This window comes from Lytechinus pictus, chromosome 12, assembly GCF_037042905.1.
Source record: "Lytechinus pictus isolate F3 Inbred chromosome 12, Lp3.0, whole genome shotgun sequence".
Taxonomy (NCBI): domain Eukaryota; kingdom Metazoa; phylum Echinodermata; class Echinoidea; order Temnopleuroida; family Toxopneustidae; genus Lytechinus; species Lytechinus pictus.
The window spans coordinates 27,723,937-27,868,115 of NC_087256.1; the positions used below are offsets into that span (position 1 = coordinate 27,723,937).

Consider the following 144,179-nt stretch of genomic DNA (forward strand, 5'->3'; position numbering starts at 1 on the left):
CACATTAATTCGTTAAAAGTTCATATATCCCTTTTACATGGTATTTTATCCTTGTCTATGGGGTAACGAATAATGTGCGACTAAAAGAAAATAAAATTGTGTCTTTTGACAATATAGCTTTCAGATATTCAAGGCATATTATCACTCTTTAACGCACGAAAGGCAAACAAATGGTGTATATCACAACAGTATTCATATTCTAAACATTTCGTTGCTTGCATTGTATTTCAATTAGCACTTCATATTAGATGTACTTGAGTTTTGTATCACAAATCACAAATTTTACATTCAGAATTATTATTCTGGGTTTTGTTTCAGAAATCTTTGCCTCAGTTTGAAAAGATAGAAGCTACTGTTATAAACTACTGTAATGGTCTTTTGATTAGACTAGAGAAGTAGAATTTTTACAATTGAATTTAAGTTTTTGAAACAATACTTTGGTGGAAGATAATCTGCTCATACTGCAGGGAATGAATTGCATGGGGACTCAAGGCATTTTCTCCCCAAAATGCTTTGATCCCTGAATTTATAACAAAGAAAATGGCCTCACAAAAGCCACATTCTCTGCAATGTTAATGCTTTTTAATTGTTAGAGATTTAGGCAGTAGGTTTTTAAAAGTAGCCCTCAGAATAAAAACAGAATTATTATTTTTGCTTGCTTCATCAATATTTAAAAAGGGGTTAATTAATAGCACACATACACTACACTCTAAAGAATACAAATATATTCGAAGTGCAATTTACACCTGTTCCATGGGGTACAGTACTTGAATGGAACTTCTTATTAAAGAATAAGAAATTCTTGTCAAAATGAATTGATTCTATTTGCTTGAAGAACAAGATACATGAACAAGATATGTGAACTTATTTTTTTTTCTTTCTCCCCCTTTTTTTTTACAACAAACTGTTCATTTTTAATTGACATTCTATAAAGAAGTCATCTGGCAAGGTATTGTTTTTAGAATACACGATTTGTGTTAAATTCAAGTACCAGCACTAAAAATCATAAATTACTTTTACTTTTGAATTACTATTATTGATACAAGGAAACTAAAATTTGGGGGTGAAAGGGGAAGTCCAGTTAAACCACCTTGATACTTATTTGGTTTTCATAGTAAACTGAAGGAAGAACAAAAGGTCAGGCTAGTGAGAATTTGCACAAATTTTGATTAATACAGAAGTTAAGAATACTGAAACTACAGGTCAATCGAATACAAACATTTATCTCTCTGTAGTGTTAACTATTTAAGCACCTTCTATTTAATGGTTGTATTTTCATAAAAATCAGAAATTCATAGGTTTTTTTTTAATTGCAGTGAATTTGATACATGTATCTGTGGAAAGTGATCTTTTTATTCATCAATTTTTAATGAAATCTTTTTGATGATCACATTGGTAAAAGAGTAAAAAGTCCTGTTAGTTACTGACTGTATGTTAACAGCAAAAGATAGAATGAGAAATTCAAAATCATGTCAATAATCATCAAGTTTATATCATCTTATTTCGATCTGCTCATTCTTTTTGTCACACTGATAGAAAAGAATAAAAGCATGGCGGAACTAAGATTATGAAGTTACACATTTAGCTCATTGATTTATCAATCTATAGGATTAAACTGTCCCCAATTTTATCTATAACCAAAAACTTCAATTTAAATCTCTCTGTAACAATTAAATAACTTTATATAATTCCCACCCCCCCCTTCACAGCTGCACAAGATGGCATCCACGGTCACGAGCCATGTGATTGGCAGGGAGAGAAGGAGAACTGTGAAATGTGTGCGGCAAGGCAGGAAATTGTACAGGTAAATCACCAACATTGAACATTATATGAATGATGGTTATAGGCTTGTAATGATTGGGTTTTAATCCCACCGCTGCCACCAAATGTAGGGCTCAATATGGTGAGAGTGCCTGCGTAAGTCTTTCCATACAGCAAATTCTGTGGTGATGACCGGTATGCATGTAGAGGATAACACCAGACTAATCTGATGTTAGATTTCTGGTGTTAGTTCATCACCCATGGGTATTACATGTACATGTATTTCAACACCTTTGGTTGTAACTTTTCAACTCTTTGGTGTTATATTCAGTCTTTAGGGTGTAATTCTTTATGTCTAAGGGTGTGGATCTATAGGGACACAAACTGGTATCAGATTCAACTACATGTACATGTAACACCCCAGTTTCTGCAGTGCATACAGAGTCAAGGAGAAGAGAAGGTTAATGAGAATTGTACTTGTGGAGGGGTAATTTTCATTTATTTCACAATTTATCAGGATCATATTACCATATTTTGCAAAGTGAACCTTTGTGTTTGGCATTTCACTTGAGCATGGTTTCAATTTCTCAACTACTGCTTTATAACACCAGGTTGGACTGTACTGTCAAGAGATACATTTCCTCGCAGTTGCAGAGATGACTGGGAGAATTCTTTGAAATCTTCGGAAAATGTGTTGTAAAGCAAAGAAATGAAGAATGCCACAAATAAAGTTGTTAAGCTTTGATTCTTGTCTGTTGGGAAGTGCTCTTAAAGGTTTCTAATTCTGCATCAGTGCATGATGGGCGCTGCATACAAATCACAGGAGATAAACCACAAAAGGGATGAAACGAGAGAACGGCATCCTGCTCGTCGGGTTGCTGAACGCTCATCAATTGTACTTGTGGGTTTTGTGTTCGAAAGTACCTCTACCCTCTGTGCCCATCTTAGTTTCCCTTTCGGTTCTTTCCATCCTCCCATCTTCCATTTTCTCTCGCCCTTCCCCTATCTTGCTTTCTCTCATTATCTTGTGCTCTCTCTCCTCAACTTTCTCTTCTCACTTTCCCCCTCCTAATTTTTGGTTCCCCTCACTCATTTTTCCTCCCACCCTCCCTCTGTCTCTGTCTTGGTCTGTCACCCTCTTTGTCTTTTATCTGTCCCCCCCCCCTCTTCCTCACTCTCTCTCCCCCTTTCTCTTTCTCTCTCTTTCTTTCTCTCTTGAAGGTCTTTATACAACCATATTTTTTCATTCTATTCGCATTTGTAATGAAAGAAAGAAGAATAAAAAAAATGTCAGAGAAATCAAAGAAAAACTAAAGGACAAGAATAAGAATTAAATAGGCATGTGTATGTACTTTATGGATGAGTTAATTTGTATTTTGTTCAAAAGAGCATCAATCATGAATACTGTATAATTTCCACTTTCTTTCCTCATTTCATATCGAAATGGTTTTCGTTCATTCTTATGATTTTCCCTCTTTTATTCTTTATAGAAATGCTTCTTGTGATTTTCATTTGCCTTTTCAATTTTTCTTCCTCTCGCTTTGACAAAAAATATGTCATTTTTGCATATATTGTCAGTTTTAATTTGAATGTTTTTTTTTTCTTTCTCAGGAATTGTGGTTTTTGAGGATTTTCTTTCATTTTAGAATTTGTCATTTTATAGATGATTAGAGACTTGAAAGCTTCAAACATATTTCCTTTGATGATATGATATTCTATGATCCAATGATGTGATTACATGTACTATCTTCCAGTTTTTAATTTTCAAGTATTATTTCAAAATACAGATCTTGGAACCTGTAAAGCTCAGAATATCTAATTTGAGTATTACCGGAAGGATGTTCATTATTTTCAAAGTTTCGTATTCCCTGTAAAGAGCAAAATATTTTCACTAAAACTGTAATGCGGTGTGTGAAAAATGGGAGCCAAAAAAAGCCTGATACAAATAAAGTTTTGAAGAAAAAAAATACACGGGTCTGAAAATTGCCCCTGTCATGCTCAAAAGAGAACTGGAAATATCAAATACATGCAACATGTTTTACTTTATAGTTCATGATCAAATACAAAGAAAATATACAAAACAGATATAGAATAGAAATAATCATACTATTACCAGAATAATTGCTAACGTGAGATAACTAGCATACATTGTATATAGAGAAAGACTACACATCTCATAATAATAATCATCAGAAACATCACAGAAAGTCAGATGTAAAATATACCCAAATTGTTTTCTGGCTTTGATTTAAAGGGATGGTCCGGGCTGAAAATATTTTGATACATAGAGTAGAATTCACTGAGCAAAATGCCGAAAATTTCATCAAAATCGGATAACAAATAATAAAGTTATTGAAGTTTAAAATTAAGTATTATTTTGTGAAAACAGTGGTCATGAATATTCATTAGGTGGGCTGATGATGTCACATCCCCACTTTCCGTTTTCTTATGTTATTACATAAAATCATATTTTTTTCATTATTTCATACTTGTGTGAATAATATGTCTCCCTTATAATGAAATAAGTTGCAGCAATAAATATCTAATGCACTAAATCAGTTGTCAATCCAATTTTTCTAGTTCTTGGAGGAAAAAATTTGAATAAACCTAATTTCATATGACAAAATACAAAAGAACAGGTGGGGATGTGACATCACCAGCCCACCTAATGAATATTCATGACGACTGTTGTTACAAAATATTACTAAACTTTAAAATTTAATAACTTTGTTATTTCTTATCCGATTTTGATGAAATTTTCGGCATTTTGCTCAGTGAATTCTACTCTATTTATTTAACTATAAATACTTTCGCCCCGGACCATCCCTTTAAAGATATTGTAGGTAACTACACTTTTGATATTATTATGACTCAATATCATGTCCATGTAGATACATGAGGCTGATATAACTAGTTTCTTGTTGTTACTTGAGTTTATGTAAAAAATAGTGATACACACCCATGCACAGTGAAGGCATAAAATTACATTGTACTGTATAAGCTGTTGTTTTCGCGGGGGTTTAATTTTCATGGATTTCGCAAATTGCCGATCGGCCGCGAATTTAACAACACGCAAAAATATTGACACATTTATTAGTTAGTGCCAATATCCCCAACAACAAAGCTTTGCTATTGAAAACAACCTGTGTAGTGAAAAAATTGATATATGCACCTCTATATGTACAAAAAATCAGGTTTAGAAAGTACTTGTGATTTAAACAGTTAGCTAGAATTTCACTTTTTTTTTTCTCAAACAAAATCAGAGCCTTAACTATTTTCTCACATAATTCTATCGATATTTATTCACTCACTGTAATATTAAAATGTTTTTTACATGAAATAATTTGATTTTATTGTCATCTTATTCACTATGTACATGTACACACGTATTGGCAGCTATTTGCATACTCATTAATATTCATAAGTCACATGACCAGAGCTTTTAGAGGTGTACATGTAAGATTCCGTTCACAAAATTCAAAATTTTTGCACTGAAACCAAATTTTTTTAAAGTGAATCTAACAAAACACAACTTCAAAAGATTACTCTTGCAGATCAAACTGTGACATGATGAATTTTCAGATCTAAAGGTACAAAAAAGTGAAATTTAAGCCACTTTTTTCCACATTTTGTTACTGTTTTTACAGGGACATATTTATGTACAAAACACACATGGGGACTTGAGGGGCATAGTCTTGCACATGATTTGCACTAGTTTTGCTTCTTTGAAATGCTGTGGAAGTGTTTTGTACCTCTTCCGATCGCGAATTTAACAACCCGCGAAAATGTCGGGACCCCGGCGATTCGCGAAAAATTATGTACGCGAAAATAACAGCTTTTACAATGTACAGTACATGTACCCCGCCAAACAAAGTTTGAAGGGGTTGGTTGCAAATCTTGCACATCGTATTTCTTTCTCAGTTGTTAACCAATTCTCATGAAACTTGGCACACATATTTGTGTTGGGGTAAAGATGTGTAAAACACTTTTTGCTCATGTGTCAGAATTTGTGTTGCCAAACTTGCCATGGTAATTGTATATTATGGCAAAACTAAGGTAAATATCTTGCACTTCAAACTACTTCCTTGGTTTTTAACCAATGCTCTTGAAATTTTGCACACACATTGGTATTGATGTAAAGATGTGCAAGACATATTTTGTGTGTGTGTCAAAAATCATTTTGCCAAAATGATGGTAACATTACATGTATTTGCCAAAAATTGGGGAAAAAATTGCGGTTTGAAATACTTCATCAGCTTTCAACCAATGCTCATGAAATTTGGCTCACACATTGATCTCGAAGTAAAGATGTGCAGGACATATTTTTGCATACATGTGTCAGGATTATGTCAAAAATAAGGCAAAAATCTTATGGTTCGAACTGCAGTGTATTTCATCAGATTTTAATCAATTCTCATGATATTTTGCTCAGATTAGCAAGACATATTTTTTTCATGCTTTGGAAACTGTTGCCATGGTAACGGTGTAGGGCAGGGGTATAAATCACCTTCAGTGATAGTTCTAGTTTGGTTGATGGACACCGTACAACACAAATTAATTAATTACATGTATAAAGTACTGATACACACTCATGCACAGTGATTGAAGAAATCAAAGCTACAATCTCCCCTACAGTTTGTATTAGTGGTTCTCTAAAAAGTGATATGAATACAGTAGTTGGACATTAGTATCTAGTTTTGTGTGGTCACATTTTCAACATTTTTTCATTTTAAATTGAATATGGATTGTTGACAAATTAAGGCAATTATTTTACTAAGTATACATGAAGGCCTATATTTGATACGGAGGTGGTTATGACAGTTGCTTTTAGTTGAAAACAATGTAAGTTTTTGACTCGCCTGCATACACTTGTGGTAGTAAGCAAGACATGTACCTGAAGATCAGACCGTCCAGCTGCGACATCAATATCAAATCTTTAATCATATTAAGGTTTTGAAATGTCATTTATAACTTTGAAAGTACAAGGGTTTATCAAACTTGGACCCGAGGGTAATCAAGTATCACCGATCACTTGGCTTAAGTTTTTAGTCACCTAATCAAGGTCATTTTATGTAATGTACTTGTATTGTCAAATTATTTTTTATTCATTTTTTTTGTCATTTGGAAAAGTCATTAATTAGGTGGTCTGTCTATGACAGATCACCTCTTATGTTTGTCCGAATTTTCTTTCTTTATTTATTTATTTTTATTTATTATTTTTATTTCCTCCATTTCTTGTGGACAGCAAATCTCAGAAAGTTCATATTCAATAATCATCAAAATATCACCACATATCAACATCAATAAGACCTCAATTCTGCAAGAATCTTAATGTCATGACGTCATCATGACGTCATCTAGACGCCATTTTGTAAAATCACATTATCAATCATATCTCCATTATCAATTATCAAAAATCAATCAAATTCACATGACATAAACTTCAGATTAAGGGTCATCAGGTCATGTCATCAAAGGTCACCTGTAGGTCACGACGCGCGCGTACGCGCGCGTAAAAAAATTAAAATGCTCAAAATCATTTTTTGACCAAAACAGAGTACGTTTTAGGTCATTTTAAGCATTTCAAAAAATTGCGCGCGCAAACATATGCGCGCGCGTTTCCGCGCGTAACGCCTTGAATGCAACTCAGAAACACCGTTTTTTTTATTTCATTGCATTGATCATATAATTTTGAGCAATTTGATACCTTGATCAACCTTCTACGACCATTAATAAGGAAATTAACACCCGTTAAAGTTTGCAGCACGTGTGCGCGCGAGCTCTCACTATAGGCCATATATGGGCAAAAACATGCCTATAGAAAATCCGCTGTAGCTCTTCAGAACGCATGGGGACCCCCATTTTTTTTTTCATATTTTGATAGAGTATGAACTAGAGATATAATTTCATGTCTCATTTGACCCTCAAGTATATTATGACGTCATCAAAATGGCGTCGGAATTCAAAAAATCCATTTTGCCTATTATGACGTCATTATAATTATGCAAATCTTGCTCTAACTCCGTGAATATTGGTCAATTTTCACCCAATTTTTGATATGTTGTAGCTTAGTTCTTACTCTTTCTGAGTTATTGCCTTTATTTTTCATTTTGATAGACAAATCATCCTCAAAAATTGCAAATAATAATGGCATGTCATTTTTACTCATTTTGCGTGTAATCTCTATGGGACATGACTTTTTCTCAAAACTAGATTCTACATTCTTCTATTTCGTAAGCCATATCTCCAATTTTTGTTGCTAGTTATCCCTGAGCTTTTAGTATGTTGTAGCTGAGATTCTAAGCTTTCGGTTGCGTTTCCTTCATTTTCCGATCAGATGTCGGGATCATGCCCGTAATTCACTTGCAAGATTGGATTTGAGATTCTGGTGTTTTGCTTACGTGTTAAGTCTATGGGAAATATTCTAGCTCAATCGGTTAGGCGTCAGACTTACTTCTCATTCCATCATGCAGGCAGGGGTTCGAGTCCGCGGGTGAACATGATTTTTTTTTTTTTTTTTTTTTTTTTAGCTATCTTGCCCACGATCAATTATAAGAATTCTAACAAATAATAGCTAAAATATTGCAAAATAAAACAGATTATAATTACTTTTTTATATCATATCTCTTTATCTGTCTGTCTATCTACCTACATGACATATCTATCTCTCTGTCTAATATATATCTTTCTGTTTGAATACGTCCCTCTCTCTCTATCTATCCATATGTCTGTCTGTCTATCTACCTACATTGTATATCTATCTGTCTGTTTATCTCTCTCTCTCTCTCTCTGTCTAATATATATGTATCTATCTGTTTAGATATGTCTATCTATCTATCCATCCATCTGCCTGTCTCTATCTATCTATCTATCTATATATCTATCTATCTATCTATCTGTCTGTCTGTCTCTCTATCTATCTATCTATCTGTCTATCTATCTATCTATCTATATGTCTGTCTCTCTATTCATCTATATGTCTGTCTCTCTATCTATCTCTGTCTCGATCTCTATCAATCTATATGTCTGTCTCTGTATCTATCTATATGTCTATCTATCTATCTATCTATCTATCTATCTATCTATATATCTATCTATATGTCTGTCTCTCTATCTATCTATATTTCTGTCTCTCTGTCTATCTATATGTTTGTCTATCTATATGTCTGTCTATCTATCCATGAAGCTATCACGAGAAGGAGAACCATCTTCCAATTTCTCTCTTAATCCTTTGTTATCGCTTCCTTCGGGCGAAGGAACGATATCTAACATCAATTGGCGAGCCGCCAGGCGAAAGTTAGAGCCCGCTTACATAACGCGATAGGACCACGCAGCATGAAGCTATTACGAGATAGCTCGTAATAGCTTCATGATATGTCTGTCTCTCTATCTATATATATGTCTGTCTATCTATCTGTCTATCTATCTATCTGTCTGTCTCTCTTTCTATCTATATGTTTATATATGTTTTATTAATATAACCACCAATCATCTCTCTATCTATCTATATATCTATATATCTATCAATCTATCTCTCTATCTATAAGTCTGTCTCTCTATCTATCTATATGTCTGTCTCTCTATCTATATGTCTGTCTCTCTATATCTATCTATATATGTCTATGTTTTATTAATATAACCACCTATAATTTATCTCTCCATCCATCTAATATAATTATCTTTCTTGTATGTATCTGTTTGATTATGTAAATCTGTTTGTCTATCTATTTTTCAATCTAATATCTGTTTAAATATTTTTTTCCTGTTTATCTATCTATACGACAGACCACCTAATTCGTCCGCATGACGAATTAAAATCTAGTCTTATAATTAATTTCAAAGTCAGCTTTTCTGCTATTGAATCGCAGAATGCAGGCGAAACTGCCAGAGGCATTCCAGGTGTTGATATGAAATTATTTGCATAACTGCATGGACAGTATGTAAACTCTGAATGGCTAAAAAAAAGGCTTCCCTTTAAATCACAAATTGGAACCTGGCAAATGCAGCAAGTGCCTCTCGAAAATGAGCCCCTTGAAAAGACCCCCAAATTACCCCAACCTCAAACCCCAAATTAAAGAGGTCCTTCATGAATTCTCTCTCATACACACATAACAGCCCTGCATCCAAGCTAACGCTACCTGTGATTACGTGTACTTATGTACAGGACACTTTTGCTTGTACTTCAAGAAATTTGTGTGTCTTAAAAACTTACAACCACTTTCATTCCCCACAGAACAATTAGAGCCCCCCCCCCACCATTCCCCTCAATGTGATCATAAAAAAAAGCTTCCCTCAGAATTGTTCAGTTAATATCAGGAATGGACTCTTACATGTATTTCTCTTTTTTTTCAATTTCCAGTAGGCTTCTTCATAATCAGACACCCTTTCTAATTATCTCTATTTCAGAGGTTGATTATGTCCCACCCTTGTGTACAGTTGAATGACACCCCCCCCCCCCTCCCCTTCGATCCTCTCCTCTAATTTCCACAATCATTCTAATACATGTAGCATCCATCAATTTTCAATCATTGAATATAACCCGTCTTCAAAGATAAGAACACATCTTGAAATTCTTATAATGCATACATGTATAACACTAATATATGGCAATGTCTTTTTGGCACAGATATGATTTTGACCGTGCTCTTTATTTGAGATTCATTAATTTTCAGTTCAAACTTCAAAGGCAACTGTTGCTCAATCAATTCTCATAAACTTTGAGCTAAAAATACATGGAATTCTATTATCCTAATTTACAACTTTTTTATACTAATTACAGTACATGTAGATGAAAATTGCAACAAGAGTTGAAAAGGGTGAATTCAGAGTTGCAAAGTTCAGACCGTTGTCGTGAATTTTTATGCAATACAAAGTCATGTAACCGCAATTTTCTAGAGGCTTGTCAATTGCCACTAATCACCATTCTGATGGATAACATTGTCTTTATACAGTCGGTGAACTAAAGTACTTGTACAAGTAGGTAATTCCATGAAACTGGTTATACGTACACAGTTTATAATGCCAAGCCACAAAATGAATAGATATTCATTTCCTCAATTATGACCTACAGGTACACACAAGACATATGTAGTTTTTATGCTGCAGAAATGTGAAACAAAGTGAAAATAAAATGTAAAAAATATACCTGTACATGTAATGTACATGTATTACTGGAATAAGGCCTCTTTGTGTTCACATGAGATTTGAGATTCTAAAAATAGAAGTTTGGTGTGCCACTTTCAGATAGTTTGCTGTGAAAATCCTAATACTCAAAAGTGGTCTCTGCTCAACCTAAAGTCCCTGCTGGCAGTGACCTGTGTTTGAAGAGGGGGTAAATCATGAATATGTGGTAACAACGAGACCATATGATTGGTAGATAAATAACAGTTATCCTACTAAATGGTTATAACACTTTGACGGTGACCAAGTGATGATTTGACTAAACGGTGCTTAGTTAGACCAATTTAATATAGTAGTAGACCAGGGGAGACATGAGACAGTTTCAGAAAGAATTGCAATCAAATAAAACCACCAAATATTTGATTCCACAGATCCACTTCAGCTAAGGTACGCAAGAACATTTATTTATTTTATAATGTCTGGGCTTGAATTAATACAAGACTATCAAATGCCATGACTGTGGATACCCCCTTTTGATTGGCCTTTATGTAAATCTAATTCTGTACTTTTAACTGGTCTTACATACTGTATGCTCATGTTAAGATGTAATTTTGTGGTGTTTTTTTTTATATATATATATCAATATATATCATAATTGATGTCGTAACCAATTTTTATTGCAATACCCGATCCGATCTGATCTGATTTCCCTTTTTCCACATTTTTCAGAAATCCGATTTGTTTTGATCTCGGACAAAAGCAGTGGAAGGAAAAGAAGATTAAGGAGAAGAAAATTATGATTTGTTTTGCTCTCCGATATTAGCGGAAAAGGAGGAGGAGATGTTGATAATTTGTTTTCATCTCCGATGTAAGCGGAGGAAGAAGATGATGATGATCTGTTTTGATCTCCGACAAAAACGGAGGAGGAAGAAAAACAAACGAAGGTGATGATATGTTTTGATCTTAAGCGGAGGCAAATAAAATTTAGTTGAACATGCTGAATGTTTAAGACGTGTTTTGAGGAATCATTATTAGCAATGATCTCTTGCTCTCCTAAAAATAGAAGAAATGTAAAAGGCGCATCTTCCTGACTCTGTCGCAAATGCAAATAGAATTGAACAGAAGTGTCCAACAGAATAATGACCGATCGCTGGAACATGTTTTGAAAACATTTTGAATTTAGGTCCTAGCGATTCAAAATAGATATTAATATATATATTCTTTGGGAATGATCTCTAGCTGCGACATCTGGAGTTAGAGTTTACGACTGCCTCCGCAATCACCACGATAGAGAAGGTGAATATCATCGTAAGCAACTTGGGATAGTAGTGCGTTTTTTCGGTAACTCATGCGATCTCTATGCGTTTACGATTTTCTCCGCCATCACCATGATGTAGAGAAGAGGACTGTCGTTGATCAGCGGTAGCGCCGCGTGCTGCATCATCATTATCTTCTTCTCCTTCCTCCGATTATGTCGGAGATGGAAACAAATCATCATCTTCTTCCTCCGCTTTTGTCGGAGATCAAAACAAATTCTGTCATCAGTGTAGCTTGCATCGTTTGTCAATGTGCCGGCCACCCACAAATTTTAATGTATTTTTGTGTTTTTGAATATCTGCCGATCCGTTTTTAGGAGCAAAAATTCAGAACTGAACTCCGATCCCGTTATTGCACTAACTTACAACATTAATTATAATACCATGTTTACACACCTCGAGTGTGGAATCCTCAAGCAGGGTCAAACGCTGCAAACTGTGATTGCGTTTATACTAGACGAGTTCGACAGGGCCCATGGATCACGAACAGAAGTAGAATAGACGTACTGTATATGGTTATGCCGTGTTTGACCTAGGTCATGCGGGTTTGACACGGCTTTCTGTTTACACATGAAAAAAATAAGCGAGTCTGACTCGGCTCGCAGGTGGAAACCTATGATTTTGGCAGATCAAAAAGCCGTGTTCAACACGGCTCGCGGATCACACTGATCGCGTTTACACAGCATAAAATTGCCGTGTTGAACATGGCTCGCATGTCAAACCCCTGAGCTGAGTCACTGTGTAAACACGGTGAAAGAGAGGCTGTGCACACCCTATAAGTTCTACTTGTTATAATCTTGACTACATTTTGCAAAGGTATGAAGAAATTTGCTATATATGTTTTTTTTTTTTTATCTGTATATATCAAGATATATTGAAAATTAATACTTAATAACAAATCCATCCAAAATAATTTTATGCTGGGGTAATGATAAAACTCCTAAAGAAGATTGAAGAAATTGAAGATTACTACCTTAACAAGTTCCTACATGTACATGTATTCATGGTATATTTAAAAAAAATAAAGAGTGAAAAGTTTCATAAATTTTTTTTACTCTATAAGTTTTTTCCCAGCTGAACAGGATCTGGTAGTAATAAATCAACTATTAATGCCTTGAACACAGACAGAATTAATTATGTATAGCACCCAAGTAGCCAATAATGTAATAATATTCCTCCTCTGAACAAAAGATATGTTCGTTATCTCAGAATATGATTTCTGTAAAGTACCCTTTTACTGAACTATTTTTAAATATTCTCTCCTTTCCTTTCAATGTAAATCAAAGTTTGACCTTGATTCAATAGCCCTAAAGATCGGAAATTCGCGCAGTTTCATTATAAATTTCATCTTCAGAGTTTGAAGATATGAGGTAATTATTTTTGCAAGGTGACTCTGATTAGTATTCAGAGCAAAAACGGGAATGCTGAATTTGAGTAATGTTATCTCTACGTGCAATCTCTATGAAGATAATTAGTATTCAGGTCCATCTGCACATAAGATAATTACTCTGACATCACGACTCATCAACAACCATAAAGTGGGTAGAAATTGGGGGATATCCCTTAATTTTAACAATTCATGAATATTTGATGGAGTTTATTTAATGGAATTCTCTTTTCATATAAAATATATGCACTAGCACTCAGTCAATAGGCGCCAACTATAAACTTCACAGTATATTTCATGTGAAGAGCCTCAAAGGTTTATTGCAACATATATATATCTAAAGTAGATATAAATGTATTCTTGACAAGTATTAATTCTATGAATTTAGAAAAGAAATTTCAGTATCATCATTTGTTGTATGCATTATATTTCATACTACATGTACATGTAGGGCTGAGTCAAAACATTTCACTGTTCAATTACCGTCAAATCATATTAAATGTTATACGCCTAAATCTAGGTTCTAGGGGGAAAACTTTCATATTTTACATCATTATTTTTATGAAAAAGCCAACTATTTCCCTTATTTTTTAACTGTTTCGATTTAATTGGAAGCTATCAAAAATGAATATGATTCCACATCTTTCTTGACACTGAAAGATTGTTTTATGATAATATTATTAATAATAATAATAGTGATGTCTTATTGGGTGCACACACCGTCCAGAGACGCTCATGGCCCTAGCGCAGCAACAGATCCTTTGGATATGAATATTTTATACATTTTATACATAATTTTATAAACAACTACAAAATATAGATGTACATGAAGTCGACAAAGATATCTTTAATAAATCACTGCAAGTACAGTCTTCCGCCATCGCCCACTGGAATTCCTAGCTACATGTACATCCATTTTACCTGTAGTAAATATTTTAGTCCCACATATATACTTTCATGGTGTTGACAGAGTAAAGAGGATCAGAAACAAAATGGTAATTGTTTTCAGTTTTTGTTCCAAGAAAATATGGAAAATAGGTGGCCATTTCATGGATTTAAATAGGCAAAATGTGAAATTTTAGCAACTATTGGTGAAGGTTTTTTTTTTTCAATTTAAACTATCATCATAAAACGATCTTTCAGAGTCAAGAAATAGGTGAATATTTTTCTTGTTAGTTTCTAACTAAATCAAAACAATTTTTAGGAAATCTGGAACAAAGATGGCTATTTCATTGATTTAAAGAACAAAATATGAGATTTGAGCAAATTTTGGTGATGGTTTTTATTTTCTTTTCACCCCTGCCAGTTGACCATAAATGTATGTTTGTTAATATCGTTGAAATGTTTTTCAAAATAAACGTAATGACTCGGGCCTATTGCATACCATGCCATGCTCATATCGTGTCTAAAGCCCGGCTCACACTATTTGATTCGTTGCGACCCGGATTTCAAAGATATTGTGATAACATTTGATATGGACATTCCAACTAATAAAATCTTACTGATCAGAATTCAGAATAGAGGTATGACTACTGAAATCAAAATTCAGTCCAGTTAGAGCCTCCCTGAATGAATAAAAACAAATTCAATTCCAAATCGTAATGATGTCATCGGCTGCGACTTAAAGCCGATTTGGACCTTACTCCGACCACAGGGCTTGCCTCAAAATAAAAATAGGATTTCAGTATTCCTAGCATCAAGCCAAACTTTATATATAATATTTTTACTTCTTGGAACTTTTATATTTAATGCAAAATGCGATTTCTTGAAAAATTGCGTCATATCCGATCGCATAGTGTGAGCCGGGCTTAAAACACTTCTTTTTTTTTTGTTCTTCTGGTTGCATGTTTAATGCCTCCTACCCCCATCCCCAGGAAATGCAACTCTTCCAGTCTACATGTATGGTACCATTGTAAACCAATGTAAAAAATGAAAGAAACATTCCCTTCAAAATATTATGCCCTCATACCCTCCCTTCCGCGAAAAAGAGAAATTTGGGGGTTTCATCGATGACAGATTCATAATATACATTGCAGAGCTGCGACTGCTGATTGAATTACAACCAATTAGTTTGGAGAAATATGTCACTTTGGGTTTGTCTGTGTATCTGTATCCATTAGCCTTCGGGGAAGCAAATTTCTCATTAGAATTAGGGATCATGCACCAACATTTCTTGTAGCACGCGCCAGGCTCTGGGGCAAGATCGTCTACGTTGCGTTGCAGAGCTGTGTTTTGTTTTGTTTCGTGCCCAAGACTGTGGTGGTCTTCTGATGCGCACTTGCGTATTGTTGATCTCTGTGTAGGATATAACTCATGGATTGAAGAGTATGAATTATTAATTATCCCCTGAATACGGGTTGCAGTATGTATGTATTGTTGTAGGGAAGAAAAACATCTCCCTTTTTTGGGGGGTGTGATTATCTGAATCTGACATACTTAACCCTACAAGAAAAAATGTGATAAAAATATAATAATCTGGTTGCACATCATACATGTTTAAAAGCAACACCCACCCTTAATAAATACCTGCATGTATACAGAAAACAACAAATGAGCAACACAAAATGAATGAAAGTATTATGAAGAGCAAATGCTGCCCTTCTCCTCCCCCACCCCCTAAAAAAAAAAAGGTTTCATCTCATTGGTAGGATCATGTACATGTATGTATGCTTCCAATGGGCAGTCATTTCTAGTCAAACTTGCTCCATATTCTATTTTACAGATATGAAAAAAATTCGAAAACTTTTATGTCACCTCACCCGGAATGATGTTTCATCAAGATATTTTATGCATGACTTTACGCGCGACTGGGACACATTCTCAGGTGCTAAGCAAACCATAATATTCATAGGGGTATATTTTTGTCACTAACTCGGTTACATGAAATGTTGTGCATTATGTTTGGCGTAACTTTCAAACAGCCCTCGGCATCGAGCCGCTGTCTGTTCGTTTCATGAAGCGTCGTGGTCTAGTGGTTATGACTCTCGCCTTTCAGTCAGAGGGACTTGGGTTTGAATCCAAGCCATGGCGTGTTTTCCTCCAGCAAGAAATTTACCCACATGGTGCTGCACTCAACCCAGGTGAGGTGGATGGGTACCCGGTAGGAAGAAATCTTGAATGCTCGAGTGCCTGATCAAGGTAGCCTTGCTAAAGCTGGGGTAATAATAATAACATCATGTTTTGCAGGGTCCGCTAGGAGGACAGTTTTCAGAACTTAATTGGCTATCCTGGGTAAAATATGACATTATTATTATCATATTATCATATTAAGACCTCTTTACTAGTGCTTCTTTAATTGTATTTCTGACCTTTCTTGTCTTCCAGGAATCAATAGCACGCCATGAGGCCTACATAGACACTCTTGAAGACACCAAAGACAGTTCAACGTCAAGACATGTCACATCTAAAGAAAGAGTTCTTAGAGCGCAGCAATGGCTAGCAGACTCAGGTAATTATGGACCACCTTAACATTGACCCCTACCAATGTTGTCAAATTCGTTGTTCAAATTTTGCTCTCATTTTCTGTTTTGATACAAATGTTAAAACCAAATCATTAATATTCATCATCAAGGGATTTCCATTCTGTTTGAATTTGACCCTCAGAGTCATGTAGAAATTGCATTAGGATGACAAGAATGAAATCATATCGCAGACCACATGACTGAAAAGTGCTGCATGACCTTTCACTTAAACTGTCATGGGGCATTTTATTACTTCCTGTTTTTACCTCTATAGTTAGGGAGATTCTGGGAAATGTTGCGAATGATTCATGGAGTTAATTTAGTCTTTCACAAGCTCCCTGTATCCCCCTCTTCTGTATAACCCCTCCCCTTACCTGTTCCTTCCCCCTCTTCCCCTCTCCTTACCCCCATCCCTTTCTCCCTCTCCTCTCTATCTTTAATACTCTTTTCTTTTTTTATTTGAAAAGGCAGCTTTCAATCTTATGTCTTCCTTCAAATTTTCATTTTATTCAATGAAATAAAATGAGACATTCAGATATTTTGCAAGGATGATACATATATATACAGGCTTCTCAGTAATTATAAATATTGGATATGAACAGAAGTTCATTTGTACTTTCCATTCATTGTTTCAATATTTTGCCAGTATTACTTTGAATTTGCAGAACTGACATTGGAACGATGCGTGATACCAATGTCACATGCCAAATCACTAAACATTAATAACAATAGTGGCCAAGTCAAGAGTATGCAAACTTTGAGTTTATATGATTACATGTGCCAATTGTTACAAGTGGAAGTAGTAAATGGATTAACAGAATGTTCACACCTCTTTAACTTTGCTGAGAGCTGAAGCAGATTTAATCCGACTACTCTGATCATATTTTTGGAAAGCTAGTCAATAAATATGCAAAATAATGAACTGCATTTAAGCTGTATACATGTAGTGAGGTCCTGGGACATTAGATTTACCTTGCGAAGGATGTGTTTGTTTACACCACCCCTGTGAGAAATAACACCTGGGATTTGCCAATAGCTGTCTTCACACCTGTTGATCAGGAAAATTAACATTAAAAAATACCCTGATACGAAAATGCCAGGTTTTTTTTCTGCCAGTGTTTATAGAGCAAAGTACCTACATAAAAGTCCTGGGGGTGTTTCAAAAGATTTAGGAGTGACTAATGGGGTGTTACAAGAAACTTGCGATCAATTGCAAGTCTAATTTCAGTCCCTGAATCAATCATATGTCTTACAATTAATTGCAAAATTGCGGATGGGAGCAGATCTGCTACTTAAAACAAGGAGAGTAATCTAACTACAGTTCTAAAATTGCAACAGAATATTTGCAATTGTTTTCTTGAGTTATTCAAATTCCTTGTTGCATGTGGTATAAAACGAATTGACTGCATTGGTCAAATCATGTTGTTTAGTTTAGTATACTCCAACGATGTTGCAGGACTAAGCCTGTTCATCGATCAAAGTAGAATGTCTATTGCTGCTCTCCTTCAGACAAAATTAGGTGTGCTACTTATGTTGGCAGGGGTATCGTAGACAGCAAAAAAATTCCATGAGAACACATGAGAATCGAAAATCACTCAAAATCATAGGCAATCTTCTCCCAATGCTTATCCAGTCTACAATGCCTTCAACGCCTACTTAGCCTGTTGTACACGAGCAAATGGGAGACTGAATGTCAAACATCCGTACCGTTGCACACATGAGGTACCATCCAAAATGTACCGTTGCACGGCTTTAGGAGGTGACATCACAATACGATTAAATTCTTTGGCTTAGTAAAAAATGAAGGTGAAATACGCGCATAGCTTGCTGGCTACATGCGCAATGCTGCCCGAGGTCATGTGCGCTTGTGGGATTTGCTTTTTGCTTTCAATATTTTTGCTCCCTCTTCATAGATTACTGCTGGGAAAAACTTCTTTTTCATATATTATTTTTCATATTTTCGCTAAATTCTGAAGCGTTGTACAACACAAATAGCGAATATTCTTATTCGTGCAATGGTGCGAGATTTCGCATTCGGTGTGAAATATTGTACCATCGCACTCATGCCTATTCGCTATTTGTATACTGCTGCCTATGAATCATTAAGATTGTGTGTTGAATATCATGTGCCTGTCAGCATTTAAGCATGACTTAGAGATGCACTTAAATCACACTTAAATTAAATTTTACCACACATTGATTTTTGTGAGCCTCCCCCCAACTGAATGTTAAAGGAGAATGGAACTCTTGGAGCAAGTTAGCTTTTGTGAAAGCAGAAAAATCAAAGAATAAGATCAACAAAAGTTTGAGTAAAATAGGACTAGCAATAGAAGAGTTATGAGCATTTGAATGTCGAGATCACTAATGCTATGGAGATCCTCCCATTGGCAATGCGACCAAGATCTATGATGTCACAGATGAACAACTCTCCCCTTTTGGACACTGAAAATATACCCCAAAACACCCCTTTTTGCTCATTCTAATCATATGACAAACGAATCATCAATGATATAATGTTGTGAATCCTCTGTACTTGTCCTCTCATAAAGAGAACACCTCACCTTGTGCTATACTCTATAAAAGTGAGAATATAAGTGAAATAAGTACTAAAGTAATGAGGGAGTTGTACGTGTGTGACATCACAGATCTTGGTCGCATTGCCAATGGGAGGATCTACATGGCATTAGTGATCTCAATATTCAAATGCTCATAACTTTCGTATTATTCATTCAATCTTCCTCAAACTTTCAACAATATGTTTCTTTGATTTTTCTCTTTGATATGGATTCAGCTGGTTTCAAGGGTTTCATTCTCCTTTAATGTCCACAAATTACTAGATTTATTCTCTCAAAGTTTGTCTGTGCTATGAGAGATACCTGCAGTTCCAGTTTGAAAGCAAAAATTCATTAATCTTCTCCATAGAAATGTGAGAAAATAGTTGCACTTTCATAAACTACATGTAGGCCTACAGTGTGGGAAGTTGTCCGGTTCAGGTATTGTGAATGTGTGAAATAATAGGTCAACTCGGCACTTGAGACAACTTGGCAAAAAATTAAGGTGCTGAGTTGTCCATCGTAAGACCCCAACCCTTACCATCAGAACCTTAACGGTAATAACCCTATGGTAGTAAGATTAAATCAATTGCCTAGCAGAAAACATTGCAACTAATGTACATGTTCAATACAAACATTTCGGCACCTAATTTTTCGATGGGGTCAAGTTGTCACGAGTGCCGAGTTATCTGGAACCTCATAATTTTGAGAACTTTCTCTAATGAACTGGTAGTTACCAACTCCAAAGATTTGGCAGGTTTGCAGGTTGAGGTTGTACGACAAGTGATGTGGATTGCAGAAGTATCATGAAGTGAAAAAGGGTGAATTGTGTATGTATTAGTGCAATGATGACAGTAGTCATGCTTACACATATCATGGCTATTTATTTAATTACTGTGGCTTTTCCAAGAATTTCTTCTTTTTATGCCGTGGCGTCCATCGTCTGTCGTCCGTCCACAATTTCAAAATGCTTCTTCTTCGCCATTTCAAGTCCGATTTCAATTCTGTTTGCTTTGTATGATAGCACTAGGTGGGGGATTCAAAACTTCTACACAGAATTTTGAAACTCATTAAATATCCTAATTTATGCGCATTTTTCAAAATTAAAAAAAAATGCTTTTGTCTTCTTTATTTGTTGACCGATTTTGAATTTTTTGCTCCCATCTGGTAGAGCTTCATGAGGTTAAACCAAACTTCTACACAGAATTTTGACTAGAACAATTTTTATGCTAATTCATGCGGAATTAATTTATGCATGTTTTTAAAAATTCACATGAAATGCTTCTACTTCTTTATTTGTTGACCGATTTTGATTTTTTTTCTTCCATCTGGTAGAGCTTCATGAGGTTTACCAAACTACTACACAGAATTTTAAAATTTGGAGTAGAAAATTATTTATGCTAATTTATGCGAAATTCATAAATCACAGAAAATGCCTCTTCTTTATTTGTTGACTGAATTTCAAAAGGCTTCTTCTTCGTCATATTAAGTCTGATTCCATTTCTGTTTGCTTTATATGATAGCATTAGGTGGGGGATTCAAAACTTCTACACAGAATTTTGAAACTCATTAAATATGCTAATTCATGCGTATTTTAAAAAAATCACATAAAATGCTTCTTTAATTGTTTACCGATTTTGATTTTTTTTTCTTCCATCTGGTAGAACTTCAAAAAGTTCACCAAACTTCTACACAGAATTTTGAAATTTTCAGTAGAAAATTATTTATGCCAATTTATGCAAAATTTATTCATAAATCACAAAAATGCCTCTTCTTTATTTGTTGACCGATTTTGATTTTTTTTTCTTCCATCTGGTAGAGGTGCATGAGGTTCACCAAACTTGTACACAAAATTTTGAAATTTTGTTTAGAAAATTATTTATGCTAATTTATGCAAAATTTATTGACAAATTACAAAAAATGTTTTTTCTTTTTCATTTGTTGATCAATTTCAATTTTGTTTGCTTTATATGAAAGCTCGAGGTGGTGATACAAAATTTCAACACTGAATTTTCAAACTCATGAAATATGCTAATTATATATTTTCAAAACTCACAAAAAATACTTATTTATTTGTTGATTGATTTTGATTATTTTTGTTCCATCTGAGAGCTACATGAGGTTCACCAAGGTTCTACACAGAGTTTAGAAATTTTGACTAGAAAATTATTTATGCTTAATTTATGAAATTTATTTATAGATCACAAAAAATGCTTCTATGTCATTTCTTCATCGATTTCAATTCTATATCCTCAATTTATGTCACCAATATAATTCACTACAGTGTCAACTGGGCTGAAATTAAAATTGTGTTAAATTTCGTTGCGAGATGCCGGATGAGCTCCACATCATTGATGTGCTAGTTAAGTGAAAAAAGGTGAATTGTGTATGTATTAGTGCAACGATGACAGTAGTCATGCTTACACATATCATGGCTATTTATTTAATTACTGTGGCTTTTCCAAGAATTTTTCTTTTTTTTTATTCATCCCTGGGACCTAAACTGAAGATGACATAAACCTTGTAACTTTGATCCATTTCACTGTTTTTAAAAGTCTCATTTCTCTCCCTTAATACTTCCTTTCTCATGTTTTCTTTTTTTTCTCTCCTTTTTAAAGAATTATTTTAATCCCTTTTTAGAGGTTGTGTTACCCCGTCTCCACATGTTACCAAGTAGTAAAAGTGCAAGCACAATTTTTTTGTTCATTGCAATACTGTAATTGGTTATTAATAAGGCCTGCATGTTATTGAAAGAAATAAAAGACATACGAGTAGGTCCATATTCTGAAATCCGGTTTGGCATGATAAACTTTAATATGTGGTGTTGCAAGAAACCTTGCAATTGATCGCAAGATAATTTGGGGACCACAAATCAATTGAAAGTCACCCATTGCATATCAACTTTGCAATTGATTGATGGTCTGCTTATTGCATAAACAGGTATGATTTGCTTTAGTTAAAATTGATATATCACTTGTTAATTGGCATCTGAAATTTGCAATTGATTACAAGTATTTTCTTGCAACACCCCTTCAACTTTTATCTGTGATTGAGGGGCCAAATGTAAAAAAAAAAAAGAACACGTTTAAAAATTAGAGTTCAGTTTATCAGAACATTTGAATTACAAAAACAGTACCCCCTGACTGAGTCCCCCTCCCCCTTTGTGTGTTTTTTTTCTAGGGGAGGGGTGTGACCGTGTGAGGTTATTAGTTGTTCACTTACACCCGGGGAGCATTTCATGAAATGATCCATCCAAGATTTCTTTGTCATTGTTAGAAGCTACTGAAATTCTTGCATCTGATTGGTTGAGCAGTGTGAAATTTTAGGTTTAGCTCAAGTATTTTATGGTTCAGAATGGACAAAGAATAGGGTAGGGAAGACATTGGGTGTTTCAAAACTGATAGTCTAAATTATGATGGTGTTTTTTTTTCCTTTTACCTTTTTGCTATAAGGAAGCTTGAATGCCTGAAATTGATTTGCTTTTTGAAGCTATTGCGGTATTCTCATCGCATTAAGAATTTCTTCTAATTTCAGAGAATATGATGCAATTAAGCATTTCAAACAGGAAAATCTACAACAAAATAAATTAAATATGTTCCACTTAGCAATGCCACTTTCCAGGGCTGTTATTGCAAGCGATTTACTGGTCAAAGAAAAGTGCATAGTTGTATTCAGATAACTTTATCAAGCCAAATTTAAGCAAAATACTTTTCAATAGGTGGTTTCAGACCGCCTCGAAGTTCGTCAGTTCCAGGTATTCTCTGATCGGGAAATTTACCCCGATCAGAAAATACCAGGTATTTTGGTAATGTGAAAGCAAACTACGCGTAATTTCCCCGAAAGAAAATACCCGCTAAATAGTAGGTACTTGGCGAAATTACGAGAACTTTCGCGGGGATTATTCCAAGGTCGCAGGTATTTTGGCAATGTGAAAGCAATTTAGGGGAACTTTTAGCCCAGCGTGTTGTTGGGCGCGGGGGCCGTGGGTGGCTCCTGGGCTAGTGGTTTTGAATCTCGCGCCTTGCCTGCTTATTAGACCATACTGCGCATGCTCCTAACTTCAGGAATTTATCCCGAAGGGTATGTTTCGGGGCGGTGTGAATGCAGGAATAATTAATGGGTATTTTTTAGCCTAAAAATGTTCTCGTAATTTAACGGGGATTCTTGTGATCGAGGCGGTCAAACCGCCTAACGTGTCGTCAAAATAGGTATTCCAATTGGTGCACAATGTAGTATGTATGTATCCACCTGTGCCCAGGATGAACGACTGAGCATATTGTACATGTACGTTCGTAAGCTGCACACATGCCAGACTTTGCCAGCGAGGGGCTGATTTTAATTAATAGATTTTTAAAACGAAATACTGAGCCAAAAATGACAATTGAATAGCAGAGATGGTTTAAGTATTATACTTAAAGGTATTGTTTAACTTTGTGAGCAGCCGATTTAAAAAATTCTCAAACCAAGACGAAACATGTGTACAAGTGCATGTATTAGAACTAATAAACCCTGAAAACAACCATTATTGAGAATGAAAAGCTAAAACTACAAGGCAAACCCCGATTTTGTAAATAGGCGTCTTATAGACGCCTAAATAGTACACATAAGTGTATGGGATGAAATTAAGATGGTGTTTTTGGTCACTTTATATTTCAATTTTTGAAGCACTAAATAAGTATTTTCAAACGCAATTTTTTCTGGGCTTCATTTTTGTAACATATCACAGACACAGGTGACAAGTGTGACCTTCTAGCTCAGATTTTTTTAAAGTCAAACCAATGTTAACCAATCACTTTAAGCAGGAAATGCTTAAAATTCTGACTTGTATGTAAGTATTGAATTGAATACCGGCCCAGTAATACAATGATTTGTAGTTTTATACAAGCTTCTTTTTTTATATAAAAGAATTGTCTATGGAAAAACTTTCTGTATGATTCTTTATTCTCACAGTGAATGCTTAAACAGGGAATAAGGTTTTAAACGATATGTGTTCTGAATCTGGATACTGGGTTTTTCAAGCAAAAAGCATTTGCAATCCATAACTTGAAGCAAGGCTGGTGTATGTTTATAAAATGAGAGAAATTGAGATAACTGTACTACCTTTACATGTATGTCAGAGCAGTCGGGGTTGGATGCAAATTTATTCTGATGCCGACTTTATGCCCGTATTTAAGCCTAAATTCTGAGAAAAAAAATCTTGCTCTTTTGATACACATCTACACAATACATGATACAAAAAAAGAAGTATTGTTAAAGTCGAATCCTAGGTGAGATTTTTCACTTAGGCTTTCATCCTTATTTCACCTCTCCATCTTTCTTTCTCCCTCTCTCCCTCAGACTATAGCGCCACTCTCTCTCTCCCTACCCAAAAGAGTGACTCTTTGGCCCTGTCACCATAGCAACCATAATGCAGACAATATCCACTTGCTTGGAAGACCCTCTTGATGCGATCCTTTTTTCCTCCCTCTCTTTCTCTGTCCTTTCCTCTCATTTTCAAAATTTATTTTCTTTTCTCATGTACAATGTCCCATGGTGCTATTGTGCGGGCTGACAGCTGGTAACGATGCATTTTAATAGCTCGGAGGCGAGCCCGGCGAGGAGTGTGTGCTTGCCTCCGTCGCCGCCGTGCTCAGCCAAAACCAGTGAAAGCCTCACAATGAACCCCACTGACTTTGACGGTCAAAATTTTACAGTTTCAGCAGTCGTAGTGTATCAGGATAATTATATGTGTGTACTCAATTTTTTTGCCACTAGTCAAGTGAAGTGTGTGTAATGTTGAGCAAATTGCAATATGGCAATATATATATCTACGTGTCATATGAATACGGCGGTGCAAAAAATACATTGTGTACATGGGCAATCGTTGCTTGCACATGCGGCGACATGCATAATTTAACAGGCCGATTGAGTCTGACTTGAGACATTTTGCATGCATTGATAGATTTGTCAATGTTTGGTGGTGATAGAAGATCAATGGACATTCTATGGCTTCTTGAAATTATGAATCGGAAAACGATATTTCCCCAAATCACATTACATGTATGAGTCCCTTTTATGGCGGTATTGGTATATTGGTATATGGGGAAGAAGGAGGGAAAGGGAAGGGGGATGCTTGGCTACCCCATCTTTAAACATTCAGCATCTTCAAAGGATTTAACCTCCCTTTTTCCACAAATCTTGGTTCTACCCCTGTTGGAAATAAAAAGACAGGTAGTATAGAAAGAAAGATCAGGTGTTAAGTTGGTAATGGAGATAAGACCTACATGTACATGTAGATAAGAAAAGAAAGATCTATAGACGTAAGAAATGTTAAAAAAATTCATACTAGAAACAAAAATAGATTCTGTAAATTATAAGGGTAAGTTCATCCTGATGTCAAGTGGGTTTTAAAAATAAAAGAAGAAAAAAAAATGAGAGCAACAAACACAAAGGTAGATAGTTTGGCAAAAATTCATCTACGAATAACAGAATTATTATTTATTTCCTTTGCACACCAATGTTGCAAATTACATGTTAAACAATCAAATTCAACCATTGTAATAATTATTTTGTCCCTTGAACATCTTTTACTGAAACATCATGATAGCTATATTATAATTTTGCAGTAACTAGTGTATTGGTGTAATGAGTAAAGCAAATGTTAGAATATTAATTTTAAAGAACAAAAGTCATATCCCTCCAGAATAAAGCCCAACTATTTTCTGATTTCCCATCACCCTCCCCCCCCCCCCCCCAATATGTCATTTTACTTAACCTGATGCTTTGAGATTAGTGTCATTTTTCTTGTCATGTGACTGAGATTTAAGTCATGTGACTGACATTGTTTTAGTCAGTCCATGAACTTGAATAGTTCATGATTTTAACAGTACATGTACTTTTAATAAAAAAAAAAGTTTTAATACTTGAGTTTTTATTATGTACCTGCTTTAATAGATGCAGAATGGTTGAATTTGATAATTTGATACTTCCTTATTGGTCTTATGTTTGTCTAATAGCCAAGAAATCTAGTCAAAACTGGAGTGTGAAAAGGGTGGGTGATGCTTATCAAGAAATGATGAAGATAAAAACACAATTTTGGTCTAGTTTGGATGAGAATTGGGAGGAGGAAGAGAGTGAATTTGATGTTTGTCTTGTTATTCTATATCCCATATTTCCTTGTTTGCTACTAGCCCGACCACAACACACATGTAATTGAAAGTTGATATGTTTTGAGAAAATGAGAAATTCAACTCTAGTTTTTCCAGGATGTTTAGCATTTATGTAACATTATGGGGGGGGGGGATTTTTAACTGCAATAAATGGGATATGAAATTACATATTCAATTACTAAGAATTAAAATTTTGTGGATGTAAACGCCGTAAACGGGTAACCTTTTCATGAAAGTAAATTTGGACCATATCAGAAAAGTTCAAGAACTATATATTCACATACAGAGAACTGTGCATTTCATATTGTTTTGTTGATCGTCTGGCCATAAGTTGGGAAATGAATTCCATTTCTATCTGAATTGCATAGTATCATTCTTTAAATTTGCTTTTGATATAAAGCTAGCCCTTTCCATTGCACCCTCCACTTTTTATTGTAAATAACCTCCAACGTCACTGTCGGCCATTGACTGCACATGCACCCATCCCGGTTTAGCTTCCAGTATGAGCTGCAAAAGGGATTATTTCTTCAAGGTTCAAGTTTCAAGGGTCCAAGTGTTTCATTAATGATTTTCATTGTCTTATTTGCTTTGAGCCAATCAGATGCAAGGGTTTTGGTAGCTCACAAAACTAGTCGGTGAAACTGAAAACATGTTCGCTTCATGAATTGCTCCCTATGTTCAGCTTCCCTTGGACACCGTTCTCACTACCTTCCTAAAACTAGTTTACTGGAAACTAGTTTAACGTGTAATGAGGATGGTCAAATCGATCTTGGAAGCAATCTTCCAAACCGGTTCATAAAACCACCTCTCGAAGTAGTTTCCAAGATCGCTTCGCCTCGTTAAACTGGCTTTCGCGTAAGTGAGGACACAAGCGTTCTTCGGGAAGCGATCTTCGCACATTTTGAGCACGTTACTCCACACACTGTGTGTGTCGCCCCACTGAGAGCGTTCCCGTAGCAACAAGATCGCTTTACATGAAGTGATTTTGAAAACCACTTTCGGGTGATCAAATGGGAATGCTAGCAAAGCGATCTTCCAAACTGGTTTCTTGAACCAATTTCCAGTAAATTACATAGTTTTAGAAAGTGTAATGAGAACGGGGTCTTAGATGGGACGTTTCTGGTCCAATCTTTTCCACAAGCAGTATTACGAGACTAAAATATGGAAAAATATAGTGATTTTCACTGCCATATTTTGCTTTGAGCCAATCATATGCAATTGAATTGAATTGAAAAGGTTTTATTATTATTGCACTTTGCAGCCAAAAGGCTGAATTGGTTACAATTTACAGGTGTACATTCATAGCAGTACAAGTGATTGAAAACCATCAAACATGAAATAATAACAGTAATATATTGCAACTCAATATAATGAGTGAAAGTGCATACTAAAAGGAAAAGGTAAAGTAAAAACTGAAAAGTGGTGGTGGTAGGAAGCATTTTCTAAGCATCCTGATTTCAAAAGAAAGAGTACGGTAACAAGATCAAAGTAGGTGACAAAATCAGGAGGGAGTCTGGGGGATGAGCAAGCAGTCAAATTCAATGCACAGTTCCAATCAAGAATCATTATAGGGATGCTCAGGGCTGAAGATATTCTTTATCCCAATAAATAGAGTAAAATTCACAGAGCAAAATTTCATCAAAATCGGATAACAAATATCGAAGTTATTGAATTTTAAAGTTTAGCAATATTTTGTGAAAACATGCAGTTATATGCACGTTGCCATGAATGTTCATTAGGCAAGCTGATGATGTCACATCCCCACTTTCCTTTTTCTTATGTTATTACATGAAATCATAATTGTTTCATTTTTTCATAAATGTGTAAATGATGTGTCTCTATTATGATGAAATAAGTTGCAGCAATAATAAACCCATTGGTTTAGTTCTTGGTAGAAAAATTTGAATAAACCTAAGTTCATAAATACATAAGAACAAGTGGGGATATGACATCATCAGCCCACCTAATGAATATTCATGACGACATGCCTAGAAGAACTGTTTCACCGGAATAATGCAAATCTGTAATATTCAATAACTTTGATTTTGATCAAATTTTCCTCATTTTTGTTCGGTTTATATACACTGTAAAAACTGTGTTGTTAAAACTGACACCAGTTGGTTTTAATAGAGGACCACACCCTGAGGTGTTGAAATTACACCCTAGAGATTGAACATAACACCAGAGAGTGTAAATGTTACAACCAAAGGTGTTGTAATAACACCTATAGGTGTTAAACTAACTGGTGTGGTCATCTATGTACACTGGTTAACACCACAGTTTTTGCTGTGTAAACCCACCTGCCGACCGTTTGATAGTCTATAAAAATCACTCACTAATCGCTTCATGAAATGCCCCGTCACAGGTTTCTTCAGAAGTGACAGTTTTAATAGTCCAATCTTTTCCGCCAGCAGAATATTGGACTAAATATTAATTTCAAAATATCTATAAGTGCAGATCTCTGCATTGATTTTGCATGTAATTTTGAAAATGATTTTCTCCCAGGTAGCTATGATAAAGTTCAGTCAGCTAAGGAGAAATACTTGTACATGTATATTAAAGGTCAAGTCCATCCCAGAAAAATGAAGATTTGAATGAATAGAGAAAAATCAAATTAGCATAACGCTGAAAATTTCATCAAAATCGGATGTAAAATAAGAAAGTTATGACATTTTAAAGTTTCATTTATTTTTCACAAAACAGTGATATGCACAACTCAGTGACATGCAAATGAGACAGTCGATGATGTCCCTCACTCACTATTTCTGTTGTTTTTTATTGTTTGAATTATACAATATTTCATTTTTTACAGATTTAAAAATAAGGACCAACTTGACTAAACCATATAATATTAAACAATGCTAATTCCACATGTTCAGGGAGGAATTAGTCTTTGTTTCACTTGACAATGAGGAGAAAATAAGAATATTTCATATTTCACATAATAAAATACAAAAGAAATAGTGAGTGGATGACGTCATCAGTCTCCTCATTTGTGTACCGACCAGGTTGTGCATATAACTATTTTGTGAAATTAAGCGAAACTTTAAAATGTCATAACTTTCTTATTTTACATCCGATTTTGATGAAATTTTCAGTGTTATGTTTGTTGGATTTTTCTCCTTTTATTCAAATCAACTTTTTGTTGGGGTGGACTTGTCCTTTAAGAAAGAAACCAAAAGTTTATTCCAAGTATGATTCTCATGGAAGATTCATGTGAAAATCATCTACATTATTTCCTTGTGAGAGAATCTCCGAAATGGTACAACATTTTTACAGCACAGCCAGAGAAAAAACATATTAAGCTACAGGTAAAGCTGTACAAAGAGAACAGATAGTTTCACAAAAGTGATTCGAAAAATGCCTTAGCCTTTCCTTCCTTATAACATTACCTCTACAGTACTTTTCCCACCATAGAGTCGGCTTATAGGAGACAGATCCACTGTGGTTCACGAAGAAATTTGGAAAGGCAATCATAATCTTTGAATTTGTTGTATTTCATTAGATAAGTGATTATCATCACCATATATTTATTCTTTATTTTTTAATTGTTTTTTCTTGTATGTTTACCATATTTTTGTTATTCTGGGTTTTTATCTTATTGCCTTATAATGTCTTTTTACTTTGCCCTTGTGTTCAACTCTGAAAGATATCTTACTCTTTGTCATACTCTCACATCTGGATTAAAAAAAAAATTGTTTCATGTTTTTTTTTTTGGGGGGGGGGGAGTTAAGTGACTGGATAGATGGCCTTTTTCCCGTTTCTTATTGAAAACTGAATAATCTTTTTCAAATGAGCAAATGATGTTTGGTCCAAATGTTAATTGATTTAATTAAAGTTTTCATTCTTCATTTGTTCGCTACCCCCACAGTACCATTATCTGCCGTGCAGCCAGCAAAGAAAACAGATCAACCTTTGGACCTGAGCAAGAACGGCCTTGAGGATGATTTCGACACTTCAGAGAACGTTGTCGAGGAGGAGGATGGCGAAGATAAAGACGATGAAGGATCGATGCTAAAAGTGCCTGCCGTCATGGTCCAAAGGTATCCTGATGTTATTTCACCTCCCGTTGTTTTTCTTGATTACATGCAATTTTTGAAACTTAATTTTATTTTCATATTTTTGAGGGAAGGGGCACTTGTCCTGGAAGGTCTTCACACTGAAATCAAATTAGTCAAAATGACTAGATGAAAGGGTCAGTAGAGTGCAACTACTGGTAATAGTCATATTGAAGAGTCAAATTGACAATTTTTTTTTTAGAAATATGACTAGGCATATCAGTTGCAATGGTGGATTCAGAATTTTTGGGAAAAAGAGTGAGTGCAACAAAATAGAGGGGACACAGATGACCATAAACACAGAGAGAGCTCACATCCCGTGTGCGCCTGCCTGGATCCAGGACTACAGGTGTTGTGACCAGCCGACTACTGATCGAGTCATTTTAACTTGTTGTTTTTAGAATGTTTGATGGAACAGTCTTTTGATTTTTTTTTTGTCTTTTCTGTGGTATTTGCATTCTTAGGGGTGGGGGAGGGTGGCACTTACTCCATGAACCCATTGTTTTTATGGCCCTTAGCTTTGATAATTGACAAGATTTCACAAAGCCGATGTATTTCACAATGCTTTCTGTCCTTAAAAAGAAGATGTATTGTGTTTCTGACTTAGATGATAAAACTGCCTTAAAAAAAACTCATTAGAGAAATTGAAACAAGAATCCCCAATGCCTTTGGACATGGCTGAAAAGTGATTTCCTGACATATTCCCCCTTTCCCTTTTTTCTGCCCAATTCCCCGAAAACAGTGGATGAGGATTAGTTAGTGGAAATACATGTATGTCTTTAGTTCCCTTGCAAGTATTGGTTTTCCTCCGGAAGGATGGTGTAGCGAAGGAAAATAATACCTGATGGATTCTTTTGCTGTTTAAATCTCAAACTCATTGGTTTTTATAGCTTTGGGGGCTTTTAAAGGTGCTGAAATGATTTTATAATTTTAATATCAGTCCACTTATTTGAGTCTCATTTTAGACATGAAAGAAGAAAATTATTGATTGGTTGTATGTACAGTGCATCCCAGGAAAAAAACTAAACCGAGAATTCTTAAAGGAGAATGAAACTCTTGGAGCAAGTTAGCTTTTGTGAAAGCAGAAAAATCAAAAAATAAGATCAACAAAAGTTTGAGTAAAATAGGACTAGCAATAGAAGAGTTATGAGCATTTGAATGTCGAGATCACTAATGCTATGGAGATCCTCCCATTGGCAATGCGACCAAGTTTTATGATGTCACAGATGAACAACTCCCCCCTTTTGGACACTGAAAATATACCCCAAAACATCTCTTTTTGCTCATTCTTATCATATGACAAACGATTCATCAATGATATAATGTTGTGAAACCTCTGTATTTGTCCTCTCATAAAGAGAACACCTCACCTTGTGATAGACTCTATAAAAGTGAGAATATAAGTGAAATAAGTACTAAAGTAATGAGGGAGTTGTACGTGTGTGACATCACAGATCTTGGTCGCATTGCCAATGGGAGGATCTACATGGCATTAGTGATCTCAATATTCAAATGCTTATAACTTTCTTATTATTCATTCAATCTTCCTTAAACTTTCAACAATATGTTTCTTTGATTTTTCTCTTTGATATGGATTCAGCTGGTTTCAAGGGTTTCATTCTCCTTTAATTATTTATCATAACTTAATCACAAATACAATAGATGAATGACCTATCATTGTTAAAGCTTAGATTGTCATCTTTCACCTGGTATAATGTGAATAATTCCTTTTTTAGCACGAATGAGTAAAACAGAATTTAAAGAAAGGATATCAAGGTATATTATGAAAATCACATGTCCACAAAATTCAATATCTGTTCTTTGATATGATATGATATCTCAATCATAGAAAATGGTTCAAAAATAGATCTATTCTGGTTGCTTGAAATAATACATGAATTCTATTAATTTTATAAAATGGAGATGTTTTATGGCTGCTGTCAGACTTTGTTGGTGGTCAGCCATACTTAGATTCTTTTGTTATCCATGCACTAGCTACATGTGCATTTGGAAATCCATGAAAAACACATTTTTAAAATGATAGTATGGAAAGCATTATTGCAAATAAACAGAACTTTGTTACTTTTTTATCATTTTCTGTGATTGAGGTATCAAGTTAAAGAGCAGATATATGGAACAGATATTTAGACGTATGTAATTTTCTTTTTGAAATTCAGATACTGTCCACCAATTGATTGTTGGGTATCCTTTCTTCAAATTTTTTTTACTCACTCATGCATGAATGAGGAATGATCTAAAGTTTTACCAAATGAAAGGGGAGATGCTAAGCAATACGATTATTAATGAGAGGTCATTTGTCTAGATTGGTTTTGTGATTGTAAAATCATTGATAATTCTCGGTTTCGTTTTTTTGTGGGACGCACTGTATATATCAGTTCATAACTTCATAGCTCCATTTATCTTTTGATAAGATTTTAATTTGGTATTTGATGGCCCATGCACATTTACATTTAGGGTTCAAGGGGACGTCAGTAACATAAATAGATAATAAATTGAAATAAGAAATAACATATAGGCCTACTTTTGTTTCAACTACAGTTTTTCTTTCCTGAACCTTTTCTTTAATATACTCTGCTTGTAGCAAAAAGGGAGATTATGACATCCAATGTTTAAGCCAATCAGAATTGATATCCTTTGGATATTTGATCATGATTCAAAACTGCCCAATTTTCTCACCATTTAAAAGAAGTCCTTTCTACAATAGTATTCTGCATTAACAATAACATATGGGAAGCTTTAGAAGCACTTGTGTGACGAGAGGTCATTTTTCTAGATTGGTTTTGCGATTGTAAAATCATTGATAATTCTCGGTTTCTTTTTTTTTTTGTGGGACGCACTGTATATAACAATCAGTTCATAACTTCATAGCTCCATATATCTTTTGATAAGATTTTAATTTGGTATTTGATGGACCATACATGTAGGGTCCAAGGGGACGTCAGTAACATAAATAGATAATAAATTGAAATAAGAAATAACATATAGGCCTACTTTTGTTTCAACTACAGTTTTTCTTTCCTGAACCTTTTCTTATACTCTGCTTGTAGCAAAAAGGGAGATTATGACATCCAATGTTTAAGCCAATCAGAATTGATATCCTTTGGATATTTGATCATGATTCAAAACTGCCCAATTTTCTCACCATTTAAAAGAAGTCCTTTCTACACTAGTATTCTGCATTAACAATAACATATGGGAAGCTTTAGAAGCACTTGTGTGACATTGTCATCCATCTTGGAAAGAGAGCACAAGGGGTTCCTATGGATAAATTATAAAAAGAAAACATAGGTATACAGCTAAGAAATTTGGAAAGAGGCCAAGGATTGTCCATTGTTCTTGTTTATTATCAATTTGCAATGGAAATGAAATGTACACAACTTAACACTGTGCAGAGTTTGCCAGCTACGAAATTGATATCTGCATTTTCGTATATCAGTGGTTGTTATATGTTTTTAAGTGGTTTCATTGTAATCATCGATTTGCATTGTATTTTGATCAATCAATTTTTCCTCAAAAGAATTTACATCTGAAAACTTAGTTGACAGGACAGTTTATTTTCATAATCAAACTAATTATCAATGGTTTAAACTAAAGATTCATCTGAATGAAATCCCAAATATTAGTTAATTTGCAAGTTAAAAGGGGCCCCTTGATGATGCATGTATTTCATGGTATTTAGATTTGTATTAATTTCTGTTGTTGTTGTTTATCAGTAACCCATTATCATTTGTTAACCTGAAAAGACTTTAATGAATTTTATTTCATTTAATGCTTTATTAATTAATGATTTTTTGGGTGGAGGAGTTGGGAGTTATTTCTCTAATAAGGACTAAATTATTGTAACAATAATAATAATAATAACAGTATATTTACCCAGGGTAGCCACTTCAGTTCCGAAAATGGTTCTCCCAGCGGGCCCTACTATTATTATTACCCGTCTAAGCTAGGCTACCTATTCAGGTGCACACAGCTTTCTGAGAAATTACTTCCTGCCGGTACCCATTTACCTAACCTGGGTCGAGTGCAGCACACTGTGGATGAATTCCTTGCTGAAGGAAATTACGCCATGGCTGGGATTTGAACCCACGACCCTCTGTTTCAAAGTCCGGAGACTAATCCAATAGGGCCATGACGCTTGTACATGTATGTAGCACTAACATAATCAAATTACATTAAAACTACACCAAAAAACCAAAACTATTAATATGAACATGTACATGATTGGAAATAGCATGAACTTTTGTAATTTGCTATATTTTAAGGATCCAGGTTCTAAAATTTGTCTTGAAAGTCTTGAAAACCTGGTTTCCATGGAAACCTTAGAGATTAGGTATGTACCCTAACAAAGTTCATTTCATGACCATGACTTCAATGTGTTAATTCCATGACTAATTTCATATAAGGAATTACATAATGCAGATGAGAATGCCAGGTGTATTCTACTTGTTCCTACATAACATGTATCTTCTAATTTCTTTCTCTCTCTTTTTTTGCCCTTGACCTATTTCCAAAGAATATCAAACGAAAAAGATCAAAAATTATTTTTTCAGATGTACTGTAAGTTCTTCAATTTCATGTGCCTTTCTGACATGAGCTAGGGCATGGGTATGAAATAATATGCAGCTCAATAATTATGCATACAATGTATGTGATGTGTTGACAGACTTCAGACCCATACCTTGCTTTCTAAAAGGAAAGGACACATGTATGGCCCCTACATTTGCTGGTTTCATGGAGATATTCCCCAGCACTGTACCCCCTGATGTGCTTTTTCGGGACAAAGCCACAAACAGATCCCACAATCAAAATGTGCTGGTAGCAAAGGGGTGAAATTTGTCTGGGGAAAATACAGTCCTGTGAAAAACAGGTTCAGCAATTATGCATATATGTATTTCCTTTTATAGTGATCTGCATTTTGTAATGCTGGTACTAAGTAGTATTAGGGATAGTGCATGATGAATAGAATAAAACAAACTTGTATTTGTAGTGTATTGTCTGGAAGAAGCTCAGGATTTTTTTATAACTCAACCATAATTTGGGATTTAGTGTAATGGCTTCATCAGGAAGAGAAAGAAGAAGAAGGAGGAGGAGAAGGAGAAGGAGAAGGGGAAGAAGAAGAAGAAGAAGGAGGAGGAGGAGAAGGAGAAGAAGGAGAAGGAGGAGGAGGAGAAGAAGAAGAAGAAGAAGGAGGAGAAGAAGAAGAAGCAGCAGAAGAAGAAGGAGGGGGGGGGGGAGGAGGAGGAGGAGGAGGAGGAGGAGGAGGAGGAGGAGGAGGAGGAGGAGGAGGAGGAGGAGGAGGAGGAGGAGGAGGAGGAGGAGGAGGAGGAGGAGGAGGAGGAGGAGGAGGAGGAGGAGGAGGAGGAGGAGGAGGAGGAGGAGGAGGAGGAGGAGGAGGAGGAGGAGGAGGAGGAGGAGGAGGAGGAGGAGAAGGAGGAGAAGAAGAAGAAGAAGAAGAAGAAGGAGAAGGAGGCAGGGAGGGAAGATGAAGCAGACAGAAGGAGAAGGAGGATTACCGGTACTAAAAATCCTTTTGTTGGTTGTTTATTGTTTTGTATCCCTTTGTAAAAATAAGAAGAAATATGGCCTGGTGAGTAAGTCAATATCCACCAAGTTCTTTTCCCTTGGAGGTTGCACTGCACTTTTTTAGGCTTAATCACTGTCAGAAACATTTATCCAGTCTTTAGATCTGTCTTTTAAGGACTCATTTACTGCTCCTGTCTAATGGCGGATCTTTTATTTCTTTTGTGGGACCCCAAAATATTTGAGAGGAATCATTTGGAATCTAATGGCAATTTTGTGTCCTGTTTTCTCCTCGAATAATACGGCTGTCTGCCGTGATGTCATTATATCATTTAGTCCGTCAGCCCTCATGAGGGGCTAATTGGAAAGATATTGGAAAGCATTTTTGGGGTGGTTGTTGGTGTACTTTGCGGATCGCTCACCGATTTATCCCAAGGAACGGCTTGAAAGGAGGATCTGAAATGTTGCTGTCTTCTCCGATATACCATCAAATCACATTAGAAATAAAAGTTGTGGCATATCTTCTTGACATTTCTAATCGTGCATGCACTATTTCTCAAACCAAATATGTCACAATTAATATATGCAATGTACCCCTATCACGTTTTTATCCACGATATTGCCATGAAGAAGAGTGAATGCACTAAAATCAAAGAAGAACAAAGAAAACAAGAGTTTGAGAGAGAGAGGTATATACATAGCAAATGAGAGAAAGAGAGAGAGGTATAAAGGGGGGTAAGGAGGGAGGGTGGAAGAATAGGAGAGGGGGTACGGAGGAGGAACAGAGTGCAAAATCCGTTGTCATTTTAAGTCGAGGGAATAGACTTTCAAATTCATTCACTGTTTTTCTCTGTGGTTTGCGAGCACAAGTCTTGATTTGTGGGCTATTCTTCCTTATAGATAGTTCCATTTCTATTTTCTCTGGCTCGTTACATGTACATCGGTGTATAGGGGAGGAACTAATATTAATAATGTGAGTTTTTCTAGACATTCATTCAGTTATCTCAGATTGGAGGAAGAACATATTTGTTATTTTTTCGCTGAAGAGGAATGTGTGGGAGCTCTCTGCCAATAAATATGTTCCTTTTTGGAGCTTGCCTGCTGCTTGATCCCAATGTGATTTAAATCTTTGATCGGTGGGAACAGGAATTAAATGAATTGAAAGTGGTGTTTCTTAGAGGGCTAGCTAGGGGACGAAGAGGTAAGTACGTTAAAGAGTGCAAGGGCGTAATATTTTACAAGTTCCAAGTTTGTATTACTCTTTGAAAGGAGAAGAAAGAAACATAGAACAAGAGAGAAAGAAAGATGGAGAGGAAGAGAGAGTGAAAAAAGTGATAGAAAGATAAAAGTAAGGGGTATTTACCTGTACATTGTATAAAGTCATATCCAGTCAAATCTTCGTATACAAAACTTAAATCTCTTGGGATCAAAGAAATTGGATTTTACAGAGAAATAAATTCTGATGAAAGAAAAGAGAAGAATAAAAATTGGCTGGAGGGCACGAAATATAAATGAAATTTTTAAATTTACCTTGAACCTATTGTCACTTGGAAATGGTCCTTACAGAACTGAAATGATCAGTTATTGGTGCCTAGAGACATGTCTCAATCACCCGGGGGGGGGGGGGGGGTGGCCACTTCCATTGACGAGTGGATACCATGCGCGACCATGGGGTCTTGAAAAGCACCCTAAACACGTATTTTCCATATTCTGAAAATGCACCCCTTAACAAGTATACGCGCGTAAAACCCTACCCTTAACAAGTATTGGGAACAAAACGATACTCTAGCTTGGCAAGTATTCCCTGAAATGAACCCCTAAACAAGTATACAGCCTTATTTTATTGTTAATTACGTCACGTACGGGTCCGTCGGTTTCTTTCCACATCATACGGGCCACCTTCCACACCTCGCGCAAATCGGACTCTAAACACGTAGTGTTGGGGCAAAAAGGACATCCTTTATAAAACATTTTAATTTTGTTTTATCATCCCCGCAAATTTGACCCTAAACGCGTAGCTTTCCTAACGAGAAGATACCCTTTTTCATTATTTTTGTGTTTTTGACACTCTTATCATGTTACGTACGTAACGTGTCCTATCTTGAAAAAGACATCCTTTTTACATGCGTGGTCGCGCATGGTATCCACTCGTCAATGTAAGTGGCCCCCCGGGGCTCAATCAAGACAGTGATGGTGTGTCTTCTTGTCTCATCTAGGTCTCAGATGCTTATGTTTCATTTTCTGTCTGTAGGGAAATATCTCTTATGTCTTAGAGGCCGAGACATCGGCAAGACACTGTAAAAAAAGAGCTCAGTTTGAACAAGTTCACGGCACTGCTTTCCTTCAACATGTCAGTTTTGGATAATCGTAAGACATGTCTTGCAGGGAAAAAGTACAGGGGGGGGCTGCTCAATACAGCCCTGGAAACGAAGATGAACTCAGAATTTTATGTTAATATTTGATCAATAAAATTGTTTTAAAAGGTCAGTCTTTATTTAGAAGTTATTGTATATTTCATTTCAAAACTACACATATTTTTGTCAGTTTCCAATGTTTATCTTTCCTTGCAGCACCATTTAGTACCATCTCCTGTCTTGTTTTGCGCCATTAATTTGAAATTCTGAATGTTACTGAAGTTCTTGAATCATACAAAAGGAAGCGCTTAATATGATCAAAATATTACACAATTTATTTTTCTTCCAAAATAAATCACAGAGGTTTCCGTGGTTCACTTGTATGAGAAAAGAAAAATCTTCTTTCTAGCTTGCATCATCCCTTTCACAATTTGAGCTCCTTTTTTCTTCCTAACGAAATGATATAATCTAAGAAATACAAAAATTAGAGCAGGTAAAGATTATAGAGAAATTTCAGAGCTTCAATCCCATTTGTGGGAAGGAAAATTTCCTCCCTGCATACCAGTCTTCTACACTGTTATGCGAGTTAAAGAAAATTAATGTGGCTAAATTTTTTTGCCATCAAATCTGATTTGACCAAGGTAGACATTTTTACCACTTTTTTATAATTATAAAAATGTTTTAGCTTCCGCGCTTCGTGCAGGAAGATATTAATCTTTTCCCATTTCTGGGCGCTCATAATTCCTTTCAAAAACAATTTTTTAAATTACAGCAAGTCAATTGAATTCAAGTTGATAAGAGTACTAGAGATGCAAGAGACGTCTTCTTTTGATTTGAATTTGATGAGAAATTCCTCCCTCCCTGCACCCTCGCCCCTTCCAAACTCAAATCCTGGCTATAATGCTATCACAACCATTCGTGAAAATATCCCTGAGAAAGACCACCCACTTATGTTTTCCTCTGACTTTTTTTAAACCAACAATTTAAAATTATGAAATTAGAATATGATCCAAATGTAACTGTCACTGTTTACTCTAAAATGTTTCCATCAGCCTTCATAGATATACTTGTAGAACACACAACTTTGCTTGATTACATGAATGGAAATTGCATTGGTTTGATTTTTAGATCTGAACGGCTCCTTGAATGATACCTGTGCATGCAAAAAATGTTTATTTCTTTTATATTTTAGCCGTTTCTGAACCTCGAGATCTAACACCAATATATGTAGTCATTTTCATTCGAGCTGACAAAGTAGTTAAATAGGTCCATAGCAGTTTAGCACCATCTCCTTTTGCTACTAAAAACTTGTGTCAAAGACAGAAATTTTACAGATTCTTTTTCCAGTGAGAGTAAACCTTATTAAAAGATGAGCATTAGTTTTGGTGGTGAGGTTTCTACGAAATTATTTGAAAATGTAAATTATAAATTGTGTGCTGTAATGTGATCAAAATGATAGGAGATTAACTCTATTTTGCAGTGAGTCATATGCTCTGCACACAGACAGAAGGCATGTATGGGATTGCACCCAAATGTTCAATCCGACCATTCCACCTGTTTTTTGGTCATATTCTGAATCTTAGTGCATCTGTAGAGTAGGCCTTTTATGGTGGGCCTTTTGAATTGTATACTCCTGCCGAACAAGTTTGAAGGGGATATCAGTGTATGGTTGGGTGGGCAGATGGTCCGTCAGTCCTTTGAAATCTTGCAGGTCGAAGTACTTCCTCATTTTTTACCCAATGCTCATTAGACTGATACACTTATCACTTGGTCTTAAAAGTGTAAGACACATAATTGGGGTATTTGAAACTGTTTCCACTTGTTTAATGAAATAAATGTATGGTCTTGCCATGGTAATCTTTATGATAATGGCATTTTTTTTCTCGCATAAGGTTGTCGTGATAAGGCATGGGTATTTATCACCTTCAGTGATATTTCTAGTCTTTACCATGATATTTCTTCTGAATTACTTGAAAAGAACTTGAAACCTCACAAAGACTGTTTCCATCTTTTTCTCATTAGGATTTTACCTTTGCACATACACATTATTAGTTCAGTTTCATGTATGTTTTGAATGAATTATTGATGTTTTTTTTTTTTCTTTGTGTCATTACAGATCTAAAACGAAGAGTACTCGTTATGGCCGCATCAACGGTTCAAGTACATACACGCAAGAAGATCTGAAGTTAGCTCTGAGAGAGGTCAAACTTGGTAAGATCGGCACACGGCGTGCTTCTGTCCTCTACGGTATCCCACGATCCACCATCCGAAATCATCTGAACCGCAGCAAGGCCAACAAGCAGGAGGAAGCCGAGGAGGTGGCCCACCCGACAGCTGTGGAGGAAGTGGAGATGAAGATCCCGAAAAGGTTGCCCTACATCAGTGATCCAGTCAACAACAAACGTGTGAAAGTAGAGAGAAACTTGATCCCCGAACCAAACTTAGCATTCCCTTTTACAGCCTTGTTCCAGCAGTACCAGCAGCAGGGTCTCAACTACGAAGACTGCTCAACGGACGAGGTTGTCGGCAAGCTCAGGAATTTTCTGCAGGGCAGGTCAGCTGGGGGAAGCGGCAAGCTGCCAAAGTTGGCAGGGTTCGATCACGGCCTTGACCAGGCTCTGGTGAGGGAGCTGGTGATGACCTGCACCAAGGTCGGGTCTCTAGGAACCGAAGAGGATATGCAACGGAGAGAAAACTACGCCAGAGACCTCGGTCAAGACAAGCTACCCAACCAAGTGTTCCAGCACCTGATAGGACATCTTCTAGAGACGGAGAAGGTGCATCTGTTGAGCGGGAAGAAGGACGTCCGGCAGCATATAGGTATCGCATCGGTCATACGCCAGCCTTCTTCACCCAAGCAGGACCAAGACGTGAAGGTGCCTTGCTTCAAACCTGTAGTGTGTGATATTGGTGGAATCCAGGAGATGGACAAGATGCAGTACTGTGACAGCAGCAGCTCCAGTCACAGCAGTCCCACAAAGTCCTTCTCACCCTCCAACAATAACAACCAAGCCAGCCACTGTGCCTCCTATGATTCCATGGTGCCTGCATCCAGTAAACGGCCCAAGCGAGGGCGTTACAGATGCTATGACCGTGACAGTCTCATCCAAGCTGTAAACGCTGTACAGCGTGGCGAGATGAGTGTCACCAGAGCTGGGAATGTCTATGGTGTTCCTCATTCAACTCTTGAGTACAAGGTCAAAGAGAGGCATCTGAAGAGGATGGCAAAGAAAGGGCAGCAGGTTCAACAGCAGCTACAGCAACAGCAGCAACAGAAGACATCAGCAGAGAAAGGGGAGAGCAGTAAAGCACCAATCTTAGGGGTACCACCAGGTATTCATTTGCGTGATGGCCCCAGTGTACCTTCAGCACTCGCCTCTGCTCGACCATATGAGAGCTTTGCGGAGAAGCTTAGAGCCATGAGTGAGAAGCAAGCCCTGCAGAATAGCTACTCCTACCTCAGGCAGCAACTGGAATCTCAACCTGCTCTTCTGGCAAGCCATGGGATCAGCCTGCCTGCAGGAGGCCTGTCTCTGTCTGAAGCCGACCGCTACCGCCTTGAGGAAGCCCAGTCTACACTTGCTGCGCACACTCAACTCGCCCTCACCGAGCAATGGGCCCAGTGGTTGCACAAACCAGTGTTCTCTTCGCCTTTCTTCAACATCTACACTCCTCCGCCCGCTACTCTGGGAATCGACCCCACAGGGATGTTCTACCGGATGGAAGATCCAAAGCAAGGCGGAAGCAACAGCAGCAAAAAGCCTAGCGTAAGTGATGCCATCAACCGCCTTGTAGAAGCCCATCTCTACAGCTCACTCTACAACCCTGCCTTTGGTCCTGGTGGGTCTGACCATGGCATCCACTCTTCGATGACCGGTGAATCCACCTCCAGCCAAGAGGCTGACCAATCGGATGACCAACGTTCCAAGCGGAGAGCTACACCTGAGGACGGCGAAGACAGGCCTCAACCCAAAAAAGCCTTGAAAGCCTAGAGGCAAGAGTCACATCACTCTTGTCTATCACATTTATCACCATACACCTTTCTGCTAACTAGTACAGATTCTAGTCTAGTTTTCTATTCAAATGGGTGAATGCGCATCCATGCTTTCTATGTACCACAATTGTGGTAAAGATTGAATATATCGGTATTTATTTATTTATTACTTTGGTGTGTTTCAGACAGTATGGGTTCTCTCAGATGGAAAGTGCAAAATCCTACCTTTATTTATTTAGATACAGGTATCAACAAGTGCAGTCCAGGTATATCAATATTATTTCCCGTTCTTTGGAAAATGTGAGATGAGTATATTTTTTTCTTGATGGACAAAAAAAATCATGTACTTTGTGCAATTTGTGTGTGTATATGATGCACTTCTCTGTAGCACAGGTTGAATTAGTTTGTATCCACTGTTGTTTGGTTATATCCGGCTGCTGTTGACAGTGTAGTTTGTATAGTCTGTGCATTAATAGCTTAAGACCACTTTTACATTGTAAATATGCTATGTTTCTCACAATAGTGATCCTTTTTTTTGTAACGCCACAAATGGTCTCAATCTTGAAACTACATTCTTTGAGCCAGTTAAACTGTACTTTTGGCTATCAATCAACTCAATCACATATCTATCAATTCCTTCAAAAGAGAATTGGTGTTTTTTTTTCTAATATTTTCAGGTTATCATATTTCTATTGTGATATTTTATTTATAAGGAAGCAAGCAGTATTTTAGTTTTGCTTCGCCTGTAGAGTTACAGTTTCTGCATTTTAAGATTAAACTGTCTGTTGATCTTTGATGCTCCGAATTTCACATGAAATATGATCAGAAATAGAAAAAATTTTTCTGAAAATTGTATTCCACTTCCAGAGAAGTATGTCTGGTTTTTCGTGATAATGAACGATTGAATTGTATAAAAAAAATCATTAAACTCCCTAAATTGAAAATGCAATGAAATATACTATCAATATTTAAATTGGCAATTTTTAAGTTTGCAATAATTATTCATTTCAATTCATTTGATTATTCTTCACTCCAAATGATTTACGTACATCAGGAAAAATGGTTGCCTGTTTGAGAGTTGAAAGCTGATTAACTTAGACCTTGAAAAAAGTCTATATATGGGCTTGTTTTAATAGAAAGACAACACCGAGTACGGATTTGATGGAGATATCATATTATTACGAGGACATTCATTATTCTTCATCTCCAGCCCATATTCTACTTCAGTGATTTAAGTTAATCAATATTAAGTCCACTGGAGTGTCAGTATCTTATTAAAGTAGAAACCTTGTGAACGTCTGAAGTACTCTTTAGGAACATTGTGCAATATACCATGATTATTTATACATATAATTTGCCCTCTTGATGAAATTGGAATAAGTCTTGCAATCTTGCCCCAAGCCCACACATAGTGTAATATGTATGCTTCTAAGTTTTCAGTTTCATTGGGAAATTCTACTCACCAACCCAGTTTATACTTGACTCTGTCTTGATGGCCTGAAGTCGAATTATTTTGGTTATTTTTACATTTGGTATGATTTTTAAATCGTTCTGCACCATGCATCACGGGTTGGAATTATTCTGTGCAATTGTATTACATTGTGTTTACAGCTCATCATTTGTCTTTCTGCCCCAGTGATCATGTCTCAACATACTCATTGCCTTGTGCAATTTGTATTTAATCCACTGATTGTGTTACTGATGTGTTTCATATTTATAGTTCCTTTTTATGATACACTCTATAGTCTAAATATCTTGGTTGGATATTGGTTTTGAACTGTATGTACCAACATATCCAATCATGTTACGTGTCATGGTGAATCTTTTTTCAACTTCAAGAATGTATAACATATCCATAATGATGGTCATGAACACAATATTTGTTTACAGGGTCTTATGCACATGTATGCTTCATTCACTTTTTCGGTTGCTTTAATTTTTGACTGGGGTACATGTATTTGCTTCTATCTTGTCACGGCCCAAGTCACTGCGCATTAAGCAGCAGGTGATGGGTTCAAATCCCATCCCACTCATCCCGATTTTATTTTTTGACTTTTTATTTTGATAGACTTATCCAACACACCGGCAAATGCATAAATTCCCATTGAATTAAATGTTCAGCTTAACGATTGTCAAACCACAATCTGATAAAAACTTTGAAAAACTTACCCCAGGGTTCCCACAGTCATGGAAAATCCTAGAAAAATTTGTGGTCATGGAAAGTACGGGAAAAGTCAGGGAATTTGGAAAAGTCATGGAATTGTATTTACCTCTTGGGTGTGGTAGCTTTCCAGTTTGTCGTGTCTCGCAACTCTCATACTCTGTGATCATAATTGGTGTTCACGATTTCCATTTTTCCAAGTTTTGTGAGATCCCAAATTCTACATTACTCACAGGAGTCACATGAAGTCATGGAAAGCAGCAATTTATTCATGGAAAAGTCATGGAATTTGGTTTTCAAATTTCTGTGGGAACCCTGTTACCCCAACCTCTAGACAAAACACAAATTTTCATGTGAACATAGTCCCACATTTAGGTTTGGTGACGTTTCCAAAACTGAAAATTTGTTTTTTTGTTTTAACATGGTAAAACATGAAATCTAAGTAGTGTAGTAGACTTCGCAATTGTCTCTTAAAGTGACCACACACCTTATTATTGGTCTGCGACCCAATTTTGAAATTAGATGTACATTTTGATATGAACATTGAAACTTGGATCATCTTAACTCGGCGAAATTCTAGATTATCATTAGAATATGTCAGTTCACATTCATGAAAATTGCTGCTCTTTTTATAAGAATAAAAACGAGTTTGATATACATGTACATGTCTAATTATAACGATGTCAGCAATCATCTAATTGGCTACAATTGAAACCAATTTGGACTTAACTCCCAATTAAAAGTCATTTTACCCAAAATATAAATATTTATGTATTCTCAGTCATTTTGTGCCTCAAAAAGGAAGATCATATTTGTTGATTTTTATGGGGAATACGTAAAGTGAGATTTCTTCCAAAATTGTATCGCAGCTCAGTCGTAAGGTGTGCGTTGATCTTTAGACTCACATTCCATTGCAGATTGTTTCTCTGCTTGTGAACACTGACTATTAGACAGGTTTCCCTTTTCTTCTCTTGAAATTCAGGAGGAAATTAAATCTCTCCGGGTTTGATTACTCTCTGACTCTTAATCTTTATTCTTGAATACAAATGCTAGATGAATTTTAAAGATCATATTTTCATGTATTTCTTTTCATAAAGAGGTATTCAGTGTATTTCCTCCTTTATATAATTGTTCCTCAAAAATATCACAAGGAAGTGAGCTGTATCTTGATTTATATAGCAGACATTGTTTGTGTGAGAATTGTCATTATTAGTAGTATAATTGTGTTGTACATTACTATTTCCTTGTCTTAGTGAAACTCTTTGAAGTGTTGACTTTTGTTCATCATGTGCAATGTTTTTTTTTTCTTCACAAACAACTCGTGCAATCCATGTGCTTACTCTTGCGATTGTATTGCTACTTTGATATTCACATGGACTATTTATAATCATTTTCACTTCTTTTATGATATCTTGATCCTGTGTTCTTTAATGAAAAATGTGATTTGCTGTTGAGCCTACATTGACTTTAAAAAGTAACCTATTGTCTGTCGTAATCTCTAACCTGAGACATTAATGGAAGTTTCTCTTTCAATCAATTTTCTCTTGGTAATGACCTATCTGTAATTTCAATTTTCCCTCTGTTTTCTTTCCTTCTCTCTCTGCGCACTCTCTCCTGTATGAGACCATCATTGCATTCATTATTTTAAAGGGGAATCCTACCCAGATAAAAACTTGTTTTTATAAGGAAAAGAAAAATCAGACAAGTTGATAGGTGAAAGTTTGAACAATATTGGACAAACAACAAGAAAGTTAAGAATTTTTAAAAGTTGTAAATATTGGTAATCACGATACCCATGGAGACTTCAAATTGGCCGCATATGGGATGTCATAGTGATGTAAGGCAAGGACCACTCTTCTATGTACTCCAATACATATTATGGCTAAAATGTAATTTTTCCAAAAAGTTTTATTTCAAATTATATTTTTCTTTCATGAGGACATAAAACAATATACTACCTGGGTTACATTTAGATTACTGCCCCAGGGGAATGGGTACTTAGGAGAAAACCACTAATCCCTGATAATAAAGTACATGGCCTATATGGGAAAGTTGTCCTTGCCCTTTGTCATAATTTACTTACTCAGTTGCCAATTTGAAATCTACATAGTATTAGTGATCTCAATTTTAAAGCAGCTATAACTTTCTTATTGCTTGTCCGAATTCTTTCAAACTTTCACCATTCTGTTTCATTTATTTTTCTCCTTCCCAACACAACATTTTATGGCCAAGGCTGGATTCCCCTTTAAGAATTCATGGATGAAGAAAATCAATATCTAGAAAATGTCTCGCGATGGAGTATGCATTGACAAAGATAACATTTCTTTCTGGTTAGGAATTTGAATGATGGAGGAAAGTGCATCAGAGTGATCTTGAATGACCGTCTCTAATGCACCTAAGTTGGTGCTTGCTGTAAAGCAATGTTATCGCCAAAATAATAATAATAGCAGGGCCCGCTGGGAGAACAGTTTTCGGAACTGAAGCGGCTTCCCTGGGTAAATATACCTGTATTATTATTATTATTATTATAAAATGATAACAAATTTACTTGATTCTTCCGAAGGGTACGGGCACTGCACACAGGTTATCACATGTGGGACTATGCCACAAATGATCAGCTCAACAGTTTCAGCCGTCATCTGTTATCTGTTCATTATAAGGGCATTCAAAGAGTAACCGTTTGCAGGGAACCGTTTTTATTATGACATTCTTCTAAAAATCATGGAAAGAACTTTATAAAAGCTCAAAATGATTATTTAAATACTCCTCAACTTCTTATGTTTATCTTCAAGTTGATACCAACATACGTGTATACATGTATGTGATCTCTTCAGGAAGAACAAATGAAACTGGGAGTGAAGAAAGTCAATTTACCTTTACTTACGGAGACTAAACTCAATTCTTTTTTATTTTTACTGTTAAAGGAGAATGAAACCCTTGAAACCAGCTGAATCCATATCAAAGAGAAAAATCAAAGGAACACATTGTTGAAAGTTTGAGGATGATTGAATGAATAATAAGAAAGTTATGAGCATTTGAATATTGAGATCACTAGTGCCATGTAGATCCTCCCATCGGCAATGCGACCAAGATCTGTGATATCACACACGTACAACTCCCTCATTACTTTAGTACTTATTTCACTTATATTCTCACTTTTATAGAGTCTATCACAAGGTGAGGTATTCTCTTTATGAGATGACAAGTACAGAGGTTTCACAACATTATATCATTGATGAATCGTTTGTCATATGATTAGAATGAGCAAAAAGAAATGTTTTGGGGTATATTTTCAGTGTCCAAATGGGAGAGTTGTACGTGTGTGACATCACAGATCTTGGTCGCATTGCCAATGGGAGGATCTCCATAGCATTAGTGATCTCGACATTCAAATGCTCATAACTCTTTTATTGCTAGTCCTATTTTACTCAAACTTTTGTTGATCTTATTTTTTGATTTTTCTGCTTTCACAAAAGCTAACTTGCTCCAAGAGTTTCATTCTCCTTTAAAAGGCAACTGGTTATTTTACATGCAAGAAAATTTGGATTTCAACTGCAGGGCCCCGTAGCATAAAACTAACAATTGATTCTTGGTCTGATTTCTATAATTGATTGCATTGCATGGTGTGTATGATCAATTGTAAAAATCAGCCTACAATCAATCGCAGAGATTTATTGTAAGGGGCCTTTCTCATTTTGTATTGTACAGGTGCGCACAGATAGACAATCTTAAACCAACTCACTCGTAGTAACTGTGGGTATGCTATTCACAAGACGCATTCTTATTTACAGTTAGAAATAAACTGAAACCAACTCACCTGTAGTAATCGTGGGTAGACTATTCACGAGACGCATTCTTATTTACAGTTAGAAATAAAATGAAACCAACTCACCCGTAGTAATCGTGGGTAGACTATTCACAAGACGCATTCTTATTTACTGTTAGAAATAAAATGTGATTTTGTTAAGGTCAAAAATTGTGCTTGCATTTAAAAAAAAGTCTAGTGTGAATGAATTTATTACAATGTTTCATATTGTGAAATGGACTGCTGGATTATGATTGATGAAATGTACCATGAATGGAATGTGCCTCATAATTGTATAGATATATTGATTAGAAAATGAAATCACTATCTCGATGGATCGACGATGATTTGACAAATTTGTGTTTTTATCTAATGATATAGGTAAACGTGTGATATTTTTCTCAGTGTAAATGCAAATGAATGAAGCATTCCGATGTTTTCAACAAGAGAAAATCTGTGTTTTATAATGTTCACCCTTTTTCTTCGCCTCGAGGGAGAAGGTGACAGAGTAACTATGTGAAATATGTATCTTTGGTGGTATGTTTCGGGTAGAATATTTGTGGTCTTATTTGTTTTGACTTAATTTGATATTTGGTGTTGGATGAATATAGTGAAATTGACATAATGCACACACACAATGGGGTTGACTTGCATTCATTTTTGTACACTTGCCTATAAGTTTGAAAAGACATACATGTAGTTTCATCAATCACATATTGTGAATATGCAAATTGACAAGTGATATTATTTACCTAAAAACAAGTTTGTTTCTTGCATATTTATTGTCATAATCAGTGAATCATGAATTGAAGTGTAATTCTGTCAAATCAAGCAAGCTGCATTTTATATTGATGGACCTGAATTGAATTATCAACATCTTTAAGTGGATATTTTAATATTCTTAATGTGTATTTTGCAATGTAGATAATTGCACAATGTCTGCACAGTAACGCATTTAAATCCTTGGCACGCTAGGATCGGTATATTTTTTGATCGTTTTAATCAAGAAAAGATAAAAATGCTGTAGATAAAATGAGAAGCCCAATTAATTTCAAGAAAGGTTTGAAGAAAAATTGAGGAGGAAAAGTTACATGTTGCACCTAATGATTGTTGCACAATTTAGTCAAGAGCAATTACACGGCAAGTACACCTTTAATAAGCTTTCGAAAAAATTAATCAATGTGTCACAGTGAGGTAGACCCCCCCCCCCCCCCTTGATGGAACAGAACGAAAATGTTGTTTATAATCTTAAGATTTTGCACCCATACACTTTTACTGACAGTGTACTTTGTTTGAGACAAAATTATTTTGTCAAACTATGCGGTAAGACATGCACCATAAATAATCTACCGTTTGGACAATATAAGAGGGCATAACAAATTTCTTATTGGTATAAAGAAAAAGAAACTTTGTTTGAATATCCATCTGTATATGTTCAGCACAGCACTGTTGAATGCTAATTTCATTAAAAATGAACATATTTCATATGATCAATTGACTAAAGATTTCAAATAGAAAGGAAAGATCTTTTTAAAGTCCTTCAGTTGGTTTTGCTTGTAACCCTCGAGTGCAGCAAGGTACAGTTATGCATGAATATGATGATAGTAATTGCATTATATTTTGATCAACAATTTTTAAAATATGATGAATTCAATTAATTGTGAGTACGGGACTGAAATAGTACAGAAAATGCTAGTTCAATACAGGTACCGTAAACTCGCGTAAATCGACCATCTAATAATATAAGTCGAATCAATTTTTTTTAGACCAGTGTCCCGTACTGTTAGCGATTGAAGGTACATTTCATTTTCACAATTGTTTGCACGTTGTGGTCGGTGCAATCGTAAAGATATTCTTCTACGATGATTGCTCATCTTTTTTTTTCTTCATAGGTCAGAATCTCTCCAGTCAAACAGGGCCTCGTATTATAAAGAGTGATGATTGATCCGATTTATCGCAATTCTATGGAAATCCAGTAATGTTATAATATTTTATACAAGAAATTAAAAATATGTCCTTTGTAAACAAAAAGAAGCACAAAGAAAACCATGGATGTATGAATACTTCATACATGTAGTTAGAAAATATTTTGAACAAACAGATGGTGACATTCCTGGCTTTCCATAGTTGTGATCGATTGGATCAATGGCAACTCTTTGTAAGACGGGGCCCTGATTTAGGTGGTCCCAAATTGATTTGTATTGTCTTATGAGAGCTCTCAACAATGGTCGCTAGAAGTAATGAAACCGTTCCCAGTCATCTAAGTGTAATGTTGCCTTTCTTGTTGAGTAGTGTCAGATAAGCACCCAATCACTTGTGATATTTGTGTGCAATATTTATTTGATATGCACCGTTGTTAACAGTAATACTGGATAGCTGTTGATCCACATTAGAGCTGGTGTATATTTTACCAAAGTGAATATATTTGGGGAGAGAAGTCACTCTGTGACACTTATGCAGCTCTAATTTTTAGAACGTGTTTGAGCTGTACCTTTTTGACGATCTCGCTAAAAAATGGAAATAAAAGAGATTTTAAAAATCTCTTATTCATCTCAAGTTATACATATACATAAATATATATATATATATGTATATAACACACTGGTTAGTTTTAAGAATTATCACAATTCTCATGTCTTTCAAGTTAAGAAAATTTCAACTTTCTTAAACTTGAAGCTGGAATGAAATATTTGGAATGGAAATAAATTGAGGCTTATCTGTTACATCCACAGTTTTTGCATTTGATATTTAAAGGAAAAGGGTGCCTACTGCATTAACATTTTGTCCTAGTCCTTAACTATGTATTAAGAACACTCGACATAAATTTATTGAATTTTATGGTTAGAATGTCTGAGTGAGTGCTCTTTGGAATTGAAGCTCTTATTTCCATTTTGTGTTTTCTGTGAAATTCACTTGCATTCATATTGAATTAGTGTAATTGTGACTGAAGTGTTCAATAGACTCCAATTATTACCACATAGCTTTTATGATGTAATGTATCGTCTTTTTGTAGTGTGACGATTGGATGCTTACATATATCTCATAATTATGAAATCACTAAATATTGTAATGGTTTGCGTACTGGTCAAATTGTGATGCACTTTGTTGCAAACAATACAATCATTAATTTATCATTCCCAAGAAGCAAAATAAGAATTACAAAAAAAATATATATTTTCATAGGGAAATGTGAAGTAATTCTGTAATGAGATTGATTTATCAAGAATCTTTGTCAACATTCACCTTATTTGTAAGGGTGTTGGGGCAGGTTTCATAAAGCTGTTTCTATGCTTCTTACAACTTAATGCCCGACTTGTGACCCTTTCTTTGGTGCTAGATCAATTCTCATTAGCTACAGACAAGATTAAAACTTTGCAGATTAATTTATCATGTTGAACGGTCATCCACAGGTAAAATTCAATATAATTATTCAGAGTTTGATTACGGTTACAGGAACATGCACTCCCCACATTAGTTATAACGGCAGATTTCAGGGAATCTCCGTTAAGACAAGAAATGGTACCAGTCTTCTGTAAAGCTGTGCATTACTTGTATTGTAATAACCAACTCTATGAAACTGGTCCCAGTAAAGTGACCCACACTCATTGGCCCGTATTCTGAAGTCAGCTTTAACTTAGACTCAGGTTTAAAGTTGTGGTTTAAGTATGGGAAGCCAAAAGTACCAAATTTTTTATTAAGTTGTACGTTTCTTATGTTTACTGTGCTCTTTCCTGATTCATCGATGGTGAAGACAATAATCTATATAATACTTCCTAGACAATTATGAATGATTTGAGAGCCAAATGAGCTGAAATATGATATCTCTACCGTTAGTGATTTATGTAACAATTGGCTGTCCATACTTAAACCACAACTTTAAACCTGAGTTTAAGTTAAACCCGACTTCAGAATACGGGCCATTATCTTCTAAACGACTAGTCCAAACAATCTCGGTTCTGCCTTGGATTTGCTACACTTACAATCATAGCAATGAAACTGACCATATATCATTGGAAATAATAAAGATGAATTTGATCTGGAGTTGGTTTCATCTTTGTGACTTTGATAATACTTACATGTACACCCTTTCGAATGTACTTTGAGTGGATATTTCCTTACTAATGCCTTCATTGAATTGAATAATATCTGTAATCGCCCTTCAAAAAGGTACCACATATGTTAAAGAGTTGAATTGATTTGCATGCATATTTTCATCAACATCTCTCTGACATTCTGATATGTATATTTGTGTGCATTGATTTCCAGTTTTATGGTTAATTGTTTGCACTTCGTGTATGTGTATATTATGAATATATGTGCATTGCCTTTTTTTTCACGAAAACGAGGGTTAATTAATGAGAGCCGCCCCTGATGTTATAATGTTGAGAAAAATCATGAAAACCATTTTAATGATTTGATTAAGAGTAAAAGATCATGTTAATATTTAATGTGAATTTTAGAAATCCCAAATGAAACCAAATTGTACTATGAATTCATATAAATGACATTTGATTTCCATGTTGTGTCAAGTACAGAGAAAGAGGAGAGAGAGGGAGAGGGTGAAAGAAAAGGAGGGAGAGAGATAAAGATTATGAACTTTAATATCCTAATTTCATGTATGAAATATTTATAATGAACATTTCAGCAAACACTGTAACTTCATGCTCCATTTTTCCTAAGAAATGAGATGTCCTTTTTTGTTATGTCCTCTAATGTAGTAATTATCTAGCGTACAAGGAGTATTCAATTAATTCATTAGATTGTTATTCTGTAATACTATTCTTGGTATTTCCTTGCCAAATATATGCCAATGATCATGCTTTTAAACGTAATTTATTTCAACACTTTTTTTTTTCCATTCTCATTATCATCATGCAGTTCAAAATGGAACCATTTTTCTATTGTCCATTTTCAAACAAAACTTGCTGATTGTTAGGTTTATAGAAATGCAAAGAGGATTTCAATTGCTCTAATGGTAGGGTTTCTTTTAGCTAGGTTTAGTATCTCTCATATATTTTGATGGAGGGAAGATATTCAGGAAGATCTCACTTTTAAACACAGACACTTGTAAAACACCATACCATTGTGTCTGCCTCAATGTGTTCGTTTGTTTGTGTCTATTATTGAAATGAGCACTAGGGGCAGAGAGGAAGATGAAGACAAAAAGAAGAGAGAGAGGAGAGGAGAGGAAAAGTTGGAAAGATAAAGAGAGGAAGAAACAAAGGAAGATAAAAAGTAGAGGAGAGGAAAAGAGATGAAGAAAGATGAGTAAACTCCGGTAAAAACAACCTGAGTTTTCTCAGGTAAAAAGTGTTATGCAAAAGGCCCAAAGAGAGGCAAGAGATGAAGGAAGATGAGATAGAAGATAAAGAAAGGAAAGAGATGAAGGAAGATGAAGAGAGAAAGAGAAGAAGGAAGATAAAGAGGCAAGAGATGAAGGAAGATGAGAGGATAGAAGATAAAGAGAGGAAAGAGATGAAGGAAGATGAAGAGAGAGAGAGATGAAGGAAGATAAAGAGAGGCAAGAGATGAAGAAAGGTGAGAGGATAGAAGATAAAGATTTAAGAGATGAAGGTAGATGAATAGAGGAAAGATGAAGGAAGATAAAGGGCCTGTTGCATAAAACTTTTTACCTGAGAAAACTCTGGTAAAAACTGAAAACTAAGGTTAGTCTGATTCCTGCTATTGACTTTAACACGGCAAAAACTCCGGTAAAAACAACCTGAGTTTTCTCAGGTAAAGAGTTTTATGCAACGGGCCCAAAGAGAGGCAAGAGATGAAGGAAGATGGGAGGATAGAAGATAAAGAGATGAAGGAAGATGAAGAGAGAAAGAGATGAAGGAAGATAAAGAGAGGAAAGAAGATGGAGGAAGGAAAATGAATAGATAGGAGATAAAGGAAGGAAAGAGATGAAGAAAGATAAAGAGAGAAAGGAAATGAAGGAAGATGAGAGGATAGAAGATAGAGGGGTGGAAAGATGGAGAGAGAAAGAGATGAAGGAAGATAAAGAGAGGCAAGACATGAAGGAAGATGAGATAGAAGATAAAGAGAGGAAAGACATGAAGGAAGATGAGAGGATAGAAGATAAAGAGAGGTGGGAAGATGGAGAGAAAAGGAGATGAAGAAAATATATCTTCTAAGAAGCTTTCAAAAAGTGATAATATTCATTCAGACTTTCAAATCACTGACTAGTCCTCAAATAGAAATATATCGCATAAGAGTACAAAGAAAAATGAAGGCAATTTGAAATAAAAACAAGAATCGATTGATGCTATATTATTTACATTATATTTCATTCACAGAATCAGAGGTCAGTACAATTCTATGTATACCATATCCACATGTAGCATGAAAATTAGGCTGAAAATCAAAATTCTAAATTCATGAAAAAACATAATTCTTATCTTTACAAAGTATAACTTTCATTATACAGTGGTGTACACCAAGTTCTCAAATTCGTATTTTGCCCCCCCCCCCACCAAAAAAAAATCACATTGAGCTTTAATGAATGTTATTTGTCACTAAGATGGCAAAAGTGAAATATCACTGATGTGAAATAATTTACATTTACCAACAAATCATGTAATACCCGAGATTGTTTATTAATTTTCATTTTTAACTTATACTTTAACTTTATAAGGGTGTAAAAATCTTGGTTAGAGAACAAAGTACTAAGTCCTTACCCTAAGTTTGGAAGTACTTTTAAACAAGATATTTCTTAAAATACAGTCCGGAATTTGAGACTGTTTGAGATTGAGAATATTCATTCATATCAAATCAAGCTCCCGCTCCAATCCCCCCCCCCCCCTTCCCCTTTATATATATATTTTCAATTTCAAGTTTTATGACTCTGAAGATTTATTGCTAGCAACCCCCCCCCCCCCCCTAATTTTCATGAATTCATTAAAGAAAGAGCCAACTAGAGCCATATTACTGGAAAGCAATACATAATTTACAATATAAAAATGATACAAAAGGCACAATATTCTAGCTTATATACACCGTAAGTAAAAATATATAAAACAATGAGTAGGGAAATAAGACAATTTCTCTCAAATAACGTTAAATAGAAGGATTCTTACAATATACATATTTTAGATATTGACTGGCATTCCAATATATTTCCAATTTGTTTTTTAATTTATACCAGGACATCGGCAAGATAGATAGAGCTAATCCATAGTACGTAATAATGGTTTCCGAAAACTTACAAGATCTGGGGGGGTGCTTCAAAAAGATTTAAGTATGACTTAGAGTTGCACTTAAAGGGGAATCCAGCCTTGGACATAAAATGTTTTGTTGGGAAGGAGAAAAATAAATTAAACAGAATGGTGAAAGTTTGAAAGAAATCGGACAAGCAATAAAAAAGTTATAGCTGCTTTAAAATTGAGATCACTAATAGTATGTACATTTCAAATTGGCAACTGGGTAAGTAAATTATGACAAGGGGCAAGGACAACTTTCCCATAGGCCATGTACTTTATTATCAGGGATTTGTGGTTTTCTCCTAAGTATCCATTCCCCTTGGGCAGTAATCTAAATATAACCCAGGTAGTATATTGTTTAATGTCCTCATGAAAAAAATAATAATTTGAAGTAAAACTTTTGGGAAAAATGACATTTTAGCCATAATATGTATTGGAGTACATGGAAGAGTAGTCCTTGCCTTACATCACTATGACATCCCATATGCGGCCAATTTGAAGTCTCCATGAGTATAGTGATTACTAATATTTACAGCTTTTAAAAATTAATATCTTTCTTGTTGTTTGTCCAATATTGTTCAAACTTTCACCTATCAACTTGTCTGATTTTTCTTTCTCTTATAAAAACAACTTTTTATTTGGGTTGGATTCCCCTTTAAATGTCTAGTTGCATGAAGACATGACCGCATTGGTCAGATTATGCAAAGAGGACGCGCACTACTGCGTATCGATCAATAACATTGTGTATTGCATATCATGTACGCGTCAGCATTTCAGTGCGATTCTAAGACATACATCTTTTCAAAATACACCCCCCCCCCCCCCCCCCCCCCGTGGGTGCTTCATAAAGATTTTAGAAAGTCATGACTTTACAAACAACTGGTGACCCTTTCTTAGGAACTGCATCAACATTTGCAAAAATTTGGTGTATACCAAGAAGTGGTCACAAGTCTTTCGTAAAGTTACTCGTAAGTTATGCAAAGCTTCATGAATCACACACCAGGGTCCCGTAACACAAAGGTTAGCGATTGATCCTACGCTTGATTTTCACGATTGATTGTACATTCTTGTCAATGGAATCAATCGTAAAAAAATGTTCTATGATCATTGCTAAGCTTTGTTGTACGGGCCCCAGGGCCCTGTCTTAGAAAGATTTGTGATTGATCCAATCAATCATAACTCTATGGAAATTCATCAGTGTCATAATTTTTTCTACAGGAAATTTTCATAATGTCCTTTGTAAACAAAGGAGAACGCACCAAATTGTCAAGAAATCAATGAATTTATGGATATACATTCATATCTAGAAATTTTTTGAACATGCATTTTATATGTTGACTTTGCTGGCTTTGCATAGTTGCGATTGATCGGATCAAGCACAACTCTTTGTAAGACAGGGCCCAGATTGATAAAAGGCCATAAAGGAAAGGAACTGAATTGAATTCTTAGAATTAAGTTAAAGGGGTGGGGGGAAGCGGAAACATATTTGCAATCAATTGCAAATATTCTGTTGAAATTTTACAACTGATGGATCAATTTTTAGGAAATTAATTTAGATTGCAAGAGAGTGTTTCATCAACATTTTTGTCCGACATGTTGTCAGATCTGACATCTTTCCTTGATTTTGATTGGCTGATAAGCAATGTTACTATGGTAACTGTCGGATAAAATATGACTTGTCGGATAAAACGTCTGACAAGTCCTTTCATGAAACGCTCCCCCGAGGAGCGTTTTATCAATATTTTCGTCCGATAAGTTGTCAGATCTGACAACCTTCTTTGATTTTGATTGGCTGAGAGGCACTGTTACTATGGTAACTGTCGGATAAAACGGGACTTGTCGGATAAAGCAAGTCCTTTCATGAAATGGTCCCCTGCAATCAAAGTGCAAATTTGCAACTAACTGCAAGCATTTGATTTTGGGACCTGAAATAGACTTTTAATTGATCACAAGTTTCTTGCAACGACCCATGCATCTTTGAATAGGAAAATTGACCCTCATGATCTCAGCTGTCGATCGTGCCGAAAATTGGCACACAAGTTGTCCATGGCAAAATCTACAAAATCTCAAGTTTTACAATAATCTGTTTCTCTGAATTCCTTTTTTAGTTTTTATACCTTTTTATGGCTTTAAACCTATCCAGCGGGGGGGGGGGGGGGGAGGGGAACAGCCCCCCTCAACATTTTTCAAGATTAATTTGTAACGCAAAAAGATCACATTTTTCGTGATAAATCCCCTGCACCAAATTTTTTGACCGCGCCACTTGCTGACCTTTTATTTTCCAGTCTCCCACAGCTTTTGCGACAAAATTTGCGACCCCCGAGAGTGCGATTCCGAAATCACACAACATTTCGTAAGTGCATGCAGACCCAAAATTGCTCAAAGCGTGGATTTGTGTACAAATCCAATGCAAATACTTGAGTGTTTTTAGCCCAAATTCATAAATGTATTATTATCTCTCCTTTTACGGATTTACCTCAATTAATTTCATTTTGTTTTCGGTCAGAAGAAAGTCCCATAAGATTTCCATTTAAAAAAAATAGTAAAAAACAAAGAAATACATAAGAAATTTTAAAAACAAAAATTTCACAAGAAAATATTTGTGACATTGAATTTTTTTACTTACATTGATCAGAATCATTTGAAGAGTCTGTGAATAAAAAAATAGTATTTTGGGGGCCTTATTTAGTTAATTAGAGCAAAATTTTGATGTTATGCATAAATCAGCATAATTAATTAGCAATGAGATTTCTTGAAGAATTTGATTTTACTATTTTGTAGATTATGCCATGGGTAATGCGCATGCCAATTTTCATCGTGATCAAGTGATCAACGGCCGGGATTCAGCCTCCCCCCCCCCAGTCTTCTTAGGTGTTGAAATAGCCCAGTCTTTTTTTTTTTAAATGGTCAAGTCATAATATCTTGCTGATTGTGGTGCTTTTAAATTTATGTGAAACACTCCCTGGTCTATTTCCTTTGACTTGGATCTGAAATACTGTTGAAAGGCTGACGTGGCTGGCTTTTAATCTTGAGTGATGAGGAGATCCTCAAAGCTATCGGCCTGGACCGACAATCTCAGACTCTGGGAAGAAGAATGGAAAGAAGGAAAGAAAGTCATATTGTTGGTCTTCATCAATTTTTATTATATCAGCTTGCACCGATAATCCTGGCGGGTTTTTCATAAAGGTGTTCGTAAGTAACTAATGACTTAACACAAGACTGGTGACCATTTCTTGTGTTAAATGATATATCCCTATGTAGGTGACTTAACACCTAAGAACATGTTCCAGTCGTGCGTTACTTTACGAAGAGCTTTAAGAAACACCTGCCTGGACTCTGGAAATAAGAATAGAAAGAGAGAAGGGACAAAGTTATATTGTCGGTCTTTATTATTATTTCTCACATCGACCTGGACAGACAATCTTAAAACTCTGGAAATAAGAATAGAAAGAGAAGGGACAAGTCATATTGTTGGTCTTTATCACTTATCACATGAACGGACAATCTTAGACTCTAGGAATAAGAATAGTAAGAGAGAATGGACAAAGTTATATTATCGGTCTTTATAATTATTTATCATATTGGTCTATACGGATAATCTTAGACTCTGGAAATAAGAATAGAGAGAATGGACAAAGTTATATTGTTGGTCTTTATTCGTGGGTTCGAATCCCAGCCATGGCGTAATTTCCTTCAGCAAGAAATTTATCCACATTGTGCTGCACTCAATCCAGGTGAGGTGAATGGGTACCCGTTAGGAAGAAATTCCTTGAATGCTTGAGCGACTAGGCAGCCCAGCTAAAGCCGGGGTAATAATAATAGCAGGGCCCGCTGGGAGAACAGTTTTCAGAACTGAAGTGGCTTCCCTGGGTAAATATACCTATACTATTATTATTATTATGAAAGCAATATTGACTGGCCTCGGGGCGATACGACATATATCGCCCAAACTAGATTTATATCGCCCGAGTCGTAGACGAGGGTGATATCAATTCCTTTCGCCCCCAGGCCAGTCAATATTGCTATTATTAAACAAATCAGACATCTAGAGCAAAAATCGTTAAAATTGAGATATTTTAAAGTTTTAGAATGAGAATCTAGTTTAACATGTTGAGCAGACTGGGCCTCTGAACTTAATCATTGTGACGTAATTGAAATGACGCGTCCCTGGCCTAGGGACGCAGTATCCAGCGTTGTCTTAACTTGATTACCATTATGACGTATAGCACTGCGCGGTTCAAGGACGCGTGCAAAAACGCGTAGAATACCCAGATATTAGCGCTGCCTTTTATTGCCCGCTTCATTTCCACGCATTTTCTCATTGACTTTCCTGAGCGGGCAATAAATTGGGCCCGTGGATAAACAATTGGAATTTTATTGACCGGCCATTTGATCCCAGTCTTAAGCAGGCAACAATGTTTCAAAGTTGCCCTGCTCAGATGTCTGATACGGTTAATAATATTATTTATCATATCAACCTGAACGGACAATCTTAGACTCTGGAAATAAGAATGGAAAGAGAGAAGAGATATGGTTGGTCTTTGTTACTTTCATGAAGTGATCATTGCCTATCAAACTGCTACATACCTTTTCGTTGCAGAGATGAAGAAGGCACACGAACGCAATGGGAATACTGAGGTTCTTCGACATTGTCTTGCTAAGCCTGTCAGGAAGGGTAGTATACATGTCACAAAACGATTGGGTTCCAGCAACACCGTCCGCATCGGCCTCATTGCTGACGTTCTCCTAGAGACAAAGTAAAAGGAATATCCTCATTAGATAAATAATATTATCATCTACATAGAGCGTTTTAGCGATACATTAAAGGTCAAGTCCACCTCAGAAAAATGTTGATTTAAATGAATAGAGAAAAATCAGACAAGCATAATGCTGAAAATTTCATCAAAATCGGATGTAAAATAAGAAAGTTATGACATTTCAAAGTTTTGCTTATTTTTAACAAAATAGTTATATGAACGAGCCAGTTACATCCAGATGAGAGAGTCGATGATGTCACTCACTCACTATTTCTTTTGTTTTTTATTGTTTGAATTATACAATATTTCAATTTTTACGAATTTGATGATTAGGACCTCCTTGCCTGAAGAACAAAATGTTAAAATAATGGAATTCCACGTGTTCAGGGAGGAATGAAACTTCATTTCACATGGCAATGACGAGAAAATCAAAATATTTCATATTTCATATAATAAAATACAAAAGAAATAGTGAGTGAGTGACATCATCGACTCTCTCATCTGGATGTAACTGGCTCGTTCATATAACTATTTTGTTAAAAATAAGCGAAACTTTAAAATGTCATAACTTTCTTATTTTACATCCGATTTTGATGAAATTTTCAGTGTTATGCTTGTTGATTTTTTCTCTTTTTATTCAAATCAAGTTATTGTTGGGGTGGACTTGTCCTTTAAAAACGCGTATTTTGGTGTGCATCATTTGCCCGTGCAGTATCAGAGCGTATCCCCATTAAAAGGACCGAAATTCGACGAATATCCCAAAGGCTCCTGAACAAAATTTGCCGTTGAGTATGAGACCATGTTCAACAGTCTAGTGCGCATGCGCAAATGCGTGAAATATACAACGCGTACAACAATGAAAGCAATGCGATGCGCAGCATAAATCACAATTACGCTCAATGACGTCATAAAGAAGTACATGGAAGTCGCATCAATGACCTCAATTGATCGTATGAAGTGAGAGATAAGTGATATGACTTGTTAAATCAAATTTCTCCCTCTTTTTTTGAGGGGGGGGGGTGGGATAGATGATAATAATTATATTGGATGGCTTTATTTCATGAAATACCAGAAATATTCCACTCGTTAGGGCCAATATTCAAATCTGTGATTCGTGGAATATTTTCCCAAACTCTTGCAATATTTCTGGTATTCCATTCTGAGCCATCCAACATAATATGAATTGTAATAGGATATCTACATTGCGCTTGTATCCACCTTGTTAGGTGCTCAAGGTGCACTTATATTACCCTAGCTAATAAGCTATGCTAAAGATTTCAATGTTGATTCCCCCAACATGGTCTAAATTCATTGACCCTAAATGACCTTTGACCTTGGTCATGTGATCTGAAACTTGAAAAGGATGTTCAGTGATACTTGATTACCATTATGTCCAAGTTACATGAAATAGGTCCATATACTTTTTTAGTTATGATGACATTTCAAAATTATAACCTTTGTTAAGATTTCAATGTTGACGACCATGTCACCACACCGTTGCTGCTGTCAGATAAGTGGCTAAAGGATTCTGGAAGAAATTTTGTGTAATTGCTAAAAAATTATCAAAATAAGCATGGCATATTCTGGCCAAATGCTGGGTCATTTTCCAAGTAATACTAATACACTGTCCCACGTGTGTTTATCTGTGCTGGCAATCTTCAGTGTGGTCGTTTTTCAAGTTAGCTTTCATGATTCACATGATTTCACAAAGTGTAGTTTATGTAACTTTAAGGACAAGTCCACCCCAACAAAAAGTTGATTTGAATAAAAAGAGAAAAATCCAAGAAGCATAACACTTTGTGAAAAATAAGCAAAACTTTAAACTTATTCCATATCCGATTTTGATGAAATTCTCGTCATTATGCTTGTCTGATATTTCTCTATCGATTCAAGTCAACATTTTTCTGAGGTGGACTTGACCTTTAACAAGATCCAAATCTACGATGATATGACGATTAACCATGGTCTTTCTCATGAATTCAGTGTTCACTGAAACTACATTAATTTATCATTAAATGATGCTTTTATTACCACTACACGCAATTCTGAACACCCCCTGTAAAATGGTTTGCTCACCTTGTCTGCCTCTGGCTTCGTCAAGAAGCCCCACATGTGCGTCTTAAGCCTTTTAACATCCATCCTCTTAGCTGTGCGGGCGTATTGTATATCAATCTTGTTAACCTGAAGAAGAACAGACATTTAATGACAGTTGCATGGATGCTACCACCTACATGTACGTAAGCTTCATTAAATCTACTCTGTTGAGTAAAGGAAAAATATGGGCTGATTGGAATATCTGCACACAAGGTCACGGCAAGCAAATCGTGACAGCCACTCTAAATTACCTTAGTAGGGTGTCCCAGAAAAGAAAAAGGTTGAGATTCATTGCAGTCTATTGCTTTCAAAATCATAACTTTTCTTTATGAAATGTGCATGAATGAAATGTATACAGTTTTCTTTATTCAAAGTGTTTACTCAATGTTTATGATTTATGCACGACTGAGATAGCCCAATGGACACATGGAATATGCCAACTTCAAGTACGTTTTTCGGACTTATTACTTTCCTTTCAGAAAAACAAAGTTTATAAGCTCAATACTTTATTCATTCACAAGAAACCATAAATAAAACAAGAGGGAGCTAATTGGCTCAGTCGGTAAATCAATTTGCCTGTCGAACCAAAGATCGTGGATACGAGTCCAAAACGGTCGGATGACTGAAGTCTGCGTTGTGTGTAAACGTGTCCCTCTCCTGTTGCATAGATGCATGCTATATTACAGTGGGAAACACTGTCCCTTGGATAGGACGTTAAATGGAGACACCGCGGAGAGGAGAATCACCACCTTTGCACGTTAAGAACCCACTGCACTATTCGTATAAGAGAAGGGGGAAACCTTGGTGTAGTGGTCCGCCTGCACTCCTTCCAAACAGTTAAATCAGGAGGAGAGACCTACATGTATGGGTCATAGTGATATATTCTGCTTTCCACCTCCAAGGCACAGTTGATGCCAAACCAATAATAATTATGATAATGATGGGGTAAAAATGAAAGATGCATGTTGAAGAAAAATTTCCACAAAAACATCCTCTAACTTACAAAAAAGATAACTGTACTTTCCATTCATATACTTCTCATTAAAGTAAATTTATGGTTTTGGTAGCAAACAGTTGCAATGAAACTCAGTCTCATTTTTCTCTGAGATGATACCCTGTAAATCACCTCCCACACATCCAAAATGTCTGCATTAAAAAGTTCTATACCGGTATTCGCTTTTATAGCCTACTTTGTGGCATTGGTAAAGCTTATCTTTCTTCTTTCTCTCTCTCTCTCCACAATAACAACAATACTTTATACATTCCAAGATTTCATTCCTGTTTAAATGTGCTTAAGTACACATTAGCTGTTTTTTTTTATAAATATTTTTATATAAATCCAACTTACAGCATTCTCTTCTTTCATGATAATGGGTAATAATTATTTTCCACACTTTATGAAAGACTGTGGCATATTACATACTCAATCATGGGATTTTCCTACCACCCCCACCCTTGCCCCCAGCTGACGAATCAGTCCAAATAAAATGCCTTTAGTAGGATTAACAAGTTTGTTTTGAAACCATGGAAACAAGCAATATTGTAGATTTGTTGAGATCTTGCTATTCTGCATGCAGTGTTCTAAGATTTGTACAAATTTTCAAAAATCCCCTGACATGCTTTGAGTGCAATATTGGTGGTGATTTTTTACCTGATTGCTAAGAAAGCATGAATGCTTGTAAGCAAGCAACCAGAGGACCGACGGCTTAAGGTCCTCTCCGAAGGACCTGGTACTGAGGATTAATGCCTTACCAAAGGGCACTAGCGCACCAAGTGGGAATCGAACCCGGGTCACCGGAATACGAGTCCCCCGCTCTACCGACTGAGCTATCGCGCCTCCTGTATATATATTATCAATCGCGCCTCCTGTATATAATATCAAAAGATGAATTGTTCTACAGTGCAAGTATGTTTTGAGAAATACATGGAAATTCAGTTGGAAGTCCTGTTGGAATATCAGATGATCCCATACATATGACTCATATACAAGGAAGACAGAATGAGACTCCACACCACCAGTTTTAATCCAACCCCAAAACTATATAAAAGTTAAAAATGTGATTATCCTGTGAAAGCTTAATGTAAATAAGGAAATTAAGTTAATTATCAAATTCTACAGTGACACTGAATTTCTTATTGATTTCTTTATTTCACCGGTCCACGTGGGGAGCGTTCCATGAAAGGACTTGTCGGACGTTCCATCCGACAAGTCCTGTTTCATCCTACAGGCAAGGAAAGTTGTCAGATGAAAATGTTGATGAAACCCTCTCCTGGTCACCGCTGCATAATAACAGGCGAACACCGCACAAGAAACCTCAGGCCTAGTATCAGTGTACAGGGGAACATTCCATGAAACAGACAGTCATTGATGATGATCGCTGACAACTGTTATAAGCGACTGAATCTGTGTATTGGCTCAGGGTTGATAGGTAAGTGAGCATCACTGAATATTTGCCCCATGAAGCACTCCCCTCATACCCACATTGTGAGGTTGAGCAAACAACCTGTTATAAGCTACTGAAATCCTTGTATCTGAGTGGCTGAGAGCAGACTGTGTGCTTCATGAGGTAGAGCAACCAGCTTTTCTCCTTGCAGCATTGTGGATCAAAGACACCGTTATTGAAGAAACCACTATGGCTGCAAGGTTGATCCCCCCCTCCCTGGAGCATTGTGGCATTAAAGACACTGTTATTGAAGAAACCACTGACTACCAGCTGATCCCTGACTTAGGTCACCCCCCTCCCTGGTAGTATTAGTAGACAGGTGCATACCTTGTGGGGTTGTGCAACGAGCTTGTCTCCCTGGAGCATCGTGGCATCAAAGACACTGTTATTGAAGAAACCACTATGGCTACCAGCTGATCCATGACTCACGTCACAACCTCCCATGGAGCTCAGGTCATAGGTCATGCTTCCAGGGGCATGCGTGCTGTCGTCGTCATCATCATCTCCACCCTGATAAACACAAAACAAAGAATGGGAATATAATACAGGGTTCCCAGCTTTTCAAGAAAACAAAATTCCCTGATTATTTAAACCAATTCCCAATTTCGCCTGTTTTCTAAGTTGTTGGAGTGAATTACATGTATTTTCAGTATAAAAACAAAAATGTAAAACTAATTAGTACTATTACACAGGCATGTGATGGCCTCCCTTCTCCCCATACAGCCATCTTTTCCTCACTTTATACAGAAAGAGGTTGATTCTAGGCAATCCTAGTACATATCATTAAATTACAACACACTATGTTAAAGACACCATAGCAGAGTCTGACTGACTACCGTGCTTTCAACTTTGGGGCCGATCAAAATACCCTGATTTTTCCCTCATTTGATGCATTTTTCCCTGATTTGAGGTATGTTTGTCAAATTCCCTGATTTTTCCCTGACTGGAAAAAAGTAAAATAATTTTCCTTGATGGGCTGGGAACCCTGTAATAAGTGTTTTATTTATTCTCTTTGAGCTCTTTTATCTATTTGCTGGGTACCCAAAAATTTCCCTGAAAACTATTTTTGACTGTTATGCTTGCTTGACTTTTCTCTCTTTATTCAAACCAACTCAGAAGTCTTTGAATACTATGCTTTTTGAACTCACCCCGGCAGCTGGACAAAAGTTGGCGCAGTCATTTTCGTTGTTATAATCGTAGCCATCTATACCATCATCAAGAGAATCATTGCTGCTGTTTGTAGCCTGACGTTTCATCTGAAAAAATAAATAATAATAACATTCATTGGGTGCTTTATGGATATTTCAAAGCGCACAGGTGAGCTGACTAATATAAATTAACCTACATTTGTAAAAGAAAAGTAGGTTTTAAGTAAGGATTTGAATATTTCAACAGAGGGAGCACTTTGGATATGGGTTGGGAGTTTGTTCCAGAGGGCAGGAGCAATTACAACAAACACACGATCACCATATCAGGGCCCCGTCTTACAAAGAGTTACGATTGATCTGATCAATTGCAACTATGGACGGCCAGCAGCATCAACATCTATTATGCATGTTCATGCATTCATCTTTTTCTTGAAAATTCACTGCGCTCTCTTTGCATACAAAGGACATTGTGCAAATTTTTCGTAGAAAAAAAATTATGACACTGATGGATTTCCATAGAGTTACGATTGATTGGATCAATCGTAACTCTTTGTAAGACGGGGCCCAGGACCCCATCTTACAAAGAATTGCGATTGATCCAATCCAGCACAACTACGGAAAGCCAGCAACATCATCATGTAAAAAGCATGTTTGTTCAACATATTTTCTAGATATGTCCATAAATTTCTTAAAAATTCAGTGTGCCTATCTTCGTTTACAAAGGACATTGTGCAAATTTCCTGAGGAAAAAATTATGACATTGATGGATTTCCATATACTTGAGGTTGATCGGATCAATTGTAGCTCTTTGCAAGACAGGGCCCGGGTCTACTTACGAGGGCCACGGTTTATATTAGAGGGAAAGGATGAGCGTAAGAATCCTGAAGGTTATTCAAGAGTGTATGGGAAGCCAATTAAAGAAATCAAAGAACAGGGGATAGTGTTGGGGTTTTTTATTTATAAAAACACCAAAAGCAGCAGGATTAAGTAATTTTTTTTCTTCTCTTTTTGGGGCCAAATTAGCCAAGAAGCGATTCCATGAAAAGTGTACTTCAGAATCACATGAAACATAATTAGAACTGAAAGGCTTTACAGGAAGTTTGATTATCAAATTCAAATCAATCAATGTTTTAATCATTTGAATTCAAACCAATATATACCTATCATACATATATGAACAAATATTATAAATGCAGTTCAAACTTACAGCTTGAAATATAAAGATTTTGTTATCAAGGTATGCAGAGAAATACCTCCATTATGACAGAAAACTGGGGGTACATTTTAATTTCATACTACAGTCTGGAAGGGGGGTGGCACATATGGTCACACAAGTTTTGAATTTCTTTATGAAGCATATAAGAAAAGTTTGATTTTTCAATCATACCTCATGGAAATAATAAAGACTGATGGCAAGTGAACAAAACATTCAAGAAATTTATTTTTTTTAAACACAAGGAGGAGCGGTAAACGAAGGTGTCTCACCATGAAGTTTGGCCTGAGGAACATCTTCAGGAGACTCGTTGGTTTGTAATCGTCATCTTGATCAGGAAGAGTGAGCTCGCTCTTATTATATTTATTCAGAGTAGCCTGAGAGAGTGTGGTGGAGGCCTGAATCAAAAGAATTACAAATCACAAACAAGCATTAAAGATTAAAGAGAAGTTAAAAAATATTTTTATCTGTTGGGTGATCTTTAAAGCCGGGTTCCAAGCTTTTCAAGAAAACAAAGTTCCCTGATTTTTCCCTGATGAAGTCTAAAAATTCCCTGATAATTATTTAAACCCATTCCCAGTTTCGCATGTTTTCTAAGTTGTTGCAGTGAATCTCATGTAAAAAAAAAACACTAAGAAACCACCATAACCAGTCATTCAAATAGATGTTGTTTTAATATGCAACAAAAAATATAACAGTGTCTGACTGACTACCGTGCTTTCGACTTTTGGGCCGATCAAAATTCCCTGATTTTTGCCTCATTCAAGGTTCTGATTTTAGGTATTTTTTCATCAATTTCCCTGATTTTCCGTGATTGGAAAAAAGTAAAATAATTTTCCGTGATCGGCTGGGAACCCTGTAAAGACAGAAATATGTTATTCATTTATCTCCAAAGTTAAAACATCCACCCTCCATTACATCATATTATTGAGATATCAGTTACTTGAAGAATCTTTAAAATGATTTTTCTTGTGATAACATGGTTTACTAAAATTTAATTTAATTTCTTTTTCATTTATTTCACTCTCTTGATAAAAACATCAAAAGATCTATACAATGTATGTTTCACAAATAATTGCACATGAGAAGTGGGGGAATCATAAAAAGCCATATGGGCTTGTCAATGATGATAATGATGATTCCCCACAAAAAAATACAATTTACATTTGTATGTAGAGACACAAATTTACACCACATAAGTTTGTAAATTCTTTCAAATTTGAGAAGCAAAACCTCGAGTCCTACATCCTAATCAACGCATGATAATTGTCAAGTGACTTTGGAATTGGACAACTACCAGAATAAATTATCATCACTTATCTTCACAACTGGACTTTCTGCATTGACTAATGGAGAAAGACTTACCTTGCTTTCGCCAAAGAATTTATCAAAGTCCATATCTTCATCGTAATTTAATCTGAATGCGGGTTTCTTTGAGGCTACTTTCTTGGTGCCTTCCTCGAATGTAGCAGGATCTAAAATAAAATGAGGCAAATCATAAAACAAATCTCTTCTTGCAATCAAGATGCAAAATCAATCAAAATAATGGCCCGTATTCTGAAGTCAGATTTAATAATTCCAGTCTAAAGTTGTGGTTTAACTATGGATAGCCAATTGAGACATAATTCTTTAACAGTAGAAGTACAATGAATCAGCTCATTTGACTCTCAAATCATTCTTAACTAGCTGGGAAGGATAAATAAGATAATTGTCTTCACTATTAAAGAATTAGGGGAGAGCACAGTAAACGTGAGAAACATACCATGTGAACAAATTTTGACATGTTGGCTTCTCATAATTTTAGCACATGTTAAAGGGGAAGTTCAACCTGAAGAAAAGTTTGTTGTAAAAATAGCAGAAAAAATAATTAAAACTATTGGTGAAGGTTCGAGGATAATCCACTACAGATTAAGAAAGTTATTAGAATTTTCAGTTTTTGATATGTGACGTCATAAACGAGCAGCTGCCCTATATGTTATGTAATACAAAATGCATATATTTCAATTTTTTAATGGTTCGTGATGGCTTGTTTTTCATTTTCTTTTTAGGAGCGGGTGTGAAATGATTTGTCTATTAACATACTGAAGGTAAAGTCACAACACCAACACCAGATTTCAACACCGTACTTGAAATCACTCTATGTTTCCCTTGGGTGACCATTAAAGCCACCGCACACCTTACGACTGCTCGCGATCCGATTTTGGAACAAATCACATTTTGCTCATTTTCTGAAAAATGTGAATGGAACATATTTTACTTGAGGTTAAAATTAATTGAATGAATACTAATATAACCATTTTGAAAGATTGCAAGCCTTAATTTTGGAGTAAAGGCCAAATTACTTTCCAATCGTAGCCAATCGTACGACTGCTATGACGTCATTACGACTAGATATTAAATTCGCTTTTATTCTAAGAAGGATGATCGCATAGTCACAGATTTGAACGTAGGTATTCGTACAATGATTTAGAACATTACACAGTAAGATATTCCAAGTCTCAATATTAGCATCAAATTCTACTGCATTTTATTCTGAAATTGGGTCGCAGACCAGTCGTAAGGTGTGCGGTCGCCTTTATAGACGGGTTTGACAGGATCTGAAACCAATGAGTTACCTTTAGATTTAGGTTTGAGTTTCCAGTGCTGCGGACCTGCCCACGTATTGAGGACATCCAGGTTGAAGTAGGAATACTCGGAGGGTTCCAGGGAAAGCTGTAAGCAGAGTTTCCCTCCAGTGTTGACGGACACAGAACTGAATACAAGAGAAGAAGTTATCACTAAATGCTTTCCAGTACAATTATCGATTTATTATCAATTGTTGTGTGACATATGATCGAGAATGCGTCATTGATTAAAATTGCGTCTTATAGATGGAGAATTACTGCACCAATAAATTTTGATAATCAAATTTAATCAGTGGCAACAGTGTATAAGACAGGGTCCGAAGTCCTGCACTGTATTAATTCAAAGCCTCTCAATGCGAATTGTGCTCATCTGTGTTGGTGATATTCAAAGTAATTTTTTTCCAGCTAGTAAAGAATTCATGATTTCACAAAATTAAGACTATGTTCATGAACCAAATCTAGATCTATTATGATATGGATTAACCTTGATTTTAAAGACTTTCAGATGAAATCAATGATGCTGCGTTGACGTTCCTTTATCTTTGACCCGTTGGAGACTGAATGATTCTGCTATAACACACGTTTTCCATATAGACTCCAGTCTGCAGACATGCAGCTCAGTCTCATACAGGTTAATCCCTGCATAGAGCAGGAGACTGACAATCGTTACAAGCGCAAAGTGAGCAATCCTTACCTTGACGCTGAACGACCTATCATGATGGTGGCATCGGAATTATCCGAGTGAAACATCGAGGGCTGGTCTAGCCGCTCCCCTCCGTCATCATCATCACTAAACCCCCCTCCTTCAAAATGGTCTCCTCCCATACCCATGTGATCTACGGGCTCTTCTTCCAAGGGTTCGGGGATTGCATGGACGTCGAAGGCTTGTTTGCTGTCGGCGGCCATCTTGCTGATCATGGAAGTGACACCCTCCTGTGATAAACGAAAGAAAAACAAAGATGAATTGAGACAATTATTTCCTCTATAGCACATTGAATCAGAAGTCTCTCCCAAATTAATGATAATCAAGGCTTCGATTATTTTTGGCACTCTCTCTATCTTTCTTTTGCCATTTTTATATACAAATGTCCCTTATTTGTGACTGATTGATCTAATAAACATCAACAATATGGAAATCAAATCCATCAATGTCATAACTTTTCCTACAGGAAATTTGCACAATGTCCTTTGTAAACAAAGAGGGGCACACCCAATTGTCAAGACAGCGATGAACGTATGAGTATACAACATATCTAGAAAAGATTTTGAACAAACATGCAGTTAGATGTTGGTGTGTCTGGCCATCCATAGTTGTGGTTGATCGGATCAATCACAACTCTTTGTAAGACGGGGCCCAGAACTTGATAACCTGAAGCTTCACTCTTACCTCTCCATCTGCATTCCAGTCTGTGAATTTGAAATCGGCAAACTCCGGACAAATCTGCAAGTTCTCTAAACTCACTCCATTGTATATTTCTACAGTACATAAACAAAGTGGAAAAGAAAAGAAATTGAAATGGTGGCCCCTGAAAGATTGTTTTCCTTATACTTCACAAAATTATGGAAAAAGAATGATCGAGAGTAAAGAGTGAAAACATCAAATTTTACCTCAGAAAGATCCATGAGGTATGTATCTCCAAGGTGCTATGTCAATCTGAAATCTTTCATCTACCGAACTAGGTGATTCTCATAAATTATTTTTTGAAAGGTTTTATATTCTTTCACCCTCAAGATAAATTCAAAGTAGCGTGGAATTTATCAAGAAGGTTATAAAATGACATCTGCAAAAGAAACAGTAAAATCTTGTGTGAAATTGGATATTCAATGTGCAAATAATGTTTTCGTGCCAAATATCAAATAGAAAGTAATCATATTGGACATTTTTTTAACGCAGGCTCGTAATCTATGCTATATGGAATGTGCACTCAAATTTTGATGTGCTCGTGTGAACAGTGACCAAGATCAGAAGGGAGAGATCATGCCTTCTAATCCTCAACACTTCAAAAATAGCCCATATAAGTCTAGTCTTTTTAGTATTAAAGGTAAAAGAATATAGTTGCAGCAAACAATAATTTCATGAGAAAGTCTTTTAAATCAAGGTTAATTGTCACCATATTATCATATATCTCGATCTGGTACATTTATGCAAACTTATCTTTGTGAAATCATGAAATCTTGGCTCAAAACCCATAATTCTGACGATGACTAACACAGAAAAGCATATGTGGGACAGTGTATCAATATTTCTTGGAAAAATACCAGACATCTGATGGAATTCCGTGCTTATTTTGCTCATTTCTTGGCAATTATGCATTTTCTTCCAGAGCCATTTGGCAAATGTTTTTGTTTATTCATACAAACTGAAACACTAGAGTTATATATTTATTGGATTCTGTTCAAACTCATGTTGAGGTTGTTACTACAATTGGTATATCTTTACTCTTGCATTACCTGTTATTTCACTCATGTCAACCATGGTCTGTATGCCTTTCTCTGATTTCGATGGTTCCTCCTCGTTATTGATGATCGTATTAGAATCGAGGAGCAGCTCACAGCCGTCGTCTCGGCATTGGAGGTGGTTGAGGAGGAGACCGAAGGACCCGCCCTCGTCGAAAGCTGCCGAGGTTCGCTGGAACAGTGGATCAGGCTGGAATAAAGAAACAACAAAGTCATGAGAAAGTTATGTCGGGTAAGAAATTAGTTGCCAAACTTTGGTTATTGAAAGTGATTTCAAATATTCTGCATGGATGACTGAAATAACTATTGTATTGGATTACAATATACCATTTTTTATTCAACACCCCAGTTATAATAATACCACATCAGTTAATACTAGTACATCTACTAGTGTTATGACTGCTGCTGATGCTACTACTACTACTACTACTACTACTACGACTACAGCAACTATTACTACTACTACTTCTACTACTACTACGACTACTACAACTACTTTTACTACTACTTGTACTATTATCATATTATTACTACTACCTTTACTACTACTCCTACATCTACTTCAACTAAATATACTATTATTTTACTACTACTACTACTACATCTTCTAGTGTTACTATTACAACTACTACCACTACTAGTATTGCTCATCTACAAAATTCTAGGGTTGGAAATGGAATACAACCATTAACAAATTATCCACAGTCTATCAATCAGTGTGGGATCTACAGAAGGGCGACAGAAGACTTTGCCATGACAGTAAAAAAATCACCCCTGAAATTTGCAAAATTGATTGCTTTGGGGTGACCATCTTTTCTAAAGATGCCCCCAAGATCTGCCATACTACGAACAATATTCAAAAGCATTTAGAAAATCAATATATTATATTAAGCAGAATAATAAGATATGCTTTTACGGCATTTGCTCGTCGAGCAAAAGAAGTCGCCCTTGAAGTGAAAAAAATAGCTCTCAAAACTTAGCATTTTTGACAATATGGCCCCCCCCCAAAAAAAAAAAAGGCTCATAAAAACAAAATTAATTTCCTACCCTGCTATCAATATCCCAATGGACAATGGAATCACTGTATTAAAAAAATAATAGTAACTATGACAACGATGTAAATACCTCAAATCCAAGGTCCAGTTTAGTCACATTGATGTTCTTCAGGTTGGTCTCCACTGTGTTAGAATGACGGGCCTGCAGGAATAAAGTAGGTTGGTCGTCATTCAGTTTCATTCAAATAAGAAAAACTACAAACATAAACAACAAAATCGAATTGAAATCCTAAATTTCCTGACACCCTGGAGTTGGTGTGTGGCAATATGGATATAACGTGTAAATTTTAAAACATGACACTCATTTCAGTAAATAGTATTCAACACCACCTTCCAACAACATTTAAAATCCCCATAGTCAATAAGTAATTGATAATAATTATATTCATTTAGGGCTCTTAGCCACTCCACAACATGTTTATAATAAATTGGGATAATTTTCCCAAAATCAAAATTGACAAGTCAATGGATCACTGTCATAAGATCTACCTTTAAGACAACTGTAGGAAATCTCCGTTATAACATTAATATACTTTCAATGAGAAGTCTCCAAACTTATTCCTTATTGTTGGTTTTGCGAGAAATCCCCATCGTCCCAATGGACGTAGGTCAGTAGTACTCACTCTTTTCTTCTTTTTCCCGTCATTAGCCTCCGTTCCTTCTGCGTCTCCTTCTGATTCTATCATATTAGAAAGACAGGAAAAATAGGAAAATTGGGTCAGGACACTATTACTATAAAGATGGCAACAGAAGGTATTAAAAAGGGTTTGTTTGCTGTAACCTGATTGACCCTACTATCACCAGTTTACTTTCATTTTTTATTCAATTTTGGGGACAAAATTCAATTTCTAGTCTAATTTTTCTACATTTTAAGCTTTTTATATAAAAAGAATTGGCAAATGGGACAATAAAACATCATCTATAGTTTAAGAAGACACTTGTGCCTTAATCTCCATACAAAAATTGATCTAGAAGCCCATTTGTATCAAGCGTAGAGAAAAAAATAATCAAAAAATACTAACCGACCAACCATAATTTTTTTCCTCTATTACAGCAAACAAACTTTGTTTTCATTTTTCAGGCCTAAAGATAACAAAATGCTCCCTTTTCACTAACACCTTCAACTTTTAGCGCCCTTTTTCTACCATTCCTTACTTTTGCTATAATATAGAGATGGTTCTAAAGAAAAAAGTGGCCTTGCATCCCAAAATACTAAAATTGAGGGGCTGGGAAGGTCCACCTTAACAGTTTTATTGTTACAGTATGTGTAATGGGTAAAATATGGAATGATACAATGTCTACTCTGAGGCCTGCAGATGGAAATAGAAAACATAAAAAGGCACTAAACACAAGAAATTTGATAAGGACTCTTGTAACCCATCCTGTCCTCAATACTACATAATGACAACAAATACAAATTTGACTTTTTTGTTATTAGCTGGGTTGGAAATAGATCTTTAGATTTGATATTATACACATATTAACATGCTTTGTCACTGCCTTTTAAGGGTCAAGTCCACCCCAGAAAAATGTTGATTTGAATAAATAGAAAAAAATCAAACAAGCATTATGCTGAAAATTTCATCAAAATCGGATGTAATATAAGAAAGTTATGACATTTTAAAGTTTCGCTTATTTTTCACAAAACAGTGATATGCACATTTCAGTGGCATACAAATCAGACAGTCGATGATGACCCCCCCTCACTATTTCTTTTGTTTTTGATTGTTTGAATTAGACAATATTTCATTTAGTTTTTATTAGTTTTTTTGTTGGGGTGGACTTGTCCTTTAAACAACACTTAGAATATAAGACTAAGGGAGGGAGAACTGTTTAGATGATTGTCAACAATATGACAATAAGGAGCTTCAGATTTCACAACGAAGCCCATGACACAGAATTATCTCTTGACCCTGTGCTCCCCTCCTTGTCCATGGGCAGTTAAAATCAGAAGATTCCTTTCATGGAGGAGAAATACAAAGCTCACTAATATCAACACCACAAGAGCATTTCAATGTCAATGAAACAAGCGCTGAACAACTAGTCATTAATATTTTTCTTACGTTTGTTCTGCCTGTCATGTCCGAGTCCTCCCAGCATCTTGTACGTCTCAGCGTGAATAGCATCCACTCTGCCTGCATAGATCTTAGCGCTGGCATCAAGGGTGCAACTCGCAACCTAATATCAAACAGAAAACAGTTAGAAAACATCATTTATCAAGCAAACTGATACATTATATTATATTTTCCCATATTTAAATAAGTTGTAGTTATTTTGTAGATTTATTGAATGATATTCATAGTTGTTTCCTACACTAGCAACCTAATAACAGAAAACAGTTAGAAAACATCATTTATCCAGCAAATTGATATATATTCCCATGTGTAAAAAGTAGTGTTTATTTTATGGATTTACTGATATTCATAGTTGTTACTTTCATTAGTTCAGACCCATTGTTCTTTTCTCAAAATCTATTTCTAAACAACAGATCACATTTATATCAGATCAGGGCCCTTTGCATTAAAGTTACTATATTATGGTAACTTTGCCCTCCAATGGTAACTACCATGGTAACGCTGATCAACAGCCAATCAAAATCAAGGATTCCATACAAGTTACCTTTGGATGGTAAGGCTACCATAATGGTAACTTTTATGCAACGGGGCCAAGACTGAATGATATAATCTTGAAGCCTTCTTCATTTTCATGAACACACTTATACTCACTATGACTCACATTCAATAACATACAAAACATACTCTATCAATCCAAATGCAGGTGATTGCAACTTTTTCCTAAAATTATACACATTTTTATCAGACCTTTGTATTTTGTGTAATCTGAAATGACCCAAAATGGTCAATTGCTAGGGACACTGACAAGCATTATAATAATCTAGGCATTTATATAGTGACATCTATCTAGAAATAATCTATTCCGAGGTGCGCAATTACTTCATTTTTTCAAAGAAAGACTTCCCCATGTTAGGCTTGATTTGTCTTCCAGCGCTCAGTGCATTCAAGGAATTAATCCTGCTGGGTACCCATTCACCTCACCTGGGTTGATCACAGCACTATTTGAGTAAATTTCTTGCTGAAGGAAAACACGACATGGCTTGGATTTGAACTCATGCCCCCTTGATTGAACGACAAGAGTCATAACCACTAGACCATGACACCCCTGCATATATCAAGTATTGGAGGATAAATCAATAGTTTATATGCGATTCGTCTAATAACAATTCGTTCAATCGCCAACTCGTCTAATATCATTTTTCTACCATCAGTTTGTCCACTCACCACATGGTCTACTTTCAGTAAGTCTTAATGCCATTCCATCTAATAACCAGCTGGTCCAATAGCCATTTAGTCCACATACCATTTGGTCCAATTGGACTAAGTGTTAGATTGTGCAAAAAGAATGAAAGAAGATGGGTATTAGACCAACTGGTCATTAGACGAAATGGTAATAGACGAACTGGTGATTAGACAAAGTGATTATTGGACGAAATGGTTATTGGATCAAATGGTTGATAGACCAAATGTTGATGGACGGAACAGCATTAGACTAAATTATGAAGGTAGACCATATGGTGAGTGGATGAGTTGGCGGTAGACGAATTGGCAATTTACCAGTAATAATAATAACAATAATATGGAGCTTTTATATAGCGCTTAATACAATACAGCTTCTAAGCGCTTTACAATTTAAACAGAACGTTAATAAAACAAGTGCAATATAATCAATTTAAAGTGATCATTTCACTTTGTTCTGATTTAAAAAATTCTCCTTTTGGTTCCTGAAAATGGGCTAAACATTAGGCTTATAGTGTAAAAATACCATCCCAAAAGTTTCAAAGTATTATATTTACAGGATCAATTTTAAAACCTTGGAGATGTAAACCAAAGTTTGAAAATAATTGGGAGTTGGTTTCAATGACTATGTGTATACAGGGAATCTGTGCACCACAACACATTAATTCTAGAAGAACACAGCATGACCTACAGCAGAGCTGCCAACATTGGGAAGATAGAATCCAGTAGATTTTGCGGAGGTACATGTACTATGGTTTTGTGAGGGAGCGGCGCGGCGGAACGCTGTCCCATGGATGGGAGTTGGATAGCAAAACACATTAAGAAACAACATTTTATATTTTCAATAATTCATAAAAGAATGCATTGAACATGAAAATACCTTTAATTGTCCAGAGGGGAAGGGGCTTCAGTAACTTTAGTGGTAAACATGGTACATGAGCTTGCCTGGCCCTGTAAAGACTTTATAGACTCTAGTCTATGTGGCCTGTAATTAAAGTCTCTATCTGAGTGATTCCTGTGAAAATTGTCACACAGTCCCATTCCGCTTGAAAATTCTTTAAACTTCGAAAAACATTTTGTCGTCTTGGTCTTGCATGACTCCATCTCCATGATCTCCATGGTCACTGACGAATCGGGACGGGGCGTGCTTCGCACTGCACAGCTCAGCCAACCAGCGCCAAGCTTAAGCTAGCTCACTCACGAAAGAGAAAATGTTTGAATCCGATCAACCCAAGTGAAACTTTAGTAGGCAAAAAAATATCCACTTTGCTTCTGTTCTTCAGGATTGTCAATAAAATTATTCCTGAAAGTAATCCACTTGTTAATCCCATGATTGATCCACAGTTTCAGCTCGAATAAAGCGCACAAAAGCTTACGAAAAATGCCCCGCAATGCTCATGGACTTCCCTTCTCGTAGCCTCCTGGCGCGGCGTAGCTGACCGGAGACCAGGCAGGGCCGCGCCGGGGTGCATCGGGGGGCATGTGCATGAAGTGCCGCTAAAGTGTTTCCATGCAACACATTGCAGAACCCGGAAATAAAATGGCTTGTTAGACTAATTCACCAGTCGTTTTGTAGAATTATCTTCATTAACATTGGAAATCAATGTACGATTATACAAAAACTGGTAAAAGTTACTGGATAAAATGAAAATGTGATTCGGAGGTTCCACGTGGGTGTAAAGGGAGTTGAACATGCTAGACTTGTAAAACAGCCGTTTGTATGAATTTTTACAATTTAACAGCTAAAAATCACGATTATCCGGGAGATTTTAGCATGGGGTCGGGAGAACGGGAGATTCGATCGAAATCCAGTATTCTCCCGCAGGATCCGGGAGACTTGGAAGCTCTGCTACAGTGTGTACAAGGTATACACTGAATGTACAGTGCAGCTAATAGCGTGTGTATAGGAGATACACACAACAGAAGGCAGTCAAAATAGCCAACGGACTTTTTGAATTGGAGAAAACTGGTCATAAGCTGAACCCGTCTACTAGACGGTTCTCAAAATCAGGCTAATAAATTGCTACTTGTATCTAAATTAGAGTTTTTCATCCTATATTGTGGTCTGTTTCAGGGTTTTTGAGGACAAATACAGGCACTCATACACACGTTTCAACTCAGTTTGAGAATTTTTTTAATCAGCTGCTCACAAAGTTAAACGATCCCTTTAAGTAAAAGGTAGTACTGACCTGGAAGTTTGTCATCTCTCCTTTCTTCGATTTAAGAAGCTCTGCCATGTAGTCAATCAGGTGAAGCCCAAAAGCATTCTTGGAATTGATTTTCTACGAACAACAAAGAAATATCATCACACAAATGTAAACAGACTTGTACAGATGTATGCTATGGGACATGTTAAATAGAAAAGATACTTTCCAATATCAAATAGGGCTGAACTAGAGAAATAGAGCAACTGAAATCCCATACATACTTGTCTTGTCGAATGTATGCTGGACAATCATTCATGGAAGACGATTTAAAGACTACCTAAACAGCTTTCAAATATTGGGATACCATATCTGATAGCTATAATCAAATACCCTAATATGACATATTAAACGGTGACAAGACATTTGCTCTGGCGACAGTTGCTCTGGGCTTTATTTCATCTAAGATGTAGGGTTAGGGTTGCAATAGGTTTTTGTTAGGTTTAGGATTGGGTGTCGTGTCAAATCCAGGGATGAAGTTGGTCATTCCATTAATGAGCGGAATTTGCAGCGGAGCAATTGTCACCGCAGCAAATGTCATGGAATTTATTAAGTTTAGTAAAGCTGTTTAAAGTTACAAATGAGTTTACGAACGACTGATAATCCTTTCTTTCGAATTTCCATTAGCGTTGATTTAGTTCCTAAGAAAGGATCACTAGTCGTTCGTAAAGTCTCTCATAACAGCTCTATAAAACACCCACCACTGACACCAGGGCCCGGTACTTACATTTTCTGCAGAGAGCTTGATACAGTTTGAATAATGATCAGTCAGCTGACCAGTTGATAAACCACTAAGGGGTAGAGATCTCCTCCTGTATGGCACCAAAATAGATTTATACATAATTAAAATAGTCAGTAAGCAATCTTTCCCCTAAGGTTGTAAAAAATGAAACCACATGCATTTCGAAGGTAATTAGACTCGCAAACATTATCCACAGCAATTTAAACATTATCATGCCAAGTTTCAATTTCACACAGCAATACAAAGTTATAAATCAACATTACGAATGATTTTTAGATGACATATTTTGCCTAAGTTGTCTTAATATTGTGCCTTAAAATGGCAGTTCAATCTTTTGCAATTACTCGCATACAATTTGAATGAACCATAAGCAATCTGAGTATACATTGATGATTACAAATGTGCATTCTGAGGAGTTTATATCAAGATGAGGATTGTGCAAAATTATAGATCTGACACTCTTAGGCCCGGATTCACAAAGGTGGTTTTGATAACCCATGGTTGAGTCCATGATTATGCAGATTTTCTGTATTAATTACGCTTAATTTACCGCATATATAAAAAAATGTCCAATGCTCATGGCTCATGCGCGCTTTTGTCACAGTGCGCCAAATTGACGCCTGTTGCCGTGGTTATCCACGCTATTTTATTCATGAGTCCACTGTTTTGAATTAATGAGTCCACTCTTCAAACAGTGGACTTATGAATAAAATAGCATATCTAACCATGGTAACAGGTATCAATCTGGCGCACTGTAACAAAAGCGTGCATCAGCAATGGACATTTTTTATACACGTGCCCGATACGCGCTAAATTAAGCGTAATTTATACAGGAAATCTGCATAAACCGTGGACTCAACCGTGGGTTTTCAAAACCACCTTTGTGAATTCTGGCCTTAGATAGTCTAGACACAGGGAGAGTGTCCTCCTACATGCTTTTAAACATTGGGTGGTCTGTAATTTAGGCAACTGCACTGGATTGGTAGTCTTGAAAATTAAATGAGAAAACAACTTTAGAAATAGAGTACTGTGATTGTTTTGTTATGCTTGCCATTTGATCTTGGTATCATAATTTTGGCTACATACAATGTATTGTTGGTATGAATACCCGGGGGGGCCACTTCCATTGACGAGTGGATACCATGCGCGACCACGGGGTCTTGAAAAGCACCCTAAACACGTATTTTCCATATTCTGAAAATGCACTCCTTAACAAGTATTGGCGTGTGAAACCCTACCCTTAACATGTATTTGAAACAAATACTATTGGCAAGTATTCCCAGAAATGAACCCCTAAACAAGTACAGAGATATTCTATTGTTATGTCACGCGTCCGTCGGTCGTCGGTTTTACCTTTAGACACCATTATTTTGGTTTAGTACGGCCCCACCTTCCACACCTCGCGCAAATCGGACTCTAAACACGTAGTGTTGGGGCAAAAAGGACATCCTTTATAAAACAGTTTGATTTTGTTTTATCATCCCCGCATATTTGACCCTAAACACGTATATTTTTCCGAGCGAAATAGATACAATTTTTTCAATATTTTTTGTGTTTTTGACACCCTAATCACGTTACGTACGTAACGTGCAGAGCTGCCAAGTTGTATTTTGCATTTTCAGTATTCTTATCTCCCCAAATCAGTATTTTGTCAAAAAAATCAGTATTTTTACCGTGTGAGATAAATATTTTGTATTTTCCCCAAAAAAGTGTATTTCATAATAAAATGCTTGGCGCACTCACCCATCACGGCGCATGAAAAAAAAAAAACATTGAAACTTGTGTATATCTCACCCTGGTTTTTACAAAATGATTGAAAAAAAAAACAAGTTACCTGAAATTAAATTGATCTAATAACCATATTTGTGTACGTTTTATGAAATGGAGACATGTATAGAGATGATTTTTCTCAATAAATTTCGATTTTGTAATTTTTTTTTTTTTTTTTTTTTTTTTTAATACAAAAAACGTATTTTTTAAAGAAAAAACGTACTGCCGTATTTTGGTTGCAAAAACGTACTAAATACGGAAAAATCGTACTACTTGGCAGCTCTGAACGTGCCATATCTTGAAAAAGACATCCTTTTTACGTGTTTTTTTGGTCGCGCATGGTATCCACTCGTCAATGTAAGTGGCCCCCCCGGGTATGAATACTGCATAGTGCATAGAGAAGCTAGTTTCCTTGCTAGTGGGAACATTAACTACATTTTCACAATGGGGGCATTCTGTAAAAGAAATTCATGACACCTAATTGCTTCAGAACTCAAGTTAATGTTATCAAAGGTGGCTGAATTAAGCTGTTGAAGTTAATTTTTATTACAGTATCTCTTTTAATTAACAGACCTGTATAGGCATCTAAAATTGACATTTTTTCATGTATACTGCTACAAATACTTCATTTTCAAAATATAAAAGGTTTCCTTTCATGAACATACATGGAGCCACTTAATAATCAAAGAAGCCAGGCTATAATATGAGGCTATTTAAGTACAATAACTGTAAGTAGGTTTTGAATAGGAAAATATAATTTCTAGATACATTCAAATTTGAATGCAAGACAACACACAGAGAGATCACGGCACAGTTGAAGAAAAGGAATGAGAAGTCTTACTTTCTTTCAGTTGGGCTAATGGTCAAAAAGAAAAAAGAAAAAGAACATAAAGGACGTAGTTTGGCCACAAGACAATATTAAACAACTCTGCACTAAAACTAGCCAATCTGTCTATCAGGACACCATACAACTCACTGATAAAGATCTATGGAAAACAACATGAAAAAACACTTATATTTAATTTTTCTTTTATTAACCCCATTTTTATAGCTTGTTTTCTTATTAAACATACTATCAAATCAGATTTGACAGATGTCTTAGCAAAGAGAAAATTTGCATTCACCCCCCCCCCCTCCCAAAAAAGGTTGTTTTGGGGTGCTAAAGGTTATTGCTCTGAGAAAAATAAACATAAATGGTGTTAAAATACCATTATTCATATAAAAATAAAGAGATTTTAGTCATTCTGTTTTTTTCATTTGAATGACAACAAAGAAAAAATAGAATTAGTGTATCTGATTCACTTTGTCCTTTTTTAGAATTGCCAAAATCTCTCAATTAAAGATATCGTAATTTGGAAATTTCACAGCCTTCTTAGGTCTTAAAAAATCAGTCTCAAATTTTCATGAATTGTGCTTGCATTTTTATTTGCCTCCATTTAATGGTCAACTTCCATGTACAGAAATATATCTGACTTTGAGGAAAATGATGATTTTCCTATTTCATACGTAGGATACAAGTTCTTGTCATCTTAGCAAAGATTAAGCGACAAGTATGTTTCATCCCACTCATTCTTAATTTTTGAAGAATAGTGCAATTTTTTGGTTCATAATCCTGAAACCAATTTCTGAAGTGACACAATCTTTATTTTCTTAGGGAAAAGAAATAACAAACAGGGTAAAGATTAAAAAAACAAAAAACAAAAAATAATGTACAGATGGATCACTTATCTACACAGACCATTAAAGGTTGACTTACTTTGAATAACAACCCCCCACCCTTGCTCCTTTTATTAAAATCAACTTTTTTGTTGAGGATGGACATCATGGACTTGTCCTGTAATGAAACGCACACACGGGTTTCACAATTTACTTGCCTGTCCGATGGAGAGGAGACGGGGCTCTGGAGGTGACGTTGCATCTCCATGACACGGGAGTGCCTCCGTTGCCTCTTCTCTGCAGCGTCATCATTCTCCGCAAAGTTGGAGAGGATAGAAGACTGGCTGGTCAGGGGGATGGGTCTCCGCCGGGTGGTGGGGGAGATGTAGTCTGACGACAGTCCGGCTGTGGATGCCAGTCGGCTCACCGGAGTCCGAACCTCCCCTTGAGGTGTACTCGACATTTCTGGGAAGTAGAGATTCCAAATGAATGCATAACTATATAAGCACATAAAAAAAAAACAGAATGGTTTCATTTACCTCACAGAGCGATTACCCCATTAACATTGTGCAACTAACATCATTAGATAAAAACGCCAAGATATGGTGGAGTAGATTCTAGTCTCAAATTGATTTTTTTTCCCCTCATTTTTCTTAACAAGTAAAAACAAAATAGATCTTGATCTAGCCTTGCATTTTGAGAAGAGTCAGATTTTAAAAATCACTTCATAGCTTTATGTCAAAACGTACAACCTCATCAGATTTAGGACGCACTTTTCTTGGATTTGGACAGACCAAGGTAAAGTGACCGACACTGATGCACCCGCCCCACGGGCACTCCTACATGTACAGTCCGCCCTCTCTTTTCCGGACACGTTGGGACCAGCACCCATACGGATAAGGGATTTATCCGGATCTGGGAGACCCAATATTACATTCACGCAGCTGCTGCCTCAGCTCCCCAACGGCGGTAGCTACACGCAGGGACGTGAGAGGGAGATTGTAGTTGGCGCGCGTACAGACAGTATCCACTGCAGTGTCAGTGCAAATTATAGGCGGTATTTTTACAGAAATGAAATCGATCAATGGCCAAAACTCTTGGATAATTTACTTGCTAAAATGGTTGAGGTATACATCGAGCATACCTCAAAAGAAAGAGAATTACTCTATGAAACAAAGTTTCACAATCAGATCATCGCGGCGGGTATCGCAGCTTCACAATATCAGCCATTGTTATACTGACTGTAGGCTCAAACATGATCGATGGCGCTGTCCGTATTAAGGCCTAGTGTTAGCTAGCGAGACATGTGTTGTTTTTCTTGGGAAATAAAAAGAGAAAGTGATGAAATGTTTGCGCTGCACCCTGATTTACTGGAAAATTATCCTGCCTAAGTTCTTTTGGTGATTTGGGTGAGATATTTTCATGAAAAATAATGTTGTATGTAGACTATATTGGAAAATATATATCAAAGTGATTTTGCGTATAGGATTGAGTTTAGATTGAAATCTCATTTCCTCACATACTAGATTGAATTGAAAAAAAAAAAAAACAAGTGGAATGCCTCTGGCCGTCTCACCTGCATCACGCGATTCAATATAGCAGCAGTGCTGATTTTGAAAACTACTATGACTCGCACAAGATGTTCAGTGATACTTGGTTACTCTTATTTCCACGTTTTATGAACTAGACCAATACACTTATAGAGATATGATGGCAATTTAACAAATACCCCCAACGTGGCCAAAGTTCTTTGACCTTACATGACCTTTGACCTTGATCATGTGACCTGAAACTCGCACAGGATGTTCAGTGATACTTGATTACTATTATGTCCAAGTTTTATGAACTAGACCAACACACTTTCAAATTTATGGCTGTAATTCAACAAATACCCCAATTTGGCCAAAGTTCATTGACCCTAAATGACCTTTGACCTTGATCATGTGACCTGAAACTTGCACAGGATGTTCAGTAATACTTGATTACTATTATGTCCAAGTTTCATGAATCAGATCCATAAACTTTCAGAGCAACCAAAAAATTACACGGGGGCGGCGGGCGAATTCGCCCCGGAAAGTCCAAAAAGAGCCCCGGAAAAGGGCTAAAAACATTCACACGAGGGCGACTGCAAAACTCATAATCGCCCCCGTCAACTAGGCTTGGGAGCCAGCGCCGGGTAATCGAGTCTACCCGATTCTCAATGCCAGAGTCGGGGAGTCGACCCTGATCTCTGGAGACTCGAGTACCAAGCGGCGGCGGTTCTGAGATAAAGGGACTCGAGTCTTTGCCATGCTCTCTCATTCATGGACGAAAATCGGCCCCAGCGCCGACTCCAAGCACTGAAATAAAATAAATGTAGAATTTGGAGCCGAGGAGTCATACACTTCGAGCAGAACGTTTCTCTGCTTGTGTGCTTTAGGCTCAGTGTGACTGCATGTGGTATGGGGATGCATCGTGTGCATTGTGTGTAGTGTGTATTTCTGTGTGTGTGACTGTAAAATGCCAGTAGAGACCACGTGCGCATGTGTTGAGCGACACTTGTGATTGTATCATGAACTGGGATTTGTGTGTGGATTGTGTGAGAAGTTTGAAGGTGTAAGATTTTGGGCGACTTGATAGATGATTGCTCCCCCCCTCCCATTTATGTACACTCTCTAGCCCCATGTCGAGCTGCAGCCACCCATCTTGATCCTTCCCCCCAAAGCTTGTCTCTCCTCATTCCTTCTTTTCTTCCAAACTTTATTTCCCTATTATTCTTGTTAATTTCTCCTTTTACAAGTTGTAATTCACTACGAACTTCATTATAATTTTAATGAAGTGTTTATCACCTCTTGTTTGTTTTTAAATATTTTTATATCTCTGTTCAAAACAAGAGTCTCGTCTATCCCTTTAAAAAAAATCACGCTTTGATTTTTTTTTCTTTCATTCAAAAATCCCATTGATAACGTTTGCTTGCTAGTCTTAAATGGGAGTCTTGCCTTATTGGAATATTGGCAAGAAGTTAATAAAAAAAATGATGTTATTGTTCTGTCAGTAATAAAAGTAGAGATTCAACTATGGATATTTTTCAGTCATATTTCATTTAATCTTCGTTATTTTAATCCAAACATTCATTTTTTTTTCAATGATGTATTTCACCTTTGGCCAGTTCGCCATTTTCTTAAGTGACTGAAAACGTAGACTAGCCCCTTAATTCAGGGACATCAACCCTCGGCAATTTGTTTACATAACTTTCTTTGTCTCCGTCATGTATTGCACAATCTTGAGAAGCACATGTTTGGAAATCTGATATTCTTGTGGTGGTGGGGGGGGGGGGGGGTACGAGATTGCCGCCCTTTTCATTCTGTTTTGGTTTGGCTGCCACATGGCCTCTCTCACTGTGTGGAGAAATTAGGTCAGGTAAAATTTGCAAAGACGTGGATAAGTTCATTTCAATTAGAGGCCGTGCAAGGCTAGGCATTCATGATGGATGATGGAAATTGCCAGTTTTGGTTCTGGTAGGCCTTTTTGTCATGAATCTGTGTAACTGATACGAACGCTTAACAATTCAATTACCTTTATGACTTATATCATTATTTTGTATGAATAATTTTAAGTCTTTTTTAAAAAGTGTCATTTAAATAACTTTCAGTCAAATATGTACGAAGGATATTTGTTCAACTTCATAACATTTGCAGGTACCTATATTGTATGATAAAATAAATTACCTCAGAATTGTACAAATTCAGAACTTTCTTTTTCTTTTACATTGTCTTTAGACACGAATACAGATCTTTCTAGATTAATTTAGCAAATGGGCTATAACACTAAATAGTAAACACGCAAAGCTCACGTCAACCAAGTATCAAACATTCAAACTTGGATTAATTCATGGAGGTTCTACCTCCATGATTTAATCTGAATAGGTCTGTATTAGGTCCATGAATCAACTCAGATATCGTTCAAGCATCAAAATCAATCTATCATCACAACACTAAAATCATAAACAATCACTTCGAAGAAACAATGCGAAGGTCAAACCAGGGAAGTGTTATACTTCCCTGGTATATGCTAGCTACCGTGTATATATATACACACACACACATACACACACACACAAACGCAAAAAAGCCGCGAAATAGCTCCAGAAATTGTAGCCCTGGAAAGTGGAAAAAGAGCCCTGGAAAATGAAAAAGTAGCCCTGGAAAATTTTTAAGTTTCTCCAAAAAGAGCCCTGGAAAGAAAAAAAGTAATGTTTTGGTTGTTTCAGAGTTATGATGGTAATTCAACAGATACCCCCAATTTGGCCAAAGTTCATTGACCCTAAATGACCTTTGACCTTGGTCATGTGACGTGAAACTCATGCAGGATGTTCAGTGATACTTGATTAACCTTATGTATAAGTTTCATGAACTAGGTCCATATATTTTCTAAGTTATGACATTTCAAAAACTTAACCTTAGGTTAAGATTTTGATGTTGATTCCCCCAACATGGTCTAAGTTCATTGACCCTAAATGACCTTTGACCTTGGTCATGTGACATTAAACTCAGGCAGGATGTTCAGTAATACTTGATTAACCTTACGGCCAAGTTTCATGAACTAGGTCCATATACTTTCTAAGTTATGCTGTCATTTCAAAAACTTAACCTCAGGTTAAGATTTGGTGTTGACGCCGCCGCCGCCGCCGTCGGAAAAGCGGCGCCTATAGTCTCACTCTGCTATGCAGGTGAGACAAAAAACTAGCATATCAATGATGTGGAGCTCATCCGGCATCTCGCAACGAAATTTAAAGGAGAATGAAACTCTTGGAGCAAGTTAGCTTTTGTGAAAGCAGAAAAATCAAAGAATAAGATCAACAAAAGTTTGAGTAAAATAGGACTAGCAATAGAAGAGTTATGAGCATTTGAACGTCGAGATCACTAAATGCTATGGAGATCCTCCCATTGACAATGCGACCAAGATCTATGATGGCACAGATGAACAACTCTCCCCTTTTGGACACTGAAAATATACCCCAAAACATCTCTTTTTGCTCATTCTAATCATATGACAAACGATTCATCAATGATATAATGTTGTGAAACCTCTGTACTTGTCCTCTCATAAAGAGAACACCTCACCTTGTGATAGACTCTATAAAAATGAGAATATAAGTGAAATAAGTACTAAAGTAATGAGGGAGTTGTACGTGTGTGACATCACAGATCTTGGTCGTATTGCCAATGGGAGGATCTACATGGCATTAGTGATCTCAATATTCAAATGCTCATAACTTTCTTATTATTCATTCAATCTTGCTCAAACTTTCAACAATATGTTTCTTTGATTTTTCTCTTTGATATGGATTCAGCTGGTTTCAAGGGTTTTATTCTCCTTTAACACAATTTTAATTTCAGCCCAGTTGACACTGTAGTGAATTACATTGGTGACATAAATTGAGGATATAGAATTGAAATTGATGAAGAAATGACATAGAAGCATTTTTTTGTGATCTATGAATAAATTTCATATAAATTAAGCATAAATAATTTTCTAGTCAAAATTTCTTAACTCTGTGTAGAACCTTGGTGAACCTCATGTAGCTCTCAGATGGAACAAAAATGAAGAAGTGGAATTTTCTGTGATTTATGAATACATTTTGCATAAATTGGTATGAATAATTTTCTACTGAAAATTTCAAAATTCTAAAAATCAAAATCGGTCGATAATTAAAGAAGCATTTTATTAGAATTTTTTGAAAAATACGCATAAATTAGCATATTTTATGAGTTTCAAAATTCTGTGTAGAAGTTTTAAATCCCCCACCTAATGCTATCATATAAAGCAAACATAATTGAAATCAGACTTTAAATGATGAACAAGAAGCGTTTTGAAATTCAGTCAACAAATAAAGAAGAGGCATTTTCTGTGATTTATGAATTTTGCATAAATTAGCATAAATAATTTTCTACTCCAAATTTAAAAATTCTGTGAAGAAGTTTAGTGAACCTCATGAAGCTCTACCAGATGGAAGAAAAAAATCAAAATCGGTCAAAAAATAAAGAAGAAGAAGCATTTTATGTGAATTTTAAAAAATATGCATGAGTTAATTTCGCATAAATTAGCATAATTTTCTACTCCAAATTTAAAAATTCTGTGTAGAAGTTTAGTGAACCTCATGAAGCTCTACCAGATGGAAGCAAAAAAATCAAAATCGGTCAAAAAATAAAGAAGCATTTTTTGTGAATTTTGAAAAATGCATATAAATTAGCATATTTAATGAGTTTTATATAAAGCAAACAGAATTGAAATGGCGAAGGAGCATTTTGAAATTGTGGACGGACGACAGACGACACGCCACAAAATTGCAAAAACATGAAAAAAAGGCAAAAATCTCAGATTATCTCGGTCATTTCTCTCTCTAGTCTAAGTCGATCTAACTTAGAAAGTCAAAAAGGGGCCTAAGCTTTCGATCCTAGCAGAATCTTCGTCGGAGGCAAAATGACCATTGATCTAACTTAGACTTAGCTTAGGCCTAGTCTAATTTACATTTTTTTTACAACTCTTGTTTGAGTGAAAAATTTACTCCAAACATCCAGTCTTGATCGTTTCAAGAAATTTTTAGATTGTTTCCTCTGCCTCTGTTCTGCACTGCCGGTGTAAAAAATATTTCCTGCAACGGTAAAGGTTGCAGAATTCCAAGTCAACCCATCAGGATTTTTGACTGCAATGATGCAATCATGCCTTCATGATTCATGGACATGGGCCATGGCAATTGAATTATGTTAAACTTATGTACCGTAAGGGCACTAGTATTCAACCCGTTTGGAGAGTTTCCTCAAATATATAGAAATATAGAATTTACCTGAATTTCAGACCCGTCTTATTTCCAAGAGCAAATGCTGGTTATTCTTTTTCCGTTATTTTTTTCTTCAACCAGTTGACTGTGTGCGCGGGCGATCGAATTATACGGCGACGGATTTTGGTACTAGTATTCAACCCGTCGGTACTAGTATTCAACCTAGCGATGAAAGATGGCCCTGTCTCTCAATCTGCCCTTGTCCCATCCGACTATGGACTAGACCATTTGAGATGAGACCAAACAGGGAATTAATCAAAGCCAGAGTCTTACATAGATCTAGATCTAATTTAGCAATCTAAACCCTTTTGAGATTTGCTATCAATCCTCACTAGGTTGAATACTAGTACCATTCAGTGCAAAAGGCCATCGCCGCATAATTCGACCCTCCGCGCATACAGTCGACAGATTGACAAAGAAAATATCGACAACAGATTACCCTGGAAATAACAAAGGTGTGAAATTAAGATAAATTCCCCATTTCTAAATATTTTGGGGAATATGTCAAAATCTTTGAATTATGCCGGGTTGAATACTAGTACCCATACGGTATTTTGTCATTTTTATTTAATTTTGTTTTTTTTAGCACGCCTCAGGCCTCAATTGTTTAAAAATTGCTCTCAAACAACATTAAAATAAAAAACTTCATAATTATTTGTGATATAATATATGATGCATGTATGTCAAGAAAACCCAGAGCATGATGATTTTAATTTATGTTTTTTTTTGTCCGAACAGTCTTCGTATTAAATAACATTAACAGTCACAGAATTTAATAGGTGGGACTGATGTAAGATTCCAGTAGGCCTAGATCTAGAAGAAACTGCAACTTGTTACGTTTACTATTCTACGCCTATAATAACAATTTCGGGCGCACCTTCTAACCAATTACAAATTTAGGCCTAGTACATAGCTAAAAAAAACTCACCTTAATAAAATGTTCAATAGACTTATAAGGACAAATACTTGCGGCTTGTTTACAAACAACTTTTGCGAATATTGAAAATGGCGCTGAAGACATTTGAGTAGGTGCGCATGCGCAGCCGATAATCTTGGCTCCATGCGCTCTCTCGCGCCGCTCGCTCGATCGCTTGCTGTAGCTAGCTAGCTCGCGCTCGTTCGAATCGCCCCCCCCCCCCCCGGGCGGGGAAGCAGGTGAAGGGGGGGGGGGGGCTTTATTAAGAATTCTTGGCAGTGAGCGGTCGACAATCATTCGCAGGCTTATCTAGAGTAAAATTGCGCTGATTAAAAATACACTTGTCCGAGTCCTAATTATTGACCCCCGGCCCCGCTCGCACTTTCAGTGCCTAGGCCCTATTTGAAATAAAATTCATTTTTTAAATCCCATTTCATACCCATATTTTGAAAAAATGGGGCAGGAGCAAGGAAGTCCAGGCCTAATTCGGAAAAAGGGAAAGATACGGGGAAGGTTGAGGGAAAAGGGAAGGAAAGGAAATTAGAAGAAAAAACGGGAGAAAACACATTGCAGTAAATGGAAAATAAAGACTGACAGGAAAGACAAATTATGACTTGGATTGGGGGCGAAAAAATTTTTTGTATAGGTCTTTCCACTATGAAATAACCATTTAGCTATTAAAGCTCCACCAAAATTTATTTCAGGACATGGCGGATGACAGGGGAGCTAGAGGGGGAGGGGGGGGGGGGTGATAGATGAACCGCCAATTTAAAGGCTGGGGTCCGGTTTCTAAAATACTCCTTTTTTGTTTGTCAAAGTTTTTGTAATATAGTTATAGGCCTATTTTTCTTCTTTTCTGGCACTTAACGATGAAAAAAAAATTATCCTTGAATATGGAAATTGTACAACATAATGCTTAATATAAATAATTAACGCGCCTATAGTTCACAGATTTTTTATCTATTCATTTATTTGACCATCGCCAATCACAATATCTTGATCATCCCTCCACTGACTATACCCTCAATAAAGTATATTTTTAAAACCATTAAGATGTTTTGCCTCAATTTATTGAATAAAGGACGGTATAGTTAGTAGTTAAAGTTACGTTGCAAGACATTAAAGACAGGCGCGCCGGAACACTTTAAGATTTGAGGGGGCAAAATCTTGAAGGTCGGAGCACAATTTTTGTGACGTTGTGAGATCCTCGGCGAGAAAGCAAAGCGATCGAGCGGGTGGAGGGCACGAGAAGGGGATACAAAAGGCAAATAGGAGGGACGGAACATTATTTTTCATTCACATTTCCCCCAATTGACTGCTAAAAGCTGATTTTTTTTTGTGTTTGAAGGCCTTTTTTTTTTGGGGGGGGGGCAGTCCTATGTATATAAAGACTGTAGGCCCGTATTTCCAAGTCAGGTTTAATTTAGACCAAGGTCCAACTCTACCGATGTGCTAAAATTATGGGAGTCAAAAATTATCTTTATATTATGAATTTCTTATGTTTAATATTTTGTTTCATTTTGCATTCATTACAAAGGAAAATAATTCCGTTGCCATTCTCAGGCAATTGTGAACAATTGGGGTGTCGAATGAGTAAATATATATTTATATTAAACCACAACTTTAAACCAGGGATTGATTTAAACTCGAGTTCAAAATACGGGCCATGGTGTTTTAACTACACCTTATAGCCTTATGAAGAATGTGAGCGCGTGATCTCAAATAATAATAATAATAAATAATAAAAGGGGGCACGTGCCCCCTGTGCCCCCCTGGATCCGCGCCTGACTACTACTACTACTACTATACTAATAATAATAATAATAATTATAATAATGATAATGCGGCGCCGCGAGTTGAATTTTTGGTTAATAGATCGAGACCTTGAGACCTAAAAACAAAGAAATTCTAAGCACATATAAGCAATGTAAAACCAAGAGAAGTATCCTACTAATCAAACCTTGCGATAGCAAACATAGCGCTTCATTTATGAAGAACACCATCCACATATACTCGGGCGCGAAGTGCAAGTTGTAGATTTTTGATATTCAGACATGTAAATTAACATTTTAAAGACTATTTTTAGGACTGAACATATTTATCTAATTAAATCATTAAAGGGATGGTCCGGCCGGGCTGAAAATATTTATATCTGAATAAATGGAGTAAAATTCACAAAGCAAAATGCTAAAAATTTTATCAAAATCGGATAACAATTATAACGATTTAAGTTATTGAATTTTAAAATTTATCACTATTTTGTGAAAACAGTTATATGATGGGCTTATGATGTCACATTCCTTTTTATTTTGTAATTACATGAAATCATAAATGTTTCATTTTTTCATACATGTGTAAATGATGTGTCTGCATTATGATGAAATAAGTTGCGGCAATAAATAACTAATGCACTTAATCAGTTGTCAATCCAATTGTTTGAGTTCTTGGTAGAAAAATTTGAATAAATCTAATTTTATATAATAAAATACAAAAGAACAAGTGGGGGATATGACATCATCAGCCCACCTAATGAATATTTATAAAGACATGCCTAGAATAGTTTCACCGGAATAATTCAAATATTTAAAATTCAATAACTTTGTTATTTGTTATCCGATTTTGATCAAATTTTCAGCATTCTGCTGAAGGTGCCGTGGCCGAGTGGTCTAAGGCGCCTGGCTATACATAAAAAAAGTCCCGGTTTCGATCCCCGGCCGCGGCACATCGATGCCTGTGAGCAAGGCATTTAATGTGCAATGCTCTCTTATCCTGCTTTCAAATAAATGGAAATGCTATAGGCATTATTGGTAACTTGGTGTGCACTTGTTTAAAAAAAAAGAAAAATTCTGCTCTGTGAATTTTACTCTTTTTATTGAGATAGAAATATCTCCAGCCTGGAAAAACTGAAGGCGAGAGTGCGCGAAGCGGGAGTCAGTTGAAATGTATTTTATATTTAGACATAAAATCGGTACATTTTAAGCACTTTTAGTAATCATGAAAATGACGTATAATATCTCAAATTAAAGCGTGTGGAGATATATTTTGACTTGAAAAGCGAAAAAATATCAGAAGCCACTGCAGGGCCCATGGGCCAGCATGATCGGGAACCGCTTTCACTACTCATTCAGTGGTCTGAAACGGCTAGCTGCCATCAAAACACTAATTTTACAAAAATAAGTAAACTTGCTAATGCATGTTGTCGCCCCATTAAAAGAATTTCTTTTACTTATGAAATTGACAGTTTAAGGCAACAATTAAAGGTGCCTTCATTGTTTAATTTGTCTTTGAATAATGACCTTCTTTTAACTTTTGAGAGTGAAAAGGATTATGGGGGCAATAACGTATTTTTTTTCCAATTCATTTTTCTATTAGTGATACCATAGATTTGGCAAAATTGCGACGTGACATGTGCGAGCCGACGTGATTGCCACGGATTCTGTACTTTTGAGTTTTGTAGATAAATTCATGAATTGGTGCTTTGTCAGACAAAATGCAACACGACGACGTAAGTTTTTTTTTAATAAAATTCAATGAAACGCTTTTAAATGTAACTGGAATAGTCTACTTATAACTTGACGATGCACAATATTAGATGTATTTATATTTCCGCGCAGCGACTGGCCTGGGCTGGGCCGGGTGTCGGATTTAATCATCAGTCCCAGGCATTTAATTTTCTGTTAGCACCTGCAGTTTTAGACAGCTGGCAGCCGTCTGTTTCGAGGAGTTTTTAAACATTTTTTTATTTTTTTTATTTCTCCTCGTACACAGACGGCTCGCTAGCGTGCAGCCACCATTAGGGGACTTGCAATGCAAAATCCCCCCGTCGGGGCTCTTCAATTTTTGTCTTTAATGAATAAAATTTTTGAAAATTAACGCGACCAAAATGCAAATTAATATTCCCTCTTGGCATTAATTGCCAAAAAACAGAGAAAAATCAAGTTAAAAGTAGGGACAACGGTATATTCGGTATTTGCTCTATCAAAATCCCTACATACCATTGCGAGTGCGTCGAGCGCGTCCGTTGATCCTACGAAGCCCCAATAATGCATCCCTCTTGACTGATAATTTCACCCTAAATTGAGTTATTTCAGGTAGCTATGATATATTTGGCATTAAAAGGATCGGTAATTATTTGTCAGTAATTATTTAGTATTCTATATTTTCGAATGGCTTACCTCTACTTGTTCTTTGAATGGGAAAATATCGTACTTTGTCCTTGTATTCCACATGAACTGCAGAGTTTGTATGTGTATAAAGTCAATGGGGAAATTCAAAGTTTTGCACACGCGACCCGTCACCATGACGTCACCAGGATTGCGTGTGAGCGAGCTAAGTTTGATTTGGGGGCGGCGCCCTCCAAAATTTGACCAATAAAAATTCTGCATTTGCTGCATCTTTTGGGATTTTCCCTAAATTCATGTCTCAGGGACCGTCTTGGAAGTGCGTGCTGAGCTGTATAATATTTTTGAAGGACCCACCCTATTCTACTTAAAGATATTCAATTAAAACATCTTGGGGCCCGTTTTGGGACTTTTCATTCTTAAAAAAGATGGTTTTGAGACGAAGTCTTATATCTAGATTAATTTAAGAAAAAAAAATTAGTGAATTTATTTTTAAATTTTAAAATGCAAAGCAAAAACCTCCATATGACGTGTACGTGACGTAATTATCGTCATGAAGTTGAAGATCGCGCGAAGTGGTGGGAGGGGCCTATCGCGAACGTAGACCATGTATTAGTCTTGATTCAGGCAATTTTTATGATTTGTAAAGTTCGTTGAAACTCTGTAACGTTGTGAACGGATATCATCCAAATAAAATAAATGAAAATAATTTTAAAATGTGAAAGGATGAAGGCTAGCACAATCTTTCTCTTAGGAACATTCAGCCCCCCCCCCCCTCCTCAGTTACAAATGTTAATCACGTGTAATCGCCGTGATACAAGGAGAGATGTTTTGGAAGGTCATGTGCGTGTGAGATATTGCACATGGCATAATGGCGGCATATACGTGTGATACAGGGAATTATGTACAAGGATGTTTACACTTGTGTGTGAGAAGGTCTGTGACCGAGATGGTGGCATGGGAATAATGGAGTTAGAGTGGATTAAAAAACTACGTGTGTAAAGCATGGACCTGTACGTTGCAACTGTACATTCGCTCTGGGGGCTAAATCCCGGGGCTAAATTAAAATAGGGGAATCCCCGGTGTGTATAGCTTGATTAGTAATCAATTGTTAAGGCCTACTCAAGTATATTTTGTTTATTAAAAAATCTAAGAAATCAATGTTTTAATTTGCAATGTTTACGCACAATATATGTATATATGCCCTCTCACAATCACACACATTTAAGATTTTATTTTTAACAGTAACATACTGATTGTTGTAAAATTAGGATACAAAAATTACTCTACGAGATGTCAGTTATTTTTTTATTTTCTAATGTATAGGCGGCCGGAGGGGGGGTGGGTTCCCTCGGTCCTGCGCCCTTGCTCTTAGCAAAAATAAATAAATGGATATTAAAAAAAAAAATCCTAATTGGAGAAAATTTTCCCCAAAACGTACGTATCTCCTATCTCCTGAATTACAATAATAATTTCTGCCAATACCTGCAAAGAATCCGTTTACACCCCCCCCCCAAAAAAAAAAAACCCTGAAAATTGGAGGCCATTTATATGATTGAGCGGAGAGTTGGAAAAAAATGTTTTCGGTGAGAGACCCCCCCCCCGCTGACTTTTACATCCGTAATCTGCTTTTTTATGGGAACATTTTTCTAACACTTCGTCTATCATGCCCTGTCATGAGTGAAAGTATAGTTCAAACAGGGATATGCAATATCCCTGGTTCAAACATGGACCTTTTAAAGCGTTGACAAAAAGTGACAAAAAAGTCACGCTATTATGGGGCTTTTATACCAATGTAACCCGATATACATGTAAATAAATTAGGTATCCAATGCGACTGTCAAATTGAATTTACATCTGATTTCAAGGGATCGATGTGCCATAGGCCTATATTGATTTTTTTTTACACGGGGAGGGGGCCTACCCATAGCTCGTTTACATTTCTCGATTTGACTCCTTTTTCCGCCATGAGTCTCAACTTCCTACATGGGATATTATGGAGGATCGATGGGGTGGCCCTTAATTACCCCTTCTATATAGCTATCCCAGTAGGGGTCAGGGGTTGGATTCTGAATTAGGGTGGGGGTAAGGGTATCATCATGTAACAACGATCAGACGAGAATACTCAATTGTTAATTATTATATGAAAAGAGTTGCCCCCTCCTTCGTCGTCCCTGGTCGGTGCCGGTGAGTTTTCCAAAAGAAAAATATTCTGAAGTTTGCTATGGGGAACTCTTCGTCAATTTTGAGATATGACATTATTTCACTTATTTCACAAGTCATAATCATGAACATAATACAAACAAATATTACATCAGAAGAATTAACATGACGTACAAATCAGACATGGCATCAAATTTTATTTAAATTGAATAATACGGCGAATAGAAACATGAGGGAACCTGCATTAAAAAGCAACGTTTTATTTCTTCAGTCTGCAGGATCCAAAAAAATATGAACTCTTCATGCAGGGACAGCACAATAAAAATGATAATTTGATTTGACGTAAAAAAATGCCAAAAATATCACAACTGTAAAGAAAGTAATTTACATGGACTTTTTCGGAATAAGGAGGGTGTGAAAGAATAAGTTGTTTCTGTGAAGTTGCCGCGGTGTATACTTCAAAAGATCAATGTAGAAGGGTGTTGACAACAAAAAGAAAGTAATTTACATGGATTTTTCGGAATAAGGAGGGTGTGAAAGAATTTGTTTCTGTGAAGTTGCCGCGGTGTTGACAGACATGAAACAGCCTGTCCGATAAGGTCTTGGAAGCCAGACATTCCGTCGTCTTCGGTAGGAACATTTCATGAGATAGAATGAGTCATGTTTTTTTTTTTGCGTTTTCACTTCTGATTGGGTCAAAGCATTAATGTGCTGACCAGTGAAAAGCACCCCTTTCCATTGATCTTTTGAATGATCCCCATGATGGGTTAGTGTGTTCTAGCCTGAATTATATAACACGAGAATACTCCCAGGGATCCCTGAGCTGGTTGTACCCCTGCCTTTCCGGTCCATGGAATACTCCAGATGGACGAGGGCATTTACCACATCAGGTAAGAATCATCCATTACAATTCATAATTATTAATATGTAATTCAAATTTTATTTTCCATTGCGGAAATGTTCAAACCTTATTATTTTTGTATTTTTATGTTATAGAGAGAGAAATCGAAATAAACATCACTAAACCTCACTTAAATTATTTTAAATTGCAGTATATACAAATATTAATTTTAAATGTTCTTAATAACTTATTCTTTTCCATGAAAACATTTTTTTTTCATACACTGACCCATCCTTTCTAAAAAAAAAAAAAAAGGGAAGATACGTCCCGGTTTACGTCGTTATATATAGGCCTACAGAGATAAGATCACTGGCTTTTACCGTTATCTGAGATTTTTTTTAAATCATGTACGTATATAAAATAAAAAAGAATATATAGGGGGCGCCGAACCCAAAATCCCAACAATTAACTTAAACTTTTCCTTCAACCCTGCATGATGTCACTCAACACCCCCCCCCCCCAAAAAAAAGATAGCAGTTACCGAGGAAAAAAACATTCATGAGCAAGGTCGACATCCCGTCCTTTTCGTAAGTGGGAACAATTTCACGGGAGAATGCTAATGGTAGAGACTGGGAGGTAGTTTTATTTTTTCTTGGGGGGGGGGGGAGGTAAGGCGACTTAATCAGATCGATAAAAATATCATAACTGTCTCTACCCCCCCCTCCCCCCCTCTTTCCTTATTTTTACGAGCGTGTAACACCTCAGTCACATTTTGATCTGATTTACGGCAGCCGTACGGTGGTCGAACACAGCCGTTTTATTCATTTCTATTCAAACTATTAGTAACCAACCCACCTAGTATGATATAGCTATTTTTTAAAATCTTTAAAACGGCTGTTTTTTTTTATTTACCGTTCTGCCACCATAGAGCAAATGTGACTGTAGTGTATCTGATATAAAAAGGAAACATTTACAGAAAATAACAGAAAAGGAAGAGGAACAAAAATAACCTATATAAATCCAAACAACTGACTCTTTTCCTCCATAATGTCCCTCAACGCCCCCACTCCCAAGACAGAGCTCCCTGTCCCTACCAGAGCATTCTCCTATAGCGTATTTCTTTGTTCCGTACGAAGAGGGGGGGGGGGGGAGAAAAAGAAATATGAGATCATCGAGTAAGGTCGACATTCAGTGGGAACAATAAAGGTGAACATATTCTCGTGGGAGAATGATCTGGTAAGGACAGCTATGTGTTTTTTTTTTTCTGGGGGCGGTAATTAAGATCGAAAAATGAAAAATAAGGCACTATTTTGACTTGGTCTTCACCCCCCCCCAAAAAAAAAAAATTGGGGGGGGGGGTAGGTATAAAAAATTTAAGGGGGTTGAGTTGAGCCCCTGTTACCCCCCCCCCCCCCCTCCCCCGCGTACGCCACTGGAGCCTACAACAGGCCTCTACCTCGGTCACATTTGTTTATACGACGGCCGTTTTATTCAAACCACGGAGTTATTTAAAATGTTTTTAAGACGGGCGTTTTTTTTTTACTCGTCGGACGGCCTTTGCATGAGCAAATGTTCCGAGGTAGTAGGTTGCCAAAATTAAGAGACAGAGCTCATGACATGATTATCAGTTCGATGAATTAGATGTCAAATATCACCATACTCTAGATCAAATTTAAAGTAACTTAGTAAGGAATCAAATCATAACAATGCAACAATAATCTAACGATCAAAATATCTGCATTCTGCTCTTCTTCGAGCTTGATGACTTCACAAATAAATGGCACACAAGCAATATCTGAAAACAATTTAAATACTACTTTTCCCTCTCTGTTTTCTCTCATTTCCTTGACTCACTCACGCTTTCTTTCTGTTCTATCAATGTTCGATGGACGTACATTAAAAGTGACTTTAACTGGGTGGAAATATTTCGGGACCGAGATCATTTATTGAATAACGGCGCGGGACGCGACGTCTTTTACAAGACTATATTTTGGGGTCATCGGACTTACGCGATGCGCCAGCGATCACCTGATATTTTCGCGCAGCTGTCTCCGTCCCAAACTGTCTAAAACTGGCCGCAAAGCCTTATTGACACAAAGCAGCGCGGACGGAGTCAATGGGGAAATTGAACGTTTTGGGCCAAGTTTGAACCCTTTTTTTCTAATTTCATTTACATGTTGGAATAACAAGACTTGTCTGAATGGATTAGTACCACTTATTTTAATCAAGTAAGTGATTTTAATATTATAAAACGAAGGGGATTTTTTTTTGTTTGTCTTCATTGGGGTCCCTATTAAAAGGAACAAAAACAGTGACTTACCTCGGCTGTCGCGCAAATTCACTTCCCCGTTTTATCCGCTCTTAAGTACATAAACATGAACATATGGCCAGTGAGTCCCCTGTACAGATCGCGCTAGAACTAGGGACCCCAATGAAGACAAACAAAAAAAAATCCCCTTCGTTTTATAATATTAAAATCACTTACTTGATTAAAATAAGTGGTACTAATCCATTCAGACAAGTCTTGTTATTCCAACATGTAAATGAAATTAGAAAAAAAGGGTTCAAACTTGGCCCAAAACGTTCAATTTCCCCATTGACTCCGTCCGCGCTGCTTTGTGTCAATAAGGCTTTGCGGCCAGTTTTAGACAGTTTGGGACGGAGACAGCTGCGCGAAAATATCAGGTGATCGCTGGCGCATCGCGTAAGTCCGATGACCCCAAAATATAGTCTTGTAAAAGACGTCGCGTCCCGCGCCGTTATTCAATAAATGATCTCGGTCCCGAAATATTTCCACCCAGTTAAAGTCACTTTTAATGTACGTCCATCGAACATTGATAGAACAGAAAGAAAGCGTGAGTGAGTCAAGGAAATGAGAGAAAACAGAGAGGGAAAAGTAGTATTTAAATTGTTTTCAGATATTGCTTGTGTGCCATTTATTTGTGAAGTCATCAAGCTCGAAGAAGAGCAGAATGCAGATATTTTGATCGTTAGATTATTGTTGCATTGTTATGATTTGATTCCTTACTAAGTTACTTTAAATTTGATCTAGAGTATGGTGATATTTGACATCTAATTCATCGAACTGATAATCATGTCATGAGCTCTGTCTCTTAATTTTGGCAACCTACTACCTCGGAACATTTGCTCATGCAAAGGCCGTCCGACGAGTAAAAAAAAAACGCCCGTCTTAAAAACATTTTAAATAACTCCGTGGTTTGAATAAAACGGCCGTCGTATAAACAAATGTGACCGAGGTAGAGGCCTGTTGTAGGCTCCAGTGGCGTACGCGGGGGAGGGGGGGGGGGGGGGTAACAGGGGCTCAACTCAACCCCCTTAAATTTTTTATACCTACCCCCCCCCCCAATTTTTTTTTTTTGGGGGGGGGTGAAGACCAAGTCAAAATAGTGCCTTATTTTTCATTTTTCGATCTTAATTACCGCCCCCAGAAAAAAAAAAACACATAGCTGTCCTTACCAGATCATTCTCCCACGAGAATATGTTCACCTTTATTGTTCCCACTGAATGTCGACCTTACTCGATGATCTCATATTTCTTTTTCTCCCCCCCCCCCCCCTCTTCGTACGGAACAAAGAAATACGCTATAGGAGAATGCTCTGGTAGGGACAGGGAGCTCTGTCTTGGGAGTGGGGGCGTTGAGGGACATTATGGAGGAAAAGAGTCAGTTGTTTGGATTTATATAGGTTATTTTTGTTCCTCTTCCTTTTCTGTTATTTTCTGTAAATGTTTCCTTTTTATATCAGATACACTACAGTCACATTTGCTCTATGGTGGCAGAACGGTAAATAAAAAAAAACAGCCGTTTTAAAGATTTTAAAAAATAGCTATATCATACTAGGTGGGTTGGTTACTAATAGTTTGAATAGAAATGAATAAAACGGCTGTGTTCGACCACCGTACGGCTGCCGTAAATCAGATCAAAATGTGACTGAGGTGTTACACGCTCGTAAAAATAAGGAAAGAGGGGGGGAGGGGGGGGTAGAGACAGTTATGATATTTTTATCGATCTGATTAAGTCGCCTTACCTCCCCCCCCCCCCAAGAAAAAATAAAACTACCTCCCAGTCTCTACCATTAGCATTCTCCCGTGAAATTGTTCCCACTTACGAAAAGGACGGGATGTCGACCTTGCTCATGAATGTTTTTTTCCTCGGTAACTGCTATCTTTTTTTTTGGGGGGGGGGGTGTTGAGTGACATCATGCAGGGTTGAAGGAAAAGTTTAAGTTAATTGTTGGGATTTTGGGTTCGGCGCCCCCTATATATTCTTTTTTATTTTATATACGTACATGATTTAAAAAAAATCTCAGATAACGGTAAAAGCCAGTGATCTTATCTCTGTAGGCCTATATATAACGACGTAAACCGGGACGTATCTTCCCTTTTTTTTTTTTTTTAGAAAGGATGGGTCAGTGTATGAAAAAAAAATGTTTTCATGGAAAAGAATAAGTTATTAAGAACATTTAAAATTAATATTTGTATATACTGCAATTTAAAATAATTTAAGTGAGGTTTAGTGATGTTTATTTCGATTTCTCTCTCTATAACATAAAAATACAAAAATAATAAGGTTTGAACATTTCCGCAATGGAAAATAAAATTTGAATTACATATTAATAATTATGAATTGTAATGGATGATTCTTACCTGATGTGGTAAATGCCCTCGTCCATCTGGAGTATTCCATGGACCGGAAAGGCAGGGGTACAACCAGCTCAGGGATCCCTGGGAGTATTCTCGTGTTATATAATTCAGGCTAGAACACACTAACCCATCATGGGGATCATTCAAAAGATCAATGGAAAGGGGTGCTTTTCACTGGTCAGCACATTAATGCTTTGACCCAATCAGAAGTGAAAACGCAAAAAAAAAAACATGACTCATTCTATCTCATGAAATGTTCCTACCGAAGACGACGGAATGTCTGGCTTCCAAGACCTTATCGGACAGGCTGTTTCATGTCTGTCAACACCGCGGCAACTTCACAGAAACAAATTCTTTCACACCCTCCTTATTCCGAAAAATCCATGTAAATTACTTTCTTTTTGTTGTCAACACCCTTCTACATTGATCTTTTGAAGTATACACCGCGGCAACTTCACAGAAACAACTTATTCTTTCACACCCTCCTTATTCCGAAAAAGTCCATGTAAATTACTTTCTTTACAGTTGTGATATTTTTGGCATTTTTTTACGTCAAATCAAATTATCATTTTTATTGTGCTGTCCCTGCATGAAGAGTTCATATTTTTTTGGATCCTGCAGACTGAAGAAATAAAACGTTGCTTTTTAATGCAGGTTCCCTCATGTTTCTATTCGCCGTATTATTCAATTTAAATAAAATTTGATGCCATGTCTGATTTGTACGTCATGTTAATTCTTCTGATGTAATATTTGTTTGTATTATGTTCATGATTATGACTTGTGAAATAAGTGAAATAATGTCATATCTCAAAATTGACGAAGAGTTCCCCATAGCAAACTTCAGAATATTTTTCTTTTGGAAAACTCACCGGCACCGACCAGGGACGACGAAGGAGGGGGCAACTCTTTTCATATAATAATTAACAATTGAGTATTCTCGTCTGATCGTTGTTACATGATGATACCCTTACCCCCACCCTAATTCAGAATCCAACCCCTGACCCCTACTGGGATAGCTATATAGAAGGGGTAATTAAGGGCCACCCCATCGATCCTCCATAATATCCCATGTAGGAAGTTGAGACTCATGGCGGAAAAAGGAGTCAAATCGAGAAATGTAAACGAGCTATGGGTAGGCCCCCTCCCCGTGTAAAAAAAAATCAATATAGGCCTATGGCACATCGATCCCTTGAAATCAGATGTAAATTCAATTTGACAGTCGCATTGGATACCTAATTTATTTACATGTATATCGGGTTACATTGGTATAAAAGCCCCATAATAGCGTGACTTTTTTGTCACTTTTTGTCAACGCTTTAAAAGGTCCATGTTTGAACCAGGGATATTGCATATCCCTGTTTGAACTATACTTTCACTCATGACAGGGCATGATAGACGAAGTGTTAGAAAAATGTTCCCATAAAAAAGCAGATTACGGATGTAAAAGTCAGCGGGGGGGGGGTCTCTCACCGAAAACATTTTTTTCCAACTCTCCGCTCAATCATATAAATGGCCTCCAATTTTCAGGGTTTTTTTTTTTTGGGGGGGGGGTGTAAACGGATTCTTTGCAGGTATTGGCAGAAATTATTATTGTAATTCAGGAGATAGGAGATACGTACGTTTTGGGGAAAATTTTCTCCAATTAGGATTTTTTTTTTTAATATCCATTTATTTATTTTTGCTAAGAGCAAGGGCGCAGGACCGAGGGAACCCACCCCCCCTCCGGCCGCCTATACATTAGAAAATAAAAAAATAACTGACATCTCGTAGAGTAATTTTTGTATCCTAATTTTACAACAATCAGTATGTTACTGTTAAAAATAAAATCTTAAATGTGTGTGATTGTGAGAGGGCATATATACATATATTGTGCGTAAACATTGCAAATTAAAACATTGATTTCTTAGATTTTTTAATAAACAAAATATACTTGAGTAGGCCTTAACAATTGATTACTAATCAAGCTATACACACCGGGGATTCCCCTATTTTAATTTAGCCCCGGGATTTAGCCCCCAGAGCGAATGTACAGTTGCAACGTACAGGTCCATGCTTTACACACGTAGTTTTTTAATCCACTCTAACTCCATTATTCCCATGCCACCATCTCGGTCACAGACCTTCTCACACACAAGTGTAAACATCCTTGTACATAATTCCCTGTATCACACGTATATGCCGCCATTATGCCATGTGCAATATCTCACACGCACATGACCTTCCAAAACATCTCTCCTTGTATCACGGCGATTACACGTGATTAACATTTGTAACTGAGGAGGGGGGGGGGGGCTGAATGTTCCTAAGAGAAAGATTGTGCTAGCCTTCATCCTTTCACATTTTAAAATTATTTTCATTTATTTTATTTGGATGATATCCGTTCACAACGTTACAGAGTTTCAACGAACTTTACAAATCATAAAAATTGCCTGAATCAAGACTAATACATGGTCTACGTTCGCGATAGGCCCCTCCCACCACTTCGCGCGATCTTCAACTTCATGACGATAATTACGTCACGTACACGTCATATGGAGGTTTTTGCTTTGCATTTTAAAATTTAAAAATAAATTCACTAATTTTTTTTTCTTAAATTAATCTAGATATAAGACTTCGTCTCAAAACCATCTTTTTTAAGAATGAAAAGTCCCAAAACGGGCCCCAAGATGTTTTAATTGAATATCTTTAAGTAGAATAGGGTGGGTCCTTCAAAAATATTATACAGCTCAGCACGCACTTCCAAGACGGTCCCTGAGACATGAATTTAGGGAAAATCCCAAAAGATGCAGCAAATGCAGAATTTTTATTGGTCAAATTTTGGAGGGCGCCGCCCCCAAATCAAACTTAGCTCGCTCACACGCAATCCTGGTGACGTCATGGTGACGGGTCGCGTGTGCAAAACTTTGAATTTCCCCATTGACTTTATACACATACAAACTCTGCAGTTCATGTGGAATACAAGGACAAAGTACGATATTTTCCCATTCAAAGAACAAGTAGAGGTAAGCCATTCGAAAATATAGAATACTAAATAATTACTGACAAATAATTACCGATCCTTTTAATGCCAAATATATCATAGCTACCTGAAATAACTCAATTTAGGGTGAAATTATCAGTCAAGAGGGATGCATTATTGGGGCTTCGTAGGATCAACGGACGCGCTCGACGCACTCGCAATGGTATGTAGGGATTTTGATAGAGCAAATACCGAATATACCGTTGTCCCTACTAGAACTTCGGTCTCTGTATTTGGTGAGTGAAGCCAACGGAGTTCAGCTGAACGACCAACATAACAGAGACTGAAGCTTTTGGTCTACTGCAGTTTGTACAACATTGTCTGTTTTCAAAGTAAAACCTTTTCAATTTCACTTTTTAAAGACTTAATAAAGTCATTAAAACAAAGAAATAAATCTATTTAACTAGATCTAGTGTATATGTTTACAACAAAGAACACAGTTTAATAAAAAATAAGTAAAAAAAAGTTCAAAAATTACAATTTAAATTTGTATTATTTTATTACGACTTTTTGTGTTAGATCTAACAACGTTTCTAACTCTAAAATTGATTTAATTTAATGAGCATTGACAATGATTGTTTGAATTTTGTGAGTCCCTCCACAGACAGTGGCAAATTGCCCATAGGCCTAGACTGAACAACGGATAGGCTATCTCCGCACAGCAATTAAGAGACCGTCACCGCTGATTGGTCAACCGCGCAGATCACGTCAATCGTAGCTACTTGGTCGCCAAACTTTCATGATAATGCCTTCGGACCGCGTGCGAAAGTATCGATAGCGATAACGATATCCAGTCACATTATCTACGTGGGAAATGGTCTTGGTCTGTAGTGTTAGTTCGTGATCGGATTGCTCCAGTATCGATCAAAAGTTATCGAGACGCTCTGAAACCCGGAAATCAATTGACTTTGTGCACATTGCGATAGATTTTACAAACTCCAATAAACACGATGCTATATTGACACTAATTCGTAAGATATTGATGGAAAAGCAAGAAGTAATCAAAATTTGCTTACCTGTATGGTATCGGTGAGAAAATCGATCCTCTGATCTGAGTAGGCACTTCAGGTGAAAATTAGGAAAGGCTGTTCCAGCATATTTGATAGGCTCACAATGAGGCTCAATATCTACGATTCACAGAACTGTTTGAATTTTCAAATTCCGATATCTAGAAGTCGAGTTATTGTCATCTTTGTGATGAAAAAACAGGGCTTTTTGTGGACAAAAGAAGATTGCGAAATCTTATTATTCTCTCTGTTTTGGGCATGGCACATTTATAATACATAGCTTATGGGGAATTGTACAAGCTTTTTATTCAAATCTTTACGTACTCAGATTGATTTGACATATTGTCATATGATTTCTTTGGTTCAAGGGCAACTACCCCTGGACGATAACCCCCCACCCCCGGACAATTCCCCTCCCCCCACCCTGGACAATTACCCCCCCCCCCCCCCGGACAACTACACTGTACCCCTATCCAAAAATCTACACCTAACCTAACCCTATTTCGGGGGTAATTGCCCTGTGGTAGGTTTGTGCACAGGGAAAACATGACTTGATATTGATTTTCTTTGCTTGAACATTAGAAATTAAGTCATTGAATATAATTTGTAATCAAAGAAAGAGAATTAAAATAATAATCTTAGGATTTCTAGAAAAAAATAAAAACATATTGATTTCAATTGTCTATTATCTCATTATTGTCTTGTTATTGTGGTCTCAATAAAATTGTTGATATTATTATTGTCTCATCATCGTTTCATTATTGTATATTACTATAATAATTATTGTTATCATGATAATTATTTTTGTTTCATTAATATTATTTTCTAAATAATTATTACAATTATAATTACTATCATTATAGTAATTATTGTTATAATTATTTCATAATAATTATTATTGTCTCAATAATTATGAGGCCTTTAATTATAATTATGATTATTTTTATAATAATAATTATAATAAGTTTTATAATAATAATCATTATTGATGACTTATCAATATTACTGTCTCAGTAATTATTACAATTACTTTCATTATTATCATTATAATTATTTTATGATAATTATTATTATTGTAATAATAGTTATTATTGTCTCAATAATTATAAGGCCTATAATTATAATTACTATAATTATAATTATTTATTTTAATTATAAGTATTATTATTATTATAATGATTATTATTGATATCTCATTAATATTATTGTCTCAGTAATTATTACAATTAAAATTACATCCTTATAATTGTCATCATTACAATTATTTTATTATAATAATGATTACTGTAATAATTATTATTGTCAATAAATACTAGAATTGATGTCTCAATAATTATTACAATTATAATTATTATCATTATAATTATAATTGTTATCATTATAATCATAATTATTGTAATAATAATTACTATAATTGTCTCAATATTTATTGTCTTATTATTATTAATGTCTCATCATTACTGTTGCCTCATTATTGTCTTCTCTTATTTTTTCATAATATCTTCAAAATAATAATTAACACCATAACAAAGGTCCATAAATCAGATATCAAATTCATGAAACACATCTCATGCATGTAAACCTATTTCTAAATTAAATTCATGAAAGGAGCTTTCTGTGCCATTCAAAAATACGACTTTCATTAACAATACCATATTCTAGACATTCAGACGCATTCCAACAAAAAATCACTTATCAAACAAAATTCTTGAAGTTTACTTGCAGTTTTGCTCTTAATACTTATTTCACACGAATTCTACAAAATTATTTTCAAAATAACAATTTGATTTTCATAATTAACAGAGCTCAAATCGTAATAAAAAAAATATATAACGGCTGAAACATACTGTGTCTGAATACCAAGACTAATCTCAAGCCAACGCAGTGGGGATGACGTCACTCACAGCTGTTCGTATACGCTCAAAACAACCCTGCTCGATCAGTCGAGTCAGATTCACAAACACCTCATGACACTAAAAACTGAAACTCCTATCCGGTGGCTCTCTACGGACCAAATTTGATAAGAATTTAACAAAATGTTCTCAAATATACAATTTTATTACTGACCGAGTTTACAAGGGATTCGATGATTACAAGAAGGTGATTTCAAGCAAAGAAAAATAAATACCTGAATATTAGGTCCTTCCCTCGCATGAAGGTAAGGGAAACTCCGTCTTTTATATTTCCGATGTTTACCGAAGATGTACGAAGAAACCGCCAGAATTTTTGACCAATCAAAATCAGCGGAATAAAGGAAGAAACTGACTCTGTCTTTTCGAGCAATGCCGAATGCAACTCCAGCGCTCGGCCAAAGTGCCAAGCGGATCGAACTGTTTGTGTTAGATATGCGCTCGCCATTCACTGCAATGCAAAAATCTACGTCTAGCGCTGTGTCCGCGCGATCGCCCGCCTGGCTGAAGTGTCTACTCTGAGAATACCTTTCATAATTCATATAAAATATATGAAAGTGAAATTTTAGGTTGATTTTGGTACGAGGTGACAGAGCATTGCACACTTGTTTTGATGGAATACTGTGTGGGGCACTGGAAGGCTTGCACTGTGCATGCTTACTATATTTTCATTCATAAATTGGTTCACGGCAGTGGCTGGATGACATCATGTAATAAGCAAAATGTACACGCCCGCTAGCGTTGAACACTCCGCTATCCGTTCTATACAATTTGCCATTGTGCCCTCGGCAGTCTAACAGTCAGCGTTAATTTTTAAATTTAAGTAGACTATTGATTGGTGAAAAGTAAAGTAAACAATGAAGCCCACAAAAGCTCTTTTTATTGGAAAAAAATAATCTAAAGAAATTAATTTAGCTTTTCTGCCACGGCGTACAGCAAATAGATCTGGCTCTAGCAACTACGGTTCTACTAGCTAGTACTTTACTTTAAGTCAATGATGTGGGAGGCTTGCTTGAGTGCCTGTTCATCGATTGTAGTATCTCCTCTGGTGATAGTACAGTATCCATGATATTGAGCAAATAAATAGACTTAACGTAAGAAAGGACTGTCAGAAATGTGTATGCTAAACCGAAGAAAAACAGACAATACTGCCTACACTGTGTCTATCCAGGCAATTTTTGAATGAGTTGACCGAATTAGCTGAAACAACATTATCTGGAAGACTATTCCACATATCTGCAACTAAAAAAGTACTTCCTAATATCAAGCCGAGAAAAATTCTTACTAGTAGTAGTACTAGTAGAACCGTACAGTGACTGCCAAAAAAATCAAGTACAGTATTTATCCACTGATGGTTACTATGAGTAGTAGTTAAAGTGAAAGTAAGCTAAACAGTCATTGCTACCGTATTTCAGCGCATGGTTTCTTGACTGAGGGCAAGGTTAGACCTCTATATCAAAACCTTGTTGTACATTGGATGGGGATATGATTGTATTTTTTTGTGCAAAAATTGACAATTTTTATTCCTCTTGTTTTTGCAGGTAATTTGGAGTATCATCAATACGACCTTTTGCTCTTTCAAGGTCAACACCAAGGTCCGCACGCAGCAGTTCTGCAGGAATGAATACAACCTAACGGGATTGTGCAATCGATCCTCCTGCCCACTGGCCAATAGCCAGTATGCCACCGTCAGAGAAGAGAATGGTAGGTCAGCCTAAATACTTTCTGTTTAGGTAAATTCCCTAAATTAAATCATTGAACAAGAATAACTTTGCGTCAAAGAGTGGTGCTAAAGATTATAAAAAAGAAGGTCTGCATCATATGATCATATATTGCCCGTTATTCATTAAAGAAAAAAATAATGTCACCTCTGACCTCTAGGTTAACTGGCAAATTCTTTTTTTTAATTGATATTTGCACCTTTATTTTTATATTACTGAATCATGTTATTTTCTTGTTGCAGAGTTAGAGTCTATAATATATAAGTTTGGAAATTTGAATTTCAACATTGTACAAATTTTACAAATTACAATACAAAAAGTAAAAGATCGTAATCAATTATTGAACATTATAAAAATGAATGAAATTGTAGACAATGGCCTCTTTAACAACTTTAAATACCTGCTGTTAATAAGTATTTTACTTTTATAGACAGAGAAGAGATTTCTTCCATATGAAACAGCATTAAAAAATACTTTCAAATGCAGATTCTGATTAATTTGGGATAATCGCTATTTCTTGTAAGAGAATCCAATTAACAGCCAAAGGCTGAAATACATGTATTTGTACCGAGAATAAACATTTCAATACATATGAAATTAAATACAGTTACAGCAAAATATGATACAGAGAGAGAATAGTACACAGAAAAAAAGTAGGAATATCAGAAAGAAGAGGAGGCAGATATGGATGAATAGAAGACTTCAGGTATGATGGTAAACCTTGAAGCATTATGGATATGCAAAACATGTCTTATTTACATCTTTTAAGTCAAACTTCTCCTAGGTCGAACAGATTTCTGCGATCTCAAGAGATATGACTGAGGCACGGCACGGTCATCTATGTCCAGTTGAGCAACACTAAGTAAATTGCTTTATTCTTATACCAGGTGTGTGCTACCTGTACATGAAGACGATAGAGAGGGCAGCGTTTCCCGACAGGCTATGGGAGAAGGTCCGTCTGTCGAAGAACTACGAGAAAGCCCTGGTCCAGATTAACAGGCATCTTAAGTTCTGGCCAGGCTTCATCAAGCACAAGTGCAAGCAACGCTTCACCAAGATCACCCAGTACCTGATCCGCATGCGCAAGCTGGTGCTTCGAAGACAGTGAGTTTTCTTTCTGTCTCTGTCCATATTCTGTGATTTAAATAAAAAAAATTACAAGTCTTCAAGTTTGATATTTTTAGGGGAAGGAAACTTTACTAAAACGCAGAATATTTTATTACAGCATAAATGAAATGAAATAAAATGAAATAAAGGCACAAAAAATCTAAATGGCCGAAGGCCAATGGCTAATTGGAGATGGGTATTGAGGCCAATGGCCAGGAACTTAGATTAATTCAAGCCCTAGTTTTGTTTTATTCCTTCTCAATCTAACCTTCGTTTTATCTCTTGCTTATATATTCGTCGGCATTTGATTAGATTTACTTGATTCACATGCACAATTGGTCCTACAAAAGACTCAAAGAAATTTTTTTAAACAATCTTCTTTCTGCACAGCTCTTATGGATTTTCTCTTCAATTTCTTTTCTTCTATATCTCTTTATTGTCTCTTGCTTATTTCTTTTTGCCTTTTCATACACCAGTAATCCATACTTAACAAAAACAATATAGTATGTACAATAATCTTACCAAAAAAAATGTAATTTGATTTGCTTCGTTTTTCATCCTTGTAGAAAAAAAATAGTGCCCCTTGCTCGGAAAGTTGAGAGAAGAGAATCTCGTAGAGAGGAAAAGGCCTTGATTGCTGCCCAACTGGACAATGCTATCGAGAAAGAACTACTTGATCGCTTAAAATCTGGAACGGTAATATGATTTTTTTTATATCAGTACTGTGAAGGTTGGGGTATAAAACACAACATACTTAAATAGGAATATCTTATGTCATGTTTCAGGTTATTATAAGGATCTTATCTAAGTTGAACTTGTGTATGGTTCAGTCCTATGTAAAACGGTGTTTGATTTCATGTTTTTCTTAAAATTGTATTCTTTGGGTATGCATTTTGGTATGATCTATTCATAATTTACACATTTTGATTTTAAAATAGCTGCAATAGATATTTATTGCACATCGTATATTCCTCATTAGGAAGAAAGCCTTTTTCAGGTCTAAGTCAGGTGTTTTTGTGTGCAAGATAGATCCTTCATGTGATTTGTAGACCCTCTAGTCATTCTGGAAGCCATCTGTTGTCCTTATTAACGTTTGAATGTGGGCCGGGGGATAGAATTGACATCCGTTTCGTCAGTTAAAGGAATATAACAATACCAGTCTTATTAAGATTAAAATATCAATTCTGAATATGGGTCATTTATTACAATTAGCATACTAAAATGTTCATTTCACTGTGTATACTTACAGTATGGCGACATTTACAACTTCCCGACCCATGCCTTTGATCGCGCCCTTGAAGGAGAGGAAGAGGATGAAGAAGAAACAGAAGCAGCCGCTGAGAGAGAAGCCGATGCCGCTGAAGAGGTAAACCACAGAATAACTTTGTACAGAGGTCATAGGTCAAGGCGTCATTTAACCGCAGGGTCATCTTATTTTATGGCAAGACATATATTTTCTTTGTTGCACTTGTTACAGCTGAAATAGGGCACTTCCGCGTGGAAGGTAATTCGGTTAATTCTTGCCTTTGCCATTATCATTTAATGCGAGGAAAATTAGTTTTTGTGCCATCTAGACTCTTTCATTGAACCAACATTTTTCTAGTACATACAGTAGTGTTGAGTGTTGAATGTAGACACCAACACTACAGTGTTTGGCGAGCCCAGAGAAGCAAGCTCTATTTGAATGTAATATTTTATCACCTGACTTCGCAATTAAATATCCAAAACTTGGCAGAACTTGAACACTTTAAAGATGTTCATTTTCTGGTGGGGTTCACTAACCCTTGAGCACCACTGCACATGTTCTCTAATGATATGATGGTATTTAATCATGGTAAGAATTTTACCAGAAAATTTTGCAGAATGAAAAAATGTCTTGCACCTATACCAACTCTCATTGTTCAATTCCTGTTTGTATATAGCCTCTTTTAATCCAAAGATAATGGTTTTTCAGGAATATCAGCATGATTGGATTGTCTAATCCACAATGAAAATGAATATATTGTTTGGATAAATCATGCAGTCAATATTTGTTAATTTCATTTAAAACCTTTAATATGGGATGGTATTAGTCTTTAATGATCTCATGCTTCACATCATCATTAATAGTTGGGCAATTCCATAAAATATGTACATCCAACCCTGTGTATGTGAGACCTTCATGAAATTTTCTGTCTCTGATTTCTGGTTCTTTTTACAGTCTGTAATGCTCTCAAATTATGATTTGGTCAGTTTATGAAGTGAAGTAAAACTTCAGAAAAAGGGGGGTCAGATGTAAAAAAAAGTTTAAAAAACCTCTTATCCTGGAATTTCATCCCAAGAGACGTACATGTTTTCCTTGTGAATCTATTGTGTATTTCATTAGTATAATGATTAGTATTATGTATTCATATTATTATAATTGTCTGTTGATTGAATTTGCTTATTATTTTTTATATATAGGAGGAGGAGTTAGAAGAAGAAGTTGAATACGTTGCAGATGAGGACTTTGATGAGAGTGATCTCAGTGATTTTGAGGTACGGTCAACATATTGTGATACTAGTTCAGTTTATCAATAAGTACCCTGCTGTAAACGTAGTATTAATCATAGTTTTAGAGAGGATCTTTTTGCATTTTCTTTTTATCTTGAATGTTAACAATCATACATGGAATATGTTCCTAAACAAATAAAGTTTATACTATTTACATTGTATTCTGTGTTGCTATTCTTGAATAAAAGCTGTTTAATCACAAGCTAATCATTACAAAATATCGGTTGGAAAATATGGACATTTGTAATGCGCCGGTATCCATCATGACAAGATGCTCATGGCGCAGTAAAGAAAAGAAGAAAATAAATGGAAACCTACTAAAGAAGGGGGGGGGGGGGAATTATATTTACTTGAAAGCTTGCATGAATAAACAGGTTTTCAGTAAAATTTTTTAAAGTGTTAAGACAAGAAATAATGAGGGTCTTTTGGAAGTTTATTCCATCATAATAGCCCAGCATATTGAAATGATTGATTCCATCAGGAATTATTGTAAATGGTCGCACAGTCATTTGGGAAGGCCCCTTTAGTGCAAGGAAATATTCTGATCATATTTCTTTTCTGTGCTTCTTTGCAGGACATGGATAAACTAAGGCCTCGGGGATTCACCACCGGCTCATCATCCTCAGACGATGACGAGGATGAAAGCGAGGATGAAGAAGAGAAGGAAAAGGCCTCGTCGTCAAAGAAACTCGTGAAACCAAGGAGGAAACGTGCCAAGGTGGAAATAGAGTACGAGCAGGAATTAGATCAACCATCGTCGTCGAAGAAGAAGATTAAAAGTCGATGATGAAGACCGAGATTTGATTGATGTGTACATAAGGACTTACAGGACTCCTGTTGTAAAGGACTATATTACATCAACATGAAGTCATTTCAAAATGAATATAAATGATTATAGTCAAGTCTGTTGATCTTCACTCAATTTGAGGCTGTGCGCATCTGTTGTGCAAAGTCAATAAACCAATATGTATATCTGTCGATGTATAACTTATATCAACAAGAGCAAGCAAGATAGTTGTATAATTAATGAATGAAGACATATTTTTTTATCCTGTGTATGTCTCACCTGCATAGTAGAAGCAAGACATTTGCTTTCACATTTATTCCCAAACTGTCATGATTGTATATAAGGAGTATCAAGTATCAGCCACAATGCAAGTAAAATTTCAGGTAATTGATAACAGGTCAAAGTTCATCTCAGGTCGAAGACTTAGATAATAATTGATATTTTGTCATACTTTTGTAAGTGATTCATCAAATCCATTAGTTTCCTCATTCCCCAAAGCAGGGTATCCACAACATGGCCTTGGATTATTAGATCGTGTACTGTGTATTTAAAGGATAAATGAAAAAGAGAAAAAAGTCTACTGTCCTACTTTGAATTGCATAATGCAAGTGAGAAGTATTCCTCTACTTCCCCCATTGATTCACTCAATTCATGGAAGCCGCTACTTACTTTGTGCAACGTACCTCACAGAGAATAAGAATGCACATCTCTCTTTATTAGTGCACTATGTTTCATAGAAGTAAGTGTCCCTAAGGTTCGCATCCTACTAACTGGTTTGCGGAAACATAATCTTATGGAAGCCGCTACTTACTTTGTGCAACGTACCTCACAGAGAATAAGAATGCACATCTCTCTTTATTAGTGCACTATGTTTCATAGAAGTAAGTGTCCCTAAGGTTCGCATCCTACTAACTGGTTTGCGGAAACATAATCTTATGTTTGATTCAATTGGAGCCCTTTTAATGACGAGCATGTATGGATGTGTCAAGTACTAGTAGTCTACTTTCAAGTCACATTTTTGTCTACAGAGGGTGTAATAATCCTGCAATTTATATTGATTAAAGAAGGGATTTGAAGATCATAATTTGAATATAGTGTGACACTCAATGTTATGGGGGGAGGGGATCATGATACACTATTGCTTGGTACACTTTAAGAGATGCAATGATTCTTTCGTTCATTACACAATTTCAGTGTCATGTTAACCCCGGTGCACACCACACGATCCATTGCAATCTGTATATTTCATGAATATTGTTATAACATTTCATTCTAGAAAACTTATTGATTTATTAGGTTGGAATGATATGTCCGAATAGTGGTATGAATACTGAAATCCAAATTCCAATCTATTTCAAGCCTCCCTGTAGGAATAAAAGCAAATTTAATTCCAAATCGTTCTGAAGTCATCGACTGCAACTGGAAGCCTGTTTTGGGATTTTACTCCGACCTCAGTGCTAGCAGCAAAGCAGAATTCTGATAGTAGTATTCCTAGCATTATTTTGAATGTCAGATATTGTTTTAGGTTTTCTTAGAACTTAAATATCAATGTATTGTATTTGATACAAAATGCGATCGGTTAAAAAAAAATGCATTGTAGTTGGATCATGTAGTGTGCGCTGGGTTTTACAGGCAATTTCTCTGCCAAAATTTTGCCATTATACTCGATCTCCACAACCGTAGATGCTATTTTACTGACTCCTGGCATTTGCTTTAATCAACATAAAGATATTTCCTAATAAATAATTTCTAAAGATGTGATTTCTCTGAAAAATGTGTCATTTTGAATTTATATCTGGTGTATAATTCATGTTTGTATAATGTATCAATACTTCAACATTCGGGGGGGGGGGGGGGTTGTTTACAAAACCAAACTTCTTGGAGGCCTTGGATATATTAAATTCAACACCTCCAAGTCCCCAGGGACTATTGGTTGGTACTTGGCTCATAATTTCCAATTAAAAAAATTCCTCTTACAAGTGACTCATATGTTTTAGTATAATTTCACTGACAAAGAAAAAACTCAAACACAATATAATATTGTAAACTTGAAATGTATTCATAATCAAAGCTATACTCTGGCACTCTAAATATATATTTTGGCCACAGGCAAATTTCAATGGAAAATACATGATTCCAACACATACATATAACACAAATTACATTTCTCAAATTTCACAAGTACATGTACATGTAGTAATGAGTCTGATAACATCAAAATATTATTAACGATTCAGCAGTGATAAAAATTAGAAAAGAAATATTGTAAATTAGTAATATTGTAAATGAAAAATGACAATCAAATAATCTATTAGATCTCTTTGTGCTATCGAACTGAAGCATTTTAGTCAACATTCCACTATTGTATTTGATAAGAATATTTATACTTTATTTCTATATTCAGAGGTAGGAATATGCAAAATAAGAAACAAGAAAAAATAGAAACCAGAGATTGAAGGCACAGAATATTGATGTTGTTAACACCTCGATACAAAAGCAAGTAATCCTTGGACAGTTTTGAACTGTTTTATCAAAGTTTAGACATGGAAAATCCAGATTATCCCCAGGGATGTAGTCGAGGCCGGTACGTCCGAGTCCCGAGGCCGCTGGAGGAAACCATCTCTCGTAGACTTTGCAGATGTGACTCGACCCAAGGACGTGGCCAAGGCCGGCAAAATGTGGCCTCGAGGCCGGCCAAGACTACATCCCTGATTACTACATGTACATTCCAATGCTATTTAAACACTTTGTTTGCCTCTTGTCATACATGTAGTCATATTTTGGTTATTTGTAATTTTGCAAGAACCAAAAAAAAAAAAAGGAACAAATAAAAAAAATAAAAATAAAGTTAAATAGGCACAGCTGATGGTAGAACTGCCTTGTTGAAAAATGGCAGTGTAAATTCATCCACTTTCAGTTTTTATACTCCCCAGAAATGATCCCTTAAGGTTAATCTATCCCATAGCAAATATAATTTAGCCCTGGATAAGGATTTGTCTTCTTTGAGATGAAAGTGTTTATTTCATTTAAATATCAAATGTAATTTTGTCTCCAATAATATTCAATTCTTAACCTTACAAATAATATGCATCAGAATTATAGACTATTGCACCTAATAAACGGTAAATTGAAAATAAAGAATAGATATAATGCAGGATACTTGATAACGTATTAATTGTTAAAACAACTCCCTTCATTTCATTCTTCAAGTACAATTCTTCTACATTAATTTGCTGGTATACAACTGAAACTTTGAAGATAACTGGATGCATAGGAATCAATTCCAACCTTTAATTTAAGTAAGAATTACACACATGAGTCTTTTAGAATCTATAATTCAAATAAAATCTATGTTTTTCTATAACTATACATAATACAACACAATCCATATTAAGGAATCTCAAATTCCAAATCAAATTTTAGTCACATATATGATTTGACAACTCTGTTTTCTAGTTTTACATAATCGAAAATATATAAATATATTATAAATTGATATAAATCTCAGACACTCTATTATTTGTTCTGTTGGAGCATTCATTTCAATGCCAATCTTGACATTCTAAAAAAAAAGTCACATATTTCTTGTGGGTCCTACCATCTTATGGCTTGAATGTTTTTTGCGTGCAGTGCACGCAGAATCAAAGTGAACAAAGTGCAATTTTGCAGCAAGTTTTCAACATGATTAACATGTTTATTAGTGTATGTAACTGTAAGTCAGGAAACCAAATCTATGTGTTGCTAAATCACTTTGAGCTTTACTGCCCACTGATAAGATTTTCCTTATATTGGTTTGATAATTTTTTTTTCCTTTTTAGACATAAAAAAATAGACTACCCTTAACTATCCCCCGATATAACATAAAGTAATACATTACCTGCAAAACTTGACTCAACAAATTAAAGCTAACATTGTATATTACCTTCATGACATTACATTTACAGTATCAAATATATATTAAGCAATAGAAGGCATGAAAGACATGTTAAAGTGGCCTCTCTACTCTTATATTAATGCATAAAAACAAATAAGGAGTGAAATCCTACACCATTCCTGGAAAATAGTCAATCACTTTAGTTGCTAAAGTTATAAAATATTTGATGAATTATCACTATTACAATTTTCTTGACTACACCAAAGATAATTTACATGTTAATATATATCTATTAATATTGCATAAAATGTACTATAAGCTTTAGTGTCATTCAATACGACAGATAAACTATTATTAGCCAAATATAAAACAAATTTCTAAATGGATAATAAATATAATGTATACAAATAGAGTCACTATCATGAAAAAACATTTACTTGGTATATGTTTAACGCAGAACTAAGCATAGTATTGTACTCAAAGTATCTCTTTTTGTGCATTCATTTAGAGTTCAATTGAAAAGGAATGGGTTAAATCAAGTACACAATAGTCACATTTGCATAAAAATGTATGTACAAATGATAGCAATGGTCAACATAATTTGCAATTCAAGGGGTATAACAAAGAAATATGTTTGATGATTACAATTGATTGTGACTTTTACACAACAAGGCCTACGGAAGAAAATTCTGAAAATCATGTTTATCTTTTCTTTGTCAGGGGAACATCTAAGTGTTATCAGTGATTTCAATCACCAATTTTCTCTCAGCCAATCCAGTTTAATGATTTTCAGTAGCTTATAACAATTGTCGGTAAAAAAATCACTGACAAATCTGAAATGCTCTCATGAAGTGAGGCATGTCTTTGGCTTTAACACCACACACTATTGACTTGCTTTCCGGTCCTTGGGCGCAAAGTTGCACACCTCAACAAATAAAAATTACACCTTCAAAATTAGTTATGGCAACCCTGATGATAAAGATACAATAAAAGATGAATAATTTTCAGAAAAGAAAACTTTGGTGATGCACTCAAATAACATTTCCGGAACATCGTTTGAATATTTCTACATTGTATTACCCCTAACACATGGTGTAGCTGCTCTCAGGCATAATCCACGGTGATCTTTTAAGCACTTTTGCTTTGTGCAGGCTGAGCTATGAGACCCTGTGCAACGTTGAAGAGGTTGATGGGGCTATTTCCATCGGTGAACACTGTCGTCTCGAGCCCAAGGCTGCTCAGCAGTTCAACCTGTGTGCCAAAAAAAAAGAAGACAAAATTAACTAGAATCATGATAATAATTAATAACTACTAGTATGGGGGCACTGTGGTCTAGTGGTTAAGACTCGCGTCTTTCAATCTGAAGGACATGGGTTCAATTCCCAGCCATGGCATGTTTTCCTTCAGCAAGAAATTTACCTACATTGTGCTGCACTCAACCCAGGTGAGGTAAATGGGTACCAGCAGGAAGTAATTCCTCAAAATACTGTGAGCTTTATCAGCAGTGCTGTAAGTATTCAAGGAAATAATCCTGCGAGGATCCCATTCACCTTACCTGGGCTGATTGCATCACAATATGGACAAATTTCAATAGGGCGACATATAGCCTGATGCACTTGCAAACAGCTTGCGCACATGAAATGATGTGGTCAGGGTTTATTTGATGTGTTCAACTTGGCAATAATATACAGTTCATCCCACACAAAAAAAGAAACCTGTTTTCAGAGATAGATTTCACAATTATTTAACTTATTTTTACTATGAATTTGATACTTATGGTAAGAGTGGAATCTCATCTTTAATTTGAGACCAACAGCTTAGGAAACCGTTCACATATGGCAGATAACAAAGAATGAATATTGAGGCATATCAGAAAAGATTTGCGCAGAAACTCAAGTGTTGATCTGGACCTACTCTCATTTCAAAGATCAGCGAGAGAAACTACACAAAGAATACAAAAGAAATGCTAAAGAGCCAATCGTCCAATAAGCACTTTTGTCGTATCACGAACCAATCTTGTCCAATTTTTCTGCGAAACCAAACTCGTCTTGCTCATTAACACATGAAGTGTTCGTCACATATTAGGTGTCAAAATGTAAAGGAATAATTGAATTGCATGATGATGTAAATGAAATATCATAATTAATTTGCCTTTGAAGAAAAAGATCAGGGAAACCCGGTTTCCTTTTTTCTGGGACGCAATGTATAGTGAATTGCCAGAGGGGATGCAGTTAATTTGTTCACTTTTAACCATTCAAAATTGCGGAAAAATACATTGTCAAGATAAAAAAAATCATGGCCATTTCTGCTCCTCGTTATAAATTGTATTTGTTGGTATTTACGGTAGTGTCACCAAACGGTCAGTCTTATCTTTACCTGAAGTTTGGGTCCAGCATTGGCCATCTCCATAATGGTTTCTGCTCCAAGGGCTTTCACCATTTCAGCAAACTTTCCGACCTTTATGAGAATGCAGAGGAATTGAAAAGAAAACATTAGAATTATAAGGTGAACAAACTGAGCAGCATCACTCATTCTCTCTCTATTTCTCCCTCCTCCTCCCTCCCTCTTTCTTCTTCTTCTATTACTCCTCTTTCTTCTCCTCCTTCTTTTTCTTCTTCTTCTCCTTCTTCTTCATTTTCCTCTCTCTTTTTCTCTCTCGCACTGTTTTGCATGTTTAATTTTCTTCTATTCACATTAAAGGGAGCATAAAGTAGCAAATAGCGGTACTTTGGAGCTTGGTCTGGCTCGGGTAACTTTTTGGAATCTTTGTGTTTGCGATAGGCGCACGCATGATTTGTGTGTACTTGCATATGCAGCTTGCACTCGACCGAACAAAGACAAACCAAACAAGCCATCCGAAAAACTCTCCCACCCTCAGTGGCAATTGCGTTGGCAGCTCCAAGATCATTGTGATGTAGGGATAAGCGAATGAAATTAATCCTACATGGATTTCGCGCGGGCGCTCCTTTTAAGTTGGTCTCCTTGTCAAATACCTCGTAGAGTATACAAATAGTCATTGATTTTCACTGGGCATCTGGGAAAAAAATTACACGGGGCATGGGGCAATTTCACCCTCGAAATGCTTAAAAAGAGCCCTGGAAAACTCCTATTCACTGCAATGTTACAGCTTCTATAATGTTGCAAATTTAACCGGTAGGTTGGGAAAAGTAGCACCTGAAAAAAAAATGCCTGCTGGGTAATGTAATAAGCTACTGCGAGTGCTTGTATCTGATTGGCTGAGAACATATCTTGACCTCTGACCTCCTAGAGTATATCCTTACCTCAATATCTGCCAGTTGCTTTGTTCTGCCTATCTCCAGTTCATTCTGTTCCCTTAGGAAGTTCAGTTCCGACAGGCGAGCCATCTGGGTGCTGCCCAGCTCTGAGTTGCATAAGATGTCCTCAGCCTCAGCCTTGAGTCTGGCTGACTCGATGGCACTGTGACCCTCGATCAGAAGTCTCTCGGCTTGAGCCTGGAAACAAGATTACATTGATATTGTGTTACTATTGTTAGAGCTGGTGCCCTTTTGTAAGGCATTTATCTTCTTGCCAGGTCCCTTTGAGAAGCCTTTAAGCCTTCAGAACTCTGATTGCTTTCTTTCGGGCAGCAACAGGTAACAAAATCCAAGGTTCCCAGCTTTTCAAGAAAACAAAATTCCCTGATTTTTCACTGATGAAGTTTAAAAATTCCCTGATAGCTATTTAAACCCGTTCCCAGTTTTGCATGTTTTCTAAGTTGCTGCAGTGAATTACATGTATTTTCAGTCATAATGTAAAACTAATTAGTACCACCATAAACAGTCATTTAATGGTTGTTTTGATTTGCAACAAAATATAACAGAGTCTGACTGACTACCGTGCTTTCGACTTTTGAGCCGATCAACATTCCCTGATTTTTCCCTCATTTGAGGCATTTTCCCCTGATTTGAGGTATTTTTTATCAAAGTCCCCAATTTTTCCCTGACTGGAAAAAAGTAAAATAATTTTCTGATTTCCCTGATGGGCTGGGAACCCTGAAATAACCACCGCTATCATCTCATATGTCTTCTTAATCTTGTTTTTATGGCCGACCTTATAAAGAGTTGTGATTGATCTGATCAATCTTAACTACAAAAATCCATCAATGTTATTAGTTTTTTGTACAGAAAATGTAAACAATGTTCCTTTACTTTGACTGCCTTATTAAAATGTAGGGCAATTCCATAAAATAAGTATGTCTAACTCCCCATACCTTACTGAAAGAATTTGTATATTTTTTTTCCAGTTCATATGAAAAATTCTCAATGATTTAACATATTCTCATATTATCATGGCTTGAGCAGTGAATGAAGTCTGGTAAGAATGGAAATAAATGGGTGTCACAAGTAAAACAGGCTGGCTATCTTAAGGAACTACCAAGTAAATGAATTTGATGACAAAAATGAAAATCCATATTTTATCATTTGAAATGAAATAGAAATACTCCGAAAATTATTTTGCCCAATTGATCCTGGGCCCGGCAGCCACTGTGCAGTGCTAGATCGACGTAGCTCTATCCCTTGAATCATTGAATGCCAACAGGGTTGCATCAACTCCCATCTTTTAACGTCTCTTGGTCTGACGCGGCCGGGGTTTAAACCCCCGACCTCCCGGTTGTGAGACGGATGCTCTACCAACTGAGCCAACACACGGGTGCACTTTAAACAAAAAATTCCTTAATGAAACGGGGGAAAAAATGGCGTGACTGTCAATCAAGAATATTTTTATTTGGAGAGTTGAATGAAATGAAAGAATTTTAAGAATAATTTGATTGTAAATCTTGGCTGTACCTGTGCCTCGGCTTTGGCCTGTCCACACGACTCGACAGCGCTGGCGCTAGCTCTCAACTCATGCAGTACGGTACGAGCCTTCTCATTCTCCTGTTCATTAGTAAGCTTCTGTCTCTCCAGCTGTCCCTGAGCCTCCTGCTCTTTGCAGGCCGCATCTTGACCAGCAGTTCTCTGAATAGATCTAAGGGAAGTTAAAGGTAAAAGAAAGTAGTTGCAGCAAACAATTATTTATTGAGAAAGTCTTTTAAATCAAGGTTAATTGTCACCAAATTATCATATATCTAGATCTGGTAAATTAATGTAAATTTATCTTTGTGAAATAGACAAACCTCGGTATGAAATCTTAGCTCAAAACCAATAATTCTGATTATCACTAACACAGAAAAGCATATGTGGGACAATGTATTAATATTGCTTGAAGAATACCCAACATGTGATGGAATTCTGTGCTTATTTTGCTCATTTCTCAGCAATCATGCATTCTCTTCCAGAGCCATTTGGCACATATACATACAAACACTTGGGAGGTAATTTCATTGGATTCTGTTCGATCTCATTTTGAGATCACCACATCTTACAGAGTTACAATTGATCCAATCAATCGTAACTCTATGGATATCCATCAGTGTCATAATTTTTCAAACAGGAAATTTGCAAAATGTCCTTTGTAAACAAAGGAGAACACACCAAATTGTCAAGAAGTCAATGAATTAATGAATATACATCATAATATATAGAAAAAATTTGAACAAACATGCATTTTATATGTTGACTTTCCATAGTTGCGGTTGATCGGATCAATTGCAAGTCTTTGTAAGACGGGACTCTGGTATTTACCTTTAAAGGTGATAAAAAAATGGTTGAATATTACTTAACGTATTATTAAGTGAAGATGGCCTCCTCCGTTGACCAGTTCAACAAAAGCCATTAAATCCCATCTATTTTGCTATGAGAGCAATGAATTTAGGTGGATTCACAATACGGTGCGCCACCTATCGGTTGCAACGGACAGGCCGAAATCCGCAAATCCCCATGGGAAAAAGTCGACATCTGTTGCACGTGCTATAGTTCATACATGGGATTAAGCTGCGCCGGCCGACGCGGCTCGGCCAGCTGGCATGAAATCATGCTTTTTACCAGCGTCCAGGAGGTGGGAGAGAAATTTTAGTGGCCCAAACATGGAGTAGTGTGTGTGTAGCGCTTTGTAATCGAAAGGAAAAGGTGCTTTATCAAATGACCTTTGGATTGGATTGGAATTCTAATTATAATTGCAATTCTGTGGATCAGGCAGGAATGCAGAAAGCTCAAAAGCTATAAGTGGTCAGTGATTTATCAAGATAATATATACAATTCTGTGATAAGGGTATTCAGAAATCTTCACACAGGCTAAGTCTCTGTGATTTTTCACGCCGCTGTGCTAGGGCACCCACGAAGTCGATCTGCTGGGTTCTCTCACGCACAGTGAAGGTTGATGGTAGTTATCATTATTTTCAAGTCACCATCACCTTTGAGTCTCCGTGAAACATGGTCCTTGATTCTGTATGCAAATTGTGTTTACTCACTGAGTTGCGATTTCAATGGCCATCTGAACGGACTTCAGCAGACTGTTTCTCATCGTAGAATCCACCGGCTCTATGGCTTGGATGTCAACATTGGTAATCACCTAGGGACAGGGATACAGAGAGCAGTGGTGAATGTCTGGTTCAAGGGGTGAAGGTTTTATTCTTATGTTCATTTCACATGTTTTTATACATCATCATACAACCCACAACCAAAGGAGACAATCAGATATGGGGTCTATATGCAATATTTATCTCAATTAACTTTTTATTGTCATTCTTGCAATGTGTGCTATTGCTGAAAATGTAAACTAATTCTGTGTTGTTTATAAAACCTTGACCTAGAATGAAGTTTTCAAGGATTGGATCGAACAGTTTTATCATTGACTGACATAGAGATTATACATGGAATGTACAAACAATACAAATGTGTATAATGTTGCTTGATTTCTAGTTTTTCTGCATCTCTGCATTAATCATTTTTTTCATAAAATTTACTTATAAAAGGGGGCCTTCACCCTACAAGCTCTGCTTTTTAGTTGGTCTCCTTCCCTTTCGATTTCATGGTATTATTGTATTATAAAAAATGATTTAAATATTATATTTTGTAGATATGTATAATGAACTAACATTGTAAATGTAAAAAGATTGAAAGAGAAAATAAATGAATTGAATTGAATGATGAATACAAAATATGTAATTCGCTGAGTTGTGGCAGATTACGTGACTCACGTTCCGAAAGAGACTTTTAATCAGACCTTACTTTTTGTGAAACATCCCCCCTGATCTACAAATTTCATATATAAAACACTGGTATCCTTTGTTCTTAGATATAAATCAAATTATTATAATTATTATTTAATAAGGTGAGAGTTATAGACTACATGATTTGCATCAATTTTCATTTCCTTTAGGTTAATGATCAATCACAACACAAAAGTGAATTGGACCCTTTTTCAAACCAAGTCCAAAATTGCCCCCCCCCCCCACCCACATGCCCCCAATGACAACTTACCAGTTTGTTGGCGTTAAAGACTAGTCTATCTTTGGAAGTCTTATCAGGGTTCAAACCGAACACACCAGTCTTCAACAGCTCCATAGAGTGACGGTGAAACTCATCAAATTTGACCCTTGACACGGCACCACGGATGCGACTTCCTGTTAGGACAGAAATTTTATGATGTTAATACCAAGACACCAAGTGAAGCAGACCCGACTTTATACACAAATGTAATATTTCCAGTCTTATGCGACAGTTTGACACACTTTCTAGAATAATTGTTCCTGGTTCACTGAAAGATTGTCCAAGGCTGATCTGATATAGCGACAAGTAAACAGAATTCCATGTATTGTAACTTATTCATTATTAGGGCTAATCCACTGGCCTGTATTCTGAAGTCAGGTTTAACTTAAACTCAGGTTTAAAGTTGTGGTTTAAGTATGGACAGCCAATTGTTACATAAATCACTAGTGGTAGAGATATCATATTTCAGCTCATTTGGCTCTCAAATCATTCCTAATCGTCTAGGAAGTATATATAGATTATTGTCTTCACCATCGATGAATCAGGAAAGAGCACAGTAAACATAAGAAACGTACAACTTAATACAAAATTTGATACTTTTGGCTTCCCATACTTAAACCACAACTTTAAACCTGAGTCTAAGTTAAACCTGACTTCAGAATACGGGCCATAGAGTACTAGTATGTACACCCTCTATATGTAGAACTTTCCTACGATGATTTGTCTCTATTTTCGAATTCACATGTAACTTTGTGACGCCCTGAAATAAACTGCCAGAATACTTTGAAAGAAAATAAAAGTAAATGGAGTGAACAACCCCAGGGGGGGGGGGGCACTCACATATAATGGCAGTATTGGTATACATGGCCCTTAACCCTAAAAGGACTGGGCTATTTGAGATGTATTGAGGACTGAGGGGGGGGGGCCATCATGCCATTTTCGGCATGACATTGTCTCGAAAAAAGTCACGTGGTGTCGCGATGCTATACTCATATGTCTCAAAATTTGCACAAGACTTCAAAGAAAAAAGTCATAAGACTTTGCGGTGCTATCCTTTTGCGTTCTAGAAATATCGCGCGAAGCGTTGAAGGGGGGGGGGGCATCATGCCCCCAGTCCTTTTAGGGTTAAGTCCCCCTTTTCATGCCCTGCCAGCATTTCCCAAGCTTATTATTTTTACAATTTTTCAATGTTGACAACGTTGTCACGGTTTGAAAAACCTATTGTCTTATTATGCTATGCACGCAAGACAAAAATAATAAGCAATTACATATTCCTTTCTATCTAGATATAATGTATTCCTAGGCATAATAATAATTAGTATCTGAACTTGCCAACTTCTCTACAAGCAAATCCAATGAAGTCTGGGACCGAGAAAATTGAACTCTCCTCCTTCAAGTTCCCTCGCTCAAACTGCAAATAAAGATTAAAACATGATATAATAACAATATTTAATCATTTTATATTTTATATGTTGTAACAATGTTTGTCTGGGTACTTAACAGAAATATTGAAGTATACAATGTAGCTTTAACCCTATCTAGGCCAGGGTATTTTGGGAGATCATATGGCCGGGGGGGGGTAGGGGGGCCTCGCAGATCCCCCCTGACATCTCAGCCGTCGACCACACAAAAAATTAGCATACAGGTTGTCTGGGACATAATCTACAAAACTGTATCGTAATTTATTTCATGCAAATCACTATGAAGTGATTATGCTAATTTATGCATAATTAGTATGCAAAAGAATACTTTTTCCTCTAACTCCCTAAATAAAGCTCCAAATGTTCTAATTTTGGTATATAAACTCTTTGTGGTGTTTTAGCAAATTTCCATGAAAAAGATTGTGATATCAGATCAATTTCTTATGTATTTTATTGTTTTTTGAAATTTTAATCTATTTCTTTGTTTTTGGACCTTTTGTTTTTCATTGTTTTTGATGAACTTTGTCAGGGACTCTTTTGAGATCATAAACAGCATAAAACAAATCCATTTAGACCAGTAAAATTAAAAATAATCATACATTTATGATTTTTGGCTGAAAACACAATTTGCTTTGACTTTGTACACAATATCATGTTTTTGAGCAATTTTTGGTCTGAAATGCACTTACAAAATGTTGCGTAATTTCTGAACCGCGTACCCGGGTGTCGCAAAACTGGTCTCAAAAGTTGCGCAAAACTTGAAAGTAAAAAGTCAGCAAGTGGCGCGGTCAAAAAATTTCACGCGGCGAAAATATTGCGCAAATCGTTGAGGGGGGGGGGCCTCGGATAGGGTTAAAATTCAGGGCAAAGTGTTTGGGAATTGATAGCAGACAATGGATTAATAACTTGGATGCAAAATATCTAAAGCAATGCTGATGCATTCTGAAATATGGATTCATTTGTGGCATTCCACCTTACATAAAATTAATAATTAACATACATGGACCTGTCAAATCTAAAAGATATACACAGTACTGACTGAACATCAAAGAATGGCAAAATTATGAACATTCTGAATGTCAGGTAATTACAAAACAAAACTTGTGATATATTCTTTTAAATTCATTTTTCTGGATTGTTCTTTGGGCCTGATGTTGCCATCATAAAATGATGAAAAGTGGCCCATGACTGCCCCGTAAAAACCTTAATTAAATTAAAAGTACAAGGTTTTACAGATGATTCCATTATGGATGCAATTGACTTGTTTTTCCCTCCAAAATTAGGTCTGACCTTGGATAATTGGTTCTACAACATTTTTTCAGTGACCATAGCACCAAAGCAAATTCTGCACCAAATACCACATATAAAAACTCAACCTCGACCCTAATCCCAACCTTAATCCTAATCCTCCATTTTAGGAGCTTTTGATTTGGACGACGTAATGCTTCTATGACGGTGAAATTAACCAACCACCATGCATGCGTCATTGCTGAGGTTTCCTCAGCCCTCAAGTTTCATGTGATACGTGATACTTTTTCAGCATGTCCATGTTCTAAAACTAGAATTGATTTGCTTGCAGGATGAAAATTCAACAGCATAGGTTCGTGTATATCTGCGTATGCGTACCTCTGAGATTTTGTCGGTGCTCTAGCTTACCATAAAATCATAGTCTTAGTTAACCTTGGTTCAAGTAAACCACTCCTATGAGACTACCACCGATCATATTTGGAAGAATGGGAAAATAACACATTCCGCAAATAACAATTGGCTAAAATTCAACAATTGGGTCTTGACGGATACTGAAAGAGTAAAAACAAATCTACCTCAAAATGGTTGTTGAAAGCAATCTTGATCTTTAACCTTGCATGGTCAGCAGTCTCCACCTAAGATAAGAATATGAAAATAAATGATTATCAAAAATATCAATGTTCATTAATATAAAATGCTTGATTTTAAAATAACATTGTAGCAATTGGCAATTTTTTAAATCATTTGTGCAAAATATATGGCATTTTAAGAAATGACGCTTACACAATGCAGATCATATATTCAAAACTTTGGAAAGAATATCACGTCAAGCTAATCATTTCATTCATCCATGCGGGGCCCTCACTATGGAATTCCCTCCCACGATAGATCCGGGATAGCAAGTTTGTCAAAACATTTAAGATTAAGCTTAAAATGTACCTCTTTAATGCATCAATGATTTTCTGTTACTTGGAATTTTTTTATTTACCCCCTTCACCTACGAGATGGATATGGTGCCTTACAAATTGCATATATTATTATTATTATTTCATTGATGAAAATTTAAGCCTGCTATGTAAACAACTTTATTCATATTGTTGTAATTTCTGAAGGTGTAGTACGTTTCACGGTACACCATGTATCTTTCTTGGGCAAGTGTTGGTCCTGAAAAGGGCCACCCAATCTTGACGTTCCGACAAGTGTGTTCTTGTCGTCTTTCTCCTGAAGACGACAAGTACACACTTGTCAAAACGTCTAATAAGAGATTGGGTGGTCCTTTTCAGGACCAACACTTGCCCAAGAAAGATACATGGTGTACCGTGAAACCTACTACACTTTTTATTCATATTGTTGCTCTGATTTATCTAAAATGTACGCTCCTCTTGTTGTTTAAGGATTTTTTTTCTCTAATACAATGATAGTCATGAAATGATTGGAAGGAAAAGTATGCTTACCTCTAAAATATCTGTGATGTAATCTGGTCCCAGCATGAGGCATATAGTCTTAAGAGCATTCTCCACTTTTGGCTTACCAGCTACAAAAAGGTAAATGCATAAATGATTAAAGGAGAAGTTCACCCTGGCGATGGATAAATTGATTTAAATGAAGCAGCTTAAATAAGATAACGATATTGGTGAAGGTTTAAAGGGGAATCCAACCCAAATAAAAACTTGTTTTAATAAGAAAAAGAAAAATCAGACAAGTTGATAGGTGAAAGTTTGAACAATATTGGACAAGCAACAAGTAAGTTATGAATTTTTAAAAGTTGTAAATATTGGTAATCACTATACCCATGGAGACTTCAAATTGGCCGCATATGGGATGTCATAGTTATGTAAGGCAAGGACTACTCTTCCATGTACTCCAATACATATTATGGCTAAAATGACATTTTTCTTAAAAGTTTTATTTCAAATTATATTTTTCTTTCATGAGGACATAAAACAATATACTACATGGGTTATATTTATATTACTGCCCCAGGGGAATGGGTACTTAAGAGAAAACCACAAATCCCTGATAATAAAGTACATGGCCTATGGGAAAGTTGTCCTTGCCCCTTGTCATAATTTACTTACCCAGTTGCCAATTTGAAATCTACATAGTATTAGTGATCTCAATTTTAAAGCAGCTATAACTTTCTTATTGATTGTCCGATTTCTTTAAAACTTTCACCAATCTGTTTAATTTATTTTTCTCCTTCCCAACACAACATTTAATGGCCAAGGCTGGATTCCCCTTTAATGAAAAAATCCAGTAAGTATTTGGCACTTCTGATGATTCAATGACTATTGCATTCTTCAACAATGGGTATGATGTGTGTTCAAACTCAATAGGGTCTAATGGAGTATATTAATGTAATGAACTACTCTAAGTAAACCGGTTTCTTACTAGAACCAAATGGCCACTGTAAAAATCCTATGAGAGAGACTGAATTTGGGAGTCAATGGAGTAATGAGGTTTTAACAAGCTACAGCTGGGGTAATAATATCCAAGTCCTTTGGAAGCGCATAGAGACATTATTCATAATCGTGATATGCGCTATACAAGAACTGTTTATTATTATTATTATTATTAACATACCACTGAGACTGAGCACATTGAAGTCTTCATGAGGTCCTAGAATAGTCATGTCTGGTCCAAACACAACGCGTGCAGTCTTCTTCTGGTACTCATATACCTGTCATACAAAATTGATAAATGTACGCCTTAAGAATTAAATTGTGGAATAAAATGTCTAAAAGTGATAAGAATATCAGTTGATTCTTTCAAAAATATCTTTTTCAAAACCTTTTTCTTGTTTTTACTTCATAATACTTTTGGAGCCTTGGGCAATCGATAGAGTCAATTTGGCATTATCATTATTATCACCATCATTATTATCATCATCATCATCATCCTCCTCCTCCTCATCATCATCACCACCACCACCACCACATCATCATCATCATTTATCATGATCATGATCATTATCATCATCATCACCATCACCATCATCGTCGTCATCATTATCACCACCACCATTACCACCACCACATCATCAATATCATCATCGCAAACATCACCATCATCATCATCTTCCTCCTCCTCATCATTGTTATTATCACCATAACCATCACCATCATTATTCTCATTCTCCTCCTCCTTCTCCCACTCATCATCATTATTCTCTTTGGAAACTGTTGTTATAATGCATCTGATGATAAAAGTATGATGCAAGATTGTGGAATCACCAATGTAATGAGAAATTAATCCTATTTTCCTGTGAGTCACATGCACTGGACAAAAAAAAAGGCATGTATGCGTCAAATCATAAATGCTCTGCTAAGTCATTTAAATGTGCTTTGTCACATTTTGAATGTCATACAAGTTAACTTACAAATTTTAAGTTTAACTCTTGATTTAGATACTGATTTAGATCTATATTAAATCTTGTACACAAAGTCGAAAAACATTGACAGACGAACAATTTTTTGTGTGAGACCACTCCGCCCCCCCCCCCTGGTGCTGCCACTACACTCACCTGTACTGCTGTATTATGAGGGCATCTGTACCTTACTGCTCTGGTTTTATCTCTAGGCTGCAATATAATATACCATATTCATGTCAACTGATCAGTACACATGGTTTTACAAATATGATCAGCAGGCTTTGAATGATTGAAAATCATTGTTTATAGACATCGTTTGAACCTAGAACCTGCCCAGTCTCATACCACTGCATCCCATTCCCATACCACTGTATCAACCACTGAGCCTCTATGCTTACCTTATTTCCAGTATATTCAGAATGAATGGATTACTCAAACTAACTCAGTATACACCGTTTCACAAATTAATATGATGTACATGGTTGGTTCAGTGACCAATGTTTGAACCTAGAACCTGCCCATTCAAGCATCACTGCACCAACCACTGAGCCTCTTTGACTAACCTTATTTCCAGTATACTCAGAATCAATTGATTGCTCAAAGTCAGTATACACTGTTTCACAAATATGAAATACAGGGGTGCTTCTATGGTCATTGTTAGAACCTAGAACCTGCCCATTCTAGCACCGCCACATCAACCACTGAGCCTCTATGCTTACCTTATTTCCAGTATATTCAGAATCAATGGATCGCTCAAAGTAAGCCAGTATACACTTTACATCATTTCACAAATATGATATACAGGGTTGGTTCAGTGACCACTGTTTGAACCTAGAACCTGCACATTCTTGTACCACTGCACCAACCACTGAGCCTCTATGCTTACCTTATTTCAGTATATTCAGAATGAATAGATTACTCAAAATAAACCAGCATACATTGTTTCACAAATATGAAATACAAGGTTAGACCTATGGTCACTGTTAGAACCTAGAACCTGCCCATTCTAGCACCACTGCACCTACCACTGAGCCTCTTTGACTAACTTTATTTCCAGTATATTCAGAATCAATAGATTGCTCAAAGTAAGTCAGTATACACTGTTTCATAAATATGAAATACAGGGGTGGTTCTATGGTCACTGTTAGAACCTAGAACCTGCCCATTCAAGCATCACTGCACCAACCACTGAGCCTCTTTGACCAACCTTATTTCCCGTATATTCAGAATCAATGGATTGCTCAAAGTAAGCCAGCTTCCTGATGTCTCCTTCTCCACATCCTCCTCCTTTCCTACAAATAGATAAAAAGACACATACATGTATATGCTTTTCACACTACAGACATTTTCCTTAACCGCGGGAAATAGATGGGGCTATTTTCCGGGGTGTACATGTAGCTTAGCCCACTTCGGTTTCCCACTTTGGTTTCACACTACATTTTACCAAAGTGGGCTAGCACAGCAAATAGTACAGTACTAGTGGAGCGTTGTGGCCCAGTGGATTAGTCTTCTGACTTTGAAACAGAGGGTCGTGGGTTCGGATCCCAGCCATTACGTAATTTCCTTCAGCAAGAAATTTATCCATATTGTGCTGCACTCAACCCAGGTGACGTGAATTGGTACCCAGCAGGATAATTCCTTGAATGCATGAGCGCTGAAAGGCAGCCCGAGCTAAAGCAGGGGTAATAATAATAACAACACATCTTGGAATAGAATATTTCTAGATAGATGGCGCTGTATAAATGCCTATTATTATTATTATTACTATCTAGCCCTGCTAAAAAGCAGGGTTAGCCGGCTTATTGAGGTGCTAAGAACTGCAGTGTGAAACCAAACCGGGCTAAGGAAAAGCGGGGCTAAGCATTAGCCAATCACAGAAGTAAAAATTGCATGTTAATCATGCTCTGTGTGGCAAAAATACTAATATTCATGAGCTGTGTTATAGTCCAAAGGTAAGACGTTAACCCCAGCTACGCAAATAGTAGGGGTTAAGAAAGACAGTGTGAAACCCCCAAAAGTATGGGGTTAAAGATAGTATGGGTATAAGGAAATACAGTGTGAAAAGCATAATACAGGGCTCAGGCAATGGACATACACGTTCAAAAAACAATGTGAACAACTCATGAAAATATTTCTCAAATCAATATTGAACCATTCTTCAATTTTTTCCTTATTTTCTTCAATAGAAAACAGCAGGATTTACCCAAAGTAACAACATTGTCTATAAGATGAGGAACTTACTTGAGGATGGAAACTACCAGAGGGTCTAACTCCTTCTCCCATAGTTTCTCATGTTCGTTGAGGAGATATGACTTGGGACCCATGATTACTTTCACCTGCACAACGTATAGAAAACAATCTTTAGAAAATACTTGTGATATTAAATTTTTTAAAGTACATTTGATCAGAAACGTATGAAGACTCTGTGAAACAAAAATTAGCATTTCAGGGGCCTTATTTAGTTAATTAGAACAAACTTTTGATCTTATGCATAAATTAGCATAATTCAATAGAAATGAGATTTTACAAAGAATTTGACCTAACAAATTTGTAGATTATGCCATGGGTAATGTGTGTGCCAATTTTCGTTGCGATCAACAGCTGAGATCATAGGTGGGGGGGGGGGGGGGGCTGAATCAGCTCCCCCAGTCTCCTTGGGCATTAAAATAGCCCAGTCTATTCAGGGTTAAAAATAACGATTGATTGCTTGCATGCTAAAGTGTGAACTATTGATGATGCTTTATTCACATAACGTATTAAACAGGAAAGTTACATCTATCACCAATGAAATCTACATACCTCTCCACTTTGTAGATTCCTGATGTAAATTCCTTCATTTTCACCAAGTGGAATAGCTTTCCTGTGATACATTTAGAAAGAAAGAGAGAAGCAAAATTAAAGAGAGTGAATACAGGTGGAGGGAGAGAGAGAGAGCGAGCTAGCAAAGACAGAATACATTTTCCATTACATCCATATTTACATCAAAACATTGCGAATGGGGAGTCAACTCAATAAAAATACTCTTTCATTATCCACATTTAATTAAGGACAGTATAAGGGCATGTAAAGGTAATGACTATCAAATACCTGACAGATTATCCTCCCCCCTTAAAAACAAAAAAATTTACAACTGCTGGACACTAGTACCTCCTAAAATAATATTGTGTGAATGATCATATGCAATTATCATCTTTAATTTGGCTAATAATTATATGGAATGTCTAAGATATACAGTTGTGCTCAAAAGTATAGTGAACCCCACCATAAAATGCACTTCTTCATGCTGAGCATTAAATGAGAAACAAACAAAAATTGTTAAATGTAATATTTTATCACCTGACTTCCCAATACAATGTCTAAAACATGGCAGAACTTTAATCATGACGAAAACCTCCATTTGAGAACACTATACCCCTGTTTCAATTCTCTTCTCCAAGTACGACAAACCCTAACTGCCCCCAAGCAAGCAATTTAAGTATCAAAACACCTGTTTCTTGACCTCGGTCCGAAGATAACAACAGCCCGGCACATACAGTCACAGCAGGGGGCCACACACGATGGGATGCATGCGCAGCGCTGAGCGCGGTCCCTGCAAAGCATGCCGTCAATTTTATTCGCTTACTTTCCTTATTTCGAGGTCTATTTTCTTCGTTCGAAATTGAAAATGGACTAACATTGAATTTCTGAATACAATATGCCTTTGAAAACGTGATTAAATATCGAATACAATAATTTCATTCCGAAAGTCCTACTACAGGCAGAGAAGTCTTATGTAATAGCACAGCTGTTGTTTATCCTTTCCTCCTTTTTTTTTTTTGCGATTTCCAAATAGAAAATGGGGTATAAAACCGCAGTTTGCAATCTGAACTGCGGTCATTCTCTAAACGGGGGTTTGACGTAATGTATGTTCATTTTCTGGTGGGGTTCGCTAACTTTTTCACACCACTGTATACATGTACAGAGGAAAATTGAATGACATACCTGATGACCTGAGAGTTTCCTTGATCTAACTCTTTGACTTGTGTGGGAGGAATGTAACTCTTAGGCCCTCTGATCATCCATCGATCTCCAGGTTTGCGAACTTTCCCTCCTAGAAATTATTAAGATGTACGATCACCATAATATTTTATTTGTTGTTGCCATTATCACCATCAACATCATCAGCATGATCGTCATCGTCATCATCATCATCACCATCGACATCATCATCATCATCAACATCATTATCCATCATCATCTTCATCATCATCATTATCATCATCATCTTCATCAGCATTATCATTACCATCATCGTCATCATCATCATCATCGTCACCACCATCATCATCACCATCAATGTCATGACCCTCCTCCTTATCATTCCTATGATTGTCATCTTTATTTCATCACTACCCTTACCCCTCCATCGATCATTATCGTAATCGTTGTCATAATCACAAATGTCCTTCTCCTCCTCATGATCATTGTAATAATCATAATCTTCATCATCACCACCACTTCACCTCATCATTAATCACAATCATTGTCATCATAATCTTCAGTGTCTTAATCATGTCATACCACCACCACCACACTACTACTACTACTACTACCACTACCACTACCACTACCACTACCACTACCACTACTACTACTACCACTACCACTACCACTACCACCACTACCACTACCACTACCACTACCACCACTACCACTACCACTACCACTACCACCACCACCACCACCACCACCACCACCACCACCACTACCACTACCACTACCACCACTACCACTACCACTACCACTACCACTACCACCACCACCACTACCACTACCACTACCACTACCACTACTACTACTACTACTACTACTACTACTACTACTACTACCACTACCACTACCACTACCACTACCACTACCACTACCACCACCACCACCACCACCACCACCACCACCACCACCACCACCACCACTACCACTACTACTACTACTACTACTACTACTACTACGACTACTACTACTACTACTACTACCACTACTACCACTACTACCACTACTACCACTACTACCACTACTACCACTACTACCACTACTACCACAACTACCACTACTACTACTACTACTACTACTACTACCAATATTACTACTACTACTAACCTGGAACTGCATCATCGGTGAAGTTCTCCACACATTCCAACACCAAGGCTTCATCCTCACCTAGTACATACTGGGATTTGATGCCTTCTTCAATAATTTCACCTGCAACACAACATGAAATGAGTCTTGTTAATAATTGGACTGTATTTACATAGGTGTATTAAATCTAACAAGGCTAAGCTATTTTGGTAGATCAAACAGCTGGAAAAGGAGGGGGGGGGGCAGGCAAATACATCCAAGAAAGAGAAATACATTAAGCACAATCTGTGTGCATTTCATATGCGTTCAATTTCAATTGTTGACAAAAAATATAAGAATCAGTGAAATCCTTAAATTGGCAACATGGAAATGTCACTATCACTGTCCTTAACCCATATCCTACCTCTAAAGACATTCACTGTCAATCTCAATTAAATTCTAATAATTAAACTCTAAAAGGAAAATGCAGCAATAAAAAGGTTTTAATGCAGTCACTTTGCAGAATGAAAGTTAATCTATCAAGACTTTAAAAGTTAACCATTTGAGCACTAAATTGCTCATTTCCAGTGGATTTAATACAAGGACCATCTGATTCTCACAGCAAATGGGTAAACTTTATAGAACTGGAAATGAGACGTACATGTACCTGTACAAAACCTTATGGGAATTGAAGAATTCAGTAGTCAACAGATTAACCAATCTTGCCAATGCCACTTTGTATCCAAACCTACAGCAAACTAGTTGTTTACCAAAGTTGAATACAAGGTTGATTTTTTTTCCAATAAAAACACCAAAACATGGACATAAATTGAATTGATATGCAAGGAGGCAATTTTACAGCACACAGTTGCATTGCTACATAACATTACCACTATCATAAATACACTGTAGATGGGACACTTTTAAATGGGATTATTTCTACTAATTTGGTTGTAGGAAGAAGCTTGCGATCCCCTTGATAAGTTTCAGCTTACCATACTGTGATTTACCTGACTGTGAAATTAATTGGGTTCTTAAAGGACAAGTCCACCCCAATAAAAAGTTGGTTTGAATAAAAGGAGAAAAATCCAACAAACACAACACTGAAAATTTCATCAAAATCGGTTGTAAAATAATAAAGTTATGAAATTTTAAAGTTTTGCTTAATTTCACAAAACAGTTATATGCACATCCTGGTCGGTATGCAAATGAGCAGACAGATGACGTCACCCACTCACTATTTCTTTTGTATTTTATTATATGAAATATGAAAAATTAGAATTTTCTCCTCATTGTCATGTGGAACAAACTTTTATTCCTCCCTGAGCATGTGAAATTACCATTATTTTAACAGTTTGTGGTTGAATCAAGTTGGTCCCAATTGTCAAATCTGTAAAAATTGAAATATTGTATAATTCAAACAATAAAAAACAAAAGAAATAGTGAGTGAGTGACATCATCGACTCTCTCATTTGCATATGAATGAGTTGTGCATATAACTGTTTTGTGAAAAATAAGAAAAACTTTAAAATGTCATAACTTTCTTATTTTACATCCGATTTTGATGAAATTTTCAGTGTTATGTTCCTTTGATTTTTCTACATCCATTCAAATCAACAATTTTCTGGGTTGGACTTGACCTTTAAGATTATTTTTACTAACCTGGATGGAGGAAGAAGCTTGCGATCCCCTTGATAAGTTTTAGCTTGCCATACTGTGGTTTGCCTGTCGTATCAACAGGGTTAAGATTATTTTTACTAACCTGGATGGAGGAAGAAGCTTGCGATTCCCTTGATAAGTTTCAGCTTGCCATAAGGTGTTTACCTGTCGTATCAACTGGGTTAAGATTATTTTTACTAACCTGGATGGAGGAAGAAGCTTGCGATTCCCTTGATTAGTAATCAGCTTGCCATACTGTGGTTTACCTGTCGTATCAACTGGGTTAAGATTATTTTTACTAACCTGGATGGAGGAAGAAGCTTGCGATCCCCTTGATTAGTTTCAGCTTGCCATACTGTGGTTTACCTGTATTATTGACTGGGTTCTTAAGATTATTTTTACTAACCTGGATGGAGGAAGAAGCTTGCGTTCCCCTTGATAAGTTTCAGCTTGCCATACTGTGTTTACATGTCGTATCAACTGGGTAAAGATTATTTTTCCTAACCTGGATGGAGGAAGAAGCTTGCGATCCCCTTAATACATGTAAGTTTCAGCTTGCCATACTGTGGTTTACCTGTACTATCAACTAGATTAAGATTATTTTTACTAACCTGGATGGAGTAAGAAGCTTGCGATTCCCTTGATAAGTTTCAGCTTACCATACTGTGGTTTACCTGTCATATAAATAGGGTTCTTAAGATTATTTTTACTAACCTGGATGGAGGAAGAAGCTTGCGATTCCCTTCAAAAGTTTCAGCTTGCCATACTGTGGTTTGCCTGTCGTATCAACAGGGTTCTTGACCACACAGTATTGCCCTTTCTGTAAGACAGTCTTAGACACCATACAAATTACTTCCTGTAATAAAAAAAAAAGTGAAATAATTATAAATTCATGATTGCTTAAAGTAAATAATCATACCACTGTCATTGCCAGATCTAAAATGTATTAGAAACCAAACTTTTACAAAACCCAAAACACAAATTGGTATTCGATTACTTTCAATCCAATATGCATACAGGAGCAGCTTAGTGCTAATAATCACAATGGGTGATCACAATGGGCTATGTATACGAGAAACTTGACCTTTTCTTAAAAGCAGTCCTCCTTTCTTTATGAACTCAACGGGTTAACACACTAAATTTTTAGATCTATGGAAAATATTCCCTAAATGGTGGATCTGACCTTTTGATAATATTTATCATGTTTTCACAAAACGTTAAGTTATATGTACCACCCTTTGTCTAATTGGCTCATATCTTTTTTAAACAAATAATCAGATTGATGCCCCTGACCACTCATAAATAGACCAGTTCGTAGTTACTTTATGGAGAATTTTGGTCAAATGACCTTTCATTTCTTCATTATGATAGGCAGATTTCAAAGCAAGATATTACGTAAGCTTGCCTTACATAGCAGGATGAAGAAATTGAATAGACCAGGTGACTAGAATAGCACACAAATGAATACTTTATGAAGGTATTTGTTGCATTCCTACTTTGAATGCATATCATAGCATGTTGCACAATGTACTTGGCAAACTGTGAAATACCAGTCGTTCGTGGACGCATTGTTGTCTTTTATGGATGCAAATGAAAACCACTATTCAGAAGGATATATGAATAATCAAGACATCAAAGTTGGTGCTTATCTCATTAGATTTTAAACCGCCATGTCACTTTAGTACAAATGACCTTCCTCTGATCATGCGTAGAATCATTTGATCATGCGCAGAAAGGAACTACGAACTGGCTTATTGTAGGGGTTTATTTTCTAAATGGTGGATAGCCATGACCTTTCACAAATAACATGGAATGTTTACAAGAAAGGTTAGGTTACATGATGACATGGCCCAATGGGAACATCGTCTGGTTTGTGGCAAGCCTACAAGAGAGAAATTTTAATACAAGAGGGGGCAGGGGGGAAGAAGACATATTCGGGAGTTTTTCGCTCTGCAATGTACGGAAGGTTAAAGCACAGAGAAAATGTATTGTCAAATGCCCTACAAGACAAAGAACAACCAAGAAGCTTTCGTCGAAAATTGTTGAATCAAACCGGCTCTGTCGTCCTTGACTCTCGACAAACAACATATCTGCAATTTTTCATCAGGCTCCGAAACTTGGGACAAACGGCCGTTCCGGTTAACCAATACTTGACAAAGACAATGACTGTGTTCTTGAACTCTCCGTATGTCACAGAGAGAAAACTCGCTTACAAAGAAATCAAGATCACAAATATCACCAACTCAGAAATAAAAGTGACATGAGCCTACCTCTCCTATCTCAGGTACATACGAGTCTGTGTCCTTGTCGGTGACCAACCACTCTTCTCCTGCCGACCGCTCCCTACCCAGGGCATCCTTGCAGCTGTGGGTGGTCTTCAGGTGAAGACCGGTGGTAGGGGTCAACCTGAATGGCTGGACCACCTTGACCACCTGTCATAAAAAATAAAATAAAATGCTTGCTGTTAAAAAGTGTCCAACATCATGTAATAGCCTTCATCTTCATGAAGACATAGAGGAGTGAATCACTGATGAACCCTAAAATCAGTTAGTTCAACAAGGAAGTTCTCACCATGCTCCTTATTATAACCAGGGGGTGTTTCACAAAGATTTAAGTATGACCAAAGGCCACCGCACACCTTACGACTGTTCGCGATCCGATTTTGGAACAAATCGCATTTTGCTCATTTTCTGAAAATGTGAATGGAACATATCATTTTATTTGAGGTTAAACTTAATTGAAAGAATACTAATATAACCATTTTGAAAGATTGCAAGCCTTTATTTTCGAGTAAAGGCCAAATTAGTTTCAAATCGTAGCCAATCTTACGACTGCTATAACGTCATTACGACTACAATGTAGATATTAAATTTGATTTTATTTTAAGAAGAATGATAGCATAGTCACAGATTTGAACATAGGTATTCGTATGATGATTTGGAACATAACACAGTAAGATATTCCAAGTCTCAATATTAGCATCAAATTCTACTACGTTTTATTCCAAAATTGAGTCGCAGACCAATCGTAAGGTGTGCGGTCGCCTTTAGAGTCGCACTTGAATTCCAACGCGTACATGATATGCAACGTGCAATAATATTAATTAATACGCAGTAATGTGCGTCCTCTTAGCATAATCTGACCAATGCGGCCATGCCGTTAATAACGCGTGCAACTAGGCATTAAAGCGCGACTCTAAGTCATACTTAAATCTTTGTGAAACACCCCCCTGATCTACTTGAAAATGTAATGCACTTGGTATTTGAAAGGAAATTTTAAATCATCCTCTAAACCCACAGCCTTATCAGTCAATTAAAGAGAAGAACACTTAATACTGTACTGGAAACAAAGACCATGGACTAGTTTCGTTGCAAGGGTGAATAACAAATCAAGGATATTCTTGCCAATTCTTTGTAGCAAAATGTGCCAAGCTGTTAATTACGATGCTGAAAATTTGTTATTCTCGTGTAAATATTGCCATAAAATTTTGCTTCTCATATTCATATCATGTAGTTTATTATGTTTGCAAATTTTTGGTAACAATATTTACTCTTCGGCAGCTTCAGAGGCTGGTACCAACCCGTCAAACTCAAATCTCATACCCGTCCCCTCAACCTGAGAAGGGAACGTCCTCTTCAAAATGTCACTTGTCAAATGTCAAAATTGTCACAAAGTTTGGCACAGAAAAGTGCTCCAAGAACTGGTGGTAACCCTTCACCCTTCTTTGCTTATAAAAAAAATGTTTTCACAATAAAATGCTCCAAAACATGCTACTGCCAGCCCCCCCCCCCCCCATCCTTGGGAACAAATCTCAATACTTTAGCTAGTTTTGCTAACCTCTTCATAAATCCCTGGGAGATATGCTCCTTCTTCTCTGACCAACCATTCCTCTTGTACTTCCCGTTTTCTGAAAAAAATGATGAAAAAAAATGCCTGACTGTAAAAATCATAGATCTAGAAAACTTCTTAATAAAGAGCACCTCTGGAATATTTCTCAATCATACACACTGACACATATCAAAAAGAAAACATTAATTTTAAGAGTTTGTTTATTTCATGATTTATAAATGTTCATGCTGGTTTTTTTCCCCCAATTTTCTAGACTCCTGATGAAGCATTTCGTATCCTAACTCAGATTTTCACTCAACCCATCTATTCAACTAAACTTCAATTAATATATGTTTGATATGTTTGATCATTGAATTTGTCTCTTTTATGAAGTTGAAAACCAATCATTTACTCCTTCATTCATTGAGGTGTGAGTCACTCATTTCATATTGATCATTAATTTATCTGTCAATCCATCTTTTCATCAGTCCATTCATTTCTCTGTCTATTCATTTGTCAATCCATTGATTTGTTGACCTATCAATCCATCTAGTGATCATCCATCCATCAAACACCCATCCATCCATCCATCCATCCATCCATCCATCCATCCATCCATCCATCCATCCATCCATCCATCCATCCATCCATCCATCCATCCATCCATCCATCCATCCATCCATCCATCCATCCATCCATCCATCCATCCATCCATCCATCCATCCATCCATCCATCCATCCATCCATCCATCCATCCATCCATCCATCCATCCATCCATCCATCCATCCATCCATCCATCCATCCATCCATCCATCCATCCATCCATCCATCCATCCATCCATCCATCCATCCATCCATCCATCCATCCATCCATCCATCCATCCATCCATCCATCCATCCATCCATCCATCCATCCATCCATCCATCCATCCATCCATCCATCCATCCATCCATCCATCCATCCATCCATCCATCCATCCATCCATCCATCCATCCATCCATCCATCCATCCATCCATCCATCCATCCATCCATCCATCCATCCATCCATCCATCCATCCATCCATCCATCCATCCATCCATCCATCCATCCATCCATCCATCCATCCATCCATCCATCCATCCATCCATCCATCCATCCATCCATCCATCCATCCATCCATCCATCCATCCATCCATCCATCCATCCATCCATCCATCCATCCATCCATCCATCCATCCATCCATCCATCCATCCATCCATCCATCCATCCATCCATCCATCCATCCATCCATCCATCCATCCATCCATCCCCCACCCACCCACCCACCCATCCACCCACCCACCCATCTCTCCATTAGGTTACT

General features: G+C 36.4%; 4 protein-coding genes across 8 annotated transcripts in view; 2 read left to right on the plus strand and 2 right to left on the minus strand.

The window, feature by feature from the left end:
* The first annotated feature begins 29,939 nt into the window (after window positions 1-29,939).
* Window positions 29,940-53,736, plus strand: LOC129272681 (uncharacterized). Its single transcript, XM_064107215.1, has 3 exons — window positions 29,940-29,961; window positions 30,617-30,788; window positions 40,815-53,736. Exons 1-3 carry the CDS (start codon window positions 29,940-29,942, stop codon window positions 42,688-42,690), a joined length of 2,070 nt encoding a protein of 689 aa, XP_063963285.1. The 3' UTR covers window positions 42,691-53,736.
* Window positions 53,737-54,923: 1,187 nt separating this feature from the next.
* Window positions 54,924-91,196, minus strand: LOC129272359 (condensin complex subunit 2-like). Of its 5 annotated transcripts, none has more exons than XM_064107175.1 (19): window positions 91,090-91,196; window positions 83,560-83,806; window positions 79,901-79,985; window positions 79,159-79,251; window positions 75,719-75,833; window positions 74,279-74,334; window positions 73,726-73,797; window positions 72,595-72,790; window positions 71,531-71,619; window positions 70,838-71,076; window positions 70,135-70,271; window positions 68,885-68,994; window positions 67,792-67,917; window positions 66,307-66,414; window positions 65,486-65,668; window positions 62,697-62,801; window positions 60,451-60,609; window positions 57,924-58,945; window positions 54,924-55,179 (listed from the first exon to the last, which is right to left on the minus strand). In XM_064107175.1, the coding sequence occupies exons 2-18, from the start codon at window positions 83,802-83,804 to the stop codon at window positions 58,886-58,888; spliced, it is 2,178 nt and encodes a 725-aa protein (XP_063963245.1). In that variant the 5' UTR covers window positions 83,805-83,806; window positions 91,090-91,196; the 3' UTR covers window positions 54,924-55,179; window positions 57,924-58,885. The 5 variants fall into 5 exon arrangements, with proteins under 5 accessions (XP_063963245.1, XP_063963242.1, XP_063963243.1 ...); XM_064107172.1 differs by having other exon boundaries at window positions 54,924-55,465; window positions 58,081-58,945; window positions 91,090-91,194; XM_064107173.1 differs by having other exon boundaries at window positions 54,924-55,543; window positions 58,081-58,945; window positions 91,090-91,194.
* A 14,425-nt stretch (window positions 91,197-105,621) lies between these two features.
* On the plus strand, window positions 105,622-116,721 carry LOC129272362 (protein MAK16 homolog). Its single transcript, XM_064107625.1, has 7 exons — window positions 105,622-105,866; window positions 110,342-110,504; window positions 111,409-111,625; window positions 112,195-112,324; window positions 112,878-112,994; window positions 114,071-114,145; window positions 114,735-116,721. The coding sequence occupies exons 1-7, from the start codon at window positions 105,648-105,650 to the stop codon at window positions 114,945-114,947; spliced, it is 1,134 nt and encodes a 377-aa protein (XP_063963695.1). The 5' UTR covers window positions 105,622-105,647; the 3' UTR covers window positions 114,948-116,721.
* Window positions 116,722-116,985: 264 nt separating this feature from the next.
* The window catches only part of LOC129272363 (major vault protein-like), a 34,352-nt gene continuing 7,158 nt past the window's right edge, over window positions 116,986-144,179 (minus strand). Inside the window, exons 7-25 of the mRNA XM_064107624.1 lie at window positions 142,842-142,911; window positions 141,275-141,436; window positions 139,719-139,860; window positions 137,388-137,489; window positions 136,233-136,341; window positions 135,051-135,111; window positions 134,493-134,587; window positions 133,459-133,543; window positions 132,405-132,461; window positions 131,465-131,561; window positions 130,336-130,415; window positions 129,457-129,516; window positions 127,545-127,623; window positions 126,204-126,346; window positions 125,192-125,292; window positions 123,630-123,810; window positions 122,103-122,294; window positions 121,198-121,278; window positions 116,986-120,072 (exon numbers count right to left, since the gene is read on the minus strand). Of these exons, the coding sequence (XP_063963694.1) occupies window positions 119,950-120,072; window positions 121,198-121,278; window positions 122,103-122,294; window positions 123,630-123,810; window positions 125,192-125,292; window positions 126,204-126,346; window positions 127,545-127,623; window positions 129,457-129,516; window positions 130,336-130,415; window positions 131,465-131,561; window positions 132,405-132,461; window positions 133,459-133,543; window positions 134,493-134,587; window positions 135,051-135,111; window positions 136,233-136,341; window positions 137,388-137,489; window positions 139,719-139,860; window positions 141,275-141,436; window positions 142,842-142,911 (2,020 nt within the window). The 3' untranslated portion in view covers window positions 116,986-119,949. The remainder of the gene's footprint in view (window positions 120,073-121,197; window positions 121,279-122,102; window positions 122,295-123,629; window positions 123,811-125,191; window positions 125,293-126,203; window positions 126,347-127,544; window positions 127,624-129,456; window positions 129,517-130,335; window positions 130,416-131,464; window positions 131,562-132,404; window positions 132,462-133,458; window positions 133,544-134,492; window positions 134,588-135,050; window positions 135,112-136,232; window positions 136,342-137,387; window positions 137,490-139,718; window positions 139,861-141,274; window positions 141,437-142,841; window positions 142,912-144,179) is intronic.

Excerpts from the sequence above, each read along its gene's own strand:
- LOC129272681 (XM_064107215.1), top strand. The coding sequence starts at position 29,940 with ATGATTCTCATGGAAGATTCAT. Across the intron at positions 29,962-30,616 it reads GATTCTCATGGAAGATTCAT|TACCATTATCTGCCGTGCAG; the intron begins GTGAAAATCATC and ends CTACCCCCACAG. Across the intron at positions 30,789-40,814 it reads CCTGCCGTCATGGTCCAAAG|ATCTAAAACGAAGAGTACTC; the intron begins GTATCCTGATGT and ends GTGTCATTACAG.
- LOC129272359 (XM_064107175.1), bottom strand. The coding sequence starts at position 83,804 with ATGTCGAGTACACCTCAAGGGGAGGTTCGGACTCCGGTGAGCCGACTG. Across the intron at positions 79,986-83,559 it reads GTCTCCTCTCCATCGGACAG|GAGGAGATCTCTACCCCTTA; the intron begins GCAAGTAAATTG and ends GGTGCCATACAG. Across the intron at positions 71,620-72,594 it reads TGACATGAGTGAAATAACAG|AAATATACAATGGAGTGAGT; the intron begins GTAATGCAAGAG and ends TATGTACTGTAG.
- LOC129272362 (XM_064107625.1), top strand. The coding sequence starts at position 105,648 with ATGCAGCAAATGCAGAATTTTTATTGGTCAAATTTTGGAGGGCGCCGC. Across the intron at positions 105,867-110,341 it reads CATTCAAAGAACAAGTAGAG|GTAATTTGGAGTATCATCAA; the intron begins GTAAGCCATTCG and ends TTGTTTTTGCAG. Across the intron at positions 112,995-114,070 it reads AAGCCGATGCCGCTGAAGAG|GAGGAGGAGTTAGAAGAAGA; the intron begins GTAAACCACAGA and ends TTTTATATATAG.